At 43.6% G+C, this 144,179-nt stretch overlaps 1 protein-coding gene across 2 annotated transcripts; it reads right to left on the bottom strand.

The window, feature by feature from the left end:
* Positions 1-42,419: 42,419 nt before the first annotated feature.
* NRIP1 (nuclear receptor interacting protein 1) lies at positions 42,420-136,608 on the bottom strand. 2 transcript variants are annotated; one of them, XM_069760899.1, is made up of 2 exons: positions 136,458-136,608; positions 42,420-51,624 (listed from the first exon to the last, which is right to left on the bottom strand). In XM_069760899.1, the coding sequence occupies exon 2, from the start codon at positions 51,331-51,333 to the stop codon at positions 47,926-47,928; it is 3,408 nt and encodes a 1,135-aa protein (XP_069617000.1). In that variant the 5' UTR covers positions 51,334-51,624; positions 136,458-136,608; the 3' UTR covers positions 42,420-47,925. The 2 variants fall into 2 exon arrangements, with proteins under 2 accessions (XP_069617000.1, XP_069617001.1); XM_069760900.1 differs by lacking the exon at positions 136,458-136,608 and adding an exon at positions 136,215-136,280.
* Between the last annotated feature and the right edge of the window lie 7,571 nt (positions 136,609-144,179).

Below are 144,179 nucleotides of genomic sequence, written 5' to 3'. Positions count from 1 at the left end.
TTTTAGTATTGTTTTCTAGATTTTCTCCCTTAAAATAATTTCAGTTTATTTTTTATGTTCATTTGTACAAATTGTGACAAATTAAAGGTGGAAATGGATCGCCCCCAGACACAGGGCCACGAGTTCTCGGTACCGGGCCTCTCTGATTCGGTTCTGAGGCTGTCACGGTGGCTAGACCCGGTCCGTGACCCTGCTAAGGGGCGTCCAATAAAAGGTGATGAGAGTCTGTCAAGGTTTCGTGACGCCACCTGTAGTATTCGGTCAGGGTGACCGACGCTGCTGTGGGGTCCACTGGGGTGATGAAATGGCAGCTAGATGGTATACCTTCCCACAGGTGAAGTGTGTCCCCAGGGCTTCCCAGTAAGGTGGATGGTAATGATGTGAGGTGCAGGCAATAACGAGGACACAAGATTGCAGTCTCTTTACCTCTTTACTGAAGACTTCAGGATCCTCAATCCAGAGCACGATTAACAGGGCTTTCTGAGAACGGACGGTCCGATGGGCACATCCAGAGTTCCCTTTGCAGGTGGAAATCAGTGCCTACCACTAGCGCCTGTGTGTTGTCGTGCTACCCTGCTGAGCATTCGGAATAGTCCTCACAACTTCTGTTCTCGTTCGTTCGTTCTTTCTAATTCTCTCTCTCTTGTTCCAGATGTTACTAGTTTCTCGTCCCCCAGGTATGTTATGGCTAGGACGCACCCGTATGACGGGAAGGCTCGGAGCTCTTCCGGGACCCTAGAGACGCTCCTCTCCACGTGTTGCCCCCTATGTCTTCGTAGGAAATTTAAGGTAGACAGCCAACCTATAATTAACTGTCCTGCGGAGTTCGAAGTAAGGCCTAGAGTAAGTTACTTCCGCGGTGTCCCGGCCACCGGCTACGCGCCTCAGTAGGATGTTGCCTCGGTCTCACGGCACAACTCCTACTGGCTCTCCTTTGTGCTTGATCTCATTTCTCACTGTTCCACAATGTCCTTCCCTTCATGTCTCTTTCTTAGGATACCGCCGCAAGGTAGTGCAGGCGCGGTTCCGTAACATTCTGCTCTGTTCGCTAGGTACCTGCCAGGTTCCCATGCCAGACAGGGACCCCCCTGTGTCTTCTCCCTGCAACACCCCCTGCCACGGGATGTTGCCTGAATCCAACCCAGTCAGCTTCTGACTAACTTCCTACCCAACCCCTAGTTTTACCAGTGTGAGGAGTGGCCCAATAAATAAAGCCTTTTTCTCCCCCTAGTGGCCGGAGTGTGAAGTGTAATGTGTGCTGGTGATACCTGGTCATTAGAATTCCTTAGTGCCATCAGACGTACCATCACTCCCCTTAGTGGCAGAGTGTCATACTGCAACGACCAGATCTCTGGGGCGCTGCACTCCCCCCCGGTTAAATCCAGTACTCCTGGACTGGGAAGAAGAATAACAATACATATCAGCAAAAGACATACAAAATTTTGAAATGCTTGGAACAAGTAAATATAACAAAGCTTCCCTTTATGGGAGGTGAGGACACTTGAACTTTACAAACAAAAACAAGGTTAAATATTTTTAAATAACATTATGACTATAAATAACTTCAAATACCCTGCCGGGTATTCTACTAAGTGCAAATTCTGAACAATAATTTAACTTTTCCTTAAAGGGCGTATAAGCTGAACCCACTAAAGGCCTACTATAAAATACTATAAAATAACTCAACTCTTCTTTCTAGCTTCACCAATGCAGGACCGCCTAGCTCCTTGGCTGGGCCTACTGTCATTGTCTCTCTTTCAGTAACCAACTATCGTTCTACAGTTCTCAGGAGGACTCTCTCTCTAACCCCTACGGGTTCACTTTCGACCTTTCCTGTCCTCAATTTCTAACAACATTATCAAACTTTTCTAAATCACAACATTATTAACATTTTAACTTTTCTTAAGGCAACATGTAAACATTCCCTTTAAGAGGGAACCAAGTCTCTATGAGGTAGTGCAGATTCTCTCCATCTGCAAGTCCAACGAAAGCAAGACCCTCTGCGTCACGTTCAAAAACAGTATCTTCGCAAAGTCTTCTTTCTTTTGTAAAACCAGTAGGGAGCACCTTTAAGAAGGTGCAAACTATGTACAAAACAGTTTTGGAATCATTCACTGTTCATGATCCGGCAGTCTTTGGAAACAATGATAACTGTGCAAAAGGAAATAAAAAGAGAAATGTAAAACAATAGGGATCTCGGGTCAACAAAGGGATCCCTTTCAGAAATAACCCTGGACGGGTTTAAAGTAGAAAAAGAGTAAGGGTACCGTCACACTATAACATTTCATCGCTACGACGGTACGATTCGTGACGTTCCAGCGATATCGTTACGATATCGCTGTGTCTGACACGCAGCAGCGATCAGGTTTCCTGCTGAGAATCGTACGTCGTAGCAGATCGTATGGAACTTTCTTTCATCGCTGGATCTCCCGCTGTCATCGCTAGATCGGTGTGTGTGACACCGATCTAGCGATCTAGCGATGCGATCCAGCGATGCGTTCGCTTGTAACCAGGGTAAACATCGGGTAACTAAGCGCAGGACCGCGCTTAGTTACCCGATGTTTACCCTGGTTACAAGCGTTAAACTAAAAAAAAACAAACAGCACATACTTACATTCTGGTGTCCGTCAGGTCCCTTGCAGTCTCTGCTTCCCGCACTGTGACTGCCGGCCGTAAAGTGAAAGCAGAGCACAGCAGCTGTGCTTTCACTTTCACTTTACGGCCGGCAGTCACTGAGTGCGGGAAGCAGACTGCAAGGGACCTGACGGACACCAGAATGTAAGTATGTGCTGTTTGTTTTTTTTAGTTTAACGCTTGTAACCAGGGTAAACATCGGGTAACTAAGCGCGGTCCTGCGCTTAGTTACCCGATGTTTACCCTGGTTACCCAGGGACCTCGGCATCGTTGGTCGCTGGAGAGCTGTCTGTGTGACAGCTCCCCAGCGACCACACTACGATTTACCTACGATCACGGCCAGGTCATATCACTGGTCGTGATCGTAGGTAAATCGTATAGTGTGACGGTACCCTAAGAGAACAACTAATCAACTATTTACAAATGCGGGCTTCGAGGTTTATTTCTTTGATGTGGGAGGTTGTAGCTCTGCAGGCAGTAGTGGGCGGGGCCACCCACCCGGGCACCCGTGAGCACTCGGTGTGGTTGCAGGAGATCCTTGGCTCCAGACAGGGGTCTGGGTAGCGATTGTTCTGAACCTCGCAACAGCCGGAGTACTAACCACTCCGGAGGCGGGGTTTTCCGCCACCACGGTAGTAGTGGTGTCCATGGTGCAGGTGGTGGTCTTGATATGGTGCACGCGGGGGTCACCACCGTAGTTTTGGTGATGGCAGTGGTCCGGTCACAAGGGGGCACCCTTGCCACAGGAGACGGCTTCTCTGCCACTTTGTCTGATGGTGTCACGGGGTCCTGCCGCTTGTGAATATTCAGGGCGAACCACCCTCTTTCCCCAAAGTTTCGGGTATAGGTTACCTCGTCCCCCAGGTAGAGATCCCGGTCCGGGTGGCCCTCTCTGAGATGGGACTCCAACTCCCTCCGGTTGACGAAGATCTCGGAATACAGGTACGGCTCCTTGATGAAGCCCCATCCCCCACGGAGCTTGAAATCCACAACGGTGCCCTGCCTGCGCGGGGCCTTGTGGGTGGTGCTCGTTTCTCACTGTTCCACAATGTCCTTCCCTTCGTGTCTCTTTCTTAGGATACCGCCGCAAGGTAGTGCAGGCGAGGTTCCGTAACATTCTGCTCTATTCGCTAGGTACCTGCCAGGTTCCCACGCCTGACAGGGACCCCCTGTGTCTTCTCCCTGCAACACCCCCTGCCACGGGATGTTGCCTGAATCCAACCCAGTCAGCTTCTGACTAACTTCCTACCCAACCCCTAGTTTTACCAGTATGAGGAGTGGCCCAATAAATAAAACCTTTTTCTCCCCCTAGTGGCCGGAGTGTGAAGTGTAATGTGTGCTGGTGATACCTGGTCAGTCGAATTCCTTCAGTGCCATCAGACGTACCATCACTCCCCTTAGTGGCAGAGTGTCATACTGCAATGACCAGATCTCTGGGGCGCTGCAGAAAGGTTTTAAAATGATTCTTATTGATGATTTTTTTTTACGACATAAAAATTTGGCATTTTAACATGGGTGTGTAGACTTTTTATATCCGCTGTACATTTGATGACCCTTAAGATTTTTCCATCCCAGTTTACAATGACATAATTATTTATACACAGTACTAAGAATCACATTGAGTTTTTGTAGTACGCCATACAATCTAATGTCCCTGTACATTTTTTATTAATTAGATTAATATTTCTACCTTCTTCGGGAAGGACATAGCCATGGCTTTCAGCGGTAACTGTCATAGAAGCTGTATACTTAACCAAACCATTGACTTAATCTTAGAAGAAGATCTTGATGAAGGGGGGCAGGGTAAAAAGTTAATGAGCTGCATCTGAATCTAATTAAGATCCTCACTCTGCAGTTGTAGGCAGTGATGGAGTGCCTCAGGAAAGGAGACAAGAGGTGTCCCCACTTCTCCAGCCACGGTTTTACAGGCTTCTGGGACGTAAAGGATCACTTAGAAAGTGAGAGAACAGCACTCCAGCATCTGAACTACATCGCTGAAGGGCAAACAGGTCCATTCAGGAGCAAAACTAAGCGTGCAATATTTCTTAATTAAAGTATGCAAGACAGAAGTTAAACTGGTGAAATATTGACTTCCCAGGATGGAAACAAGCTCGTCAGTCATCATAAGATAAGTGCTCGTTTCCAGGCAGAACCTTAATGTTCATAGTTGGCCAATTTTATAGGACACTTTGAACTCGCCATTTCTAACAATGTTTTTGGTCACTGATGGAATGAAAATGTAGTCATTATATATGGACACCGAGCAGTCATTATATATGGACACCGAGCAGTCATTATATATGGACACCGAGCAGTCATTATATATGGACACCGAGCAGTCATTATATATGGACACCGAGCAGCCATTATATATGGACACCGAGCATCCATTATATATGGACACCGAGCATCCATTATATATGGACACCGAGCAGTCATTATATATGGACACAGAGCAGTCATTATATATGGACACCGAGCATCCATTATATATGGACACCGAGCAGTTATTATATATGGACACCGAGCAGTCATTATATATGGACACCGAGCAGTCATTATATATGGACACCGAGCATCCATTATATATGGACACCGAGCAGTCATTATATATGGACACCGAGCATCCATTATATATGGACACCGAGCATCCATTATATATGGACACCGAGCAGTTATTATATATGGACACCGAGCAGTCATTATATATGGACACCGAGCAGTCATTATATATGGACACCGAGCATCCATTATATATGGACACCGAGCAGTCATTATATATGGACACCGAGCATCCATTATATATGGACACCGAGCATCCATTATATATGGACACCGAGCATCCATTATATATGGACACCGAGCAGTCATTATATATGGACACCGAGCATCCATTATATATGGACACCGAGCATCCATTATATATGGACACCGAGCATCCATTATATATGGACACCGAGCATCCATTATATATGGACACCGAGCAGCCATTATATATGGACACCGAGCATCCATTATATATGGACACCGAGCATCCATTATATATGGACACCGAGCATCCATTATATATGGACACCGAGCATCCATTATATATGGACACCGAGCATCCATTGTATATGGACACCGAGCAGTCATTGTATATGGACAACGAGCAGTCATTGTATATGGACAACGAGCAGTCATTATATATGGACACCGAGCAGTCATTATATATGGACACCGAGCATCCATTATATATGGACACCGAGCAGTCATTATATATGGACACCGAGCATCCATTATATATGGACACCGAGCAGTAATTATATATGGACACCGAGCAGTCATTATATATGGACAACGAGCATCCATTATATATGGACACCGAGCAGTCATTATATATGGACACCGAGCATCCATTATATATGGACACCGAGCATCCATTATATATGGACACCGAGCAGTCATTATATATGGACACCGAGCAGTCATTATATATATGGACACCGAGCAGTCATTATATATGGACACCGAGCAGTCATTATATATGGACACCGAGCAGTCATTATATATGGACACCGAGCAGTCATTATACAGTGGGGCAAAAAAGTATTTAGTCAGTCAGCAATAGTGCAAGTTCCACCACTTAAAAAGATGAGAGGCGTCTGTAATTTACATCATAGGTAGACCTCAACTATGGGAGACAAACTGAGAAAAAAAAATCCAGAAAATCACATTGTCTGTTTTTTTATCATTTTTTTTGCATATTATGGTGGAAAATAAGTATTTGGTCAGAAACAAACAATCAAGATTTCTGGCTCTCACAGACCTGTAACTTCTTCTTTAAGGGTCTCCTCTTTCCTCCACTCATTACCTGTAGTAATGGCACCTGTTTAAACTTGTTATCAGTATAAAAAGACACCTGTGCACACCCTCAAACAGTCTGACTCCAAACTCCACTATGGTGAAGACCAAAGAGCTGTCAAAGGACACCAGAAACAAAATTGTAGCCCTGCACCAGGCTGGGAAGACTGAATCTGCAATAGCCAACCAGCTTGGAGTGAAGAAATCAACAGTGGGAGCAATAATTAGAAAATGGAAGACATACAAGACCACTGATAATCTCCCTCGATCTGGGGCTCCACGCAAAATCCCACCCCGTGGGGTCAGAATGATCACAAGAACGGTGAGCAAAAATGCCAGAACCACGCGGGGGGACCTAGTGAATGAACTGCAGAGAGCTGGGACCAATGTAACAAGGCCTACCATAAGTAACACACTATGCCACCATGGACTCAGATCCTGCAGTGCCAGACGTGTCCCACTGCTTAAGCCAGTACATGTCCGGGCCCGTCTGAAGTTTGCTAGAGAGCATTTGGATGATCCAGAGGAGTTTTGGGAGAATGTCCTATGGTCTGATGAAACCAAACTGGAACTGTTTGGTAGAAACACAACTTGTCGTGTTTGGAGGAAAAAGAATACTGAGTTGCATCCATCAAACACCATACCTACTGTAAAGCATGGTGGTGGAAACATCATGCTTTGGGGCTGTTTCTCTGCAAAGGGGCCAGGACGACTGATCCGGGTACATGAAAGAATGAATGGGGCCATGTATCGTGAGATTTTGAGTGCAAACCTCCTTCCATCAGCAAGGGCATTGAAGAGGAAACGTGGCTGGGTCTTTCAACATGACAATGATCCAAAGCACACCGCCAGGGCAACGAAGGAGTGGCTTCGTAAGAAGCATTTCAAGGTCCTGGAGTGGCCTAGCCAGTCTCCAGATCTCAACCCTATAGAAAACCTTTGGAGGGAGTTGAAAGTCCGTGTTGCCAAGCGAAAAGCCAAAAACATCACTGCTCTAGAGGAGATCTGCATGGAGGAATGGGCCAACATACCAACAACAGTGTGTGGCAACCTTGTGAAGACTTACAGAAAACGTTTGACCTCTGTCATTGCCAACAAAGGATATATTACAAAGTATTGAGATGAAATTTTGTTTCTGACCAAATACTTATTTTCCACCATAATATGCAAATAAAATGTTAAAAAAAACAGACAATGTGATTTTCTGGATTTTTTTTTTCTCAGTTTGTCTCCCATAGTTGAGGTCTACCTATGATGTAAATTACAGGCGCCTCTCATCTTTTTAAGTGGTGGAACTTGCACTATTGCTGACTGACTAAATACTTTTTTGCCCCACTGTATATGGACACCGAGAAGTCATTATATATGGACACCGAGCAGTCATTATATATGGACACCGAGCAGTCATTATATATGGACACCGAGCATCCATTATATATGGACACCGAGCAGTCATTATATATGGACACCGAGCAGTCATTATATATGGACACCGAGCAGTCATTATATATGGACACCGAGCAGTCATTATATATGGACACCGAGAAGTCATTATATATGGACACCGAGCAGTCATTATATATGGACACCGAGCAGTCATTATATATGGACACCGAGCATCCATTATATATGGACACCGAGCAGTCATTATATATGGACACCGAGCATCCATTATATATGGACACCGAGCAGTCATTATATATGGACACCGAGCATCCATTATATATGGACACCGAGCAGTAATTATATATGGACACCGAGCAGTCATTATATATGGACAACGAGCATCCATTATATATGGACACCGAGCAGTCATTATATATGGACACCGAGCATCCATTATATATGGACACCGAGCAGTCATTATATATGGACACCGAGCAGTCATTATATATGGACACCGAGCAGTCATTATATATGGACACCGAGAAGTCATTATATATGGACACCGAGCAGTCATTATATATGGACACCGAGCAGTCATTATATATGGACACCGAGCATCCATTATATATGGACACCGAGCAGTCATTATATATGGACAACGAGCATCCATTATATATGGACACCGAGCAGTCATTATATATGGACACTGAGCATCCATTATATATGGACACCGAGCAGTCATTATATATGGACACTGAGCATCCATTATATATGGACACCGAGCAGTCATTATATATGGACACTGAGCATCCATTATATATGGACACCGAGCAGTCATTATATATGGACACCGAGCATCCATTATATATGGACACCGAGCAGTCATTATATATGGACACCGAGCAGTCATTATATATATGGACACCGAGCAGTCATTATATATGGACACCGAGCAGTCATTATATATGGACACTGAGCATCCATTATATATGGACACCGAGCAGTCATTATACAGTATATGGACACCAAGCAGCCATTATATATGGACACTGAGACGCTGGGGCAGATTGCTGGACTGTTATGATCAGGTGGCCTTGGAGCAGCATGAAAACTTTCTCTGGAGTAGGTGGTAACTATACGGACCGCAAACCCTGATCTTAACACCGCAACTAGAAGTAGCCGTGGGGTGCGCCTTACAAAACCTATGCCTGTGCAGCATCAATAGTAAAAACATATAATGTTAAAAATAATAAAAAAAACCCATTGTATTCTCATCTTCCGGCGTCCGCGCCAGCCTTTCCCGCTCCTGGCGATGCTCCGGTCCCAAGTATGCATTGCGGTAATGACCCCAGATGACGTATCGGTCTCGCGAGACCGCTACATCATCACGGGTTATTGCCGCAAGGCATTACTGGGAACAGAGCGTCTGGGCTGGATACGGGGGCTGCCGGAAGGTGAGTATATAACTAATTTTCATTTTAATTCTTTTTTCACAGGGATATGGTGCCCCCATTGCTATACTGTATACTACGTGGGCTGTGTTATATACTACATGGGCTGTGTTATATACTACGTGGGCTGTTATATACTACATGGGCTGTGTTATATACTGCATGGCCTGTGTTATATACTGCATGGGCTGTGTTATATACTACCTCGTTGTGCCATATACTACGTGGGCTGTGCTCCATACTATGTGGGCTGTGTTATATACTGCATGGGCTGGGCTATATACTACATGGGCTGTGCTATATACTACGTGGCTGTGCAACATACAACATATGGCTGTGCTATATACTACGTGGCTCTGTTATATACTACGTGGGCTGTGTTATATACTGCGTGGGCTATGTTATATACTGCGTGGGCTGTGCTATATACTACGTGGGCTGTGCTATATACTACATGGGCTGTGTTATATGCTATGTGGGCTGTCAGACTCTTTTGCCCGGGGCCCTCAAAAACCTGGAGCTGACCCTGGCTTCACTAATTGGTCATGCCCGGACGGCCGCAAACAATCAGCGACAGATGATGCGAATTCACGCGGGATTTGAACCACGCTTCGCTAATTGGTCGCGCCCGGCCGGCCGAATCTTGTGTATTCATTGCATTATTCTGAAATCTTCATAAAAAAATACATACATATTCTAGAATACCCCGATGCATTAGAATCGGGCCACTATCTAGTACAATATAATATACAGCTCTGGCAACAATTAAGAGACCACTGCAAAATGTTCAGTTTGTCTGATTTTTCTCTTTATAGGTATATTTTTGAGTAAAATGTAAATTGTTCTTTTATTCTATAAACTTCTGACATGTCTTCCAATTTCCAAGCAATACATTTTGTATTTTTTTCTGAAAAGGAGAAATGGTCAATTGTTTTTTTTTTTTTTTTTAAAACCTGTGTTTTCAGACCTCAAATAATGCAAAGAAAATACGTTAATAATCATTTAGAAACAACAATACTAAGGTTAAACTCAGGAAGAGTTCAGAAATCAATATTTTGTGGAATAACCATGATCTTTAATCACAGCTTTCCTGTGTCTTGGCATGCTTTCCACCAGTCTTTCACACTGTTTCTGGCACAAAAATATAAGCAGTTCTTCTTTGGTTGATGGCTTGTGACTATCCATCATCCTCTTGGTTACATTCCAGAGGTTTTCAATGGAGAGTTCAGGTCTGGAGATTGGGCTGCCCATGACAGGGTTTCGATGTGGTGGTCTCTTAATTTTTGCCAGAGCTATATATATATATATATATAGTTTTTACAAAATAATAAAATTCCTGGACAAATTGGGTGACAACTAACATGGCCACAATAGGTCTTAAGTTCTTAACGGATACCTGTCGTTTTTGGTGACTTTTCAGAAAAGGCTGTCAAGTTTGTAACATAGTAACATAGTTAGTAAGGCCGAAAAAAGACATTTGTCCATCCAGTTCAGCCTATATTCCATCATAATAAATCCCCAGATCTACGTCCTTCTACAGAACCTAATAATTGTATGATATAATATTGTTCTGCTCCAGGAAGACATCCAGGCCTCTCTTGAACCCCTCGACTGAGTTCGCCATCACCACCTCCTCAGGCAAGCAATTCCAGATTCTCACTGCCCTAACAGTAAAGAATCCTCTTCTATGTTGGTGGAAAAACCTTCTCTCCTCCAGACGCAAAGAATGCCCCCTTGTGCCCGCCACCTTCCTTGGTATAAACAGATCCTCAGCGAGATATTTGTATTGTCCCCTTATATACTTATACATGGTTATTAGATCGCCCCTCAGTCGTCTTTTTTCTAGACTAAATAATCCTAATTTCGCTAATCTATCTGGGTATTGTAGTTCTCCCATCCCCTTTATTAATTTTGTTGCCCTCCTTTGTACTCTCTCTAGTTCCATTATATCCTTCCTGAGCACCGGTGCCCAAAACTGGACACAGTACTCCATGTGCGGTCTAACTAGGGATTTGTACAGAGGCAGTATAATGCTCTCATCATGTGTATCCAGACCTCTTTTAATGCACCCCATGATCCTGTTTGCCTTGGCAGCTGCTGCCTGGCACTGGCTGCTCCAGGTAAGTTTATCATTAACTAGGATCCCCAAGTCCTTCTCCCTGTCAGATTTACCCAGTGGTTTCCCGTTCAGTGTGTAATGGTGATATTGATTCCCTCTTCCCATGTGTATAACCTTACATTTATCATTGTTAAACCTCATCTGCCACCTTTCAGCCCAAGTTTCCAACTTATCCAAATCCATCTGTAGCAGAATACTGTCTTTTAGCTGTGACTGCAAGAGATAATTTATCTCTACTCACTAAATCTTGCGCACAACCTCTGTTGTAGGCTGCAAAATGAGCATAAATCACACCCCATCACCCCATTCTGTACACCCCAGATACACAATATGCTGCCTCCACTCACCAAACTGATGTGGTGAGGAGCCCCCGAAATATATATTACTGTCCAACAGTTAAAAAGCTCTGAAAGGCTCTGGATTCTTTAAAGCATACAAGGACCAAACTTATTAAAGATTTAAGCTTTAAAATTGAAAACACAGTGTTTACAAGAAGAGGAATAAAAAAAGAAAAATAGAGTGACACACAAATAAGCAAAACAGGTAAAAAATAAAAATCGAGAAATGACCGCAAAATCTAAATATTTCTGTCTAAAGTTATTCTTCTGTTTCCTTGAGGTTATGAGAAAGTGTATTTAGCTCATACCGACCCCACATTTTTGAGGTAGCAAAAATATGCACTGTTAAAAACTCATCAAAAACTTATTGTGGGAACATTGACGTGTTATTATTATTATTATTATTATACATTTTTATAGCGCCATTTATTCCATAGCGCTTTACATGTGAATACGGGGCAAATATAGACAAATACATTAAACATGAGCAGATAACAAGGCACACGAGTACATAAGGAGGGAGGACCCTGCCCGCGAGGGCTCACAGTCTGCAGGGGGTGGGTGAGGATACACTAGGAGAGGGAAGAGCTGGCTGTGCGGCTGTTCAGTAGGTTGAACGTGTTTCTATTATACTTTTCCTCTGATTGTTTTATTTCTTCGCTTATTAGCTAAATTAGGTTTCTTGCATTTTTAATTGCATTTTTAAGTGTTTTTTACGTACTTTTTTTGCATTTTACGGGTTGTAATTTTATCTGATTTTCATCTAAGGTTCCGATCAAAATCATCAATTGAAAGGTCTGTGAAAAAAATCGAACCACACTCAGATGACATCAGAGTGCAGATTGTCAGAATGGAGAAGGTCAAGAAACGTTTTTTTTTTTATTTCTCCACATATGACAAAAAGGGATGACACTCGGACCAAAATCTGATCAGAGTCTCATCAGAATAATTTGTCAGTTTTTCTCGTATGTGGAAAAATTAGACATGTAAATGAGACCTTAAACTGAAGACCTGAGTAACCTAAGACAGACTGGTTGCTAGGGATATGTTGCCTGACAACATCATTGAAAAGGCTGTGACTGCCAGACTGTGTATCCATAGCAACAAGATATGACGCAGCTGTGCACCATAGCAACAAGTGGCTGTGGTTTCATGTGACATCAGGAGATAATCTCACACATATTACATAGCTGAGAAGTTTGCCAAGAAATTTCATTTACGTACCACAAAGACGTAATCCTTAAGAATTTTCACAGCAGATATTATATAAAATACTCTGCTGAAATAACTGAGATGTTGGATCTGCCGAGGACTGTTTTACTCATGGCTGATTTTATAACTACTGGCAGAAGCATCTGGAACACGGATTAATACACCCTGTCACAGACATGTCACAACCAGCTGACCCGTGCAAACTATGGCACTCTGCCCTCACCATGGTGTAATTTACATTTTACATCAAGTCAAACCCACAGGCTTTAAGGGGTTGTCCGAGATGTAAAAGTTGTTGCAGCTTTCATACAGAAACGACCCCATCTTTATCCATGGGTTGTTTACGGTATTGTAACTCGATCCCGCTCAATACCAGACGCAACCTATGAAGAAGTATGGCACGGTTATAGGGAGACATACCCGACGCAACCTATGGACAAGTATGGCACGGTTATAGGGAGACATACCCGACGCAACCTATGGACAAGTATGGCACGGTTATAGGGAGACATACCCAACGTAACCTATGACCAAGTATGGCACGGTTATAGGGAGACATACCCAACGTAACCTATGACCAAGTATGGCACGGTTATAGGGAGACATACCCGACGTAACCTATGACCAAGTATGGCACGGTTATAGGGAGACATACCCGACGCAACCTATGGACAAGTATGGCACGGTTATAGGGAGACATACCTGACGCAACCTACGGACAAGTATGGCACGGTTATAGGGAGACATACCCGACGTAACCTATGACCAAGTATGGCACGGTTATAGGGAGACATACCCGACGTAACCTATGACCAAGTATGGCACGGTTATAGGGAGACATACCCGACGCAACCTATGGACAAGTATGGCACGGTTATAGGGAGAAATACCCAACGTAACCTATGACCAAGTATGGCACGGTTATAGGGAGACATACCCGACGTAACCTATGACCAAGTATGGCACGGTTATAGGGAGACATACCCGACGCAACCTATGGACAAGTATGGCACGGTTATAGGGAGACATACCTGACGCAACCTATGGACAAGTATGGCACGGTTATAGGGAGACATACCCGACGTAACCTATGACCAAGTATGGCACGGTTATAGGGAGACATACCCGACGTAACCTATGACCAAGTATGGCACGGTTATAGGGAGACATACCCGACGCAACCTATGGACAAGTATGGCACGGTTATAGGGAGACATACCTGACGCAACCTATGGACAAGTATGGCACGGTTATAGGGAGACATACCCGACGTAACCTATGACCAAGTATGGCACGGTTATAGGGAGACATACCCGACGCAACCTATGGACAAGTATGGCACGGTTATAGGGAGACATACCTGACGCAACCTATGGACAAGTATGGCACGGTTATAGGGAGACATACCCGACGCAACCTATGGACAAGTATGGCACGGTTATAGGGAGACATACCCAATGTAACCTATGGACAAGTATGGCACGGTTATAGGGAGAAATACCTGACGCAACCTATGGACAAGTATGGCACGGTTATAAGGAGACGTACTAGACGCAATCTATGGACAAGTATGGCACGGTTATAGGGAGACATACCCAACGTAACCTATGGACAAGTATGGCACGGTTATAGGGAGAAATACCTGACGCAACCTATGGACAAGTATGGCACGGTTATAGGGAGACATACCCGATGCAACCTATGGACAAGTATGGCACAGTTATAGGGAGACATACCCAACGTAACCTATGGACAAGTATGGCACGGTTATAGGGAGACATACCCGACGCAACCTATGGACAAGTATGGCACGGTTATAAGGAGACGTACTAGACGCAATCTATGGACAAGTATGGCACGGTTATAGGGAGACATACCCAACGTAACCTATGGACAAGTATGGCACAGTTATAGGGAGACGTACCAGACGCAATCTTTGGACAAGTATGGCACGGTTATAGGGAGAAATACCCAACGCAACCTATGGACAAGTATGGCACAGTTATAGGGAGACATACCCGTTGCAACCTATGGACAAGTATGGCACAGTTATAGGGAGACGTACCAGACGCAATCATTGGACAAGTATGGCACGGTTATAGGGAGACATACCCAACGTAACCTATGGACAAGTATGGCACGGTTTTAGGAAGAAATACTAGACACAACCTATGGACAAGAACAGCACGGTTATAGGAAAAAATAGTAGACACAACCTATGGACAAGAACCGCATGGTTATAGGAAAAAATAGTAGACACAACCTATGGATAAGTATGGCATGCTTATAGGGAGACATACCCAACACAACCTATGGACAAATATGGCACGGTGATAGGAAGAAATACTATACACAGGTGTGGCATTGACCTGGTCTCTAATCTGAGCTGCTGTTATCCTGCGATTTCTGAGGCTGGTGACTCAGATAAACTTGGTGACTCTTGGTCTTCCTTTCCTGGGGCGGTCCTCATGTGAGCCAGTTTCTTTGTAGCGCTTGATGGCTTTTGCCATTGCACTTGGGGACACTTTCAAAGTTTTCCCAATTTTTCAGACTGACTGACCTTCATTTCTTAAAGTAATGATGGCCACTCGTTTTTCTTTACTTAGCTGCTTTTTTCTTGCCATAATACAAATTCTAACAGTCTATTCAGTAGGACTATCAGCTGTGTATCTACCAGACTTCTGCACAACACAACTGATGGTCCCAACACCATTTATAAGGCAAGAAATCCCATTTATTAAACCTGACAGGGCACACCTGTGAAGTGAAAACCATTCCTGGTGACTACCTCTTGAAGCTCATCAAGAGAATTCCAAGAGTGTGCAAAGCAGTCATCAAAGCAAAAGGTGGCTACTTTGAAGAACCTAGAATATAAGACATAATTTCAGTTGTTTCACACTTTTTTGTTAAGTATATAATTCCACATGTGTTAGTTCATAGTTTTGATGCCTTCAGTGTAAATGTACAATTTTCATAGTCATGAAAATACAGAAAAATCTTTAAATGAGAAGGTGTGTCCAAACTTTTGGTCTGTACAGGTAGTTCCAGTGATGCCTTCCTCTGCGAGTGGATTGGCTCTGCCTGAGAGGAGTCTGGAAGAAGATGGGGAGATTCCAGGAGACACTTGAGTAGAGACAAAGATGCCCTTTTGGGCTGTTGCAGTTACTCAATTGGTCCGGAGGACTATTTGGAGGGGCCAAGATCTGAGGAACCCCTATCTAAAGGCTGGAGACCAGTCTGGTCACGGGAAACGAAGTTTAAGGTGAAGTGCCTTTGTTGTGAAGGACTGTTGGTACCTTAGTGGCCGGAAGGCATGTGTGTTTTTCTAAAGGAATCAGAGGTAATGTTGAAGATACTGTCAAGGCCATGTGGGCCTGTAATAGCTGAGTAGGCTTAATTTTTACTTTTGTTTTGTTGAGCCTTTTTTAACTGGACTTCAGCCAATGGAAAGGAGAGTGGGTCTCATACCCTCAATAGCAGAGACTTATTTTTAAGGACACGCTGATGGTTTCTGGGGTCCTTACCAAGAAGGATCAGTTCCAGTGAGTCTTAAAGACTTTAGACTGTGCTCAGGACTGTGTTGTCTATCTTTCCCTGGCCTTTAACCTATAAGGGCCGGAAGTTCATTGGAGGAGAAGGCGTCTAAATCAAGACTTCAGTCCTGAACGTTTTATTTTATTTAATGATGCATGCACTAACCCTGTCTCATAGGTCCTGGATGGTCAAAGAGTACCATCATTAAACAAGGAGGGGGTGTGAAGGTGGAGAGGATGGGGTTCCACCTCTCTGACAATTCCTGATGTTTTGTGTTTAAGGCTGTGTGCACACGTTGCTGATTTTTTGCGTTTTTTTCGCAATAAAAATGCTATAAAAGCGCAAAAAAACAGCATACATTATGCATCCCATCATTTAGAATGAATTCTGCAATTTTTGTGCACATGATGCATTTTTTTCCGCGAAAAAAACGCATCGCGGTAAAAAACACAGCATGTTCATTAATTTTGCAGATTTTTTGCGGTTTTCCCACTATATAATCCATTGGGAAATGTCCGGAAAAATCCGCAAAAAAAACGTACCAAAAACGTGGTAAAAACATGCAAAAAAAGCACAAAAAACGCATGCAGATTTCTTTCAGAAAATTTCAGGTTTTTCTCAGGAATTTTCTGCAAGAAATCCTGAACGTGTGCACATAGCCTAAATGTACTGTGTTTTATTGTCATCCTCCTGTTAGGCTGCAGTCCCTCCTAGTCAGGTGTCACAAGGGTTACCAGAAGAGCTAGCCCAGAGTTTGGGAGGAACAATGGAGATCTGTGGGTTAGTTTCAGGTTCTGTAGTGAGTTAGTTAAGAAACAAATGAAGAAGTAAGGCCTCCCTCTGGTTAAGGTGATCTTCACCTGGAGTGTGTGTGGATGAAGAGAGCAGAGAGAAAGAGAGCAAAAGCATCGAAGAAGAACTCCACTGGTGGCAGCAGAATACTCTTAGCTGGCGAGTTGTGGACGAGGAGGTATGGCCAGGAAAGGTTATGAGTCCATAAAAATCTGATAAATGGATGTGTCAGTCAGGTCTTTGAATCTGCGGGTCCGAGAAGAGACGAGTCAGCAAGGCTATGGTCATACTCAGTAAGGTGGCAGCCATAGGCGCACCATTACCTGGTTTCTGAAAAGTGGGCCGAAGGGTTGTTTTTATGGACTGGTGTGGTTTCCCATTCGGGGGGTCACGGGGAATCAGAACCATGCAATGTGTGGCAGACGAGAAGAGCTGGAAGGTGTCCACACACACACAAACTGAGAACGGACCCTGTTTTTCTGTAGCGGGCTGTGATGCAGAAGAACCTCGCCCGCGGCTACTGCTCTCAGCCCTGTTTCATTTGACAGGTGAACTCATATTAGGGTATGTTTCCATGTTCAGGAAACGCTGCGTTTTTGACGCTGCGTTGAGCCTCAGCGTCAAAAACGCAGCGTGCAGATGTTACAGCATAGTGGAGGGGATTTCATGAAAGAGATTTAACCTGTTAATTTCCACTGTGAGGAACATAGTAAGGAAATGGAAGAACACAGGTACAGTTCTTGTTAAGGCCAGAAGTGGCAGGCCAAGAAAAACATCAGAAAGGCAGAGAAGAAGAATGGTGAGATCAGTCAAGGACAATCTTCAGACCACCTCCAGAGAGCTGCAGCATCAACTTGCTGCAGATGGTGTCACTGTGCATCGGTCAACTATACAACGCACTTTGCACAAGGAGAAGCTGTATGGGAGAGTGATGCGAAAGAAGCCGTTTCTGCAAGCAGGCCACAAACAGAATCGGCTGAGGTATGCAAAAGCACATTTGGAGAAGCCAATTTCTTTTTGGAAGAAGGTCCTGTGGACTGATGAAACCAAGATTGAGTTGTTTGGTCACACAAAAAGGCGTTATGCATGGCGGCCAAAAAACACAGCATTCCAAGAAAAACACTTGCTACCCACAGTAAAATTTGGTGGAGGTTCCATCATGCTTTGGGGCTGTGTGGCCAATCCCGGCACCGGGAATCTTGTTAAAGTTGAGGGACGCATGGATTCCTCTCAATATCAGCAGATTCTTGACAATAATGTTCATGAATCAGTGACAAAGTTGAAGTTACACAGGGGATGGATCTTTCAGCAAGACAATGATCCAAAACACCGCTCCAAATCTACTCAGGCATTCATGCAGAGGAACAATTACACTGTTCTGGAATGGCCATCACAGTCCCCAGACCTGAATATCATTGAACATCTGTGGGATCATTTGAAGAGGGCTGTCCATGCTCAGCGACCATCAAACTTAACTGAACTGGAATGGTTTTGTAAAGAGGAATGGTCAAAAATACCTTCATTCGGGCTCCAGGAACTCATTAAAAGCTATAGGAAGCGACTAGAGGCTGTTATTTTTTGCACCTGTCAAATTTTGTTTGAATGCAGATTACACATTTTCTGTTAGTACAATAAACCTCATTTCAAGGCAGAAACATTACTGTGTCCAACAGTTATTAGATATATGAAACTGAAATAGCTGTTGCAAAAAAAAAAACAATTTTTATAAAACATTAAGCTTAAGATTAATAGGGGTGCCCAAACTTTTTCATATAACTGTAACCTCTGAATAGAACCACAGAGGAGATAATCTAATCCATGTAGATCCTCGTCTCTCAACCACAAGCAAATTGTGGATTTTTTTTCGGTGAAGGCTGTGTTCATCAGAAAAAGTAATATGAGATGGCTGTCATGTAACATGTAGACAGAAGAAATAGTAACTTGAAGCTTATAGTCTCTTGTCAGAAAATTTTCTTTCACAGGCTGTGGTGGTATAAAAAACAAACCAAGCATTACTGAGGCTATGTGCACACGATGCAGATTTGCTGCGGATCCGCAGCAGTTTCCCATGAGTTTACATTACAATGTAAACCTATGGGAAACAAAAAACAGTGTGCCCATGCTGCGGAAAAAAACGCGTGGAAACGCAGCGTTTTATTTTCCGCAGCATGTCAAGTCTTTGTGTGGAATCCGCAGCGTTTTTACATCTGCTCCAATAGAAAACTGCAGATGTAAATCCGCAGCGGAATCCGCATTAGAAAACGCGATAAATCCGCAGTAAAAACCGCAGCGGTTTTTTCAATGTGGATTTATCAAATCCGCTGCGGAAAAATCCGCAGTTGATCATTCTGCGTGTGTACGTACCCTTACTCTCCCCATGTCTATCCCCAGCTTTCCGCTGCTGCCCCAGTCTCTATTATTTGTCTTTAGAGCTGACATCATGTCGACAGAGCTGCAGCCAATCAGTAAGCTACTTGCATATAGGGCACTAGTTGGCGTTGGCTGCAAACGACAGACCGCGGCAGCCAGCGCTGGACCTGGAAAGAGTAATACTTGGTTTATTTCCTTTTAATAACTAAAGTAGCCTAAAGGTACCGTCACACTGAACGATATCGCTAGCGATCCGTGACGTTGCAGCGTCCTGGCTAGCGATATCGTTCAGTTTGACACGCAGCTGCGATCAGGATCCTGCTGTGATGTCGTTGGTCGCTGCAGAAAGTCCAGCACTTTCTTTGGTCGCTGGACCTCCTGCAGACATCGCTGAATCGGTGTGTGTGACGCCGATTCAGCGATGTCTTCACTGGTAACCAGGGTAAACATCGGGTTACTAAGCGCAGGGCCGCGCTTAGTAACCCGATGTTTACCCTGGTTACCAGCGTAAAAGTAAAAAAAACAAACACTACATACTTACCTACCGCTGTCTGTCCCCGGCGCTGTGCTCTCCTCCTGTACTGGCTGTGAGCGTCGGTCAGCCGGAAAGCAGAGCGGTGACGTCACCGCTCTGCTTTCCGGCCGCTGTGCTCACACAGACAGTACAGGAGGAGTGCAGAGCAGAGCGCCGGGGACAGACAGCGGTAGGTAAGTATGTACTGTTTGTTTTTTTTACTTTTAGGATGGTAACCAGGGTAAACATCGGGTTACTAAGCGCGGCCCTGCGCTTAGTTACCCGATGTTTACCCTGGTTACCGGCATCGTTGGTCGCTGGAGAGCGGTCTGTGTGACAGCTCTCCAGCGACCAAACAGCGACGCTGCAGCGATCGACATCGTTGTCGGTATCGCTGCAGCGTCGCTGAGTGTGAAGGTACCTTAAGATTGAAAGTTTTCTGAAAGGAGACAATGACTAAGTGCAAATCCCGTTTAGAGAAAAGGTCCAATGGTTATCCTCAGATATTACTGTGAAGGAGAGAATGGCTAATGAAATCAATGATTAAACCTTACATAAGCCAGCTCAGATATGATGTGACAAAGATGGGGACTATATCCTGGAACAACGCCCTGGAAGGAATCCTTGGAGTGTGAAGTGAATACACCAAGACAGCGTATATGGAGCGGAATTGGGAAGGACCTGTCATAGACTGACACCATTACTATTCAGAAGTTGTACAACACCCACTTCCTGCCTGTTACAAGATTCTTTGTTGTAAGAATAAAGTTCAGTTGTGTGCCAGCCTTTGCATACATCCAACTCTGTGTCTGGTGTCTCTTTTAAGCATGCCTTGGCTCATATTTTGGTCAGGAACAGGCAATCACAAAAGATCTCACCTTAAGAGATAGCCCCAACATTAGGACATTTGTGCGACTGTTATCACATCACCCTATTACCAGCACCTACTTATTTGGTGCACAATCTTCCAGATGATGATCGTTAATGGCTCTCCATTCTGGCTCCTCGAGAGGGGACTCCTCTTTTAGGAATATAGAATTATAACCGTAGGCACAGCTATAAAAGTGGTGCTCAAGTAGGCGCCCAAACCATATAGTGTAGAAGATAGACTTGGCACACACTTGGTGGAATGCAGTGAAATTTTTTTTAATATGGAGAGTACATACAGTAGTTGACATTTCGGTCAAGTAGTCTTTGGACTAGCGGCGGATACCGCGTCCGTTACCGTCTCATCCACCTGTGCCGTTCAGGCCTCCCTTCTTTACCTACTGCAGCAAGCGGGGTTTTTCTCTATCTATTATCCTAGTGACCCATGTTCAACTTGTGATTGAGGAGAGGTACATTGATGAAGGTCTATACTTGACCGAAACGTCAACTACTGTATGTACTCTCCACATTAACCCCTTAAGCCCCGAGGGTGGTTTGCACGTTAATGACCGGGCCAATTTTTACAATTCTGACCACTGTCCCTTTATGAGGTTATAACTCTGGAACGCTTCAACGGATCTTGGCGATTCTGACATTGTTTTCTCGTGACATATTGTACTTCATTTTAGTAGTAACATTTATTCGATATAACTTGCGTTTATTTGTGAAAAAAACGGAAATTTGGCGAAAATTTTGAAAATTTCGCAATTTTCCAACTTTAAATTTTTATGCCCTTAAATCACAGAGATATGTCACGCAAAATACTTAATAAGTAACATTTCCCACATGTCTCCTTTACATCAGCACAATTTTGGAACCAAAATTTTTTTTTGTTAGGGAGTTATAAGGGTTCAAAGTTGACCAGCAATTTCTCATTTTTACAACACCATTTTTTTTTAGGGACCACATCTCATTTGATGTCATTTTGAGGGGTCTATATGATAGAAAATACCCAAGTGTGACACCATTCTAAAAACTGCACCCCTCAAGGTGCTCAAAACCACATTCAAGAAGTTTATTAACCCTTCAGGGGTTTCACAGGAATTTTTGGAATGTTTAAATAAAAATGAATATTTAACTTTTTTTCACACAAAATTTATTTCAGCTCCAATTTGTTTTATTTTACCAAGGGTAACAGGATAAAATGGATGCCAAACATTGTTGTACAATCTGTACTGAGTACGCTGATACCCCATATGTGGGGGTAAACCACTGTTTGGGCGCATGGCAGAGCTCGGAAGGGAAGGAGCGCCATTTGACTTTTAAATGCAAAATTGACAGGAATTGAGATGGGACACCATGTTGCGTTTGGAGAGCCACTGATGTGCCTAAACATTGAAACCCCCCACAAGTGACACCATTTTGGAAAGTAGACACCCTAAGGAACTTATCTAGATGTGTGGTGACCACTTTGACCCACCAATTGCTTCACAGAAGTTTATAATGCAGAGCCGTAAAAATAAAAAATCATATTTTTTCACAAAAATGATCTTTTCGCCCCCAATTTTTTATTTTCCCAAGAGTAAGAGAAGAAATTGAACCTCAAAAATTGTTGGCCAATTTGTCCTGAGTACGCTGATACCCCGTATATGGGTGTAAACCATTGTTTGGGCGTATGGCAGAGCTCGGAAGGGAAGGAGCGCCATTTTACTTTTCAATGCAAAATTGACTGGAATTGAGATGGGATGCCATGTTGCGTTTGGAGAGCCCCTGATGTGCCTAAACATTGAAATCCCCACAAGTGACACCATTTTGGAAAGTAGACCCCTTAAGGAACTTATCTAGAGGTGTGGTGAGCACTTTGACCCAACAAGTGCTTCACAGAAGTTTATAATGCAGAGCCGTAAAAATAAAAAATCATATTTTTTCACAAAAATAATCTTTTCGCCACCAATTTTTTATTTTCCCAAGGGTAAGAGAAGAAATTAGACCACAAAAGTTGTTGTGCAATTTGTCCTGAGTGCGACGATACCCCATATGTGGGGGTAAACCACTGTTTGGGCGCATGGCAGAGCTCGGAAGGAAAGGAGCGCCATTTGACTTTTCAATGCAAAATTGACTGGAATTGAGATGGGACGCCATGTTGCGTTTGGAGAGCCCCTGATGTGCCTAAACATTGGAACCCCTCACAAGTGACACCATTTTGAAAAGTAGACCCCTTAAGGAACTTATCTAGATGTGTGGTGAGCACTTTGACCCAACAAGTGCTTCACAGAAGTTTATAATGCAGAGCCGTAAAAATAAAAAATCTTATTTTTTCACAAAAATGATCTTTTCGCCCCCAATTTTTTATTTTCCCAAGGGTAAGAGAAGAAATTAGACCACAAAAGTTGTTGTGCAATTTGTCCTGAGTGCGACGATACCCCATATGTGGGGGTAAACCACTTTTTGGGTGCATAGCAGAGCTCGGAAGGGAAGGAGCGCCATTTGACTTTTCAATGCAAAATTGACTGGAATTAAGATGGGACGCCATGTTGGTTTGGAGAGCCCCTGATGTGCCTAAACATTAAAAACCCCCACAAGTGACACCATTTTGGAAACTAGACCCTCTAAGGAACTTATCTAGATGTGTTTTGAGAGCTTTGAACCCCCAAGTGTTTCACTACAGTTTATAACGCAGAGCCGTTAAAATAAATTTATTTTTTTTTCGCAAAAATTTTTTAGCCCCCAGTTTTGTATTTTCACAAGGGTAACATAATAAATTGGACCCCAAAAGTTGTTGTCCAATTTGTCCTGAGTACGCTGATACCCCATATGTGGGGGGGAACCACTGTTTGGGCGCATGGCAGAGCTCGGAAGGGAAGGAGCGCCATTTGGAATGCAGACTTAGATGGATTGGTCTGCAGGAGTCACGTTGCATTTGCAGAGCCCCTGATGTACCCAAACAGTACAAACCCCCCACAAGTGACCCCATATTAGAAACTAGACCTCCCATGGAACTTATCTAGATGTGTTGTGAGAACTTTGAACCCCTAAGTGTTTCACTACAGTTTATAACGCAGACCTGTGAAAATAAAAATTCTTTTTTTTTTTCACAAAAATGATTTTTTAGCCCCCAGCTTTGTATTTTTACAAGGGTAACAGAATAAATTGGACCCCAAAAGTTGTTGTTCAATTTGTCCTGAGTACGCTGATACCCCATATGTGGGGGGGAACCACTGTTTGGGCTCATGGCAGAGCTCGGAAGGGAAGGAGCGCCATTTGGAATGCAGACTTAGATGGATTGGTCTGCAGGCGTCACGTTGCATTTGCAGAGCCCCTGATGTACCCAAACAGTAGAAACCACCCACAAGTGACCCCATATTGGAAACTAGACCTCCCATGGAACTTATCTAGATGTGTTGTGAAAACTTTGAACCCCCAAGTGTTTCACTACAGTTTACAACGCAGAGCCGTGAAAATAAAAATCCTTTTTTTTCCCACAAAAATGATTTTTAGCCCCCCAAATTTTTATTTTCCCAAGGATAACAAGAGAACTTGGACCCAAAAAGTTGTTGTCCAATTTGTCTCGAGTACGCTGATACCCCATATGTTGGGGTAAACCCCTGTTTGGGCGCACGGGAGAGCTCGGAAGTGAAGGAGCACTGTTTTACTTTTTCAATGCAGAATTGGCTGGAATTGAGATCGGACGCCATGTCGCGTTTGGAGAGCCCCTGATGTGTCTAAACAGTGGAAACCCCCCAATTATAAATGAAACCCTAATCCAAACGCACCACTAACCCTAATCCCAACTGTAACCCTAACCACACACCTAACCCAGACACACCCCTAATTCTAATCCCAACCCTAATCCCAACCGTAAATGTAATCCAAACCCTAACCCTAGCCCCAACCCTAGCCCTAACCCTAACCCTAACCCTAACCGGAAAATGGAAATAAATACATTTTTTTTAATTTTATTATTTTTCCCTAAGGCTAGGTTCACATTGCGTTAGGGAAATCCGTTTAGCACTAGCGGATTGCGCTAACGCAATGTCTTTTTAGGTGTCGTGTTTAGTGGTCGCGTTAACGTCCCCGCTCTGGAAGATCGGGGATCGGACCTCGGGCGCGCCGCGGACGCTGCAAGCAGCGTCTGAGGCGCGCCACAAAAGAATGGCACCTTGCTAGCGCGAGCCGAAAATGGCACGCTCTAGCGATGCGCTACACCTGAAAATCACATTGCTGTCAATGGTTGTGCTAACGGACCCGTTGCACGGCGTTAATTGTGACATTTTCGCCGTGCAACGCTGTCCGTTAGCGTTAACCCATTAACGCAATGTGAACCTAGCCTAACTAAGGGGGTGATGAAGGGGGGTTTGATTTACTTTTATAGCGAGTTTTTTAGCGGATTTTTATGATTGGCAGCCGTCACACACTAAAAGACGCTTTTTATAGCAAAAAAGTTTTTGCGTCTCCACATTTTGAGACCTATAATTTTTCCATATTTTGGTCCACAGAGTCATGTGAGGTCTTGTTTTTTGCGGGACGAGTTGACGTTTTTATCGGTTACATTTTCGGACACGTGACAGTTTTTGATCGCTTTTTATTCCGATTTTTTTGTGAGGCAGAATGACCAAAAACCAGCTATTCATGAATTTCTTTTGGGGGAGGCGTTTATACCGTTCCGCATTTGGTAAAATTGATGAAGCAGTTTTATTCTTCGGGTCAGTACGATTACAGCGACACCTCATTTATATCATTTTTTTTATGTTTTGGCGCTTTTATACGATAAAAACTATTTTATAGAAAAAATAATTATTTTGGCATCGCTTTATTCAGAGGACTATAACTTTTTTATTTTTTTGGTTATGATGCTATATGGCGGCTCGTTTTTTGCGGGACAAGATGACGTTTTCAGTGGTAACATGGTTATTTATATCCGTCTTTTTGATCGCGTGTTATTCCACTCTTTGTTCAGCGTTATGATAATAAAGCGTTGTTTTTTGGCTCGTTTTTTTTTTTTTTTTCTTACGGTGTTCACTGAAGGGGTTAACTAGTGGGCCAGTTTTATAGGTCGGGTCGTTACGGACGCGGCGATACTAAATATGTGTACTTTTATTGTTTTTTTGTTTTTTTTTTTATGTAAAGAAATGTATTTATGGGAATAATATTTTTTTTTTCTGCTTTATTTAGGAATTTTTTTTTTATTTTTTTTTTTACAAGTGTGGAAATTTTTTTTTTTACTTTTTCACTTTGTCCCAGGGGGGGACATCACAGATCACCGATCTGACAGTGTGCACAGCACTCTATCAGATCGGTGATCTGACATACAGCCGGGCAGGATTAGAGCTGCAGCTGCAGCCTGATCCTGACCCGGAAGTGCTCCCTGCAGGACCCGGATGCAGCCCGGCGGCCATTTTGGATCCGGGGACTGCAGGGAGAAGACGCTCGGTACACGGTGAGCACATCACCGTGTACCGATCGTCTCAGGGAAGCCCGCAGGGAGCCCCCTCCCTGCGCGATGCTTCCCTGCACCGCCGGCACACCGCGATCATCTTTGATCGCGGTGTGCCGGGGGTTAATGTGCCGGGAGCGGTCCGTGACCGCTCCTGGCACATAGTGCCGGATGTCAGCTGCGATAGGCAGCTGACACCCGGCCGCGATCGGCCGCGCTCCCCCCGTGAGCGCGGCCGATCGCATATGACGTACTATCCCGTCCATGGGAATTAAGTCCCAGGTCACCTGGACGGGATAGTACGTCATATGGGATTAAGGGGTTAAAAATGTTTTCACTGCATCCCACCAAGTGTGTGCCAAGTCTATCTTCTCCTCTTTTAGGAATGTCCATATGACCTAAAATGGTCACGTGGATAATAGAGGTTGCTCTGGTGTACACTTACTGGCACCTCACAGAATCTGCCAGGCTACACGGGGTGACCTCTGTCACAACATGGACCATGGACAAGGTGCCGGCCTCGGCAGCAGCCGCTGGTTTGTCATCTGCAACATCTGCAACTAAACTTCAAGTTCACTTCTAAAAAGGGACCACTAATTATATCTACATGTACATAAATGAAACTTTTCCAGGGCTTATCACAATAGTAAATACTTGAGATAAGGTCCTGCTCCTAACCCCCAACATTTCCAGACAGTCTTCTTCTGAAGGACACTGCAGCTGCCAGTATAAAAGTAATTAAACTGACAGCCAAGATCACTAAAAGGCACGGTGAACTCTCAGGTCATCTTAAAGGGAAACAGCCGGAAATTTATTTTCTTGGGTAATATTATAATGTTATAAGTTTGCTCCAGAACTACCACAGCCACCCCAACATTCTCCTCCTTCTTTACAGTCTTGCAGTTTCTGTAATCCCCTTCTTTATAATTTTCCATATTGATGCAGTCAAATCTGTCAATAGGCTTTGGCAACCCTATTTGGGAGCACAATGATATAGGGGCAGAAATCCTGATTCCAGTGATTTGTCACTTAATTCACTGATTGCTGCCGTTTTGATTAAAAACCTTTTGCTGCTGGAGATCAAGCAGTTCTCTCTGAATGCTGAGCACTGTATAACCCCACCCACATCACTGATTGGCAGCTTTCTGTGTGCACTGTGCATAGGCATAAAGCTTCCAATCAGTGGTGCTGGTAGGGTTATACAGAGCTCATGAGAACTAGATGGCTGAATAGCATTTTTTATATTTTGCTATTTGTTCGCAAGAAATTACTTTGATATATTTACTTTTTGATCACTTATTATTCTTTGTTTTTACAGTAGCATGGTTACAACTTTGAATTTTTTGATAAGCTGTCCAGAAAAAAAATTAAGACACATTTGAAAACCATGATAAAGCAATATGATTAGAAGGGATACATGGCTACAGCCCATAATTCTGACAAGGAGACATCAGATGCATTTACTAGGAAATTAAGATAATTAATGTTAAAATAATCGTGTAATAATCTTCAGCTTCAAAAAAATCACAGATGTCTTTTTTTAAAGATAGGGCAAAAAAGTGTCCTATTTTTACGCAGTTGGCAACCCTGTGCAGTGGGCATGAACACACAACATCAAATCTGAAATGGTTTTTACATTTTATTTTTTTGTACAGTTCACGGTGCAGTATATTTGACACATTGGTAATATTCTGCAGGTCAATACAATTACATTAAGTAAATAAGGCAGCACACTGCAGCGCTAGAACATACAAACTTGAAAAATGAAATTTGAACTGCATTACTGCACTAGAAATATGAAAAATGAGAGCGTTTAGCGCATAAAAATGGCCAATTTTATGTGTACCTGGTAGCCCCTTTACGGCATCTCTCTTATACCAGGTCCTACACTTGCCTTACCTCGCTGAGAATAAACGTCTCCATCTGAATGGGTACATGTGGAACCTCTTCCTAGACTAAAATTCTCTCTCTGTGGAGGGGTATTGGACTTGCTGTAATTAAAACACCTGAAGCTAGGAGGCGGAGTGCACGATCAGAAGGCTAGAGAATACATTGCAAAAACCTGACCGGCACATCCAAACATAGACTCAGTGTAGGACGTGCCAATCAGGTTTTTGAAATGTATTCTCTAGCCTTCTGATCGTGCACTCCGCCTCCTAGCCACAGGTGTTTTAATTACAGCAGGTCCAATACCCCTCCACAGAGAGAGAGAATTTTAGTCTAGGAAGAGGTTTTCACATGTACCCATTCAGATGGAGACGTTTATTCTCAGCGAGGTAAGGCAAGTGTAGGACCTGGTATAAGAGAGATGCCGTAAAGGGGCTAGTAGGTACACATAAAATTGGCCATTTTTATGCGCTAAACGCTCTCATTTTTCATATTTCTAGTGCAGTAATGCAGTTCAAATTTCGTGTTTTCAAGTTTGCATGTTCTAGCGCTGCAGTGTGCTGCCTTATTTACTAAACTATATACGAGTTGGCGACTCTAGGTTCAGCACCTGTTCACACTGAGTCTATGTTTGGATGTGCCGGTCAGGTTTTTGAAATGTAATACAATTACATTGACACCCAGTTAAGAACCATGTTTTATGTTTTACTAACTTTTTCAAAAGAAGAAAAATCACAATTTTAATATATATATACAGTGGGGCAAAAAAGTATTTAGTCAGTCAGCAATAGTGCAAGTTCCACCACTTAAAAAGATGAGAGGCGTCTGTAATTTACATCATAGGTAGACCTCAACTATGGGAGACAAACTGAGAAAAAAAAATCCAGAAAATCACATTGTCTGTTTTTTTAACATTTTATTTGCATATTATGGTGGAAAATAAGTATTTGGTCAGAAACAAAATTTCATCTCAATACTTTGTAATATATCCTTTGTTGGCAATGACAGAGGTCAAACGTTTTCTGTAAGTCTTCACAAGGTTGCCACACACTGTTGTTGGTATGTTGGCCCATTCCTCCATGCAGATCTCCTCTAGAGCAGTGATGTTTTTGGCTTTTCGCTTGGCAACACGGACTTTCAACTCCCTCCAAAGGTTTTCTATAGGGTTGAGATCTGGAGACTGGCTAGGCCACTCCAGGACCTTGAAATGCTTTTTACGAAGCCACTCCTTCGTTGCCCTGGCGGTGTGCTTTGGATCATTGTCATGTTGAAAGACCCAGCCACGTTTCATCTTCAATGCCCTTGCTGATGGAAGGAGGTTTGCACTCAAAATCTCACGATACATGGCCCCATTCATTCTTTCATGTACCCGGATCAGTCGTCCTGGCCCCTTTGCAGAGAAACAGCCCCAAAGCATGATGTTTCCACCACCATGCTTTACAGTAGGTATGGTGTTTGATGGATGTAACTCAGTATTCTTTTTCCTCCAAACACGACAAGTTGTGTTTCTACCAAACAGTTCCAGTTTGGTTTCATCAGACCATAGGACATTCTCCCAAAACTCCTCTGGATCATCCAAATGCTCTCTAGCAAACTTCAGATGGGTCTGGACATGTACTGGCTTAAGCAGTGGGACACGTCTGGCACTGCAGGATCTGAGTCCATGGTGGCGTAGTGTGTTACTTATGGTAGGCCTTGTTATATTGGTCCCAGCTCTCTGCAGTTCATTCACTAGGTCCCCCCACGTGGTTCTGGGATTTTTGCTCACCGTTCTTGTGATCATTCTGACCCCACAGGGTGGGATTTTGCGTGGAGCCCCAGATCGAGGGAGATTATCAGTGGTCTTGTATGTCTTCCATTTTCTAATTATTGCTCCCACTGTTGATTTCTTCACTCCAAGCTGGTTGGCTATTGCAGATTCAGTCTTCCCAGCCTGGTGCAGGGCTACAATTTTGTTTCTGGTGTCCTTTGACAGCTCTTTGGTCTTCACCATAGTGGAGTTTGGAGTCAGACTGTTTGAGGGTGTGCACAGGTGTCTTTTTATACTGATAACAAGTTTAAACAGGTGCCATTACTACAGGTAATGAGTGGAGGAAAGAGGAGACTCTTAAAGAAGAAGTTACAGGTCTGTGAGAGCCAGAAATCTTGATTGTTTGTTTCTGACCAAATACTTATTTTCCACCATAATATGCAAATAAAATGTTAAAAAAACAGACAATGTGATTTTCTGGATTTTTTTTTCTCAGTTTGTCTCCCATAGTTGAGGTCTACCTATGATGTAAATTACAGACGCCTCTCATCTTTTTAAGTGGTGGAACTTGCACTATTGCTGACTGACTAAATACTTTTTTGCCCCACTGTATATATATATATATATATATATATATATATATATATATATATATATATATATATATATATATATATATCTATCAGCTTTTTGGTCATTTTTTATGGTTTCAGTGTATAGAACTGTTTGAGGGCTTTTTTTGCATAACGAGCTGTGGTTTTTATTGGTACCATTTTGTAATAGAAATTACTTTTTGATTACTTTTTATATTTTCAATGTAGTAAAAATGGGAAATATGGCATTTTTCATATTTTATTATTAAGGTATTTACCATATGGGTTGAAAATTGATAATTTTTAATAGTAGGGGTCTTTACAAAATGTGGCAATCCCAAATATGTGACTTTTTGCTGAGGTGAGGGGAAGAGAGTTACAGATTAATCATTTTTTTATTATTAAAACTGTAGTATGATTTTTTTGTAACACTTTTTACAGTGTTTCTTTTACGGTTATTTTTACTACACAAGAAAGCTTTGATCACACGACTGACTGAATGATAGTTAGCCAATCATGCCCTTCCCTGGTGGGATTTGATTAGTTGAGGAATATAATAGACAGGGAGGCCATCATCAGGCCTCCTTATTGCCATAGAAACCATTAGAACGCTGTGAGCACTTTGTTGGAGAACCAACGGGCTTTGGCAAATTTCTCACGTGCTGTCACTGCTGACTACGGCATGTGAGGGGTTAACGTGCCAGCACAGGCACTATGTCCGGTCTCAGCATTTTTAACAGAAGCCTGTAATAGATGGCTCCTGCTGAGGATGGCAAGGGCACAACTCCTGTGCCATTCATCAGATGTAATTTTACACCAAATTGCAAGAAATTACTGTAAGGATATGGACACGCTGCCCACATTTCCCTCTTAAAAATCAAGTTTTATTGTTGTTTGATGTGATATCTTGTGATGTACAGTTAGGTCCATATATATTTGGACAGAGACAACATTTTTCTAATTTTGGTTATAGAGATTACCACAATGAATTTTAAACAAAACAATTCAGATGCAGTTGAAGTTCAGACTTTCAGCTTTCATTTGAGGGTATCCACATTAAAATTGGATGAAGGGTTTATGAGTTTCAGCTCCTTAACATGTGCCACCCTGTTTTTAAAGAGACCAAAAGTAATTGGACAATTGACTCCAAGGCTATTTCATGGACAGGTGTGGGCAATCCCTTCGTTATGTCATTCTCAATTAAGCAGATAAAAGGCCTGGAGTTGATTTGAGGTGTGGTGCTTGCATTTGGAAGGTTTTGCTGTGAAGTGAACATGCGGTCAAAGGAGCTCTCCATGCAGGTGAAACAAGCCATCCTTAAGCTGCGAAAACAGAAAAAACCCATCCGAGAAATTGCTACAATATTAGGAGTGGCAAAATCTACAGTTTGGTACATCCTGAGAAAGAAAGCACTGGTGAACTGATCAATGCAAAAAGACCTGGGCGCCCACGGAAGACAACAGTGGTGGATGATCGCAGAATAATCTCCATGGTGAAGAGAAACCCCTTCACAACAGCCAACCAAGTGAACAACACTCTCCAGGAGGTCGGCGTATCAATATCCAAATCTACTGGGACCAGCTGCTTGGAAAGAATCACCAAACCAGGGATTCAAGCTTGAGGAGGCTAATTTGCATATTCCAGGTGCCTTCTGGGAAAAGCGAAGAGTCTCCCTAAGCTAGAAGATCATTGGGTACAGCCGGGACCAGCTGCTTGGAAAGAATCACCAAACCGCGCGCCTTACGGCGCGCAAATTTTTGCCTGTAGGACATTATTGCAAGAGAGCTTGGCTGAGTAGATTACACAAGAAGGAAAACACACAGCAAGTCAGCAGGATCTAGGAGCAACATGGCAGATGTGACAACCTACATGGTGAGCTGCAGCATGTGCTACATGTTCACAGATCGACCAGAAGAAGAATCAAATTTCACCTGTCAGAAGTGTAGACTAGTGGCCCTTTTAGAAGAAAAGGTGCGGGGTCTGGAAGAAAGAATAGCAACTTTGAAACTCATCAAAGAGAATGAAGACTTTCTAGACAGAACAGAAGCATCTCTACTGGTCACAGAAGGTGAAAAAAGTGTCAGAGAACCTCCAAAAGCAGATGAGTGGAAGCATGTGACCAAAAGAAGCAAGAAGACCATGGAGAAATCACCAACCACACAACTGAAGAACCAATATCAAATCTTTGTAGAGGATGAAGATGGCACACCTAAGGATGAAGCAATACCAGCAAGCAAAAAAGAAAAGGGCACACAGCAACAAGTGACAGCAAAAAGTACAGCCAAGAAGCAACGAAGAGTGGTGGTGGTGGGAGACTCACTACTGAGAGGCACAGAAGCAGCCATCTGCAGACCGGACATAACTGCAAGAGAAGTATGCTGCCTTCCAGGTGCGATGATCAAGGATGTGACCGATAGGATACCAAAGCTCTTCAACTCCAAGGACGTCCACCCATTTCTTCTGATACATGTTGGCACCAATGACACGGCAAGGAAGGACCTACCGACAATCTGCAAAGACTTTGAAGAGTTGGGGAAGAAAGTAAAGGAACTGGATGCACAGGTAGTTTTTTCTTCTATCCTTCCAGTAGACGGGCATGGCACCAGGAGATGGAACAGGATCCTTGATGCAAACAACTGGCTAAGACGATGGTGCAGACAACAAGGATTCGGATTCCTGGACCACGGTGTGAATTACTTGTACGATGGACTCCTCGCCAGAGACGGACTACACCTCAACAAACCTGGGAAACACACATTCGCCAGAAGACTCGCTACACTCATCAGGAGGGCGTTAAACTAGAAGAAGAGGGGACGGGAAGAAAAACATTAGACTTGAACAAAGAAGATCCAGGAAAACATACTCAGAAGGGAGGTAAGAACATTTCTAAAACAATCCACAGCGAGGAGATTGGAACAAAACAAAATCCTCTAAACTGCATGCTCGCAAACGCCAGAAGCCTGACAAACAAGATGGAAGAACTAGAAGCAGAAATATCTACAGGTAACTTTGACATAGTGGGAATAACCGAGACATGGTTAGATGAAAGCTATGACTGGGCAGTTAACTTACAGGGTTACAGTCTGTTTAGAAAGGATCGTAAAAATCGGAGAGGAGGAGGGGTTTGTCTCTATGTAAAGTCTTGTCTAAAGTTCACTTTAAGGGAGGATATTAGCGAAGGAAATGAGGATGTCGAGTCCATATGGGTCGAAATTCATGGAGGGAAAAATGGTAACAAAATTCTCATTGGGGTCTGTTACAAACCCCCAAATATAACAGAAACCATGGAAAGTCTACTTCTAAAACAGATAGATGAAGCTGCAACCCATAATGAGGTCCTGGTTATGGGGGACTTTAACTACCCGGATATTAACTGGGAAACAGAAACCTGTGAAACCCATAAAGGCAACAGGTTTCTGCTAATAACCAAGAAAAATTATCTTTCACAATTGGTGCAGAATCCAACCAGAGGAGCAGCACTTTTAGACCTAATACTATCTAATAGACCTGACAGAATAACAAATCTGCAGGTGGTCGGGCATCTAGGAAATAGCGACCACAATATTGTGCAGTTTCACCTGTCTTTCACTAGGGGGACTTGTCAGGGAGTCACAAAAACACTGAACTTTAGGAAGGCAAAGTTTGACCAGCTTAGAGATGCCCTTAATCTGGTAGACTGGGACAATATCCTCAGAAATGAGAATACAGATAATAAATGGGAAATGTTTAAGAACATCCTAAATAGGCAGTGTAAGCGGTTTATACCTTGTGGGAATAAAAGGACTAGAAATAGGAAAAACCCAATGTGGCTAAACAAAGAAGTAAGACAGGCAATTAACAGTAAAAAGAAAGCATTTGCACTACTAAAGCAGGATGGCACCATTGAAGCTCTAAAAAACTATAGGGAGAAAAATACTTTATCTAAAAAACGAATTAAAGCTGCCAAAAAGGAAACAGAGAAGCACATTGCTAAGGAGAGTAAAACTAATCCCAAACTGTTCTTCAACTATATCAATAGTAAAAGAATAAAAACTGAAAATGTAGGCCCCTTAAAAAATAGTGAGGAAAGAATGGTTGTAGATGACGAGGAAAAAGCTAACATATTAAACACCTTCTTCTCCACGGTATTCACGGTGGAAAATGAAATGCTAGGTGAAATCCCAAGAAACAATGAAAACCCTATATTAAGGGTCACCAATCTAACCCAAGAAGAGGTGCGAAACCGGCTAAATAAGATTAAAATAGATAAATCTCCGGGTCCGGATGGCATACACCCACGAGTACTAAGAGAACTAAGTAATGTAATAGATAAACCATTATTTCTTATTTTTAGGGACTCTATAGCGACAGGGTCTGTTCCGCAGGATTGGCGCATAGCAAATGTGGTGCCAATATTCAAAAAGGGCTCTAAAAGTGAACCTGGAAATTATAGGCCAGTAAGTCTAACCTCTATTGTTGGTAAAATATTTGAAGGGTTTCTGAGGGATGTTATTCTGGATTATCTCAATGAGAATAACTGTTTAACTCCATATCAGCATGGGTTTATGAGAAATCGCTCCTGTCAAACCAATCTAATCAGTTTTTATGAAGAGGTAAGCTATAGGCTGGACCACGGTGAGTCATTGGACGTGGTATATCTCGATTTTTCCAAAGCGTTTGATACCGTGCCGCACAAGAGGTTGGTACACAAAATGAGAATGCTTGGTCTGGGGGAAAATGTGTGTAAATGGGTTAGTAACTGGCTTAGTGATAGAAAGCAGAGTGTGGTTATAAATGGTATAGTCTCTAACTGGGTCGCTGTGACCAGTGGGGTACCGCAGGGGTCAGTATTGGGACCTGTTCTCTTCAACATATTCATTAATGATCTGGTAGAAGGTTTACACAGTAAAATATCGATATTTGCAGATGATACAAAACTATGTAAAGCAGTTAATACAAGAGAAGATAGTATTCTGCTACAGATGGATCTGGATAAGTTGGAAACTTGGGCTGAAAGGTGGCAGATGAGGTTTAACAATGATAAATGTAAGGTTATACACATGAGAAGAAGGAATCAATGTCACCATTACACACTGAATGGGAAACCACTGGGTAAATCTGACAGGGAGAAGGACTTGGGGATCCTAGTTAATGATAAACTTACCTGGAGCAGCCAGTGCCAGGCAGCAGCTGCCAAGGCAAACAGGATCATGGGGTGCATTAAAAGAGGTCTGGATACACATGATGAGAGCATTATACTGCCTCTGTACAAATCCCTAGTTAGACCGCACATGGAGTACTGTGTCCAGTTTTGGGCACCGGTGCTCAGGAAGGATATAATGGAACTAGAGAGAGTACAAAGGAGGGCAACAAAATTTATAAAGGGGATGGGAGAACTACAATACCCAGATAGATTAGCGAAATTAGGATTATTTAGTCTAGAAAAAAGACGACTGAGAGGCGATCTAATAACCATGTATAAGTATATAAGGGGACAATACAAATATCTCGCTGAGGATCTGTTTATACCAAGGAAGGTGACGGGCACAAGGGGGCATTCTTTGCGTCTGGAGGAGAGAAGGTTTTTCCACCAACATAGAAGAGGATTCTTTACTGTTAGGGCAGTGAGAATCTGGAATTGCTTGCCTGAGGAGGTGGTGATGGCGAACTCAGTTGAGGGGTTCAAGAGAGGCCTGGATGTCTTCCTGGAGCAGAACAATATTGTATCATACAATTATTAGGTTCTGCAGAAGGACGTAGATCTGGGGATTTATTATGATGGAATATAGGCTGAACTGGATGGACAAATGTCTTTTTTCGGCCTTACTAACTATGTTACTATGTTACTATGTTACCATAAAGACAAGACTGCATGAAAGTAAATACAGAGGGTTCACTGCACGGTGCAAGCCACTCATAAGCATCAAGAATAAAAAGGTTAGACTGGTTTTGCTAAAAAACATCTAAAAAAGCCAACAGTTTTGGAAGAACATTCTTTGGACAGATGAAACCAAGATCAACCTCTACCAGAATGATGGAAAGAGAAAAGTATGGCGAAGGCGTGATACAGCTCATGATCCAAAGCATACCACATCATCTGTAAAACACGGCGGAGGCAGTGTGATGGCGCGGGCATGCATGGCTGCCAGTGGCACTGGGTCACTAGTGTTTATTGATGATGTGACACAGGACAGAAGCAGCCGAATGAATTCTGAGGTATTCAGAGACATACTGTGTGCTCAGATCCAGCCAAATGCAGCAAAACTGATTGGTCGTCATTTCATACTACAGATGGACAATGACCAAAACATAAAGCCAAAGCAACCAGGAGTTTATTAAAGCAAAGAAGTGGAATATTCTAGAATGGCCAAGTCAGTCACCTGATCTCAACCCAATTGAGCATGCATTTCCCTTGTTAAAGACTAAACTTCAGGCATAAAGGCCCACAAACAAACAGCATCTGAAAAACACCGCAGTGAAGGCCTGGCAGAGCATCAAAAAGGAGGAAACACAGCGTCTAGTGATGTCCATGAGTTCAAGACTTCAGGCAGTCATTGTCAACAAAGGGTTTTCAACCAAGTACTAAAAATGAACATTTTATTTCAAATTATTTAATCTGTCCAATTACTTTTGGTCCCTTTAAAAACTGGGTTGCACATGTTAAGGAGCTGAAACTCCTAAACCCTTCATCCAATTTTAATGTGGATACCCTCAAATGAAAGCTGAAAGTCTGAACTTCAACTGCATCTGAATTATTTTGTTTCAAATTCATTGTGGTAATGTCTATAACCAAAATTAGAAAAATGTTGCCTCTGTCCAAATATATATGGACCTAACTGTATAATTTGAATAGCGTGTGTTAATGATGTGTGTAGTTGGACCATAGGGATAGTTAGAGTTAATATTTAGGACTAGCCCAGAGGGGCAGGGGCTAAGCTGAAGTGAAAGTTCCTGTCAGAGAGCGAGATGGGGCCTGGAAAGCATTGTAAATGGACCAAAAGGTCCAAGGATAGCATTGCCACGTACTGGGGTGACTCTAAGTGAGAGGAGACTGAAGAAAAGAGATTGTGAGATCCAGAGTATAAGCAACTAAGAGACATGGGTCCTAGGAGAGGATGCCTGCCCATGAGACCCCGAGCTGATAACGCTGGAAGGTAATGGGCCTAATGTAGGCCCGAGTAGGTGGGACAATCAAAGTATCCTGGGCGGGAGTTCCAGAGCGTCAGCTTTATTGACCATCCTGGCGAGCTGAAGGGAAAAGAGGACGCGGAACTGCAGTAGTTGATACCTGTTTATCAGGACTGTTGTGTTGAAGCTGGGTTGTGGTGAATCTACTGAGAAAAAAGTCATAAGACTGTGTACCCACTATCCCTTGTATATAATCCTTATTGAGTTGTTAAATAGTTTATTTTTGAATGGTGATATTCAACCGTGAAACTTCTGGTCCTGGCAACTTCGCAACAACGGTTACATGTGGCCTGCGTGAGCGTAATGCCTTCACAGCACAAGTTCACACACCCAGCCAGGACCGCCACCTTCATGTAATGTGCAAGGGTGCAACAGAAGATTACATCACCTACAATCTGGATTTACAATTATGCCCATTTTCGAAAGGGATTAAAGATCTGTCGACATGCTATAAATGACCAGGCATTGCTCTTATTTTATTCCCACTGCTCCTGAGTATTCCTTTTTTAAATTCACCATACAGATCCACAAATGCTCTACAGAATTACTCTGTGATCAATACAAAAATGTCCAGACTCATATTAATCAGTAAGCCAAGCGCCATCACCTCCCCTTGAGAAAACCATGCTGTAAAGCGGCGAAACGTACGTCGGGGTGCGTCCAGTTGCACATTACGGCACCGGTAAGGTTAATCCTTATTCTTTGTCTAATACCTATGTTATAACTTCTTTGTACATACTCTACATGGTGGCATGTGAGACGGAGCTATTATGAACTGTGGACATTATCATGCATTAACCATTGGGACAGAACTTGTGCTGCTCTCCCCTAGAGGTCTTGAGGGGATATGTTTGGACACACTATTGGATAGGGTCATTTACCTTATATACTTTTAGTCCTTTTTCATTGGACGTTCATAGTTATATGGTGCTGTATATTGCTCATTGGTGTCCTTTACCATTATATATATATATATTTTTTTTTTTTAAATTCTTTGGTCAATATATGTGTGATTGCATTAATAAAGATTTGTCATAAGTTTTTCAACCATAAAACTCATATGTTTCTCCTTTTGTTAGAATTACTCTGTGAGCAACATCCCCTTGTAAAAAAAAAACATAAAAATTAGGTCTAAATGAATATAATAATAGTACAATATGGTGAATTTAAAATAAAAAAAAATTGTTAGTGGGTGGAGCAGCAGGAGTAAAATATGAGTGATAACTGGCCATTTATAACCTGGAGATAGGTCCTCTTTAATGTTTGCATCTCAGATGGTAGAGAAGGGGTTAATGTGAGTATTCCTGGTGGTGTATAGAGCAATGTTTGCAGTCTAGTGGATTACTCATCTCCACAGGCCCTAGCATTATTCATGTTCAGGTTTCTGATAATTCCCTGCATCGATTAGAGAGATCAGAGCAGGTTCACATAGAGCATCGAGAAGATGGAACTGAGCAGCTGCAGGGATCTCACCGAGTCCAGGGAGGGAAAGCAAACATCGGAACCCTTCATAGTCTGACGAGACATATTAAAATTGTTGTTGCCAGAATAAAAAAATTAAAAAACAACAAAAAAACAGTGGCGCCAGCTGTCTAGTATAAATTACTAGATGAAGTTGGCTACTCACTGCTGGGTTACCACACTAGAGGGGCCATATACAGTACATGCCTTACTCCCTAGTGGCACCACCACTTTCTCCTCAGTGGCGGGTTCATCCTTTCCTTGCAGCTCATTTAGCTGTAGATCCACCAGCATTCACGGCAGTGTCTAGTGTTTGTTAGAGCCAATGGGGAGGTTTAATATAAATTTCAATGGTGTATTTGGATCTTGTTGTTTTTGGCTTAGACCCAGATTGTTCCTGACCTTTTGTCTTTCTACCATATACAACTAAAATCCATCTGCCATGACCTGTACTGACCATGGAATCTTGAAGTGAATTCTTCTTTTCATCTATTTATGAACTGTTGCTAACGGACTGCTTTATAGAAAGTGACATGTGGATTCCGTAACTGCTCCAGGTCTCATATTTCAAGGACGCTTTCTCCAAACAGCAATTTTAAGATCTCTCCACAGATGTTCAATGCGATTTAGATCCAGGCTCATTGCTGGCCACTTCAGAACTTTTCAGTGCTTTGATTGGGGCTACTTATCAACCAACCAGACTATCCTGGATTGCAGCCTTTCATCAATTTTTCTCTGTCGTCCACATCTAGGGAGATTAGCTACAGTGCCATGCAATGTCAACTTCTGGATTATGTTGCGCACTGTGGATAGAGGGACATCAAGATTGCTGGAGATGAACTTGTAACGTTAAGATTGACGATATTTTTCAACAATTTTTGTAATCACGTTCCCAGACAGTTCCCTTCTCCTCTTTCTGTTCTCCAACACTTAGCGTGGCACACACAGACACACAATGCAAAATTGAGTCAAAGTCTCACCTTTTTATCGGGTTTCAGGTGTGATTTTCATACTGCCCACACCTGTTACTTGCCACGGGTGAGTTTGAATGAGCATCACATGCTTGAAACAAAGGTTTTATTCCCCACAATTTTGTAAAGGTGCCAACAATTTTGTCTGGTCAATTTTTGTGGGTTGTGTGTGAAATTAAGTCCAATTAGACTTTTCCCCCCCCAAAATAAACGTGCATAACAAAACATGTGTAATTGCAATAATTTTCTGGGAAGATACTTCATTTTCTGGAACAATTTCAAGGGTACAAACACTTTGGGTCACGACTATGTCTTTTTCTGAGCTGTTCTAAGCCGAATTATGATCACACAAGAGATCAGAAATGAATGTGCAGGAAAACAGCGAGCATGTAAAAGCCTAATGGTGCAACTTTTTTTTTAAACCCAATTTCAAAAAATAATTTGAGCCCCATCTATATCAATTTAAGTAAAAAAAAAAATCTTAAATAGATGCCAAGAAGTGTATAGGAGGAACAGATGCACAGTAGTACTTGGGGGCAGAAGTGCCATGTAATGTCAAAGAAGAAAACCAGCACAATGACAGAGACCTTGGAATAAGCTGCACTTCTACCAAATCAGCGATCCCTAGTATTTTGCGGATTATAAGACGCACTGGACCATAAGACGCACTCCAAATTTTGGTAAGGAAAATAGGAATAGAAAAAAAAATAAAGTATTGGCGGTCTTATAGTCCGATTTTATGGTAGCTTACGGGGATGGTGACTGCAGTGGAGCGGGGTCACAGGAGGCTGGCGGCGACAGGAGCGGGGCAATGCTGCAGGCCCCATGCTGGGAAGAGGGGCGAGGCTGTGGACCCTGGGCTTTCATAAAATGTCAGCGGTGAGCAAAATCCCCTTCCCATTGATTTCTCTGCCGTGGGCTTTGGGAAAATGGCCACCGGAAGCAACAAATGCGCAGATTTGAGATTTCGGGAGCCCACAGCCTGACACCACCAGAACCCCTGTGTTTTATAACCTGAAAAAAATGGTATGTTATATTATAGATTAGCTCCAGGGTTTAAATTATCACATCTTAGATTCTTCTCAAATAAAAAAAAAAACAAAACAAAAAACATAAAACAAACTTCATTTTAATATTTATTCAAATCCTCATCAGGAAATGAACACTAAGATAAAAAAAAAAATAATAATAATAAAAGAATCACACCGCATTATATACAAGGCTTGTGACACCACAGGAAAACGATAGATTTTCCATTAAAATAACACAATTAAATAATTTTCTGTAAACCTCAGAATCCCATAACTGAATGGCAAAGAAAGAAGGATTCCTATTGCAATACCAAATTACTTCATTTAATTCATTTTTTTTTTTAATAAAATGAAAAATATATAACCTATAAGTCACAATACAATTGTGGGCTCCCCGCTGAAATCCAACATGATCTATTATTAAATGGGACCCTCCACTTACTATACTACAGCAGGGGGACTATGAAAAAAACCCCACAACACTGTTATTTCTGATTAATCTCTGACCTGACTGAAGTCGTAACACACAGGACGTCTTCCCATGCATCGCACATGCAGATTTTAATCACATTTTTTTCTTTTTTTTTAATATAATTCAATTTCTGTACATTTTTCCCCAAGGTACAATGATATGCATACATGCAAAAACAAGAAGGCTAAGAACTCATCTGCTTCTATATACACATATATTCACAGACTGTATAGAACCCGAAATTGGGTTTCATTAAAACAATACAAAAAGGCTGACTTATGAAAAACAATATTTACAGCCATTTTCTTCTTTAAAAAAAAAAAAAAAAGCTAACATACCGGGGCATAATCGATACATTATTTACAGTCAGATTTACATGGGAAGAAAAAACACATTTTATTCTTTATTAAAAAATACAATATATTTTAAAATGTTATCTCCAAATGAGCTTTTTTTTTTTTTCTTTATTTTCTTCTCTTTTTTTTTTTTACACAAATTTAAATATTGTTTTGCAACACAAAAGTTTTGCAAATTTTGGTAAATGAAACAAATTCTCAATTTAAAATATTTTTCTTTCAAATTTTCTTTTAGAGAAATAAACTTTGCAAAGCAAAAAAAAAAAAACAACAAAACCCCCCCAACCGTAATTATTGATACATTTTAGGCCAGTACATGATCACATAAGGCACCCCGATCCTATCATGGCTGACCCGGTCTAGTACATGTTCAACGATGTGAGCAGCCATCTTTTATGTTAACGTCTGCATTGTCCTTTGAGGTCCAGTATTCTGTGCTGATCAATCTCTTAACACACCTTTAATGTAGGTAAAAATCTTATGTTATCTCTGATTCTGTTTTCAATAACTCCTTCATAGGCATAAACATTTTTTTTTTGGGGGGGGGGAAGAGATATTTGTTCACTACAAATTGTTATTATATTGAGTAGTATGGAGTAAATTACATCAGCTTCCTCTGCAAAATTAATATAATGCTATGTCCATATAGGTAAATTGAGACCTCGAAAAACAAAGCTCGGACCCCTGTGATGTTTAAAAAAAATGTGTCAGCACAGAAGTATGGATGCATATTTTATAGATTAGAGGGGGTGTCCATGCTTGGCGGTGCAAGTCTGCAGTCACTCTAGTGCGCACACTGTGAGCTATCAGGATTCTTCTATGCTGGGAACGGGTGGACAATTTACATACATGAAGTCACATGCCAACTAGACGTACGTGGCCTCACTCAATACCAGTGAATTGAGCGAGACTGGGCATGTCTAGTTGGAATGTGGCTGGAAGTATGCAAATCGTATACTTGCGGTCATGAGCCTGCCTGTTTCCGACACCAAAGAAACCTGACATTGAGCAGTGGTTGAACCCTTTAAAAAAAAAACCTAATTGAAACTTATGGTTAGGGATCAGCGATTCAACTTGCACTGCCTTAATATCCAGTCCGATCCTCCTCGGCAGCCAATACTCTGCATTCGGCATCCTCAGCTCAGCATCCTACAAGGCCCTACAACATCACGACGTAGGGGCACAATGTAAGTCAAGGTGGCTAAGCATGATGCCAAGTCATCACTTTTGAGGGTCTTCGTAAACACCAGGAGGACCAGGATGCCAGGTGCAGAACTGAAGACTGGCCACCAAGAAGGACTAGACTGTATGCCGGCCCACGGCAGTGGAAATAAAATGGCTCATCTCTACTTATCGGTTTTTATAACTTTCCATTTATTTTAGATTTATGAGCAGGCTTGAGATCAATAAGAACACATCGGAAAAAAAAACTTTTAACCCCGTGATTTCCATAAAATATTATATAATAATATCATTCAGATGTAAATATTTCGGAATTCCAAATACCGATATATACCTTGCTTGACTATGCACTGACCAAAAACGTTCACGACTGTACTCATATGCATGACTGTATTAGGGCTCCGTTAATGCCAATGGTATACAAAATCCAAATAAAGCCTGGTGGATATCCTTCATACTGTGCCTGATGGAGATGCCTAATTACGGCACATTGGGTGCATATCTTTCCGCTATACGGAGCCGTAGGGACTTTGTATGCCTTTGAGCACTGGTATGTGCATTAAACATTAACATGCACCGACAATTTTTTTCAATGAGAACTCGAATAACAAAATTTTCTTTAAAACTTAATAGTTTTGATTTTTTTCCCCAAGAATTTTTCATCTTAAAACACAAAAGTTAATTTGTTTCATTCGCTAGAAAAAAAAATTAAATAAAAATAAAGATACATTAATAGTGAAATTTATCCATTTAAAAAAAAAGACACATTGTAGAACAGCAAAATAACATTTTTCTGAATGTCTCACCCCACATATCGCTTTTATATACATACACAGCATATACAGTAACTATATACATATTTTAGGCACACAACAAGTGAGGGCATGTCACATAGATAACTCATGTAGTAAAATGGTATTTTCAGTATTTAACATGTAAACTTTGTTAGCTGCCTCTTAAAGAAGTAAATAACTAAAAAAAAAAAAAGTGTGTATATAATAAAGCATCAATTAGTTGAATATTCACATGGGCTGTAATTAAAGCGCCAGATGTATCATACGTGTGTAATTGTAGAAGATGTGGAGCGCTGGTCTGGAGATGGATGCTAAATTTTGGGCAGACTAAACAAGATGTTTAAAGATATTCACTCGTAAAATACCTTAAGTTTAAGAAAACTCAGATAATGAAACTTTAGCTTCACGTAATTTCAATAAATGATGTTATTAAAATTATGTGAAGCTGGAGATGCATTATCAATAACAGCATGGTTAGCGTTCAGTTGAAAGTGTAACCGTCACTTTAATTTTTAATTCATAAATTAGTACACGTGAAAATGAGAAACTTAGTCATATATCTTATCAGAGAGATCATAGATTTTCCCATTAATGAGATAGGAGATGACAGTTCGTGATTTACAATGCTCTGGAAAGACGGTTAGTTTTCCATAGAACTTTATGGGCACCAACTGTCATCTCGTAGCTTAGTAAGAGAAAGAAGCAGATTTCTCTAGCTAGATATATCACAAAATTTCTTATATTTACCTGTACTATTGATTCAGGAAACAGACTATTAAAACGACGGTTAGTCTTTAATATAAACATTATTGATGAGCGAACGTGCCGGGATAAGGTGTTATCTGAGCATGCTTGAGTGCTAACCGAGTGTCTCGGCGTGCTCATAAAATATGTTAAGAGTCCCCGCAGCTGTTCGACAGTCACAACATATGCAGGGATTTCCTGTTTGTTAGGTAATCCGAACATATTTTTCAAGCACGCTGAAGACACTCCTGAGCATGCTCGGATAATGCTCATCAATTTCCTGTACATAGTAGGCCGTAGGTCTATAACAGAAGAAATGTATTCTTTCTCTATAAGGTTAATTGAAATAATAGTTTGTAATTGAAAAAAAAAAAATGAACTATTTGATATCAATCAAACAGTATGAGACATTGGGTGATGCTTAACAGAATGGATTTTGCACCTAATTTTAATTCTGATTTGTTAAAAAGTTGTCCGGCCAATATTTTTTTTTTTTTAAAGGGGTCAGAATGACTTAAAAAATTTCACCAGAATGTAGAAACCTCACCGATCTCGGTCACTGCTGTCTTCCACTACCTTTGCCTCTTCTGATCTCTACTTCATGGTCAGTCTCTACACACAGGAAGAGACTGCTCAGCCAATCAGTGCCTGAGGTGGGTCACTGCTGTCAAAGTGATTGGCTGAGAAGTCATTTCCTGTGTGTAGAGACTGACCATGAAGGAGAGATCAGCAGGGGCAGAGGTAGTGGAAGACAGCAGTACAGGGATCAGGAAGTAAAGACCAGAAGGGAACTGGGCTATACTCCTTTCCATCAAACGTACTGTCTTCTACTGTGACCTATAAAACTTGATACCTATAGAACCCTTTTAAAGGGGTCATCTGGTGCTACTCACTTCCGCTTTGGAGTTGAGCGATGACGATGACATTACGACCTTCTGATGAGCAGGACATGGTCATGATATCTTCCGATTATACAAGCACATCGGCAGATGTATGCAGTTGTAATGTCATTGGCACCACTCACCTCTAATGTGCAAGTGAATTACCCCGGAATATCCCCTTAAGATAAGCGTTCTCTTTAACCTCTCCTGATCTATAAATGGAAGGGTGCCATAGCTCATTCCTTGCTTATCCAGGCACAATGACACCTGACAAGCCACTATCCCTGGTAGTATAGCCCAGTTCCATTTAGGTTAATAGGGCAAAGCTGCAGTACCAGGCATGGACACGCCGGTTATGGCAGTGCCTTAATAACCATTGAGGGGGCCGTAAATGTATGTTCCACAAACCCGCTTTAAACAAAATGTGTCAAATCCCTTTAAAGGGGTTGTCCAGCCTTATGCTACAAGTCAGGAGTAGTCACTCTATGGGACTGCAGACTTGAGACGTCACTGTGCACAGTGAGGATTCTCTTGTGCAAGGAGTGGGTGGTCAAAGTGACCACAAGTATGCGATTTGCAAACTTCGGTCGACACATTCACACTAGACTGTATCCGGCCTCGCTCAATACACTTGCATTGAACAAGGCTGAGCATGTCTAGTCAGCATGTAACCGAATGGATACAAGTCGCTGCTCCCGGCACCAGAGAATCTTCACAGCGCACAGTGTCTGTGATGTGAGGATTCACAAGTCTGCAGTCACATAGAGTGATTGGAGACTTGTTGATTAAGACCAGAAAACAATAGACAATAGTGATGAACAAATATACTCGTTACACGAGATTTCTCGAGCACGCTCGGGGGTCCTCCGAGTATTTTTTAGTGCTCGGAGATTTAGTTTTCATCACCGCAGCTGAATGATTTACATCTGTTAGCCAGCATAAGTACATGTGGGGGTTGTCTGGTTGCTAGGGAATCCCCACATGTACTTATGGTGGCTAACAGATGTAAATCATTCAGCTGCGGCAAGAAAAACAATCTCCGAGCACTAAAAAATACTCGGAGGACCCCCGAGCATGCTCGAGAAATCTCGAGTAACGAGTATATTCGCTCATCACTAGAAAACAACTTTAATGTAAATGTGTTCTATGTAAATTAAAAAATGTAAAATATAAGGGATTTAAAAAAATACATTTATATAGAAACAGTAACAATTTTAATAATCAATCAATATAAAAAGATATCATTATTTATGGTCAAAACAAAATGTCAATGTATTTTCACAGAAATGAGGTGCTGTCACAGTGTTCTCTTTGTAGAAATGGAAAGTCATGTGTAAATTCAAGCATCAATGTTGTTACCTTGGGAAAAGACTTAAAAGTATTCCATTTACCACCGGGTTACACCGCTGTGACCTTGTGGTAACCAGTCAGGTTCACTGTGCTTGCTGCATTGATTTTACATTATAGACAAACTACCAGGAGCATATAGATATCCAAAAGAAAACCATAATATTCAGAATAAAAAAACATTCTGCTCTCGTCACCATCTGGTCACTTATGTGCTTAAAAAATACTGAGAAAGCTTAAAATGTTACTTTTGGATATTTTGATACTGGAAATATCCCAAGATATTTATTGTAAAAAAACAAAGGAAAAAAAAAAAAAAAAAAAAAACTGCATCAATAAAATGTCATTATTATTTGGAGGATGTTTTCTAGTAAATAAATTGTGGATTTTTGAAGGGCAATGAGTTACAAGTGTAATGTAATAGTTTACCCGTAATAAAAGTATTCCATAACCAAAAAAGTCACTAATTGCCCTTTTTTTCTTTCAAGTTCACCCATTTTACCAGAATATTTTTTTCAAATTGCTGACATTGTTGTTAACAAGTATTATAAGCCGAAACACCTAGCTGCTAAATTAGGAGCAAAATAAGATATTAAAAGGTATAAAAAGAAGAAGTTTTAATAACAATACGTGTACATTTACTAGGACCACAAGCAAGATCAACCTAAGTTCATAAAATAACATGTCCATAAGATCATGCCATTTATTACGTCATGCCTGATACAATGAAAAAAAAAAATATTATTATTTTCTTTTAATTTGAAGCAATCTGTTACAATTTTTTTTTAAATCATTTTATTCAGGCTCCTTTTTTATTGTAAGCATATCGAGAAGCCCGTATTTACTGCTATTGGAATTGTACAAAGAGTTATTTACAACGTTGGGCGGTTTGGTGAACGCAATCCTGTTTGTTCCTCTACTATGGGCCGATTCTCGTTGAAATGTCATCTCGGCCGCTTGACCCAACAGTGACTCAGTCCAGCTGGTTCGATCTCGGAAGTCCTGACTAGCGGCCGTTTGTGCCCCCTTTTGTAGCATGTAGTACAATATTGGATTGGTCTTTGTCAGTCTAGGAGAATCTTTTCCAAAGTCAGTTTTATCCATATCTGTGATAACCCATTTAATGGGACCTTTATCATTGGGGGGAGGGCACATATTCATATGTCCGGAATCAGTCCGTGGTGGGTTATTTCTTAAAATATCCGGGGAAGAATGAGGAGAGTTCTTTAAAGGAGATGGATATTGAAATGACATTTGACCTAAGTTATTGTGGTGAGAATGCTGTCCCATAAACATATTGAGAGAAGGAAGCATAAATTCAGAGTTTCCTGTCAAGTTACTTCTGTTTCCTCTTAGAAGTTCATCAACTGGCATATTGTTCCTATGCTGAGAGTCCCTGACACAATTTTCTGAAAGCAATAATTGTTTTAACACATTAAAACCTTTACTCTCTCTTGACCAACTCACGTTTTTATTTCCATTCAATGAATTTTGACTCGGAAGGTTCTTGATATCATGATCGGTCTTTGTGCCACTGACTTTGTCTTCATGAAGAAAAGGTATCTCGCCTAAGGATGGTGACGTGCAGAATTGCAAGTTTCCAGCCTCTGGCGAATTCATTTTTGTTATTTTTACTTGGCTTTCCACAGGGTCGTTATGGTGCATTTTTCTTTTTTTAGGCACAATACAAGATATTTTTGAATCTATCTGCTTGGATTCAGGATTATTCAGTTTATTATTTACCTCCAGATCACCGGTATCATATCCGTCATGGTTCTGACGTAGCAAACGACTTAAAAGGCCATTTTTTGAAAGGGAAAAGTCATGTGGAGATGAGTGTGGAGATCTGACATCCTCTGGAGCTGGTCTTGCGGCTTTGTGCAATGAGGCAGCTATGGGGCTTGGAGCACTTGCCTCCTGGTCGGCACGGATGTTATCCTCCGGTTCTTTTTTAACTCTGAAAGCCGCAACATGCTCACTTGGAGACCTTTCAGTCCTGTCTGTGTTAACTTCATCTTTTATTGGTTTCTGCACTTTTTCATTTTTGCATTTGTTGTTAGGTGTGGCTAGCAGCAGTTGAAGGACAGTGCGTCGCTCTAGAAGGTTTTCAATTTCACAGCCAGAAAACGTAGAATCCACTGGAGTAGACGGACTACTAAATCCTCTACCTTCTTCGTAAGTCCGTGGTTGATTTGTAACAAGAGGACTGTTCAGTCTTTCAATCAACCCTAAAGATTTCGGATTTGCCGGGCCTATTGGTTTTGATTGCACCTGTTCATTGGGAGCAGAAGATGGCATTCCACATTGAGCTAAATTCTGTAACAACTTGCTAGCACTGAAAGGTGCATTTTGTGCTGTATTTTCATTGGCTAGTGGAATAGTTGTTTGTAGCCCTTTGTTTCTGGTAAGCTCTATTAGATGATTTGATGCTGGATTTATGACCCTTTCTGGTTGGATGTGGTTTACGAATGAAGTGAACGGAGGCTTGACGGGAAATGGCGGGTTCACTAGGTTCATTGGAGATTCTGATTTTGAAGACGAGTGCAAAGAAAGTGCATTTAATGGAGAGGTATTGTGTAATCTTGGGCTTTCTGAGAGCGGACCAGGTGATGAGAAACTAAACTTTGACAAATCTGTAGCTTTCTGTGGGGTCTGGAGATCTTCAATTGTTGATGGGACATCTTCAGTTTTATGTCCGAGCAATAGTTGTAACAGTGTTACTTTCTGATATGGTTTTAGAGTAGAGTCCATGGATAGGTCTTTATTTCCTTTGCCGATTTCTATTTCACTGCCTTTCGGATCCCAGTTGTGAAGCAACGATTCAGTTAAATTTTCAATAGAACCTGCAGAATGTAACATCTTGGGCCTATCTGCTCTATTCTTAAAGGACAAATCTATAGGTACGCAGTTGGAGTGAGTGCTTTCATCATCACTGCTTTCTTCTTCAGTAAAGCTAGGATTGTTATCGGAACAATCATCTGTAGTTGTAGGTGTTGCACTTCCTTCAAACGCAGTATATATATCATTGTGTGGAAGTTTTTTTCCAACACTAGCCCCATTTTGATTTTTCAGAAGATGCAAAAGTAAACTGTTGTTGGGCGATGGCTTTCCATGGGTCCTTTCCGACTGATTCTTATACCCAACTGTTTTCAGAGGAGAATTTGGAACACCAAGCGTGTTTGGAAAAGGAGAAATGTTGCCTGCGTTAGTTAAACCATTGGTTACTGTCCTTGTGTGATTATTGAGACTAGCTGGCACATTCGACGACAAGTGAAGTCGGCCAAGATCTTTTTCTGAACTCTCCTTCAATCTCGCCATTGCTGCCAGCCTTTCACTTGCTAACTGACTTGCGCTCTGTGCTTTGAGGGCATGTTCCCTGGAGTACTGCTGCAAGTGTGCTTCACTGGAAAGCAGGAGAGCAAGTTGACTACAGGCAACACTTGGTTTAGGCGAAGCGGTGGGACTTGACCTTTTCTCCACCATATTAGCAACAGCTTGAAGTCTTGCAGCACATGAAATTGTCTCACCAACCACTTTAGTGCTACTTTGTGCTGAAAGAGAAGGTTCAACAAACTTTTCCTGAACTGAACTTTTAGCCAGACCGGTCAAGTTACTGTCCACTGCATTATCTTTTGATCTGCTTTTGTTTAAGAGAGTCTTTAGGTGATTTGAAGCCAAGCCATAGCATTGGTTATCCTTTTCATCCAGTTTTCCTTGCTGGTTAAGTGCAAATCCTTGGTCTTTAAGACTTTGTTTAATCTGTTGAGTCAGTGCAACACTCTGCAGCCTGGAGCTAAATGACTGCAGCAGAGAAGCTAGCAGTGTGCTATCTTGTTTCCCTTTTGGAACATTTTCAACCATTCCAGCTAAGAGAGATTCATTTTTTCCATTTCCATTGATGGAATCAGATAAACGCCTTCTCTTTGCAGCATGCCAGTCCTCTGAAGACTGCAAGAGTCTAGCCTTCTTGAGATGCAACACTCCAGATGACTGACTGCCGTTGTGCACTGGGACATTATTCTTACAGTTCGTAAAAACATTCCCAGAAATGTTAAAGTTGTCATCAGCTTTTACACGGCTTGAGAGTTTGTCAACCGCTGTTATAGAGCCGCCCGCCGCCTGATGCATTAGTAATCCTTCTAGATACGTTAAAACAATGGGATCCTGTTGCATTTCAGAGCTAAGCTCTTCTCCATGAGTCATGTTCAACAAACGTATGCGTAGAAGCTCTGTCTTTACCTACTTTAGAGAACACTGAAGACTTGGGTCTAAAATTTCAGAGATGTCTATGTTCTTTTAAATCATTTCCAGAATATTTTCCAAGCAGATGTCCTCTGAAGAATCTTTTGCCAAGAATATGAATGTTCCATTAAATTAGTGTTGAGGCAGCATGTTGAAATAGTGTGCATCAATCTGTCCGAATTCTGCTCACATAAGACAATTGTCTTAGTTTATCCATGGAAACCGGCCTTTAAACCTTCTATTTGCAATTACCTGAAAATCAGAAAGAGAAAAGAAAATACATGTAAGTACTAAAATATCAAAAATACAGCAGAAAGAACTTTTTTGCTATTGGACCTACTACTATTTAAACCAATGAAAAAAGTAAAAATACAAGCAATACTTTATTTTATTTTCTAAATTCAATCACAGAGTGAACTTCTTTAAGTTTAAAGTACATAAACACCTAGCGGGTACAAACAACCACGCATATGGCGCCATGTTTTTAATTGGCACCCTCCAGGGAAAACATTGATGGAAAATATACACTACCAGCTTACTTGTGCAGCTCTCTCTATCGCAGCAGGAAGTCACAGCACTCAATAACCAAATCAGCAGAATAATTACTTGCAGTCAATTAATTTCATGCATATCAAACTAATCCCTGTTTAAAATAGGTCGGTCACCAGATTTCTACTCCCATCAAAGTTTTTTATCCTCTTAATACATTGCCGTCATCATATTACATAGCACTGTGTACTTACAATTGCTCATTTTGCCTTTCTACCCAGCTAATTCTTCTCTTTTCCATTAGGTCTATGCCATCATGGGAAAAAAAAGAGAACCTCTCACCAGAAAAAAAATGCTATTAACTTGCAGGTACTGGGTTAATCTGCAAGTTAATAGTGATATTATTCTGGCTGGCATCTGCACTTAGCCTAGCTCTGCGAGGAGAAAATTAACTTTATTCCCCCCAGCATTCAGTTTCAGTCACTGGGGTGGCGCCGTCGCTGATTCAGTCACCACTTTGAGAATACTGAGTGGCTGCTGTAACAGTGCCCATAGAGTTCTGACTGACAGCCGACCCCAATGCCAGGGGCATGCTAACAGCCACAGCTCTGTATTCTTAGAGTGGTGACTGAACTAGCGCCGGCTCCTCCCCCGTGACCGAGACCATGTCCGGGTCGGGGGTGTGGTTTCAGTCAAGGGGGCAGCACTAGCGCTGGTTCAGTCACTGCTCTAAATATACAGAGCCACGGTTGTAACGGCACCCCCGGCCCCGACTGACACTTGCTTTGCATTAGGGCCGGCTGAGAGTCAGTGCTGGGGGCGCAGTTACAGCTGCCGCTCTCTATACACTGAGCGGTGACTGAACCAGCCCCGATGCCTCCCCCGAGACCATGTCCGGGTCGGGGGTGTGGTTTCAGTCAAGGGGGCACCACTAGCGCTGGTTCAGTCACTGCTCTAAATATACAGAGCCACGGTTGTAACGGCACCCCCGGCCCCGACTGACACTTGCTTTGCATTAGGGCCGGCTGAGAGTCAGTGCTGGGGGCGCAGTTACAGCTGCTGCTCTCTATACACAGAGCGGTGACTGAAGCAGCGCCGGCCACATGACAGACGGGAACGCTGCAGGGGAGAATAGAGTTAACTTTCTCAGAATAGAGTTAATGTTCTCCCCGCAGCGTTCAGCTAAGGGCAGGCACCGGTCAGGTTAATAACGCTATTAACCTGCAGATTAACTCTATATCTGCCGGTTAATAGTGTTTTTTCTGGTGACAAGTTCCTTTTAAAACTAACAGAATCCTTCTAAGCTTCATGTGGAAACTGGAAGTCTATTTTCCTTGTATAAGTTAAAAGTCACTGCAAAAGTCCCTGGCGAGGGGGAGAAGGAGCAACTGGGCCAGGGGTGAAGAGGGGAATGATTTATGCAGGGACAAGAGACTTCCTGTTTCTACAAAAAGAAGAGAAAAGAGAAGAATTAGCTGGGTAGAAAGGCAAAATGAGTAATTGTACATAGTGCTGTATAATATGATGGCTGCAATATATTAAGTGGATAAAAACTTTGATGGGAGGAGTGCTTCTTTAAATCCTACACAATCCCTGTTGGTGTGCTCATCATATCGGTAAGTTAAAGGGAGTCTTGATGACCGCCTAAACATTCATATAGAGGATCTGACCTATGACCCCAGCGGTGGTCACAAACCGACAGGAATGGGTCATCGGAGCGCGCCGGCAGCTGTTGTGTGTGCGCCTTTGAAAATGGCTGCGATCATCCAGTGTCAGTGCGGAGGCGCAGACAAGAGATGCAACTTAGAGACAAGTAAATTAATGAGGAGTACTGGCTTCATTATGCAAATAGGAGGGCGTAGCGGTGCACCAAGGCATAGGCCACGCCAGGACTGGATTGAAACACCCTCATTTGCATATTGAATTGAAAGTTGAATTTTAATTAATTATAAGGTTAAGCTGTACTTGCCTAGTATGATTTACACAGGGGCTAGTTCCCCTACTCAGATGTTTAGGCAGTTTAAATGCCATTTTCAGGGAGACAGACTCCCTTTAAGGATAGGGCATCACTCTTTTAGTCCTAGAAAACCTTATAATTGGAAACAAATATTAAAATGTAGATATTTGCATTAATAAGGTATCCTGAAAACAGGATAAACACTACACATCCCACTCAAATCAACCTTAAAAATAGATGTTGCACAGGGTAAGCCCTCAACTGCAATGTCAAGGTCATAGACTAGCAAGTAAGATTACCATCAGGACTGATGTAACAGCTGGCATTTGATCCAGGCTCCTGGGGTTTAGAATACACTTAACATACACACACTCAATTCACGCATACTGTACATCGTATCACAAGTGTTTAGCACGCTAAAGAGCGAGCAAATATTTAGCCTTGCATGACATCCTGCCTAAACCAATGGAAATACAGCAGCCAACGGGAAAAAAAGCTCTAGCAAAAGTTACAAGAAACCATGTCCGTCATGGCATTACTCAGATTAACACTTACTAGCATCGAAAGGCTACAAATATATAAATGTAAACTGCCTTATAAATAACAAATAAAAAAAAAAAGGTCAAACCTCCTGACAATTACAAGTAATTGATGGTCCCACAATGCCTTTTAATTGTTTAAGAAAACCAACAAAAGATGGACACAGGAGCTAAAATAAGCAATTTTATTGAAGACAAAATTCTAAAAAAGTATATAAATACATAAATACAAACGACAATAAGAACGATGCAAAGATAAAAGAAAGGCAACACTAGTGCCACGCACAAGTAGACTAAGCAGGTGAACCGTACAACAGATACCTGTATATATATATATATATATATATATATATATATATATATATATATATATATATATATATATATATATATATATATATATATATATAAATATATTGATAAGTGCTTTATAGGGAATCCAAGTAGGTGACCTGGTTACTCCATATACAATCAGATTATACTAGATGATAATATCAATAGTTACTAGAGCATAGAGACAGCCACACCACCAATGTGAGGCTCCAAAGCATCATATATCCATAGAGGAGGTTCAAATCCTGAGCGTACATACAAAAAGTATACTATACTGTAAATACCATGAGGAACCCTGTACAGCTTATACACAATCGTATATATACCGATATTTTCGGGAAGTCCCATATATAGTGTATAATAAGTAATTCTAGAATTATTTCTTACATGGTAGTAGAGAATAAGGATGAAAATAAGGAGTAACACTAAAGGCAGTGAACCAACCTGCTGCTCGTGCGTGGAGAAGGAAGGCCCCGATGCGCGTTTCGCACACGTTGCTTCCTCGGGGGGCGCCTTTCTTTTACCTTTGCATCGTTCTTATTGTCGTTTGTATTTATGTATTTATATACTTTTTTAGAATTTTGTCTTCAATAAAATTGCTTATTTTAGCTCCTGTGTCCATCTTTTGTTGGTTTTCTTATATACATATTATGGCGGAGTATTTATATTGATTGCCCCCCTTGTAGGTTTATTATTATTTTTAATTGTTTAGCTGACAGTTCTCCTGACTATTAGCACTGCTGGGTCGCTGGTGGGAATTGTGAGCTCCTAATGCTGCTTTTTTGAGACAGATTTGCCTTTACGGCATCAAAGGAGTGAAGTAGCCCTGAAGCTGGCCAGGATCAGGAGCTGAGTGTGCTCAAGGCATCCTAGCCAGCCTCTGTGCAGCGCTTACAAGCTGAATATAAGAATGGGGTTCTGTGTCTCCATATTGAATAAAGTGGGAGCAGACCAAGCATTCTATCAATCCAAGTAGTGAAGTACAGCTCTAGGGTATCTCCATCAATCATATGGATTGTGAATGGAGTGGCACTACAAACGAGGAACAAGGGAGTCCTGTTCTCATGGTCAATGGGACCACCAGAGAACTTATACTGATCATGCATCTTGTGGATAGTTGTGAATGTGGAACAACCTTTTTAACTTTGATTAATCAGCGCTATATTTTCAGCCTAGGTAGATTAAAACGTGGACATAGAGCTCTATAAAAGGGGCAACCAACTATGATGCACCATATATACTACTGGCATAACCTACTGTGGAACTTTTCCCCTTAAAGGAAATCTGTCACCAGGTTTTGGCCACCTAATATGAGAGCAGCATAATGTAGAGATGAAGACCCTGATTCCAGCGATGTGTCACTTTCTGGGCTGCTTGTTGTAGTTCTGAAAATCTCATACTGATAGAATAGTGATTTTCTCACTAGACGACTATTAAACCTGAAGCCAGGTAGTCCTCCATATTTATGAGTTCGGTATAACTCAGCCCTCATCAATGATTGGTAGTGTATACTGAAAGCTGCCAATCAGTGGTGGGGGCGGGGACATACAGAGCTCAGCATGCAGAGAACTGCTAGATCTATAGTAGATAAAACAGGGATAATATCAAGACTAAAGCAAGCAGTAAAGTAAGTGACACATCACTGGAATCAGGGTCCGTGCACCTACATCATGTTGCTCTTAGATGGGGTAGCAAAAATCTGGTGACAAATTCCCTTTAAGGCCACAGAACCCAATTGTGACTGCAACCATTGTAGCACTAGCACCCCATAGGTATTGTTTATATAAAGGTTATTTGTGCAGTTGACTAGGAACAAGGGTTCTCACAGGCATTTTTTTTGGATAAAATATGTGGCATGTCTCAATTGCCAATGAGAACCACACAGTTAATTTCCCATAGAGTAAGAAGAAGTGATGACTTCTTTGTTATGGATTATACTTTCCCCTTTACACCAAGTCTTTCTGGCTCACTGGATGTGAACCTATTGATTGATGGAAGAATAAAGCCAGGGCTCCCTCCTCGTGTACAGTAATTGATGCCACACAGAAATTCCTGAAAACAGATCGGCTTTTCTCACTGTGACTGGTTTCTGGAAGAATGGAATTATCAAGTTCTTGTAATTATTTGTGGGAAAAAAAAAAAACTTTCTCATCAACAATTGCAAACTTTTCTAATGATCCTGAAGTCTCCACTACAGCAAATACAACAGGAAATTCAATTCCTTCCCCCTTTTTCAATAAAAATCACATAAATCCCTGGAGTTACTGTAATGTGGAGCCTCTGCCCAATGTCTGACTCACTGCTACTGGGGAATCGTTACAGGCACAGTATGTAATTAACAATGATTGCAAATAATTATTTAGCCTTTCCCTTGTGTAATGCTAGGTTTCCACAACGCTACACCTGTACATTCAGCATATATGCCATATGCATCTCCTGAGTGTAATGTGCCCATACACGAGGCCATACAGTCTAATGTGCCCATACACAATGCCACACAGTCTAATGTGCCCATACACGAGGCCATACAGTCTAATGTGCCCATACACAATGCCATAAAGTCTAATGTGCCCATACACGAGGCCATACAGTCTAATGTGCCCATACACAATGCCACACAGTCTAATGTGCCCATACACGAGGCCATACAGTCTAATGTGCCCATACACAATGCCATAAAGTCTAATGTGCCCATACACGAGGCCATACAGTCTAATGTGCCCATACACAATGCCATAAAGTCTAATGTGCCCATACACGAGGCCATACAGTCTAATGTGCCCATACACGAGGCCATACAGTCTAATGTGCCCATACACAATGCCATGAAGTCTAATATGCCCATACACGAGGCCATACAGTCTAATGTGCCCATACACGAGGCCATACAGTCTAATATGCCCATACACAATGCCACACAGTCTAATGTGCCCATACACAATGCCACACAGTCTAATGTGCCCATACACAATGCCACACAGTCTAATGTGCCCATACACAATGCCATACAGTCTAATGTGCCCATACACGAGGCCATAAAGTCTAATGTGCCCATACACAATGCCATGAAGTCTAATATGCCCATACACGAGGCCATACAGTCTAATGTGCCCATACACGAGGCCATACAGTCTAATGTGCCCATACATGAGGCCATACAGTCTAATATGCCCATACACAATGCCATAAAGTCTAATGTGCCCATACACGAGGCCATACAGTCTAATATGCCCATACACAATGCCATAAAATCTAATGTGCCCATACACGAGGCCATACAGTCTAATGTGCCCATACACAATGCCATAAAGTCTAATGTGCCCATACACGAGGCCATACAGTCTAATGTGCCCATACACGAGGCCATACAGTCTAATGTGCCCATACACAATGCCATGAAGTCTAATATGCCCATACACGAGGCCATACAGTCTAATGTGCCCATACACGAGGCCATACAGTCTAATATGCCCATACACAATGCCATAAAGTCTAATGTGCCCATACACGATGCCATACAGTCTAATGTGCCTATACACGATACCATAGTCTAATGTGCCCTTACACAAGGCCATAAAGTCTAATGTGCCCATACACGAGGCCACACAGTCTAATGTGCCCATACACGAGGCCATACAGTCTAATGTGCCTATACACGAGGCCATACAGTCTAATGTGCCCATACACGAGGCCATACAGTCTAATGTGCCCATACACGAGGCCATACAGTCTAATGTGCCCATACACAATGCCATACAGTCTAATGTGCCCATACACGAGGCCATACAGTCTAATGTGCCCATACACGAGGCCATACAGTCTAATGTGCCTATACACAATGCCATAGTCTAATGTGCCCTTACACAAGGCCATAAAGTCTAATGTGCCCATACACAATGCCATACAGTCTAATGTGCCCATACACGAGGCCACACAGTCTAATGTGCCTATACACAATGCCATACAGTCTAATGTGCCCATACACAATGCCATACAGTCTAATATGCCCATATACGAGGCCACACAGTCTAATGTGCCTATACACAATGCCATACAGTCTAATGTGCCCATACACAATGCCATAAAGTCTAATGTGCCCATACACGAGGCCACACAGTCTAATGTGCCCATACACGAGGCCATACAGTCTAATGTGCCCATACACAATGTCATAAAGTCTAATGTGCCCATACAAGGAGGCCACACAGTCTAATGTGCCCATACACGAGGCCATACAGTCTAATGTGCCCATACACAATGTCATAAAGTCTAATGTGCCCATACAAGGAGGCCATACAGTCTAATGTGCCCATACACGAGGCCATACAGTCTAATGTGCCCATACACAAGGCCATACAGTCTAATGTGCCCATACACAATGCCATAAAGTCTAATGTGCCCATACACGAGGCCACACAGTCTAATGTGCCCATACACGAGGCCACACAGTCTAATGTGCCCATACACGAGGCCATAAAGTCTAATGTGCCCATACAAGGAGGCCATACAGTCTAATATGCCCATACACAATGCCATAAAGTCTAATGTGCCCATACACGAGGCCATACAGTCTAATGTGCCCATACACGAGGCCATACAGTCTAATGTGCCCATACACAATGCCATAAAGTCTAATATGCCCATACACGAGGCCACACAGTCTAATGTGCCCATACACAATGCCACACAGTCTAATGTGCCCATACACGAGGCCATACAGTAATGTGCCCATACACGAGGCCACACAGTCTAATGTGCCCATACACGAGGCCATACAGTCTAATATGCCCATACACAATGCCATAAAGTCTAATGTGCCCATACACGAGGCCACACAGTCTAATGTGCCCATACACGAGGCCACACAGTCTAATGTGCCCATACACGAGGCCATACAGTCTAATGTGCCCATACACAATGCCATAAAGTCTAATGTGCCCATACAAGGAGGCCATACAGTCTAATGTGCCCATACACGAGGCCATACAGTCTAATATGCCCATACACAATGCCATAAAGTCTAATGTGCCCATACACGAGGCCACACAGTCTAATGTGCCCATACACGAGGCCACACAGTCTAATGTGCCCATACACGAGGCCATACAGTCTAATGTGCCCATACACAATGCCATAAAGTCTAATGTGCCCATACACGAGGCCACACAGTCTAATGTGCCCATACACGAGGCCATACAGTCTAATGTGCCCATACACGAGGCCATACAGTCTAATGTGCCCATACACGAGGCCATACAGTCTAATGTGCCCATACACGAGGCCATACAGTCTAATGTGCCTATACACAATGCCATAGTCTAATGTGCCCTTACACAAGGCCATAAAGTCTAATGTGCCCATACACAATGCCATACAGTCTAATGTGCCCATACACGAGGCCACAGTCTAATGTGCCTATACACAATGCCATACAGTCTAATGTGCCCATACACAATGCCATACAGTCTAATATGCCCATATACGAGGCCACACAGTCTAATGTGCCTATACACAATGCCATACAGTCTAATGTGCCCATACACAATGCCATAAAGTCTAATGTGCCCATACACGAGGCCACACAGTCTAATGTGCCCATACATGAGGCCATACAGTCTAATGTGCCCATACACAATGTCATAAAGTCTAATGTGCCCATACAAGGAGGCCATACAGTCTAATGTGCCCATACACAATGCCATAAAGTCTAATGTGCCTATACACAATGCCATAACATAAAGTCTAATACGCCCATACAAGAGGCCATACAGTCTAATATGCACATTCAAGAGGCCATAAAGTGTAATGTGCCCATACACAATGCCATAAAGTCTAATATGCCCATACACAATGCCATACTCTAATGTGCCCATTCACAAGGCCATACAGTCCAATGTGCCCATTCCCGAGACCATACAGTCTAAGATGCTCATACACAATGCCATAAAGTCTAATATGCCCATACACAATGCCATAAAGTCTAATGTGCCCATACACAATGCCATAAAGTCTAATATGCCCATACACGTGGCCACACAGTCTTATGTGTCCATATACAAGGCCATACAGTCTAAGGTGCCCATACACTAGGTCATACAGTCTAATGTGAATATACACAAGACCATACAGTCTAATGTACCCATACACAAGACCATATAGTCTAAGGTCCTCATACATGAGGCCATTCAGTCTAAGGTGCTCATACACTAGTCCATGCAGTCTAATGTGTCTATACAGTCGTGCCCATACATGAGGCCATACAGTCTAAACTGCCAGTACACAAGGCAGGTAATACAGTCTAAAGTGCCCCTACACAAAGCCATACAGCCTAAGGTGCCCATACACTAGGAAATCCTTTTGACTGTTTTGCAGTCAGAATTGTCCATAAATAAGATCACAACTGATGCACCTTGTAATGTTTGGCCACTTAAGCAGAAGTGGCTGCAGTACCCACAGCTTCAGCAACGGATGGAGCAAATGATGACAAATCTTCTTGCTGTCACTTTTGTTTTATCAATAGTTGGGAAGACATTGAATAAGCACAGATCTATAGAGATATTAACACTACACTACCTATGAAAACAAAAGAACAAAAATAGAGCACTGAAGATGACAAATAACGCATATCATTGTACATACATTGGTACCACTGTGTCATGCAGGGTGTATGGTCATGCAAAGAGCAGAATCTCCATTCTCACTACTTCAAGTGCTATATTGGAGAAATAGGAATCAGCGCTCCTTAGATCAGCAGCAAGTGATATAACAGTCACTTACTAATTATCAGTTGTATGGCTCATGCAGATGAACGTAATTTAGGTCCGAGTGCAATCCGTTGTTTTAACGAACCAATGTTATTCCACGAGGCCATACACTTGTCAAGATTTTTTTGCAGTTCGCGGAAAAAATTGCAGCATGCATGATTTGCCTCTGAATCAGAGGCACTCGCCAATGTCTATGGGTCTTTGGAAAACATCAGGCTGTCCGATTTTCAAGGACAGACTGAAAGGAGAAGATGGAAAAAGTTTTAGATTTTCTCCATTTCCGAGAAAAATGGATACCACTCTAATCACAGTGTGATTGGCATAATCACACAGTTTTTCTGGGATGGAGAACATACGGTGATCTGCACCTGCCCTTAAAGGGAGTCTGGGAGAACTAAATGTCTGTTCAAGCCAAGCACAGGAAACTCCGTGCACCCTTGGTGTGGCCAAACAGTCCAGTCCCAACTACTTGTTTTCATCCATCTCTGCCCTCCCTCCCTTACTGACAGATGTGGTGCCGTGAACATGCTCGGCCACACAGAGGGTGCCCTGAACATGCTCGGCCACACAGAGGGTGCCCTGAACATGCTCGGCCACACAGAGGGTGCCCAGAACATGCTCGGCCACACAGAGGGTGCCCTGAACATGCTCGGCCACACAGAGGGTGCCGTGAACATGCTCGGCCACACAGAGGGTGCCCTGAACATGCTCGGCCACACAGAGGGTGCCCTGAACATGCTCGGCCACACAGAGGGTGCCCTGAACATGCTCGGCCACACAGAGGGTGCCCTGAACATGCTCGGCCACACAGAGGGTGCCCTGAACATGCTCGGCCACACAGAGGGTGCCCTGAACATGCTCGGCCACACAGAGGGTGCCCTGAACATGCTCGGCCACACAGGGTGCCCAGAACATGCTCGGCACCCTGAACATGCTCGGCCACACAGAGGGTGCCCTGAACATGCTCGGCCGCACAGAGGGTGCCCTGAACATGCTCGGCCGCACAGAGGGTGCCCTGTGGGTTTGTGTTTGGTTTAAACACTCATTTTGTGCTTACAGTTGACACTTGCAGCGACAATCAACTAAAGAAAAAACAGATTGGCGCAAACTTAAAGGACTTTTAATTTTGTCAGCGCAAACTGTATAACTCATAAAAAATGCCCTCAGCCGTCAAACACAGTTTGCTCGTTTGTCGGTCAATGGATACATGGGACAATGATCGGGAACATTTTTTTACAATTATTAATTTGCCCATTCATAGGCCAAAATGAAAAGGGTTCTTAGGGCTCATGCAAACAGCATGGCACAGGGATCTATGGGGCTATATTGTGGCTCATTATGCCCAATTTTATACACAGGCAGATGAAGTTGCGGCATGCTCCATCAGATGCCGTGTAAGTGACATATTCTTCTCTAGAACCATTGCTGAAGATCTTCGTAATACAATGGGAAACACCAGGGTGCCTATTGCTCCATAGTATGGCACTGTGCTCCACGTGCCTACATACAAGTCAGCTGAAGCCTATTTGTACTGTTTCCGAGGGTCTCATGCTTCCTAGATGACTTGGTTGCTCTTTTGTGGTTATTGTACTTTGTCCCAGTTGGCTCCAGTAATTTCCTTCCTCGTGAATCTTAACAGCACGTAAAATTTATTTATTTTCCTTGGTATTGAATAAAAAGCTGCAGACTGCAATTTAGCCGAGAGCCCGTAGGTACAGTAAGTTATAAAGGAGCTCTGACCAGATCTCACAGTGTTTGCTAGAAAAGCAATTTGCATAAACCTGCCATGCAGTCTTAGCATTGAACAAAGCATACATTTATTTAAAGTCCATGACCTCACGCTAAACTCTAGCCACTCGGCTAATTTGGCATAAAGACATTCAGTACAATGCTGTACCTACTTACATCAGTTAAATGACCCGATAAATGAACTCTCGGCTAAAGACAATACGTTCACTGTACCGGCCATGTCACTGAATCAACAACTTATTTTGCCTTTGTGCTTTGTACATTTTTATCGGATGATGTCTTAGCAGGGACATTCGATAATATTACATCATATGTTTTAGTGCATAAATATTTGTGTCATTTCCAATGCGCTGGATGAGATGATGAGAAACGCAAGTAGGGATCGAACTGATTCCTGCAAATTACAAAGAAATCACATCTTGTAGATGTTTTGGAACTGTACATTTTAGATCAAGCTTCTATGACGTTATTTCTGAATTTAGTTGGATGCCCCCCTCTCAGCTTAAAAAGATAAAAACACAAACATTTGTTGCACTTTGTTTTAGGTGAATACAGCAGCCACCATTTTGTTGGGTCATAAAGAGTTGGGAATGTGCCCCTCCTTGGCCCTCATCTGTCCCTCGCACAGCTCTCTGCCCAATCCTCTGGTCCTCTTCTACAGGCCTCCTGTCCTTCGTAGTGGTCCACTGATCTCTTGACTATGCATCTTGATGTCATGATGTGTGTCGGACCATGACAACATGGCGTAGCGAGGCCTAGTCATTGCCAGAGGTGCCAAAGAGGACCAAGGCACCTAGAAGAAAACTGGAGGACTGGGGGTGGAGTTGTGTGGAGGGACAGGTGAGGACCAGAGACAGGTGAAAATATATGCATTTTTTGAAGCCCTCTGTTTCATATGCTGTGGGATCTGGAGACGCATTTCATTTGAAAACGTTTGATACAAATTGAACTTCCAGGCTGCATTTGAGCAAAAGAAAAAAACAAAGTTCACATCAGCTCACGGATGCAGGCAATGATCCACAAGGGGTGCGGTGCACTGACAAATCCTGGCCCCAGTTTCAGGTAAGTAGACATGAAGAGAAAAGACAAAGTCCAGCTAATGTAAAAAAATGTTTTCTAGAAAAACAAGTAAAAAAATATTCTTGAAAACATTTAATTGAAAGCTCTAAACCAAGAAAAAACATAGCAATAGGCCTAGGCTTTTGGAACGCTACAAAGCTCTTAATGTGCAGTAGGTGACGGATGTGCAGTGGGTGGCGGATGTGCAGTAGGCGGCGGATGTGCAGTAGGTGGCGGATGTGCAGTAGGCGGCGGATGTGCAGTGGGTGGCGGATGTGCAGTAGGCGGCGGATGTGCAGTAGGCGGCGGATGTGCAGTAGGCGGCGGATGTGCAGTAGGCGGCGGATGTGCAGTAGGTGGGGGATGTGCAGTAGGCGGCGGATGTGCAGAAGGCGGCGGATGTGCAGTAGGCGGCGGATGTGCAGTAGGCGGCGGATGTGCAGTAGGCGGCGGAAGTGCAGTAGGTGGCGGAAGTGCAGTAGGTGGCGGATGTGTAGTAGGTGGCGGATGTGCAGTAGGTGGCGGATGAGCAGTTGGTGGCAGATGTGCAGTAGGTGGCGGATGTGCAGTAGGTGGCGGATGTGCAGTAGGTGGCGGATGTGCAGTAGGTGGCGGATGTGCAGTAGGTGGCGGATGTGCAGTAGGTGGCGGATGTGCAGCCGGGGGCGGATGTGCAGCAGGGGGCGGATGTGCAGTAGGTGGCGGATGTGCAGTAGGTGGCGGATGTGCAGTAGGTGGCGGATGTGCAGCCGGGGGCGGATGTGCAGCAGGGGGCGGATGTGCAGTAGGTGGCGGATGTGCAGTAGGTGGCGGATGTGCAGTAGGTGGCGGATGTGCAGCCGGGGGCGGATGTGCAGCAGGGGGCGGATGTGCAGTAGGTGGCGGATGTGCAGTAGGTGGCGGATGTGAAGTAGGTGGCGGATGTGAAGTAGGTGGCGGATGAGCAGTAGGCAGCGGATGTGCGGTAGGTGACAGATGAGCAGTAGGCGGCGGATGTGCGGTAGGTTGCCGATGTGCGGTAGGTGGCAGATGTGCAGTAGGTGGCGGATGTGCGGTAGGTTGCCGATGTGCGGTAGGTGGCGGATGTGCGGTAGGTGGCGGATGTGCGGTTGGTGGCGGATGTGCGGTAGGTTGCAGATGTGCGGTAGGTTGCAGATGTGCGGTAGGTGGCGGATGAGCAGTAGGTTGTGGATGTGCGGTAGGTGGCGGATGTGCGGTAGGTGACGGATGAGCGGTAGGCGGCGGATGTGCGGTAGGTTGCCGATGTGCGGTAGGTGGCGGATGTGCAGTAGGTGGCGGATGTGCGGTAGGTTGCCGATGTGCGGTAGGTGGCGGATGTGCGGTAGGTGGCGGATGTGCGGTAGGTAGCGGATGTGCGGTAGGTTGCAGATGTGCGGTAGGTTGCAGATGTACGGTAGGTGGTGGATGAGCAGTAGGTTGTGGATGTGCGGTTGGTGGCGGATGTGCAGTAGGTGGCGGATGAGCAGTAGGCGGCGGATGAGCGGTAGGTGACGGATGTCTGGGCCAGGCCACTATACAATTGACGAACCTGTACTGTGCAACTCCGGGGCACAGCTAATCGACGGGCGGTACTGTGTGTCGCACCCCCACCGAACAGACACTGATGACCTACCCTAAGGAAAAACAATCAAAGTTAAAGTCCTGGACATCCCCTTTTAAGAACCAGCAACATTATAATCCACCACCATGACCTTAGAAAAAAGTTGTATCCATTTATTTAATGGACTTCTCTGGCTTTTACAAGTTAACAATTACTAGATCTTTCCCCAGAATGAATGGCTGATATCAGAGAGCAATAGACTGCATATTGCACAGGAAGCTTAGCCTCTTTAAAATCTAAACGAGAGATGAACCTGATAGACTGAAGGGGTTGGTAATATACGGTATGTTATTAACTACCCTATTACTACAAACTGTAGGTGAAAAAGTCCCAAAAGTAGCAAAAATACTGTAAAAGTGGCGTATTATTAGACTATACTTAGAAGACCTTTGTGCTGCGATTTGGTTTTGTAAGAATATCCATGAGATCCTACTTGTATGTTAATTAGGTTGTCAGTTTGATTGATTTCTTCAAGATTTGGAGGGATACCTGTAACCAGACCTGTAGGGGATGTGCATGAAATACACGAACCACTTTATATATTTATAACTGATGCATACATTATACATATCACATGTATCTAATTATATATGACATCACATATTTATATCCTTACGCCCAACATGTCTGAATACTGCATCCCACATAGGAGAAAGGTCTTGTAAGGTCTTTCCCCTGAAGACACCTTCTCCACCCCCTCCACATATTATACCATAAGCTGCCATGCAGAGTTAAGACTCGTGTACGTCTGCCACCTGCCCAGTAATGTTAATGGCACGCTCTCTTCTGCGAAAGTGGAAAAAGACAAATACTCGAGCTGCCTCCGCTGTGAGTGTAAGCGGCGCATGGTTCACATAGTAGACCCAACATCACAAGGACGCTAGAGACCATCTCTGGTCACTTCCGCTAAGGACCTCGGCTTGGGAGTTTCCAGCCGAAAGCATCCTAACAAACGCAGTTATCTACCGAACACTTCACATCCGATAAGGTCCACTGCCGGAAAATAAATGAAAAATAATAATCCAAACTTTTATACGACCCACATCTACGGAGACGGTAGAACAAAAGATTGCACTTGGCTTAGCCTTAATTATAATTCAATCTTCCCGACAGAAAATAATCTAGGAATGCTTCAATTTGCGATACGGTAACAACAGATTACAAGCCTACCTCTATGTTTCTCTCTCTGTCGGCGAGCGCTGGTGCCCGGCGCAGGTACGGCGTGGCAATCAATTTGTTCTGCAGACACAACGGCTTCCTTAGAATACTAATGAAAATGCATCCTTCCCTCTCCTTCGACTTGACTCCCCAGTGCCCAGGTCCTGACCAGTACGAAAAGGAGGAGAGAATATCCTCTAAGACACCTACTGGTACTAATCAACGGTATGCGTGTCACGGCATTGGATTAAAACCTTTACTACGAATCACTCTGAGCAGCTAAGCGTATGCAGGACAAGGTCAGCATTAAACACGTACACACACACACGCAAGAAGACTGGAGCGTACTGATTCATCTCTCGGGTCCATTGACTGGATTTTACCTCCGGGGATTGCAATTATATCTTAGGGGAAGGATCAAATGCATCGTAAAAAAAATAAAAAAAATAAATAATTGCGTTTTAAGGATTGTCGCCTGTGTTCCATTGCAAAAAAAAGCCACAAAAATACGCTGTTTTTTTTTTAAATTGGCTTCGTGTCGCTACACTTGGGTAACAACGGAATCGTCCGTGCGCGGTTTGTTATGCCGCTATAGCATTGAACAGCAGGTATCCTCTTTGTCCAGAGACGTCTGAGGCCAAGACACAAAAATCTGCCAAGCTATTCCCCTCCGCTGAGCAACTACTTCTATAAGGAGCACTCGGCCATGAAACATCTTATTAACCTTTTACGAGAAGGAGGAAGAGGAGGAAGAAAAAGAATTAAAAAAAGAGTTAACATCTAATAACAAACACAACGTTCCGTCCCGGATACTTCTGAGATGACACAAAAGCGGCGTGCGATACAAATCGGCGACACGGACGGAATACAAAAAGGTCACAAAATCATTAGAAAAAAAAACAAAAAACAAGAAAGAACTTTTTACGAGCCGGAGATGTTGACTACGCAGCGATTTGGCTGTTTGGTGACGCTATCACACATTTCGACTAATTCCAATGACAAGGATATAGATCAATGTCCATATCATCATATCCGCTCTCCACGGCTTGCTCACTGCACCGCACTTTAATCACCGACATCCAATATATAAGCAGCCGCAATGAGACATCATGAAAGGGACGACAATCAATAACGCAGCCATCGCCCTTGACACGGTGACATTGGATGGCGGCCATGTGTTAGGGGAGCCGCTTGCCCACCTGGCTCGTGACCTTGTCCTTTACTTGACCCGAAGCCTCTTGCAGGAGGCGGCAGACTCCTCCTTGCAGTCTCAGCAAGGTCGAATGGGTCAGCATGTCCCCATCTATAATCCGCCACCATTTGTCAGCGGGGAGGCTTGAAGGAGGCATGCTTGCTACAAGGAGAGAATGCCCAATTAGGCAGCTGTCACACAAAGCATTGGATGCAAAATTATCCCCTGTCAAAAGAAAGAGCAGCTGCGGGTGCCAATTACAACAATCTTTCCACCCTTTGGGTGCCGGAAACTGAACAGAAACAACAGGGGGGGATCTGTCACAACATGGCATTGAACTAGAGCAGTCGTGTTAAAAGGTCGAGGCCGTCCCCGGAGGGGCACTAGAAAGACACAATGACCCTCATGACCCCGTGTCCTTATGGAAGCACAAACATGACAATTACAGGGTTAAAAGCAGAACATTGGTTTAGCTAATGGACTGCTTAAATACCTGTCCATGCAGATTCCCAGTATGCCATCACGGGCCATTATGGGAAAGGTTCACCGGCCACATTACTGGCAGCGAAGTGATAATCCAGCGCATATACCAGTGACCTCAGCGGCATTCCATCCAAGAACAAGGTCAGGAAAGTAGGACATGTGCGATGATGGGGGGGCGAGAGAAAGGTAGCTCTGCACGGTCAGGCCTGCTGTACGAAGAAGTAGAAAAAGCGGATACCAGTAACACTATACAAAGATGCTCCACTTTCCGTGTGGATTTCCACTATGAATTGTTGACCGAAAGTAAACTTTACTGTTCTATCATTCTCATTGGGTAAGGTGACACAGCCGCGTACTGCACATCTGAGACAGACGGTCCAATTATTCTGATAAGGACGCATTCACACGTTCAGTATTTGGTCAGTATTTTGCATCGGTATTTGTAAGACAAAACCAGGAGTGGAACAATCAGAGGAAAAGTAGAATAGAAACACATCACCACTCTGAACGATGTGTGAACGTGGCCGTACACTATAATCACAGCAGCATCAGCTGTTCTCAGATGTGGAAAGAAAAAAAAAAAAAAAAGGTTCTCCACCTTCTCCATTCAGTCATCAGAGTGCGGTACGACTTTTCACGGACGGATTTGGTTTGATACCCAAGTCAAAATCAGACATGTCCCCACCCCCCTCCCACCCCCTGTGCGCCCGCCCGCTGTTCTTAAAATACTCACCCGACTCCCTCGCTGGCGCTGCTTCCTGTCCTGGCCGCACCTTCTACTGTATGAGCGGTCACGTGGGGCCGCTGATTACAGTCATGAATATACGGCTCCACCTCCCACAGAGGTGGAGCCGCATATTCATTACTGTAAATGAGCGGCCCCACGTGACCGCTGATACAGTAGAAGGTGCGGCCAGGACAGGAAGCAGCACCAGCGAGGGAGCCGGGTGAGTATTTTAAGAACAGCGGGCGGGCGCACAGGGGGTGGGAGGGGGGTGGGGACATGGATCTTTATTGTAAACACGAGAAACAAACAAAAAAAAGGAATATTCATATCTTCTCTACAGCAAACGCTGCTGCAGAGAAGATATGAATGGCGGCTTCAGCACCAGATGCAGGGGACAGCGCTAAACTTTAGCGCGGTCTCCTGCACGGTGCGCGTGGTACCCAGTGGGCACATGGGCGGCACACGTGTGCTGCACATGTGCCACAGAAACGCACGGGCATACGGACACAGATAATTCCGGTACCGATTTCTCTGGTACCGGAATTATCTGGACATGTGGGACTGCCCTTAAGTAGATCTCTTAGACCTGATGAGGCCGGTGACCATACTTGGATAATCCATATCAACATTGGCTGCGTAATCCTGAAATGAAAACGCTGGACTCATAAAAGGCTCATTTTTAATATGATACAGGGAAACTTTCAACATTTATTGGAAAGGTATTATAACTTGGACTTTAAAAATAAGTATACTGGCCTCATCAGGCATAAGAGATCTATTTATTAATTTATGCAGGATGTTTTGTCAAATCTGGTGACAGATTCCCCTGAAATACTATCAGTTGTTACACATTTCTCATAATTTTCAAATGTCAATTTCGTTCCATTCCCTTGATGGGGAAACTTACAGCAAAGCAAGAAACCGATCGCAATCACGTGTCTTGGTCAATAAATAAGTCAATGAACTCATCAGTCTAATGAGTGACACATCTGACACTTCTTGGCAAAGTCCTCTGAAGTAGGGAGGCAAAACAAGGAACTGGCATTAGGAGGAAACTTTCCGCTTACAGCGAGGAGATCCTGGAAAACTTTGGCTACGATAAGATACACAGACTATCATTTCCTCTTCCTGACAGCCAAGCTACATTCCCAGAGAGGCGCAGCCATTGTGGACGGATGTGATGAATTTCATCATTATCTATTAGGCTATGGACACATCTGGGGGTAACACTTAATTTTCATAATATGCAAGTATTTGCGGCTAAAAATCATTTTTGCGATTGGGTTTCATTAAAAATGTTGCATCGTTTAACTTTTATATACGGTGTATTGTACTGTTTATTACTGGCTGCAGAATGAGTTAACTGAGCATTCCTCAGCGAGCTCATTGAGGAAGGAGAGTTGGTAAACTCTATTACCTGTCTGTAAGAAGCTGCTTGAAAAACTTCCTTGAGGCTATGTGCACACGTCAGGTTTTTTTCCTGACAAAATCCGGAGAATTCTGGCAGAAAATCGCGTTTTTTTCCGCGCGGATTTTTCGCATTTTTTTCGCGTTTTTTGCGCGGATTTTTTGCGGATTTTTTTTTTTTCCCCTGAAAGTCATTTTGGCTTAGAAATCCGCAAAAAAAATGAGCATGTCCATTTTTTTTGCGGAATGCGTTTTTTTGGCGGAAAAAAACGCATCCATCTGAACAAAAAATCCGGAATGCATTCTAAATGATAGGATGCATATTTTTAGCGTTTTTGATGCGGAATTATAGCGTTTTTATAGCGAAATTCCGCAAAAAAAACGCTAAAAATCCGGACGTGTGCACATACCCTTAATGTGGTTTGTACTTCTAAATCATCAGAGAGGAAAGCAAATAAAATGACAAATTCCCCATCAGGAATGATCAATTTGCTGTTGAATTCTTAGTTGATCACTTTTGCAGCCAGGAATTGTCAGATAAACAAATACTCTTGGTGCACAATTTTAATTGCAAAAATGATTTTTTAGCCCCAAATACATGGATTTAATAATTAACAAAAGCCTCCAAAGTTTCTACATTAATATATCATGAGTTTCTGGAATTCCCTAATCCAGTCGAGTCCAATCCCCGGCTGTATTTTGCAGTCATTTTGTAAGGCGTACCACCGAGCATACACGGGTGTGAATGACCGCGCCGACTGGTCGACATAGCAGACGTCTGTTAAAATGATTTTTCACAATGTCTGACAGATGGTCCCCTTGAGACAGATGTCATATCGAGAGACACGACCGTTTGTCCAATGTGATAAGTGCTATTGTCCAAACGGAAAACAACTTGATCCCCAAAAATTGTGAAAAATCACGCCATGTATGACCGGCATAAACGCTGTGATAGACGATATAAAGAGGTCAACTGAATGAAGATACAACGTGTAAACGGAAGGAGTTAACATCACATATTATTCATAAAGTGGATGTTGCAGTACATTGCACAAGGTCGTTGCATGGTGGCTCAGTGGTTAGCACTGCAACCTTGCATCTCTGGAGTCCTAGGTTGAAAACCCCACCGAGGACAACATGTGTGAGGGGCTTGTATGTTCTCCCCGTGTTTCTGTGGACTTCTTCCCACACTCTAAAGACATACTGATAGGGAATTTAGCTTGTGAGCCCCAATGGGGACAGAGATAAGGTCTGTAAAGAGCTGCGGAATAAGATAGCGCTATATAAGTGAGTAAAATAAATAAATCTCAGCCTTTCATGGATGAAACTGGACTAAATATGTCACCTACTTGTAACCATTCTGTACTCTGGCCATCAGATGGGGCTCCACAAAAATGTAGAGACTTCTTAAAATGAGTTATAGCTAACTTATGTATCGTAATTGTTGGTCGAGCACAATCCACCACATGTGAAGGTATCTAATATGCTTTGGGTTTAAGAATAACACAACCTGGATTTTTGTTCTAGAATTCCATTATCGGAATATATATATTTTTTGCCATTGTCCCGATGAAGGAGTTTTCTGTTTTTAGAAAACCTTTGTTCACGGCACAAAACCATGCTTCATTCTCCCTCCTCAGGTCCAGCGCCGAGTCTCCAATACTGCATCGTTGTATGTTGTCTGATACGACGTCAGGGCCGCAGACACGGCGTCGGGGCCGCAGACACGACGTCGGGGCCCCAGACACGACGTCGGGGCCGCAGACACGGCGTCGGGGCCGCAGACACGACGTCGGGGCAGCAGACACGACGTCAGGGCCGCAGACACGACGTCAGGGCCGCAGACACGACGTCAGGACCGCAGACACGACGTCAGGGCCCCAGACACGACGTCAGGGCCCCAGACACGACGTCAGGGCCGCAGACACGACGTCAGGGCCCCAGACACGACGTCAGGGCCGCAGACACGACGTCAGGGCCGCAGACACGACGTCAGGACCGCAGACACGACGTCAGGATCGCAGACACGACGTCAGGGCCCCAGACACGACGTCAGGGCCGCAGACACGGCGTCGGGGCCGCAGACACGGCGTCGGGGCCGCAGACACGGCGTCGGGGCCGCAGACACGGCGTCGGGGCCCCAGACACGACGTCGGGGCCGCAGACACGACGTCAGGGCCCCAGACACGACGTCAGGGCCCCAGACACGACGTCCGGGCCGCAGACACGACGTCGGGGCCGCAGACACGACGTCGGGGCCGCAGACACGACGTCGGGGCCGCAGACACGACGTCGGGGCCGCAGACACGACGTCGGGGCCGCAGACACGACGTCGGGGCCGCAGACACGACGTCCGGGCCGCAGACACGACGTCAGGGCCGCAGACACGACGTCAGGGCCGCAGATACGACGTCAGGGCCGCAGACACGACGTCAGGGCCGCAGACACGACGTCAGGGCCGCAGACACGACGTCAGGGCCGCAGACACGACGTCAGGGCCGCAGACACGACGTCAGGGCCGCAGACACGACGTCAGGGCCGCAGACACGACGTCAGGGCCGCAGACACGACGTCAGGGCCGCAGACACGACGTCAGGGCCCCAGACACGACGTCAGGGCCCCAGACACGACGTCCGGGCCGCAGACACGACGTCGGGGCCGCAGACACGACGTCGGGGCCGCAGACACGACGTCGGGGCCCCAGACACGACGTCGGGGCCGCAGACACGACGTCAGGGCCGCAGACACGACGTCAGGGCCGCAGACACGACGTCGGGGCCGCAGACACGACGTCGGGGCCGCAGACACGACGTCAGGGCCGCAGACACTGCGTTAGGGCAGCAGACACGACGTCGGGGCCACAGATATCAGATCCGGGGAGTTTGAGGTATTTTTTTAGCCTAAAGTTAACCACCAGGAGACACAAGTTTTCTGAAATCGGAAAACCCAATTCATACTTTCTTGTCATTCACTACGGTATATGAAGTCTACCAAACAATCTTTCATATTTCTGATAGAAATTCACAATTTGAAGATCCATTTTGCAGAGGGCAGGGTAGTGCACCTATAGAGATTGGAACACCAGAAATAGTGTTCTTACCTCCAATATGGCACTAGGTCATCTGCTTCCTTGAGCCGCCACCTCAGCGGGAAGTAGCAGGCAATGGAACAATCAACCTGGCTCAGCTTCCCAGTGGGATAAAATGTCAGGATTTCATCATATTAAATCTTGTACCTTTGGGAAAATTTGAAGGCTAATATGTCTCAATTATGTTCTTCAACTGTACCACTAAGCAGAATATATCAGACTGAGTAGATTATGTTTCAACAGTCATAACATCCAGTGAATGTACTGGGAAGGAGTAATTGGACTGGTCAGATTATATTCAATTGTCACTCTCCTCAGCAATACAAGTCTTCTTGTAAAGGTCTAAATATCTCCCCAATAATCCAAGAATGCCTGGTACTATAGCGCAGCACCTTGCCTTAGATATAAAATATATTCTGCATGTGTGAAGCCGGGACAAGGACAAATTTCTGTTATGAATGGACCAATGTTCACACAGTAGTAAAGTTGGTGCGAGTCAATTTGCAGGACACGGTCAATCGGCCACGTCGGTAATCTGTGGCGAGCCTGGAGAACCGCCTCTAACCTTACATCATCATTGCAGTGTAAGGCACATGTGATGTAGTACCAAGCCGGCTAATTAATATTAGAGCCTTGGGTGCTGTCAGGTAACAGGTGGTCCTCAAGGCTCCCGTCCAGTGGCCAGAAATCACTGACATGGCTGATGGACTGGGTTCCACAAATCAATTTGCACCACCTCTACATGATAGTATATCTAACATATTTGAAGGATTCTAACTTGACTATACTTGCAGTGCTAAAGACAAGTGCCGCAAAATTCATACTCGGTGGGCGAAGTACCAGGAGTTCCTCCCCTTTGTGGACATTTGCCAAGTATATAAGTCCAGGCCATCACATCACAATTTCCGACAGCCTTGTATATCATAGCACTGCCCCACAAATAGGAGCCAAAAGGGAAGAGGATTTACATATAATAGGGTATTTCTCGGAAGCTTTTGGGATGAGGTTTAAAACAGGGCTGTGGAGTCGGTAAGCCAAACCTCCGACTCCTCAATTTCCCTTACTCCCAACTCCTAGGCCCTGACTCCGACCCCACAGCACTGCCTCACTACTGAGCATGTGCATAAAGTGCAGTACAGATTCATCTCAATTATGACTCCACAGCACGGCCTCACTACTGAGCATGTACATAAAGGGCAGCACAGATTCATCTCATCTACGACTCCACAGCACGGCCTCACTACTGACCATGTACATAAAGTGCAGCACAGATTCATCTCATCTATGACTCCACAGCGCTGCCTCACTACTGACCATGTACATAAAGTGCAGCACAGATTCATCTCATCTATGACTCCACAGCGCTGCCTCATTACTGAGCATGTACATAAAGTGCAGCACAGATTCATCTCAATTATGACTCCACAGCACGGCCTCACTACTGAGCATGTACATAAAGGGCAGCACAGATTCATCTCATCTACGACTCCACAGCACGGCCTCACTACTGACCATGTACATAAAGTGCAGCACAGATTCATCTCATCTATGACTCCACAGCGCTGCCTCACTACTGAGCATGTGCATAAAGTGCAGCACAGATTCATCTCATCTATGACTCCACAGCACTGTCTCACTACTGTGCATGTACATAAAGTGCAGCACAGATTCATCTCATCTACGACTCCACAGCACGGCCTCACTACTGACCATGTACATAAAGTGCAGCACAGATTCATCTCATCTATGACTCCACAGCGCTGCCTCACTACTGAGCATGTGCATAAAGTGCAGCACAGATTCATCTCATCTATGACTCCACAGCACTGTCTCACTACTGAGCATGTACATAAAGTGCAGCACAGATTCATCTCATCTACGACTCCACAGCACGGCCTCACTACTGAGCATGTACATAAAGTGCAGCACAGATTCATCTCATCTACGACTCCACAGCACTGGTCACTACTGAGCATGTACATAAAGGGCAGCACAGATTCATCTCATCTACGACTCCACAGCACTGGTCACTACTGAGCATGTACATAAAGTGCAGTATGGATTCATCTCATCTACCACTCCACAGCACGGCCTCACTACTGAGCATGCACATAAAGTGCAGCACAGATTCATCTCATCTACGACTCCACATGACATGTTTTATCTAATGTGCAATTGGGACTTTTCAAGCAATGCTCCCTGGGAGAAATTATGTAAATGAACTGAATTATGTAAATGATCTATCTAGTGCATCTGATAAGTACCGGTAGCTATCGTGTAAAGGTACCTTCACACATAACGATATTGTTAACGATATCGTTGCTATTTGTGACGTAGCAACGATATCGTTAATTAAATCGTTATGTGTGACAGCGACCAACGATCAGGCCCCTGCTGGGAGATCGTTGGTCGCTGAATAAAGTCCAGAACTTTATTTCGTCGCTGGACTCCCTGCTGACATCGCTGGATCGGCGTGTGTGACACCGATCCAGCGATGTCTTCACTGGTAACCAGGGTAAACATCGGGTAACTAAGCGCAGGGCCGCGCTTAGTAACCCGATGTTTACCCTGGTTACCATGCTAAAAGTAAAAAAAAAACAAACACTAGATACTTACCTACAGCTGTCTGTCCTCCAGCGCTGCGCTCTGCACTCCTCCTGTACTGGCTGTGAGCCGGAAAGCAGAGCGGTGACGTCACCGCTCTGCTTTCCGGCTCCCAGACAGTACAGGAGGAGAGCAGAGAAGCAGAGCGCAGCGCTGGAGGACAGACGGCTGTAGGTAAGTATGTACTGTTTGTTTTTTTTTACTTTTAGCATGGTAACCAGGGTAAACATCGGGTTACTAAGCGCGGCCCTGCGCTTAGTTACCCGATGTTTACCCTGGTTACCGGCATCGTTGGTCGCTGGAGAGCGGTCTGTGTGACAGCTCTCCAGCGACCAAACAGCGACGCTGCAGCGATTCGGATCGTTGTCGGTATCGCTGCAGCGTCGCTAAATGTGAAGGGGCCTTAAGTCAATGTCCAACCTTTGAAACATGACCAAGGATATCGGCCAATCTGTAGACAACACTGTTTCGGAATATTTACTCCTCATTAGTGATGAGCGGCTATGTTCGTTACTCGAGTTTCTCCAAGCATGCTCGGGTGGTCTCCGAATATTTCGGCATGCTCGAAGATTTAGTTTATGTCGACGCAGCTGCATGATTTGTGGCTGCTAGGCAGCTTGAAAACATGTGGGGATTCCCTAACAAACAGGTAACCCTCACATGTATTCAGGCTGTCTAGCAGCCGCAAATCATGCAGCTGCGTCGACAAACTAAATCTCCGAGCACGCCGAAATACTAGACCACCTGAGCATGCTCGGAGAAACTTGAGTAACGCGCATCCTCGCTCATCACTACTCCTCATCACTACAGGATAGGATTGTGGTTGGCTGCGTGAGATGCAGCTGTAGAAAGGTACCGATTCTTCTTTTGGAAATTCAGCTGGTGTCAGGAGTCATACTTGCTATGTTTCTTGGGACTCGTAAGCAAATTAGCATGCCTTCAAAGGGAAGAAAACGGTCTTGCTAACAGTCCAATACATTTTCTGCCAAATGGAAGAGATACCCCTGTCTTCATGGCAGAAGCATCAATTATTGTTTCAACAATTAATTATTGGTAAAATTGGCAGAATTATCTTTGGGTATACGACCACCATATAACAGAAGGAAGATCAAAAAGTCTAAAATGAAGACTCGGCTCTACAATGGGAGAAGATCCCTTTAAATAATTGAAATCCTTTCTATCTACTACAAAGCTGTTTTGAAGCAGTTTAGCTTTGTTCTTTACATGTGTTCTAATTAAGTACGAAATGACCTTGTCATCACACACAGCAGAAATCCTGGATTATGTCTTACAGCAGGGGGAAAAAAAATGGAAAAAAAAAAATAAGCACCTCGTTTACTGATGAGCGGAGAAGTTTTGGTTGGCTGGATGCTGTAGCAGTTTCACTGCATAATTTTTTGTGTGTTGAATGTCACAGGGCGGGTTAGCTTGACCTTGAGATGCATCAGCAACACAGCAAGGGTCGAGATGCCTGCAGGCGTCCTTGTACTGGATTTACAAGACAAAAACCTTCAAACTGGCTGAAGGACATCTTAAATCTCTTCAAAGGTTTTCTGAACTAATCTGGGCTGCTCTTAGCCGGATCTGTGCCAGTATGAAAGGCAAAATGAAAAACAAGGTCTTTGACGGGCATGTGGTCTCCTCTTAACCCTTTCGGGCTGTCATCATTTTCATTGTTGTGATACTCATTTTTACAAAATACCGATATAGAAAACCCCACACGTAACAACGCAACAAACCTAATCTATTCTCAGGAGGTATAGATTACAAGACAGCACCAAAGTTTATTCCGGTGATCAACACCTATGTGTCTCCCTGCTGATATATTGGGGTCGGACCTATAGTGTACGTAATACAATTAGTGAAGGGGTTTGGGGAAATAATTAGGAAAGCAATTAGTGACATTACTAAGGCATTAGCCACTATGCTTTTTTTTCATGAAAAGATATATTTTTCAGAATTAGTTAGAAAAGTGATGTAAGTGAAAGTCGCATGTAGTAGGAAGTTTCGATTACCATTGTGGCTGCTGGACCAGGGTGTTGCGAATTGTTTTGTACAACTCTAGTAAAGTCAAGAAAAGGTAATCCTATTTTAATATTAATAATATGGAATAAAATGGGCAGTTTCGGTCTACCAAGGAGAATGTTGGACAAACAAGCTGACTATCTAATGTGTATTGGGTTTGATGGAAGGAACATTGTGGAAAGGCATGTTGGACTATAACATGTCCAATCCTTTTATTCTTTTGAGAGATAAGCTGCTACCACAGGAGTCTTTCGGTGGCCTAAGGGGTTGTCTGGCACTGTGTGACGGTACCCTTAGAGTGACTGCAGACTTGTAGCCTTTGTGCCTGCAAACTTGTGAACCCTCTCATCGTGCACTCTGCAAGGATTCTCCAGGGTCAGTTGCGGGAGCGAGACCATGATTTGTATACTTCCAGACACATTTTGACTAGACGTGTCCGGACGTCAATAAACTTGCCTTGCACGTCTAGTTGGCACTTGACTGCATGTATTCAGTGCACACCTTGTGAGCAGTGACAAGTCTGCAGTCACATAGTGACTGTAGACTTGTAGCCTAAGGCCAGACAACCCCTTAAAGGGCCCCATACACAACAGATAAATGTTTACGTGAGAAGGATCCAGGAGGAGGGAAGGATCCAGCACACTGGTTTCCAAAGGTTGATCGTTTTGTTCTGCCTACAGATAAACTGCAGTTTGGCTTTTGCTCTCATAGAGACCACAGGAGCGATCGGAGCATACTTTTATATGGCGGAGTCAGGAGAGATGGCTGTTGATTGACAGCTATGTAATGTGTATGGGGGCCTAATTCAACTATCCTCACAGAGTAGACATTCACGCTCGAGCAAGTAGAGCATCCAAGTCTATGGGAGGAATAGCGGTCAGTCGAGAGAGCTTTCGGCTATTTATTGTGTATGGTCACCTTCACAGAGCAGGTCTCCGCTTTCACTTAAACAGGCACTCCCATCATGTAAGGCATAGCAGTGACCGTATGAGTGAAATTTACAGATCGATCCTGGTTTACACATGTTCTATTATTTCTGATACATTACTGGAAGCAACAAAAGGCAAAATAAAGGCAATATTAGAAATCAAGGCAACATCAGAAATATCGGTGGTGTCCTACAAACCCCATACCCTATAATAGTCGGTAGGGTTTCCGCTATGGTGGCAGTCATTACAAAATACCAGAGCTTGCTGCGCTATTTCATCAGGCATTTTTGTCAAAAACGATCGACTTACTAAAGAGAGACGTGAACATAACATAAAAAAGAAAACGTTAGATGAGTTGGGGTCTGACTGCCGGACCCCAGTCTAGGTTGTTTCTGTACCACCCATAGAGTTGTATGGAGGATATTGCTCATTATTGACTGCTGCTCCACACAACCGGTTTTGAGGGATGGAGGACTGATGCCCCCATTTGAGGGATTAGACACCCTACAAATCCAACATGGGTGATAAAGCTTATTGGTGGGAATATCTACTCAGGATGATGATCAGAGAAATTGGAGAATACTTTGATGTCAAATAAATACTATTATTTATTTATATAGCACCATTAATTCCATGGTGCTGTACATGAGAAAAGGGGTTACCTACAGGGTTATAGATAACGTTTACAGTAAACAAATTTACAATGACAGACTGGTGCAAAGGGGAGAGGACCCTGTCCTTGCGGACTTGCATTCCAAATAAAACAAAAGATAAATTGTTATTTAAGCAATTTCTTAATACACACAGGTACAATTTACAGACACCGGGGAAGACCGATCCGTTTATCTGAGTTAGAAAAAAAAAGGAATATTTCATTAATGGAAATGTAAACTAGGAATCTAAAAGAAATGATTATTCTGACCTTAGGGAATTCACCTTTAAATCTTCAGCTGGGGCTAATATTGACTTAGATTGCATCAAACAGATGGAAATAATGGGGCTGAGCGAATATAGAAAGTAAATAAGAAGGAATCCATTTCTGTAGCGGGGCGCTGATGGTATCGCTCACGTCTAGCATCAGCGACTCTGGTTATATTTGGTCAGAGCGGGCGAATTCCAGCTAGTGAGGCTCACGATGACAATGCCTCCAAGCATCTTTAGCGTATAGGTCACAGATGTCCTTGGGGGAAGACAGAAGAGGTGACAGGGAGACCAATACCTTCCAGAGCGATCAGATTCACTTGCCATGTACCACACAATCTATTTTGAACACCTCTGTATAGTTGGAAGTGGCGAAACAAAACGGCACAAGTCAGCATAATGGCACGCAAAAGGCACAGAAGTGACAGGGAACAAATCCGAATGTAGGTTTACCACTCTTGTATTAAATCGGAGCGGTAAGCACTGATGTAGACCTGAAGGAGCTTCTCCAAACCTGCCCAAATCCCCTTGTAGTAGCCAGACTTTGCGACCAGGTGATCGCTGCCTTTTAAAAAGGGTTGGTCGTGTTTAAAGGGAATCCGTCAGCAGGTTTTTGCTCTGTAATCTGAGAGCAGCACACTCTAGGGGCTGAGACCCTGATTCCAACGATTTGTCATTTACTAGGCTGCTTGAATAAAAATCAGTGTTTTATAATCAGGAAATTATCACTACAGGTCTCAGTGCCTCTTGGTCCAACCACACTTCCTCCCCTGATTGGCAGTCATAGAATAATTGTACGTAGTGTCCAAACTGTCCTGAAACGCAGCTGACGGGAATAGACAAAGAAGTATAATTTCAGACCCGATGACATTTTTCTTTCACCTTTTCCCCAGGTAACTACTCAGATGACGGGTCGCTTCCTTTTCAGAAAATAGATGTGATCAGTCTTTGTTAAAAGACGCGACTATCTAACACGACAACCAATCTTGTAGATTGTGAGCCCTCGCGGGCAGGGTCCTCTCTCCTCCTGTACCAGTTGTGACTTGTATTGTTCAAGATTATTGTACTTGTTTTATTAGGTATGCCCCTCCTCACATGTAAAGCGCCATGGAATAAATGGCGCTATCATAATAAATAATAATAATAATAACCTGATAAAAAGATAGGAAACTCTGCCATAGGTCACCAATCAAGGCAATGATATCTATGGCCTAAAGGTAGGTGCAATACAATACCTGCACATATGAGAAATGATCCAACGGATCTATGGATGAATCTAATGTAAGGCCCGTACACATGCATTAAGCGTCGCGGCCTTGTCCAAAAACAAACTGCTGTTGAGGTACATACTTAGAAAGCGGCTAATAGCAACGTGCAAAGCCTCGGAGGATGCGCAGCCCCCAACCGATACTGTTAAAAATAACTTTGCTGATGTACACACCGGGTGGAGAAATAACCTTACAAAGTACCTGAGAATAACTGGTCAGGAAAGCTAATACTGAGCTGACCCTCTCCAGGGGCATATTATCTCCCCGGAACACTAATGTATGACTGAAATATCAGCCTCCCAACTAGTATGAGGGTTTGTGGTAATATTATAATTAAACGGCTATTTCAGTTACCATATGTAAAGCGACCCTCTGGTTTGAATGACGTCTAACAGATCGTGAAGAAATATTAGGACTTCAGCACTGATGGGACATGCAAAAGTCAGGTTACAAGGTCCTTCAAGGTAATGAATTTATTCCAGGTTGATCACGTTAATTCTATAGAAATCTACTCACTGTTTCCAGAGCCTCCAAAAATATCACCACAAAAGAAGAAGAAAATTAGGAGCAGTGGGGAATTCTCACCTTTGATGTTTATGGCCCCATATCTACAGGGGCATAACTACAGTACAGGGGTTGCAATTAACAAGTGCTTTTCACAAAATTAGAATATCATCAAAAAGTTAATTTATTTCAGTTCTTCAATGCAAAAAGTGAAACTCACACATTATATACAGTCATTACAAACAGAGTGATCTATTTCAAGTGTTTATTTCTGTTAATGTTGATGATTATGGCTTACAGCCAATGAAAACTTAAAAGTCATTATCTCAGTAAATTAGAATAATTAACTAAAACAACCTGCAAAGGCTTCCTAAGCGTTTAAAAAGTTCCCTTCGTCTGTTTCAGTAGACTCCACAATCATGGGGAAGACTGCTGACCTGACAGATATCCAGAAGGCAGTCATTGACACACTCCACAAGGAGGGTAAGCCACAAAAGGTCATTGCTAAAGAAGCCGGCTGCTCACAGAGTGTTGTATCCAAGCATATTAATGGAAAGTTGAGTGGAAGGAAAAAGTGTGGTAGAAAAAGGTGCACAAGCAACTGGGATAACTACAGCCTTGAAAGGATTGTTAAGAAAAGGTCATTCAAAATTTGGGGGAGATTCACAAGGAGTGGACTGCTGCTGGAGTCATTGCTTCAAGAGCCACCACACACAGACGTATCCAGGACATGGGCTACAAGTGTCGCATTCCTTGTGTCAAGCCACTCATGACCAGTAGACAACGCCAGAAGCGTCTTACCTGGAACAAGGAGAAAAGAACTGGACTGTTGCTCAGTGGTCCAAGGTGTTGTTTCCAGATGAAAGTAAATTTTGCATTTCATTTGTAAATCAAGGTCCCAGAGTCTGGAGGAAGAGTAGAAACAATCCAAGCAGCTTGAGGTCTCGTGTGAAGTTTCCACAATCAGTGATGGTTTGGGGAGCCATGTCATCTGCTGGTGTAGGTCCACAGTGCTTTATCAAGACCAAAGTCAGTGCAGCCATCAACCAGGAAATTTTAGAGCACTTCATGCTTCCCTCTGCCGACAAGCTTTTTGGGAAATAGAAATTTCATTCTCCAGCAGGACTTGGCACCTGTCCACACTGCCAAAAGTACCAATACCTGGTTTACAAACAACAATATCACTGTGCTTGATTGGCCAGCAATCTCCCATGACCTTAACCCCATAGAGTATATATGGGGTATTGTCAAGAGAAAGATGAGACCCCGGACCTAACAATGCAGATGAGCTGAAGGCTGCTATCAAAGCAACCTGGGCTTCCATAGCACCTCAGCAGTGTCACAGGCTGATCGCCTCCATGCCACGCCGCATTGATGCAGTAATTGATGCAAAAGGAGCCACGACCAAGTATTGAGTGCATTTACTGAACATATATTTCAGTAGGCCCACATTTTGGATTTTAAAATCATTTTTCAAGCTGGGGTTATAAAGTATTCTAATTTACTGAGATAATGACTTTCGAGTTTTCAATGGCTGTAAGCCATAATCATCAACATTAACAGAAATAAACACTTGAAATAGATCACTCTATTTGTAATGACTCTATATAATATGAGTTTCTCTTTTTGTATTGAAGAACTGAAATAAATTAACTTTTTGATGATATTCTAATTTTGTGAGAAGCACCTGTACATCAGAAGCTGAGGGGGGTGTAAGAGATATCTTTGTCCCATATGAGAAGAACAGTGTTATTAGAGAGCTATAATAGTTGGGGGCCCTGTTGGAAATTTTGCATTGAAGTCCACAAGCATCAAGTTACGCCGCTGCATATTGATGCCATACTACAGTTCCGCACAACCTGGAGTTTGTGTAAAAGAGTAACGTCGGCCATCTACATGAGATAGCTCTCTGCTGGACAAACAGGGGGCCAATATAGTTGGTGCGAATCAATTCTCAAGACCCAGTGCACCAGTCAGGATAGTAACTTGTGGCCTCTAGACTGGAAGTACAAACCACCTCTTAGCTGACATCGACCACCGCTCTTCTATTGATTAGCAAACTTATCGCGCCAGGCAGGCCAATCAAGAAACATGAACGCTGTCAGACAAGAGGCGGTTCTGTCATGGCCGAAGGTCTTGGTCCTGCAAATTGATTCTTACTTCTTACCAACTGTAGCCAATGGTTATGTCTTCTGACTCCCCTACACGAGTGCTCAGCTTGGTCAAGGGTTCATGTGTATTTATCGGGTAGGGAGTGGAATGCCAAACTCCTTTGCCAGTGACTTATCTCTCCTCAAAGCAAAAGGATCGGGCTCTGATATACAGATGACATTGGGAGAAAGTCATGAGGCCCTCATAAACATCAGACGGCCAAAATCAGAGAGTTCGTGTGACTTTCATACAACGGCTATTGACAGCCGTAATACAATAAATATTAATATAAATATAATCATAATAATAAAAAAATCTTTATTTTTTAAATTAAAGGTATATATCAGCTGGTACCGTTGGATAGGAAATAAACATACAATTGGTGGAAGTTCTAGTGGAAATTGTATCTGTTGGATAAATCTGCTAATGTTAATATTAATATCGCATTTATAAATACTTTCGAAGAATCACATTAACAGAAGCAAGAAATCAAGAATCCATTGAAGGACATTTGAAATCTAAGAGCTTAGAGCTTCTGCCGAGGTCACTTCAGGAGACTTGTTTGGTCTATGTACCATAGACTAGGGGCTTACACACAATTCCTTGTAATAGGAGATTAAAAGCAAAATATCTGTTGGAAAACAAAGCTTCTTTATGGTCCATTAAGGCTGGTAGGCAGTTAAATGACTGTCGATTTGCTACATGCCAGCTGATCTGCAGTCATGTAACGTCCCTCAGTCATGTAACGTCCCGCAGTCATGTAACGTCCCGCAGTCATGTAACGTCCCGCAGTCATGTAACGTCCCGCAGTCATGTAACGTCCCGCAGTCATGTAACGTCCCGCAGTCATGTAACGTCCCGCAGTCATGTAACGTCCCGCAGTCATGTAACGTCCCGCAGTCATGTAACGTCCCGCTTGGCTATCCTGACCGCACTTCCATGCACACAGAACGATTGTTAATGCGATCATTCTGTGAACATAAACCATCATCTTCTCAGCAGCACATCCCCCGATTACACAGGACGATGCTGTCGACAAGGACAACAATGATTTTTAATCTTGCTTAAAAATAATTTCACCCAGTAAACAAGCATTTTTTGCTCATTCAATGAGTGTTTAGACAGGCCAATAATAGGGAAATGAGCATAGCTTGGATGATCGGCCAGGGTAAATGGGCACATACTGGTGAAGTCTTTATCTATATTTTCCCTGTGTATGTACAGGCTGCATGTAGAACTTGGTCTGGACATTACATTTTGTTTTATAGGAACATCACTAAATTCCAGGCCCCATAACATGTTGGGGGATGTTTGGAAAATCTACAATATGCAAATTGCTTCTTCAGAGAGAAAGAGGACTTGAACTCTATAGCGCCACCTGTCGGAAGCAGCGATCCTACAAGTCATTATTGACTCTTTAAAGAGTCTTGCAATATAACCTTGGGATAAAAGCCAAATCAGTATCTCAATTTACAGACATGGTGTTTCGAGCTATTGGACCTCATCAGTGCAAAGTATGAGATCTGATTTGGCTAGGTGACAGGAGAGTCTCCTTAAATCTACACTGTTTATGGAGACTTTACAAACATTCCGCAACATGTTATGGGGACAGGGACCTCACAACTCCCTCCAGAGATTACGTGGAGGGAATGGGGGGAGAAGGATCAGCATGTTAGAATTCAATCAGCTGATGATTTTTCTCTATGGGAGAGACGCTGCTGCAGAGGAGTCTGGAGGGAATAGAGGAGTCTGGAGGTGACAAAAGAGTTTACAGGGGACAGGGGAGTACGGAGGGGACAGGGGAGTCTACAGGAGACTGGAGAGTCTGGAGGGGACAGAGGAGTCTGCAGGGTACAGAGGAGTCTGGAGCGGACAAAGGAGTCTGGAGTGGACAGAGGAGTATGGAGGAGACAGAGGACTATGGAGGGAACAGAGGAGTCTGCAGGAGAAAGAGGAGTCTGGAGGGGACAGCAGAGTCTGGAGGAGACAGGAGCCTGGAGGGGACAGGGGAGTATGGAGGAGACAGCAGAGTCTGGCAGAGGCTCATAGAGAACACATGCGCTTTTGGTCGAGCATAAAGTTCCTGTGCATTTAATATATTGGTCTAATCAGAGAGGAAGAGAACTAGAACTCTAGTGCCACCTATTGGAAGTTAGCGATCCTACAAGTCAATGTTGACCCTTTAACGAGCCTTGTCACATGACTTAGGATAAAAGCCAAAACCAGAATCTCAATTTGCAGACACTGTGTTTCGGGTACTGCCCCTCGTCAGTGCAAAGCGGAGATCTGATTTGGCTGTGAGAGGCGTCCGACCGATATCCAAGAAGTATCGTTTCACCTTGCGGAGATTGACATGCTAAGCATGCCGAGATGAGGAGATTTAAAGCCGCAATGCTCCTCTGGGAAATATGCTAATTATGTACATTGTCTCTTCAGAGAGGAAGGGAGCTAGAACTCTAGTGCCACCTATTGGAAGGTAGCAATCCTGCAAGTCAATGTTGACCCTTTAACGAGCCTTGCCACATGACTTAGGATAATAGCCAAACCAGAATCTCAAATTATATTCATATTTCCCAGAGGAGCATTGCGGCTTTAAGTCTCCTCATCTCGGCATGCTTAGCATGTCAATCTCCGCAAGGAGAAACGATACTTCTTGGATTATTTTGGTCTGACACACAAAAATACGCATGCATGTTTTTGTTTTTTTGTAAACTCTGTGCGCTCTTGGCACTCCACAGCCAGGCTAAAGGTCAGGAGAAGATTTTTTTATGTAACTAAAGTGATACTAGTGACCGCCAAAAAAAGCCAAACCGTTAAAAGGCAAACAAGTGCAGGAAGCTGTGCTGTGAGAATGACCTACACACAGCTACATCTATTTCATCACTAGGAAAAGGGAAAAGTCAAAATGAAGAAAGAGGTCAAGAGCCGTCTTATTACATGTTGTCACCTCTATACATATGTTGTAAACTTCTGGGAGTTGAAGGAAAACAGCAAAACAAGGATGTGCTAAAAAAACAAAAAACAAAGAGCAATATTGAAACACAATCTTATACTAATAGTATTCAAATATAGTTATAAAAGTGTCAAAGCAACAACAATCCAGATAGCCAATATCCACTACAGAGATTGTACTACACACACCACCATCACTGCCAGCGGGGCACCACAACACAACATGGACACTAGTCTCTCCTTAGATAAGGATCTCAGAGTAAAAATCATAAGTGGAGTCCTCCTATTTCATGCTGAAATCCTGGGAGCAACTTCATTTAAAAAGAAAGATTCCACAAGTTCTTTAATCACGTATGATAAGGGTTGTTATTCCCATTCTGCTTTGTCTGAAACCTACAAGTAGAGAGCATTACAGAATATGCAAAAGAGGCAGAGAGCAGTTCAGTGCTTGAAATACACAGAGAGCAATACAGTGCACATAGCACTGGGAGAGAGAAATTTAGTATATGCAGTACAGGTAGAGAGCAGTACTGTACATGTGTACATGTAGTACAGGTATAGGGCAGTACAGTACATGTAGAGCAGGTAGAGAGCGGTACGGTACATGTAGTACAGGTAGAGAGCAGTACTGTACATGTAGTACAGGTAGAGAGCAGTACTGTACATGTAGCACAGGCATAGGGCAGTACAGTACATGTAGAGCAGGTAGAGAGCGGTACAGTACATATAGTACAGGTAGAGAGCGGTACAGTACATGTAGTACAGAGAGCGGTAAAGTACATGTAGTACAGGTGGAGAGCTGTACAGTACATGTAGAGCAGGTATAGGGCTGTACAGTACATGTAGTACAGGTAGAGAGCGGTACAGTACATGTAGAGCAGGTAGAGAGCGGTACAGTACATGTAGTACAGGTAGAGAGTGGTACAGTACATGTAGAGCAGGTAGAGAGCAGTACAGTACATGTAGTACAGGTAAAGAGCAGTACAGTACATGTAGTACAGGTAGAGAGCGGTACAGTACATGCAGAGCAGGTAGAGAGCAGTACAGTACATGTAGTACAGGTAAAGAGCGGTACAGTACATGTAGTACAGGTAGAGAGCGGTACAGTACATGTAGAGCAGGTAGAGAGCGGTACGGTACATGTAGTACAGGTAGAGGGCAGTACTGTACAAGTAGCACAGGTATAGGGCAGTACAGTACATGTAGAGGAGGTAGAGAGCGGTAAAGTACATGTAGTACAGGTAGAGAGCGGTACAGTACATGTAGTACAGGTAGAGAGCGGTACAGTACATGTAGAGCAGGTAGAGAGCGGTACAGTACATGTAGTACAGGTAGAGAGTGGTACAGTACATGTAGAGCAGGTAGAGAGCGGTACAGTACATGTAGTACAGGTAAAGAGCGGTACAGTACATGTAGTACAGGTAGAGAGCGGTACAGTACATGTAGTACAGGTAGAGAGCGGTACAGTACATGTAGTACAGGTAGAGAGCGGTACAGTACATGTAGTACAGGTAGAGAGCGGTACAGTACATGTAGTACAGGTAGAGAGCGTACATGTAGTACAGGTAGAGAGCGGTACAGTACATGTAGTACAGGTAGAGAGCGGTACAGTACATGTAGTACAGGTAGAGAGCGGTACAGTACATGTAGAGCAGGTAGAGAGCGGTACAGTACATGTAGTACAGGTAGAGAGCGGTACAGTACATGTAGTACAGGTAGAGAGCGGTACAGTACATGTAGAGCAGGTAGAGCGGTACAGTACATGTACAGTGGCTCAGATGGAGAGAAGAGCACATATAGCAGCACAGTACATGTAGTACAAGTAGAGAGCGGTACAGTACATGTAGAGCAGGTAGAGAGGTACAGTACATGTACAGTGGCTCAGATGGAGAGAAGAGCACATATAGCAGCACAGTACATGTAGTACAAGTAGAGAGCGGTACAGTACATGTAGAGCAGGTAGAGAGCGGTACAGTACATGTAGTACAGGTAGAGAGTGGTACAGTACATGTAGAGCAGGTAGAGAGCAGTACAGTACATGTAGTACAGGTAAAGAGCAGTACAGTACATGTAGTACAGGTAGAGAGCGGTACAGTACATGCAGAGCAGGTAGAGAGCAGTACAGTACATGTAGTACAGGTAAAGAGCGGTACAGTACATGTAGTACAGGTAGAGAGCGGTACAGTACATGTAGAGCAGGTAGAGAGCGGTACGGTACATGTAGTACAGGTAGAGGGCAGTACTGTACAAGTAGCACAGGTATAGGGCAGTACAGTACATGTAGAGGAGGTAGAGAGCGGTAAAGTACATGTAGTACAGGTAGAGAGCGGTACAGTACATGTAGTACAGGTAGAGAGCGGTACAGTACATGTAGAGCAGGTAGAGAGCGGTACAGTACATGTAGTACAGGTAGAGAGTGGTACAGTACATGTAGAGCAGGTAGAGAGCGGTACAGTACATGTAGTACAGGTAAAGAGCGGTACAGTACATGTAGTACAGGTAGAGAGCGGTACAGTACATGTAGTACAGGTAGAGAGCGGTACAGTACATGTAGTACAGGTAGAGAGCGGTACAGTACATGTAGTACAGGTAGAGAGCGGTACAGTACATGTAGTACAGGTAGAGAGCGTACATGTAGTACAGGTAGAGAGCGGTACAGTACATGTAGTACAGGTAGAGAGCGGTACAGTACATGTAGTACAGGTAGAGAGCGGTACAGTACATGTAGAGCAGGTAGAGAGCGGTACAGTACATGTAGTACAGGTAGAGAGCGGTACAGTACATGTAGTACAGGTAGAGAGCGGTACAGTACATGTAGAGCAGGTAGAGCGGTACAGTACATGTACAGTGGCTCAGATGGAGAGAAGAGCACATATAGCAGCACAGTACATGTAGTACAAGTAGAGAGCGGTACAGTACATGTAGAGCAGGTAGAGAGGTACAGTACATGTACAGTGGCTCAGATGGAGAGAAGAGCACATATAGCAGCACAGTACATGTAGTACAAGTAGAGAGCGGTACAGTACATGTAGAGCAGGTAGAGAGGTACAGTACATGTACAGTGGCTCAGATGGAGAGAAGAGCACATATAGCAGCACAGTACATGTAGTACAAGTAGAGAGCGGTACAGTACATGTAGAGCAGGTAGAGAGGTACAGTACATGTACAGTGGCTCAGATGGAGAGGAGCAGAGCACATATAGCAGCACTGTACATGCAGCACCGTCCTCAGCAGCACGGTACATGTAGTACTGCAGTGTGATATACGCACTAGTACTAAGCAGTTGAGCACAAGCTGTACAGTGAGAGAATAGAACGGACACAGGTTGCAGTGCGGTTCTGGCTGAACCCTGCCAAGGAATTGTGCTTTCCTGCACTTACTGCTTGGTGTAATTATTGCAGGTCATTCATGTAGACATTTGACATTTTGTGCAGCAGGCGGCCACATGTGCAACCTGCAAGAACCTTTATCTGAAGACAGATTAGTAACCCACAGTCTAGACACCTACAGGAGTAGATGTCTAAAAGGAAGCAAATAATCTCGTTAGCTGTAGGAAATGGTAAATCAGGCAAACGCCACTGTCTGTGGCCACAGGACAAAGACATGAACAATATCTCTGCACAGTCATCAGCACTGTGATACCGAATGGTCGAAAATACATCAAATAGTGTTACATGTTGTTGGCTGAATTGTCATAATCAGGTAAGTTGTGAGGTAAATGATTAGTATCTGAACATTACTGGACACTATACATATATGTGCACATCTACTTAAGAGACACCATGTAATGCTTCAATTCCACTGCAGAGGCGCTGCGGGGAAAATGAGAATTTGCTGCCAGGTTTCCCTGCAGATTACAGCTCAAGTTGCTTGCCATAAGCTTATCTGATGAAACTTTCCAGCACAAAAAAAAATGCAATTTTTTCCATGTGTAGATAACACTTTGGTAGAAAAGTCTGTTCTAAGTGCCAATCAACGAATGTCCTTCGATTTCAATAACTGCGTTTACATTGCAAACTGGATAATAACTTTGAAGGGTATAGGCAACTTTGGGGCAATTTTTTCCTATATTTTGGGCTAGAATAATTTTTTCATTAGGCTTCATTCAGACGGCTCATTTATTTGGTTTTGCTGTTTTTTTGTACTTACAGGGGCGTGGCACCACTTTCTGAGCCAGGCATTTCATCTATCGGAGCTTCCCAAGGACAGGTGTCTGCACAGTTGGGCCACTCATTCAAGTCTATGGGCCCGTGAAAAAAAAAAAAAAAAATCACTGACCGCACACATTGTCATCCGGTACAATCTGTGTACTGAGTTTTATTTTTCCCTTTGAGAAAATCAATGATGGTATACACTGACACAGTGACCACATACTGACGAAAATCGGAAAAAAATGTTGTGTGATGTTCTGCAGCCTGCATGTATTTAAATGCATGTAAGGCTGCAGATTGCAATTCAGTGTGAAATTCGTCCATCAAGTTCAATGACAGCTTGATTGATAATATTTTTGTACAATAAAATAAAGAAATTAAATTTAGCCCAAACACGTTCTTCGTCTTTAAAACACAAGTACATCCAAAGCCAAAAGTGACCTGTGTGAAAAAAAAAGAAAAAAAAAAAAGAAAAGAATCAAGCTAGAATTATCCGATATTTCAATTACCAATATAGGAGATAAACCAGGAAATACTGAGTGAACAGCCGAATCTAGAACAAAAGAGATCCTTCTATATTCGGCAGAGGAAGAAAACCAAAAACAACTTTTTTTCTTTAATCTGTACATTATCAGGTTGTTTTATATAAACACAAGCATGTGAAGCAGAAGAATGGAAAGCACAGTGATAAGCAGGTCATTGTGACCAGTCAGGCTGTTCTTCTAAATAAATAACAAAAGACAAAAGTATGGAACCAGAAGCCGTTTGAATACCTCCATAATATGTTTTTGTAAAGTCGGTTAAGTAGCTGCAAAAAGTTAACATGAACCCGGCAAAGTCACGACAGGAAAAAGTTAACCAGAACCCTCAACCTGAGTCCCATGTAAGATGCCCCTTGACACCCATCAGGTGTATGGCACTTATATTTTTTAAAGGGAGATTGCTATAGATGAATGGATCTTTTGAAATTCATGCAGATGTAAATATTGGAAAGCTTGTAATTGCTCACAAAATACATGTGCTGAAGAGGAGAAAGTCAATCTCACTAACCATAAGAGCTTACACTCTACAGGAGAGAGAGGACCCTGCTGACCATAAGAGCTTACACTCTACAGTAGAGAGAGGACCCCACTGACCATAAGAGCTTACACTCTACAGGAGAGAGAGGACCCTGCTGACCATAAGAGCTTACACTCTACAGGGGAGAGAGGACCCCGCTGACCATAAGAGCTTACACTCTACAGGAGAGAGAGGACCCCACTGACCATAAGAGCTTACACTCTACAGTAGAGAGAGGACCCCACTGACCATAAGAGCTTACACTCTACAGGAGAGAGAGGACCCCACTGACCATAAGAGCTTACACTCTACAGTAGAGAGAGGACCCCACTGACCATAAGAGCTTACACTCTACAGAAGAGAGAGGACCCCACTGACCATAAGAGCTTACACTCTACAGGAGAGAGAGGACCCCACTGACCATAAGAGCTTACACTCTACAGGAGAGAGAGGACCCCACTGACCATAAGAGCTTACACTCTACAGTAGAGAGAGGACCCCACTGACCATAAGAGCTTACACTCTACAGAAGAGAGAGGACCCTACTGACCAGAAGAGCTTACACTCTACAGGAGGGAGAGGACCCCACTGACCATAAGAGCTTACACTCTACAGTAGAGAGAGGACCCCACTGATCATAAGAGCTTACACTCTACAGGAGAGAGAGGACCCCGCTGACCATAAGAGCTTACACTCTACAGTAGAGAAAGGACCCCGCTGAACATAAGAACTTACACTCTACAGGAGAGAGAGAGGACCCCGCTGACCATAAGAGCTTACACTCTACAGTAGAGAGAGGACCCCACTGATCATAAGAGCTTATACTCTACAGTAGAGAGAGGACCCCACTGATCATAAGAGCTTACACTCTACAGGAGAGAGAGGACCCCGCTGACCATAAGAGCTTACACTCTACAGGAGAGAGAGGACCCCACTGACCATAAGAGCTTACACTCTACAGGAGAGAGAGGACCCCGCTGACCATAAGAGCTTACACTCTACAGGAGAGAGAGGACCCCACTGACCATAAGAGATTACACTCTACAGTAGAGAGAGGACCCCACTGATCATAAGAGCTTACACTCTACAGTAGAGAGAGGACCCCACTGATCATAAGAGCTTACACTCTACAGTAGAGAGAGGACCCCACTGATCATAAGAGCTTACACTCTACAGTAGAGAGAGGACCCCACTGATCATAAGACCTTACACTCTACAGGAGAGAGAGGACCCCACTGACCATAAGAGATTACACTCTACAGGAGAGAGAGGACCCTGCTGATCATAAGAGCTTACACTCTACAGAAGAGAGAGAGGACCCTACTGACCAGAAGAGCTTACACTCTACAGAAGAGAGAGGACCCTACTGACCAGAAGAGCTTACACTCTACAGGAGAGAGAGGACCCCGCTGACCATAAGAGCTTACACTCTACAGGAGAGAGAGAGGACCCCGCTGACCATAAGAGCTTACACTCTACAGTAGAGAGAGGACCCCACTGATCATAAGAGCTTACACTCTACAGGAGAGAGAGGACCCCGCTGACCATAAGAGCTTACACTCTACAGAAGAGAGAGGACCCTACTGACCAGAAGAGCTTACACTCTACAGGAGAGAGAGGACCCCGCTGACCATAAGAGCTTACACTTTACAGGAGAGAGAGAGGACCCCGCTGACCATAAGAGCTTACACTCTACAGATGAGAGAGAGAGGACCCCGCTGACCATAAGAGCTTACACTCTACAGAAGAGAGAAGACCCCACTGCCCATAAGAGCTTACACTCTACAGGAGAGAGGACCCCGCTGACCATAAGAGCTTACACTCTACAGGGGAGAGAGGACCCCACTGACCATAAGAGCTTACACTCTACAGAAGAGAGAAGACCCCACTGACCATAAGAGCTTACACTCTACAGGAGAGAGAGGACCCCGCTGACCATAAGAGCTTACACTCTACAGGAGAGAACCCCGCTATTCATAAGAGCTTACACTCTACAGGAGAGAGAGGACCCCGCTGACCATAAGAGCTTACACTCTACAGGAGAAGACCCCACTGACCATAAGAGCTTACACTCTACAGGAGAGAAAGAGGACCCCGCTGACCATAAGAGCTTACACTCTACAGAAGAGAGAAGACCCCACTGCCCATAAGAGCTTACACTCTACAGAAGAGAGAGAGGACCCCACTGACCATAAGAGCTTACACTCTACAGGAGAGAGAGGACCCTGCTGACCATAAGAGCTTACACTATAGAAGAGAGAGAGGACCCCGCTGACCATAAGAGCTTACACTATAGAAGAGAGAGAGGACCCCGCTGACCATAAGAGCTTACACTCTACAGATGAGAGAGAGAGGACCCCGCTGACCATAAGAGCTTACACTCTACAGAAGAGAGAAGACCCCACTGCCCATAAGAGCTTACACTCTACAGGAGAGAGAGAGGACCCCACTGACCATAAGAGCTTACACTCTACAGGAGAGAGAGGACCCCGCTGACCATAAGAGCTTACACTATAGAAGAGAGAGAGGACCCCGCTGACCATAAGAGCTTACACTCTACAGATGAGAGAGGACCCCGCTGACCATAAGAGCTTACACTCTACAGAAGAGAGAAGACCCCACTGTCCATAAGAGCTTACACTCTACAGTAGAGAGAGGACCCCACTGATCATAAGAGCTTACACTCTACAGTAGAGAGAGGACCCCACTGATCATAAGACCTTACACTCTACAGGAGAGAGAGGACCCCACTGACCATAAGAGATTACACTCTACAGGAGAGAGAGGACCCTGCTGATCATAAGAGCTTACACTCTACAGAAGAGAGAGAGGACCCTACTGACCAGAAGAGCTTACACTCTACAGAAGAGAGAGGACCCTACTGACCAGAAGAGCTTACACTCTACAGGAGAGAGAGGACCCCGCTGACCATAAGAGCTTACACTCTACAGGAGAGAGAAGACCCCACTGCCCATAAGAGCTTACACTCTACAGGAGAGAGAGAGAGGACCCCACTGACCATAAGAGCTTACACTCTACAGGAGAGAGAGGACCCCGCTGACCATAAGAGCTTACACTATAGAAGAGAGAGAGGACCCCACTGATCATAAGAGCTTACATTCCACAGGAGAGAGACTGACCCAATGACTCTGCACATGAAAGCAACTCGACTGTACAAACCGTGCTTCACTTGGAACCACTGATCTGTGATGGTTCAGGTACTGACCACCAGTGTACAACAGTGTACATTGATCCACTAGATGTCATAGCAGCAGGGCATTATGGGGACGCAAAATGACGTTAGCCGACTCTCTGATGCTTCAAGCCGTGAATCGAATATCAAAGTGTTCGAATTTGCGTCAAACTGTGAATTTCCGGAAATTCTACTCAAACTTGATCCCCAGGAAATAACTTGCCTGTCCCTTTCGACCAATGGCTTGCATCTACTTTGTAATCTTTGTACCATGGTCAGTCAAGTAGCTTACTGAGACCATCTTATATCTGTAAGAGGTCAGCATCTTCCTCAATTCTAGCCATTGCCATGAAAATTTCGGACCATAATTGGAAGGCATTTAGTGGAAGGGGCACAACATTTTTTTTGCTCTGGTAAAAAAATAATGTAATAATCGTAGTGCTATTCTTACACTAGGAAGATTTGGAGTAACTGATAAAACTGTTGGAATAACTAGCCCATACATGAATATTTGTCTTGGGCGAGGTCTTCTTGATGTGGCCCCCAGTCAGTTTTGTCTGGTTCCATCTATTAGGAATTGTAATAGGGAACAAGAAGAGTCCAGCAACAAAGCAAGAAAAAAAAAATCAAAGAGCTAATATAAAACAAGATTAAAGAATGAGCTGCTAATAAAATTTACCTAAATGCAAGGAAATTTTTCCGGAGTTTCTCAGAAATGGTGATACACGAGATGTTCTTGATCATGGGCCAAGGATTATTGCAGACCTCCTTTCACGGATCCCATTAAGTTAGCATTTACTCTGTCTGAAATGGTTACAATGCATTCGACCGTACAACACATGCGGTCCATAAAATCCTGCAGACACCGCATTAAAAATGAGCTAAAAGGTGACTTAAAAAAATAATAAAATCAGAATATATTTGTAGTTCAAAATGAGATTCTACATTAAAAAATATTAATCTCGCACAATCAGTTATTGGCAAAACACTATGAGGTTCTGATTTCAGAGACAGCATGGGCTATTTAATCTGGCATTAGTTACATTTATCTAATTGCAATCACACAAGTTTTCTTGTTATCACACAAGGGAGCAAGAAATCTTCTTAACTGGAAGTGCAGGTGACATTGATCCGGTCACAGAAGACATACCACCCTTGGATAGAACAGCAGACACCTTGGATAAGAATTGCCATAATTACTTTTAGTTACAGGACTCAACATTGTTCAAACCTGACTCCAAGGTCACCGTGAGGGGAAACGGCAGCAACAAATAGTTGAAGGACAATACTAAAGGGCACAGGTATTGACACAAACACATATGTATGCAAAATATGAAGTCAAAACTGGGCAAGTCCCAGAAAGCCTAGACATTTACCAATGAAACCCATTTTTTTAGTTGCGGTCCTTAGATTTCTAGATTAACCGACCATTAAAAATGGCAAGTAGGCCCATTGCAAGGTCTAAAGTGCTCCTTTATTGTTACCACCAGTGATAATATATGAAATCATGTCCTGATAATAAGTGCCAGACTGAAGAACATTGAGCACACCAGAGGATTTTATTGTGAGGGCCCACCTTTCTCTCCCATATAAAAGCCTAAAAGCCCCATAGCAGCTGCTAGGTTTACACTATGAACTCTCCTTTAGGACAAGCTAGGGCCCCACGGAGGATTCTCTGGTGGGCCTGTCCAACCCTGCTGATATACACACATGGAGGACTATCAGCCGCTAACTTGCGGCAGGAAAACTCAATCACTCACTGTCCATCCGAATAGATCCAACTGGTGACAAACCTTCACTCCAAACTGGCTACTGCCTTCTGAAATGGGCATTTCGAGCTTGGTTAAAAGAACACATGATGCAGGCAGTAAAGACAAACACTTTGGGGGAAAATTAATCAATCAAGAGTGGCTTTCCCCATGACAGTCTTGATCAAAAGACCTTCGGAGTAAGATGTGCCAAAGTGAACGCCTCTTGATAAGTTTGGTGCATCTTTGGGCTGTAGAGGGACCCCAACTGAAATCTCTTCGACAATTTTTGGCATAAATTATACTAAATATGTTGACTCATAGCCCACATTCCTCTACTTTTTAGGAAAGGGGGGCAGCCCTAAAAATACAAAATCATTGTTGCACAATTGTGAGCTGAGCAAAAAAATAAAGATTTTTACAAATAATTTTTTATAAAAGTGACAAAATGCCTTCCATTAATTCCATCAGATTTTCTTTCATTTGAAAAGGATCAGTTTTTGTTTTCTTACTGGATCAGTTTCAAGTGAAACAAAACTGATGGAAATTTATCAGATCCATTTTCTATAGACTTCATGGTTAAAAAAATGGATCCAACTGAAATAAATAATTTTTTTAGCTGGACATCAAAATTGTGTTGACAGATTGCTGCTGGATCCGTTCTAACTGATGATTGCTGGACATGTGAACAAAGCCAATGAAAGGCAAAACCAAATTACGGTAAATTGTATGTTGTTTCCCTTAAGACGGCTGCAGTCAATGAATATTATAAAGGTGAGTTTACACTGCACGGTGCGCAGTGTAGACAGTTTGGTAAAATTGGTGACTTATCCAGTTAGATAGGTGGGAGAGCCGACTCTCAGTACTCTTGCCAATCAGCTTATTAAAGTGGTTGGGGTGCCCGACTTCATTGTCTACACAGGTCTGTACTGCACACCGCAAAATATTTAGTACCATAAGTGCCTGGTATCACAATTTGCTACAGCGTTGTCCTTTCATAAAAGAGCCACAGGGCACTTTAAACAGCTGACAGAGGGGACGCCAAGAGCTACAGGGGTTGTCTGACCTTAGGATACAAGCCTCCAGGCACACTATATGACTGTAGACTTGTGAATCCTCGCAGTGTGTGAACTGCGCGCTGTGAGGATTCTCCAGTGGTGGTGCCAGGAGCAGAAGAATGAAAAAAGTATGCGATTTCAATTCTTCTGGCAACATTCCAACTAGACTGTATCTGGCCTTGAAAAAATACACTGCACGTTTAGTTGACACATGACCGCGTGCGTGCAAATCACATACTTGTGGTCACGCACCGAGAGCCGCAGAATCCTCACAGTGCACGTGATGTGAGGCTTCAGAAGTCTGCATAAGGAGACTGCAGACTTGTAGAGTAAGGCCAGACAATCTTTTTAAAGCCCCCAATAAACATTAAACAGAAATTGTTCGAACCTGACAATTTCAGCGATCATCTAACGTGGGCTCCCAACTCTTCGTGGACAGAAAATGTTGGGGAAGAGCGGGGTCCGGCCTGTAAAATTTCAACAGCTGATCCTTTTGTTTGATATTAGCCATCGTCAGAGATGTTGAGCCGAACGTCCCTCTATATAGCTATCTAATGTGTAAGATCAGCTTTAGAACACCTTACTAACCCAATATTAATGGCTTACCAGTGGCGGAAATATCGTTGGTGTCACCAGTGAAGCCCAAGAGCTAAGGGGGGCCAGTTCCATGCCAAAAACAGGTGGAATTGTGCATTATGGTGAGCTTTTGGATTGCAAAGGGCCCATATAATGTTTTTGCACAGGGGCCCTTTTCTGTTGATGTCCGCCAGTGTTGCTTACCCTAACGAGCGATTCGAATGCGCCATGTTCTACCATTAACAAAATCTCTTCATTTTTCAGCAGGTAACTTGATATAGTCTTAAAAACACACATAAAAGTGAATCACAATAAACAGGAAACCAGAAGCACGCAGTTCTTTGTTGGCCGACTCCTTATTGCCTGTCACAAACGGCTTCAGACATGCAATAAGTAATTTATTAACAGGTTTCATAAGGGAGGGGGAAAAAAAGCTTGAAACATTTCCATCGCCAACAGATCAACAGCTTTTACTGAATACTTAATGACCGGGCTTCCTCCTCGAGTAATTGAGTTTCATTATTCATTTATCAGCAGGATGGCTCCAGAAACATCTTTGTACTATGAAGTCTGAAAACGCTCTGCAGTTATCTCAAGTCAAAGCTCCATCCGATCATCGGCCTGTATTTATATCCAGTCTTGTGGGGAGCAGAGGCGAATTGTACATCGTGATGTCTAGAGCCACAATTCGCACTTTTGTAACGAAAACTGGGAACATTACACGGATGGGGCAAAGAGTAGCAGTATTAAAAAAAAAAAGGAATGAGAACATACTGAAAGTTCTGTGTGGTGGAAGGTCGTAACCGGCGGACCTTCAATACACTGTCGTAGAAGGTCGAATGTGTAGACAGTGCCTTGAAGGCTTGGAATAAAATTCAGCCCTGGTTTAGAAAAGGATATGAGGACACATCGGCATGCAGATACTAACACTGCTGCCAACCCAATAACGAAGCAAAATAGCACAGCTCAACCAGTGACTGTAACCCACAACTATTTTATTAAAAGCCGAGTTGAAAGGTTGTCTGAGGCCAAGCATCCAATCTTGGCTCTAAGTGCCTTCTGGCAAAAGCCAGAGTTTACAGCTCTCCGACACGGACCTTCCTCCATTATAATGGGTGGTTGGGGTTAATCCAAGATAAAGTACTCCCAGTGTCCAAAGGCAGAGGGGCCTGAAAATAATCATACCATGACATCACCGAGAGTAACACAGAATGTTCTGCATTTACGTGGATATCTGATAAGCCCACAATATTATCGGGAAATTCATATAAGCGCAAACTTTCACAGCTGGTAATTGTCAGAACTATCCTGACACAAAGGCACCACAATCCGGCTTGTATAAGAAGGCCAAAATCTCTATCCCTATAAAAAAATAAAATAATTAGTGCTGACTGCTGACCAGTCACAGTGGTCACATAACAGTGTCAGGACATCAATGCTGCAGCAGCAAATGGAGACCGGATGGAAAAGGGAACCATTATAACAGGAGTAATGGGGAATTGGAAACCTTAATATGAATATGGTTTTAATTTTTTGTAATTATTTTTTCCATTATCCGCTGTTTTTCACAAACATTTGCTGACTTTATCCCTTTTAAAAGTGTTTATAAATAGGCTTCTTCTGTATCTTTTGTTTGGTGTTAACCAAAGTAGTCAATTTGGAGTAATAAAGCTGATTCCTTTGGTCACCCAGTCACTCACCTTTATATTATGCAACCTGCTCAATCATCTTTCTCTTTAGAAATCAGTTTTATCATAATGTCATAGTCACGGCTCCTGCCTATACAGAGATATGAATGTTCACATCACAGCCGGCTAGCAATGCGCACTGCTCCACCTAAGAGTTAATATTAGGAATCTGCAATTGAATTCCAAAGTGGATCTGCCACCAGATTTCAGTATTCAAATTGTATATATTACTAAATACTGTAGATCTCTTACACCTGACGAGACTGGTGTACTTATATTTAAAGTCCATGGCAAAATAGCTTACGGTAATAACCCAGATATTAAATATGAGCATGTCTTGAGTTCAGCTATAGAATGAATTCGCTTATGAGTCCAAGAATATTTAGTCTTTGCCCACCCAGTCTGACATCTGCAGCTTGTACTGAGCAGGGCGAGATCACAGCAGGGATGGAGGGACACTGAGGAAGAATCAATCAGGCTAGGTGGGTGGATATTGAGTTACATTTTCATAAAGGATTATACAAGGTTTCTGATATGGATTTTCAAAGTAAATTAGGCATTATTAATCGGGTCTCAGAAATCTATGTAATTTTTATTGCTCAATCTGGAGACTGCTCCACTTTTAAAAGTGTGTTGTATTTAGGGCCAAAAGCCCCCAATCATCGACATGGTCCCCCAAAAACTGCTCAAATCAACCCGTCATACTCAAGTGCAGATACAATCTTTATTCTGCTTTACAGTATCTGAAAACCTGTGATCTAGTTAATCTATTAAAGAGAGGAATTATTGCCATTGCTATATATGATTTATAATGAATGGTATTATTTCGTTTTGGCGCACTGTGTACTAAATTCCCATGCGACCTCCCCTCCCTGTCCACACAAGAAGCAGTGTTACTTAAGAGACCGCTATCATTGAAGAAATATTGTTTCATATTCTGTAAAGAACCCTTCCCACGCAGAAGATAATGTCGTTCTATTATTGTGAAAAGAGTGAACGCCTCCGTTCACAAACTGTTCTATAGTGAAAAACTGCATAGGCTTTACTAACAACAAAAAGTGCAAAGTGCCAACTACCCTATGCCAACAAAGACAATGTCATCAGGAGAAAAAAGCATGACAGCTCGAGGCCACTACATACAATTGCAAAATATACGGGAATATTTTAATTGCTGAAAAACAAAATTATCCTACATAATAATGTATACGCCCTACATGTGCAAAACACCGTTGAATTTTCTTATGATTTGTATCGGGACTTTTTGGTTTAATATCCAGGTTTTATTAAATAAATAGTAGTATTATATTACCACAGACAAAATGTATGCCATCTTGGACAACTTTCTTCAGTTTGTCCCTGGACGGAAATAGAGTAGCTGAAAACGTTTCTACGTAGTCACGCTCCTTTTCTTAACCGTGCCCCATGCCTTGCCCAGTCTCCCTGGAAGCACCCAGGAGATTTGCCAGCACATCTTGAAGTCCTTAATGTTAGATCAATGAGACCCCGGGACTTTCATGCAAACAGCAAAATGAATCGGCATCCTCGTCAACACACAGACCTGGCAAGGTTAAGGATTCGTCTGCAGAACCAATCTACTTTGGCTTTCTAGGCGATGTACCGGTGAAAATAAAATGAAGCGGTAGCATAGCTCGTTAGAAACAATGTGACCATTGATCATTCCAGTTCCTGAGGTCAAAGACCCCTTTACGGATTGAATTCAAGGGACTGTGTCAGCACAGAATGGACATTCAACCCAAGTACAGGCGCTTGGTGCATTATGGCGTGGTCAAACATTTAGGTTCACCTTCCCACCTACTTGTTTTCCCTCTGTCTCCACCATTACACCACCCTTCTTCTTTGGTGCACAGCTCTAACTTTAAAGAGCCACAAAAAGACAGTGATAGATGGAGTAGATGGGGGGTCTGTCAACAAAGAATGACTGTTGAAGCCAAGTACAGGCGGTCGGTGCAGCCTTGGCATGGCCAAGCACGTAAGTACACCTTTCCACCTAATTGTTTTCCCTCTATCTCCACCCAACTGCTTATTTTCTGATTGACAGCTCTGGATTTATAGTGCCTGTAGTTATTTTGATCAGTCATTCGGACTACCTTTATAGTAAGCCAAACTTTCCTATGTCAGCTGACAAACGAGTGTGTATGGAGTCCTCACATCTTGAGACCCTGAGGACACATGATGTTTGGGGAGATAAGGATCAGGCAACTCTTCTGTTCAGGAGATGAAGGTCATGCAACTCTTCTGTTCAGGAGATGAGGGTCAGCCAGCAATTCAGGTCAGGACATAGGTCACCATCAGAGCTGTGTACTATAGACATTCTCCGCTCTACCCATTGAAAACACAGGATCGTTTGGCCAACAGTTATCGAAGGTGTGTGTAGCCTTACATCCTCGTCATCAATAGGTGTATACTCAGAATGTGGGACGTCTTATTCGTCCTTCCCGCCAACAGGATCTTCTTTTATACAAATATATGATCTATAATTACATCCTTTAAAGCAGGGGTCCCCAACTCCAGTCCTCAAGGCCCACCAACATGTCATGTTTTCAGGATTTCCTTAGTCTTGCCCAGGTAATAATTGCATCACCTGTGCAATGCAAAGGAAATCCTGAAAACATGACCTGTTGGTGGGCCTTGAGGACTGGAGTTGGGGACCCCTGCTTTAAAGGAAGCCAATTATCCTATTAGTCTGACCACAAATTTGTTTTAGAAGAACATGCTCGGTGTTGTAGTCCTACCACTGCCCACGGTGAACAGAGCAGAAGATATTGCTGCGGCATGCCATAATATGAGCATGAAATGGCCATAGAGCAACAAGCCCATGAACTCCTCAGTACACCACTTTTCTGGACAAATACAATGAGGGAGTCATAATCTGTAACACTCGGCAAATAAGCAATTAATATTTCAAGTTAAAACAATAGAAAGCAAAAAAAAATCTTAAGATCAACGACTTTTGTTTGTAAGTTATGGAAACGCTGAAACAATTTGCTCCTGGCAAGGTTGATAAAATATATCCAAAGCTTTAGCAGAAAATGTTACTTGGCAAGGAGAAGAGCGCAGAGATTTCAAGGTCTCGCTGAAACTCTTTCAAAATGTAAAATTGCCTCTATAGACTGAGACCGATCTTAGCACTGACCTTCACATACCGGCACCTACGTCCTTCACATAAATAACATTACAGGAGATAACCAAAAGGGAGAACTTCACCCCAGAAATGACTTTATGCAAAGTAAATTATAATGAGCTCTAGGTGGGAGGAAAATGCCGGATCTGTGCAGCTCATGGATTTAAAAACAAAGAAAAGAAAAAAAACTGTTGGTTTTTCAATGTATGTCATGGTAACATAGTAACATAGTTAGTAAGGCCAAAAAAAGACATTTGTCCATCCAGTTCAGCCTATATTCCATCATAATAAATCCCCAGATCTACGTCCTTCTACAGAACCTAATAATTGTATGATACAATATTGTTCTGCTCCAGGAAGACATCCAGGCCTCTCTTGAACCCCTCGACTGAGTTCGCCATCACCACCTCCTCAGGCAAGCAATTCCAGATTCTCACTGCCCTAACAGTAAAGAATCCTCTTCTATGTTGGTGGAAAAACCTTCTCTCCTCCAGACGCAAAGAATGCCCCCTTGTGCCCGTCACCTTCCTTGGTATAAACAGATCCTCAGCGAGATATTTGTGTTGTCCCTTTATATACTTATACATGGTTATTAGATCGCCCCTCAGTCGTCTTTTTTCTAGACTAAATAATCCTAATTTCGCTAATCTATCTGGGTATTGTAGTTCTCCCATCCCCTTTATTAATTTTGTTGCCCTCCTTTGTACTCTCTCTAGTTCCATTATATCCTTCCTGAGCACCGATGCCCAAAACTGGACACAGTACTCCATGTGTGGTCTAACTAGGGATAATAATAATAATAATAATAATAATAATTTTATTTATATAGCGCCAACATATTCCGCAGCGCTTTACAAATTATAGAGGGGACTTGTACAGACAATAGACATTACAGCATAACAGAAATACAGTTCAAAACAGATACCAGGAGGAGTGAGGGCCCTGCTCGCAAGCTTACAAACTATGGGATTTGTACAGAGGCAGTATAATGCTCTCATCATGTGTATCCAGACCTCTTTTAATGCACCCCATGATCCTGTTTACTGTTTATGGTAATAGCCATAAAGCTCTGTAGGTCTATTATATATCTCCGATATAATACTGCCACATGATAGCATGCGGAAACACCATATGGCAGCATAAGGAGTGCTTTAGACTAATGTCAGCAGTACACCACCGCATCAGCATAGTCGGCCAACTGTCTACTGTCATGGGGGTCTCCACTCATCTGTCAGATTGTGTTATGGTGGAGATAAAGATTCAGCAGGTCCGATTTTAGACTGCCCATAATTTTGTTTTCTAATTGATAAGCCGCCGCCAAAAGTGTCTCGCAGCTGCTCTCTCATATGAAAAATAGAGGGAACAGAAGATAAAGCTGCTGGCCGAACCATCGTTTGGCCGACGACACCTAAGAGTCCTTTAAAGGGTTGTCCAGGCTTGGGACTCAAGTCACGTAGAGTGACTGCAGACTTGTGAATCCTCACATCGTGCACAGTTTGCGCTTTTAGGATTCTTCAGTGCCGAGGGTAAGACCGAGCAGTTCTGTGACTGCAAGTACGCCACTTTCACACTAGACTTGTCCAGCCTTGCTTGGTTCACTTGCTTGAGTGGGGTCGCATGTATGCAAATCAATGCAAACCAGTCAGAGAATCCTCAAAGTGCGCACTGTGAGAATTTACAAGTCTGCAGTCACATAGGATGACTGTAGACTTGATCCACAAGCCTGGACAACCACTTTAAGACGACTTATGAAGGTTGATTAAATACTTGCTTTAGGCCGGAAAGTCAGTCGTCATCATACATGTTCTCCTGTTGCCCCAGGTACAATATTGCAGGGCCCTTTTGATTTCTGGTCTCTAGTAGGGATGAACTACACAAAGGCCCGTTTTACATATTCGACATTCATGGTTTGAAGACGGTTTATGATGTTCAGGCCGGCCATGCGTCTCCAGACCCAAACTTACGGTACCTGCCTCATATATTTATATGTATATGAGGTTGTTCAGTTCGGAACAGGAGACCCATAATTGTGCCTGAGCATTGCAATGTGCACTCGGGCCGTGAATGTTCGATGTGTGAAACCGGACTTAGTCTAATTCTTTCCTACAAGTGAGCAGAAATACACATGAGGCTGATGAGTTTGGGTCAGCAGAACTATTTCCAGTCCACAAATTGTGGTCCATTCTCAGACTATGAATGTCGAACAATTAAATTGCCCTAAGTCCGTGTGGGTGGTGGAAGATAACAGACTACAGTTTTGCACAAACCACTACATTTGGCTACGTTCACATTAGCGTTGTGCGGCGCAGCGTCAGGCGCAGCCGCAGCGATGCATGCGTCATGTGCCCCTATATTTAACATGGGGGGGTGCATGGACATGAGTTGTCTTGCGTTTTGTGATGCATGCGTCATTTTGGCGCAACTGTCAGGGCGCAGAGGACGCTGCATGATGCAGTTTTTTCTGCGCCAAAAATCATGCAAAAAATGAACGCATGCGTCACAAAACACTGCGTTGTGCATGCGTTTTTCATGTCTTGTGCGTTGCGTCGCCGACGCTGTGCTGCACAACGCAAATGTGAACGTAGCCTTACCTAGAGCGGAATTGAAACCATAATATGGAAAACTTCTAAAGGATTTCCCATCACAATAATAAGACAGGCCATAAACATCTGAGTACAGTGATTACCTGTTAAGACTACTGTGCCCATGCCATAAGAGTAAAGTCTGGTCTACCCAACGATATCGGTGGGACAGGATGACTATCTTATCTGTGTAGGGGCCTCCCGACTGTCGCCTCCACCGATGAAGTCAGGAATTGTTCTCATGGGAGATAAACCACTAGGAATTGTCTGGACACACCCAAATACGAAAAAATGCACGCCCGGCCCAACAGAGAGGATCAGTCCCTGTCCATTACAGCAAATAGCAGATAAGAAAACAAGTCCTCGCTGTCTGAGAGGGTCACAGAACTTGGACTCCTACCGATAAGACATTACTTGCATATTCTATTGCTATGCCATCAATGTCTACGATGAGAAAAGCCTGTTAGCATGCTTCCGGCAAAAATGGTTGCAAAATTCCTCAAAGTACTTTAGGTATTTTTACACACACATTAGGTCATTTTATTAGTAAGACTTGAATATACTGTTACTTTGTGTACAGCGATATCTTAATCGTTTGTGTTTCTATATAATCCTTCATACACAGATTTTTCCAGACATGAAGACCTTACTATGTTTGGCATGGGTCATATGTCTGCAGAAAAAGCAATAATTACCGGGTCGTGGAACAGAGGTCAGGTTACTCCCTTATCGCACATTCTCCCATGACCTCCAGAACTGGAAAAATATTAGAGGTGGAAAGCTAACCTCTATTATCCTCCAATAACCTTTCCAATCTGGAAGGTCACACGGGCAGAGGTAAACAGTCTGTGTGCGAAACAAATGTTACTGGACCTTTATAAAAGCAACAAAAGGAAAAGAAAACAACTGGCTGCATCCCATATCAAATAATCCTACAACGCACAGAGTACTCTGCCTATAAAACCCAACATGTCATATCGGGCCATGTAGGTTATTCACAAAAATGATCCAAACTGAGCAATATTTAGTGAGAAGGAATCCTCTGGTTGTCCGAAATTGCCACATGCATTTTTTTCTAGGAAAGTTGAGGAACAGACAATATGGCGGACATTACAGCTTCCACCGGAGTGGTCACTTAGCATTTTTAGCTTATTATGAACCCAAAACTTTTGCATAACTAGACAGATTTACCGTCCATAAGCCAGGGAAACCCGAGTCATAGCTAAGCTTTCCTTCAACAAAAAATAAATTACCGTAATTTCACTACTGTAGCGCAACTGCTATCACGCCAGTGCAGGAGGTGGACCCGCTGACGCCAGCCCCTATTTCACATGGATGTGCGTCGTAGAACACAAATTCAGGTGAAATGTATTGTGGCGCAGGGTCTTGCCAGCTCCCTGCACTGCAATACATGCTGCCGGGCCAACCACTGGCCGTTTTGGCATTGACGGGTGGCGCATGGCAGCGACGTCATGCACCACACTACAAAACATGCTGCCAGCCAATCAGTGGCCAGCTTGACAGTGACGGGCGGCGCATGGCAGTGACGTCATGCCTTGCAGTGCATAACATGCTGCCGGCCAATTACATGCCGGCTTGACGGTCATCGACTTCACAGTGACAGGCGGCACATGGCAGTAATATTATGTGGTGGCCTTGTCAGCTGCCGACTTCTGTGCCGACTGTAGAAGAGGACGCTGCACATCGTAGAAACAGGAAGGTAAGAAATTATTTCTTTCATTTTTTTTTAATGTGTTGGATAAGAACAAAAGACATTATACTAGGAAGAGGCCTAGGATGGGGGGACATTGTTAAAGAATGGGGAAAAGAATGGGGGACATTGTTATAGGATGGGGCCGGCCCTGGATGGGGAACATTATTACTGGGAGGGGACCAGAATGGGACATTATTAAAGGAATGCTCCAGGATGGGGGGACATTATTACATCGGAGGGCATACACACATGTCTTGAGAGGAATAGCAGGGAAACTATACATTTTCCCATAACAAAATATTACACACACGGCTAAAAAAAAGTGCAAATCTAATTTTGAGTTTATAAATTGCCCATTAAATAGCCATTGTACTTTCCGACAGCCGGATCTTAAGAAATAAACAGATAATCTGTAAATTACTTTAATTAAAAAAATATTTAATTGTATAGTCCAAGGAAAAAAAAAACACTCCAAGGTGTCAATCACCAGGTGTAATCCATCGATAGCAGCAGAGACCTTGAGACGGATTACAGGGAGCTAGGACAGGTCTTTGCAGTTTGACAGGCAGGAGAGAAGGATCGGAGGGAGAAACAGGCATAATAGGTGGGTTTTCTACTCAGGGTAGGCAAGCTATTGGTCAATGGCAGGAGCAATGCATGCTGTGAAGTGAGGGGAGGATGATGCAGCACCTATAGTGCTGGTAGAATGTTTTACCCGTATGGGGAACAAGGGCAGGAAGACAAATGTTTTTTTGTGTAAAAGGGCAGATTCACTTTAAGTACCGTAATTATCCAATAAATCTGTTATAGAAAGTAAACCTTCCCTGTAATTCAAGATATCTCCAGACATCTGCGCCTACTTCCTACGATCAGATTTACGGGAACATATTGCTCAGCACGAGTTCCGTACAAACGTCAGCACAATAACCAAGAACCTCATAAAAGCCTCTGGCCGAGGTTACTCTGAGGTAACAGATGTCAGCGTTGTTTTAGAGCGCGCCATATACCGAACAACGCCTCGCTGTGAACAATAAGTATGGGGCAAGGGGTACAAGCAAAGTCAATGGTGTGTTTTCCAAAGAGGTGTGCCTGCTTATATCCAGCACGGCAGAGAAGGAAAGGAAAAAAATCCCTCGTCTGATGTTCACCGTCAACATATTTTTTTTTCCCTTCGTTGCCAAGTCAATCACACGTCCTTGAGACTGTGTTAATATTAGACAACACGGCCTGACCTCCGCCTGACATTAAACCGGAGAACAACCTTGAACTGTAAATGAACTACAAACCTCATCCTCCGCAGCTTTTTCTCTCATCAAAGTAGTATTAAATTGCGAGAGAGAACTCAACTCTAACTTTACAAAGTCCCACTTAATGGGATGCGTAAGCAGAAGTGAAGGCACGTCCTGTGAGGTGACGGCGGTATAGACTAAAGGACAAGCAAAGAGAGATGATCCGTAATAACAGCGCTGGGAAATCATAATACTATAACGTTATCTGGAACGTAAACACCCCTATACATATACGCACATCCAAAACACATCTAGGAAAGTCCAAAGTTACATCTAACCAATACACATAGATATCTGCTGACTAACTTTTTTGGTACTCTTCTTATTGGAATATACAACAGCTGCAGACTTATGCTGTAGAGGGACTATCTTGATCAGACCGCAGATGGCGATGTGTCAAATGTCCTACCTTATTTATGTGGTTCCTCTCTAGAGTGTCCTGTCGGTCAGGTTGTGATAATGCAGATAATGGTTACCCCAACAGTTAAAGGGAATCTGTCAGCAGGTTTTTGCCACCTAATCTGAGAGTGGAATAATGTAGAGACAGAGACCCCGATTCCAGCAATATGTCACTTGCTGGCTGCTTACTGTAGTTTTAATAAAATTAGTGTTTTATCAGAGGGATATTATCACTTAAGGACTAGTAAACCTGCTGCCAGGTAGTCCTCTATATTCATGATGTCTGTGTAACCCCGCCTCCACCACTGATTGGCAACTTTCTTACTATGTACACAGAAAGCGGCCAATCAGTGGTGGGGGCGGGGTTATATAGAGCTCAGTGTTCAGAGAACTGCTAGATCTGAGGCAGATAAAACAGTGATTTTATCAAAATAACAGCAAGCAGCCCAGTAAGTGACACCGGACAGGAATACGGGTTCCTGCCCCTACAAGATGGGGTAGCTAAACCTGGTGACAGATTCCCTATTCCCCTAAAATGTCTAAGTGAAAATTCAGCTGAAAGCCTAAATCTACAATAGTTTTCTCTTGATTGATTGGGAATTCTTATTGTCTTGCTCCCAAAAAAAAAAATAAAAAATCAAGATAGAAAACTGCTGCAGTAAATCTGATTTTTGTAATACAATAGTGCGAGCAAATTAATAAAAATGTCAGATAGTTAATACTCCACATGCATATGGCTAGAAACTGGCGTACAATGTAAGCTGTGAGCCTAACAGCAACAAACATAGAACATACGAGATAACAGCAGTATTAAAGGGCGCTCTCAAGCTCAGAAATGGGTATAATCGCCAAGTGCTTGTAACAACAAGCAACTGTGCAAATAACCCCTTATTAAAAATCCTCTCCATTGTCAAGAACGGAGGGAGTCTTAATTTTGTAGCGTACAGCTCATTAGCTAGGCTGCAGTCTCAGGGTGACTGGTTATAGATACTCATACTATGTGAAAATTGGGGGCTCGAAAAAGAAATGGTGGCCATTGAAGTTGAGCGGATCACTTTGCACAATTTCAGTCCACGATCCATATTAGTGCTTTCTGGCCACAAACAGGACGTCTGACATAACCGAACCTGATGTCCCACAGGGTAAGGAAATTCATGTCCACGGCCAGAGAGCACTAACCTGGTCCGCTGACCGGGGTTGTGCAATGTGAACCGCTCATCTTTAGTTCCCATAAAAATTTCCAAAAAATAAAAATGAAAGAAGTTTCATAGTCATCAATAGAAAATAATCCATAGGTTAGGAGTTTAGACACCTTCAAAACCTTCTAAACCCATTGTGGCCCAGGCTTTGGTACAATACACCCAAACTCTTCTTTCCGAAAATGTATTTTGCGTACAATGACTTTTTAATAAATAAATAAAACCAGTATTTTGCTGAGATTATATAATTCTGCACAGACCAACAACATGGACTCAACTACCCTCATAAAAATGACAAAGGACGCTTCACGTGTCAACATGGTAGATTCCTTTGCCCTTTACTCCAAGCAAGTCATTCAGCTTGAAAAATGGCAGAAGAGCAAGAGGACTGTGGGAAATCTACTTAATTGTCACACGGCGAAGACACTCCTGCACTCTTCTAATTAACGCCATGTCTTCACGTCGTGACCTTTTGCTCTCTTCCATTATCCCTACCAAGCAGAAGTTCAAATGCTTAAGAAAAATAAACTTAATTGGGGAATGTGCAGCAAACGGTGGCTGGAGGAGAATAGAAAAATCTTTGTTTGCCGTGTCATGTAGGTTACAGTTCAGGCATAAAGTGGATTATAAAGAAGAATGTCGCACGCTTTCTCCATACACCTATTACGCTCTATGACAGCGCAGTTTCTTTGTGTGCCCTTTACTAGAATGTCTGCCTGCCTAGAATCCTTAATCGAACAAGTATAGAACATTCATGGGGAAAAAAAAAAAATCACTGAAGCCCCTAAAGTCCAGAGAATTATTGTAGACGTCCTGGTTTTTACCATAAAATATGGGCCAAAATCTTAGAAATTACAAATATGCCAGAGTTCAGCATGTCTTCTTGTGAGGTCTGAGAGCTTTGGGGGCTTATATATTTGCTGATCATTGGCAATACATGTTCCGAAAAACACTTGTTTCTCGACAATCAGCACGTCTAACCAGGCTGTCAATCATCATGCATGAAGAAACCAGTCGTCACTGAAAAATCATTGTTCTCGGCAGCAAAACATCCTGTGTAAACGACTGTTCCAACGATTGTTCCGTGTGTTTGATTCTATCAAAAACAAACAAAGCTCCACCGGGGGACAGATAGTCGAAATGCACCCTTAACCCCTTCCCGACCCATGACGCCACGTAGGCGTCATGAAAGTCGGTGCCAATCCGACCCATGACGCCTATGTGGCGTCATGGAAAGATCGCGTCCCTGCAGATCGGGTGAAAGGGTTAACTCCCATTTCACCCGATCTGCAGGGACAGGGGGAGTGGTAGTTTAGCCCAGGGGGGGTGGCTTCACCCCCTCGTGGCTACGATCGCTCTGATTGGCTGTTGAAAGTGAAACTGCCAATCAGAGCGATTTGTAATATTTCACCTATTATAACGGGTGAAATATTACAATCCAGCCATGGCCGATGCTGAAATATCATCGGCCATGGCTGGAAATACTAATGTGCCCCCACCCCACCCCACCGATCGCCCCCTCAGCCCCCCGATCTGGCCGGTACACTGTTCCGGCTCCCCTCCGTCCAGTGCTCCGCTCCCCCCCGTGCTCTTGTCCGCTCCCCCCGTGCTCCAATCACCCCCCCCGTGCTCCAATCACCCCCCCTGCACTCCGATCCACCCCCCCGGTGCTCCGTTCCACCCCCCCGTGCTCCGTTCCAGCCCCCCCGTGCTCCGTTCCACGCCCCCCGTGCTCCGTTCCACGCCCCCCGTGCTCCGTTCCACCCCTCCCGCGCTCCGATTTCCCCCCCCCCCCCCCGTGGTCCCCCCTACCCCATCATACTTACCGATCCAGCCGGGGTCCCGTCCGTCTTCTCCCTGGGCGCCGCCATCTTCCAAAATGGCGGGCGCATGCGCAGTGCGCCCGCCGAATCTGCCGGCCGGCAGATTCGTTCCAAAGTGCATTTTGATCACTGAGAGATTATATCTCAGTGATCAAAATAAAAAAAATAATAAATGACCCCCCCCCTTTGTCACCCCCATAGGTAGGGACAATAAAAAAATAAAGAAATTTTTTTTTCCACTAATGTTAGAATAGGGTTAGGGTTAGGGGTAGGATTAGGGGTAGGGTTAGGGTTAGGGCTAGGGGTAGGGTTAGGGGTAGGGTTAGGGTTTTGGTGTGTGCACACGTATTCTGGTCCTCTGCGGATTTTTCCGCTGCGGATCTGATAAATCCGCAGTGCTAAACCGCTGCGGATTTATGGCGGATTTACCGCGTTTTTTTCTGCGCATTTCACTGCGGTTTTACAACTGCGATTTTCTATTGGAGCAGTTGTAAAACCGCTGCGGAATCCGCACAAAGAAGTGACATGCTGCGGAATGTAAACCGCTGCGTTTCCGTGCAGTTTTTCCGCAGCATGTGTACAGCGATTTTTGTTTCCCGTAGGATTACATTGAACTGTAAACTCATGGGAAACTGCTGCGGATCCGCAGCGTTTTCCGCAGCGTGTGCACATACCTTTAGAATTAGGCTATGTGCACACTGTGCGGATTTGGCTGTGGATTGGCCGCTGCGGATTCGCAGCAGTGTTCCATCAGGTTTACAGTACCATGTAAACATATGAAAAACCAAATCCGCTGTGCCCATGGTGCGGAAAATACCGCGCGGGAACGCTGCGTTGTATTTTCCGCAGCATGTCAATTCTTTGTGCGGATTCCGCAGCGTTTTACACCTGTTCCTCAATAGGAATCCGCAGGTGAAATACGCACAAAAAACACTGGAAATCCGCAGAAAATCCGCAGGTAAAATGCAGTGCCTTTTACCCGCGGATTTTTCAAAAATGGTGTGGAAATATCTCACACGAATCCGCAACGTGGGCACATAGCCTTAGGGTTAGGGTTGGAATTAGGGTTGTGGTTAGGGTTGTGATTAGGGTTATGGCTACAGTTGGGATTAGGGTTAGGGGTGTGTTGGGGTTAGTGTTGGAGGTAGAATTGAGGGGTTACCACTGTTTAGGCACATCAGGGGTCTCCAAACGCAACATGGCGCCACCATGGATTCCAGCCAATCTCGTATTCAAAAAGTCAAATGGTGCTCCCTCACTTCCGAGCCCTGACGTGTGCCCAAACAGTGGTTTACCCCCACATATGGGGTACCAGCATACTCAGGACAAACTGCGCAACAATTACGGGGGTCCAATTTCTCCTGTTACCCTTGTGAATCTAAAAAAAATGCTTGCTAAAACATCATTTTTGAGGAAAGAAAAATGATTTTTTATTTTCACGGCTCTGCGTTGTAAACGTCTGTGAAGCACTTGGGGGTTCAAAGTGCTCACCACATATCTAGATAAGTTCCTTGGGGGGGTCTAGTTTCCAAAATGGGGTCACTTGTGGGGGGTTTCTACTGTTTAGGCACACCAGGGGCTCTGCAAACGCAACGTGACGCCCGCAGACCATTCCATCAAAGTCTGCATTTCAAAAGTCACTACTTCCCTTCTGAGCCCCGACGTGTGCCCAAACAGTGGTTTACCCCCAATCATGGGGTATCAGCGTACTCAGGAGAAACTGGACAACAACTTTTGGGGTCCAATTTCTCCTGTAACCCTTGGAAAAATAAAAAATTCTGGGCTAAATAATTATTTTTGAGGAAAGAAAACGTATTTATTATTTTCACGGCTCTGCATTATAAACTTCTATGAAGCGCTTGGGGGTTCAAAGTGCTCACCACACATCTAGATAAGTTCCTTTGGGGGTCTAGTTTCCAAAATGGGGTCACTTGTGGGGGGTTTCTACTGTTAAGCCACATCAGGGGCTCTGCAAACGCAACGTGACGCCCACAGAGCATTCCATCAAAGTCTGCATTTCAAAACGTCACTACTTCACTTCCGAGCCTCGGCATGTGCCCAAACAGTGGTTTACCCCCACATATGGGGTATCAGCGTACTCAGGAGAAACTGGACAACAATATTTGGGGTCCAATTTCTCCTATTATCCTTGGCAAAATAGGAAATTCCAGGCTAAAAAATCATTTTTGAGGAAAGAAAAATTATTTTTTATTTTCATGGCTCTGCGTTATAAACTTCTGTGAAGCACCTGGGGGTTTAAAGTGCTCACTAGGCATCTAAATAAGTTCCTTGGGGGGTCTAGTTTCCAAAATGGGGTCACTTGTGGGGGAGCGCCAATGTTTAGGCACACAGGAGCTATCCAAACGCGACATGGTGTCCGCTAACGATGGAAATAATTTTTCATTCAAAAAGTCAAATGGCGCTCCTTCCCTTCCGAGCCTTACCATGTGCCCAAACAGTGGTTTACCCCCACATGTGAGGTATTGGTGTACTCAGGAGAAATTGCCCAACACATTTTAGGATCCATTTTATCCTGTTGCCCATGTGAAAATGAAAAAATTGAGGCTAAAAGATTTTTTTTGTGAAAAAAAAGTACTTTTTCATTTTTACGGATCAATTTGTGAAGCACCTGGGGGTTCAAAGTGCTCACTATGCATCTAGATAAGTTCCTTGGGGCGTCTAGTTTCCAAAATGGGGTCACCTGTGGGTGAGCTCCAATTTTTAGGCACACGGGGGCTCTCCAAACGTGACATGGTGTCCGATAAAGAGTGGAGCCAATTTTTGATTCAAAAAGTCAAATGGCGCTCCTTCCCTTCCAAGCCCTGCCGTGCGCCCAAACAGTGGTTTACCCCCACATATGAGGTATCAGCGTACTCAGGACAAATTGGACAACAACTTTCGTGGTTCAGTTTCTCCTTTTACCATTGGGAAAATAAAAAAATTGTTGCTAAAAGATAATTTTTGTGACTAAAAAGTTAAATGTTCATTTTTTCCTTCCATGTTGCTTCTGCTGCTGTGAAGCACCTGAAGGGTTAATAAACTTCTTGAATGTGGTTTTGAGTACCTTGAGTGGTGCAGTTTTTAGAATGGTGTCACTTTTGGGTATTTTCAGCCATATAGACCCCTCAAACTGACTTCAAATGTGAGGTTGTCCCTAAAAAAAAATGGTTTTGTAAATTTCGTTATAAAAATGACAAATCGCTGGTCAAATTTTAACCCTTATAACTTCCTAACAAAAAAAGATTTTGTTTCCAAAATTGTGCTGATGTAAAGTAAACATGTGGGAAATGTTATTTATTAACTATTTTGTGTCACATATCTCTCTGGTTTAACAGAATAAAAATTCAAAATGTGAAAATTGCGAAATTTTCAAAATTTTCGCCAAATTTCCGTTTTTATCACAAATAAACGCAGAATTTATTGACCTAAATTTACCACTAACATGAAGCCCAATATGTCACGAAAAAACAATCTCAGAACCGCTAGGATCCGTTGAAGCGTTCCTGAGTTATTACCTCATAAAGGGACACTGGTCAGAATTGCAAAAAACGGCAAGGTCTTTAAGGTCAAAATAGGCTGGGTCATGAAGGGGTTAAGGTCCACTTATACTATTACATTACTCGATTATCATTGCCAGGAATACTCAATCAATCCAAACAGGCTGCCGATCACTAGATGAATGAGCAAAACACTTGTTTGTTGGTTGAAATAGTCTATTGGGCTACACAAAAGATCACCGTTCTCGGCAGCGTATCAGCTTATGTAAACAAGGATATGTGCTGCCGAAAACAATGACAGCTTATATGCACAGAACGATCTATTACAGATCATTGGGTGAGCATCTGAAGAACTATTGAATGACCACCAATCATCAAGTATTCTATTTTCAGCCACTGGTCTCCATTAACTATAGACGATGGTCACATTCAGGCTTCTGTGTATCATGGTTCAAGATGTACGGACTGGCCCAGTGTCTCCTGACTTGGACTCAACAGTCTACGCATATTTCGAGGCTACCAAGATCAGGTCAAGAGACCTGTGGCATGATGTACGTATGTCTAAAATTGGTCTAAGGCACAGATTTTTTTAATCAAAATTATCAGGTCTGTAACATTGTAAGGGAAGGTCGGGATGGAACACCATTCTCAAAAAACTCCGACTAGAGACCTCAACAGAAAGCTGACATCATAAGCCTTGTTCACTAAGCTGCTTACTTGTCTGTATGTGCAGCTGAAGAGACAATTCCCCAAATCCTTCACCAGGCAACAAAAGGGCAGGCACCCAGCAGCCAATAAGATGACAGTAGTTACCGTAACATGTTAGACGGTATGGATTATGCAGTGTCTAGGTCAACTCGTAAGGGATTATAGGGACGTATAAATTCTACCATTTTAAGATGAAGGGCATGATTCACTAATCTGCATGATGTCATCCTGAGCTCATTAGAGGCCAAAAGGGTAATCATTAGTCATTTATCCAGAGTCATTAAGGACAGTGCAATGAGAGTCCGAAGACTTTCCATGGTGCGAGACAGCATGTGACAACGCTACAGGAATACATGCGGAGAAACAAAAAATAAAATATCAACCTGGAAGACAAAAACGAGACAACTGTAGGTGGGACAGATCTTAGCAATCAATAAGATGCTCAGATGTTGCCGAGCTATAAATTGGACGTGGAATCAGTGATGGCGTCAGCTGGCACCGATATCAGGAGAACAAATTCTGCAAGTTATGGCATGCGAATCACACGATGATCACGTAGATGTGGTGGGATGTGTTACTGCTTCTATTATCTCAAGACAATAGAATCCAGGGTTTAGGATTTGGCAAATAACCTTCACTTATTAACTTGCTCTGGACTCGTCAGGGTTACTTACTAATTAATCATGTGTGGGAGTGATATATTCTGCAGCCGTCAACAAGAGCACACCAAGAACTCAATGTTTGTTCTGGAAAAGCACACCACCGCTTCTTTGTTTTCATGTAGGTATGAGTGACGATGCCAGTAATAGTGAAGTTCAATGATGTACACATTTAAGTATTGCAATAAAATTAAGACTTTTATGGCAAATTTTGACCATGGGCGAATTATTGTTCGGGCTTAATAACAACGGCCTACTGTGATGTGTCAGTTAAAAATACATTATTGGCCAAATTCGGACAACCATTTGCTACTTTGTGCAAATTGAGTGATTTACATACATGCAAACGGTCTGGCACATCATTGATTGACCACATTTAATCAATCAGTATCTCCTATAGATTCGACTTATTTGGCATCAGAACAAAAGAATCAGGCAAAAAAATACCAACTGGCAAGTCCTTACCTCCCCCGGCATCAACTTTCGGGGGAGAGTTGAAATGCCACGATACACATTAGATGGCCGAACGATCCCACTAAATTTGGGCAACTTTTATCTGATTTGTAGGAAGGGTTTTTACAGCTCAGCTATAAAGGGTGAAGGCTGGAGATGAACAGACCGCATTGCGTGACCCCTGGTCCATAGTCTAGGTCAGTGTTCTCTGGCCATGGACGGGAGACGTCTAGATGTCCTGAGCTTTCACGTTCCCCGATGCAGTGTATGAATCGCCGGTCTGGCGTGACATCATCCGTGCAGCTTGTGGCACACAGCTGATGTCTCGCCAGCCCAGGTAATCATAAGCCAAGGGTGGCATCTCGAAGGGTAACGAAATTCATGCAGCACTGACCATTAACCATTGACCAGGGTTGGGCGAAGCAATCTGCTCCTCTCTAGTGAAGGCCTATGCAACACATTCCTGGTAGACACATATTTGATTATATATTCACCAACACAGTGAGAACCTTTCCTCCTTCATCGCTCTCATTGTGGACAGACGTTATATAAAGTATTTTTCCTGTATAACGTGCGGTATAGGAGAGGATTCTTTCATTGCGATTGGCTGCCAGGAACAGCTGAAAGAGGAATGAAGTGATAGGAAAACATCCCCAGAGGAGCTAGTTCAAGTACATTTAGACACTGCATGGTCAGCAAAATATTTTCACACTTCTTCTCACATTGCATTTTTGAAACCTACTGAAAAATAATCATAAACTTCAAAAGGTATTTGGTAGCTGGCCACTATACTTAGTAGTCACCCAACCGATAAGGGACCATATGTACGGATAGTTTTATAGCTTCCAAAAAATATGTACTTAAAGCAGTCATCAGAATTAGACATTACAAACTGCATACATAATTATGTAAATCTTTTACATCTGATGAGACTGATGTACTAACCTTAAAAAAAAAACAATTCAAGAATGGCTGTATAATCCTTTGTGAAAAGTAATAAAAGTATTAAAGTTGCCAAGTATTAAAATGAGCTCTAGCTAATAAAAGGTTAAGTTTCAGTTCAGGCTGCTAACATGGATTTTCAAAGTAAGCATATCAGCTTCATCAGGTTATATATATATATATATATATATATATATATATATATATATCTATCAAGCAAGAAGAATATCAAAATTTAAAGGAGACCAAAGACACTAGAAGAAAATCCGAACACACTGGTTCCAATTGTGGAAACTTTAGATAAGAGGGTGAACACCTCTCATGATAATGAGCATGTGGACGGTTTTATGGGAATTCACTTTTTAGGTGTACTCCTACAGGTCAGCACCCTATAGGCTAACTGCAGCAGGTAATTCAGCATCACATGTTCTTGGTGGTGAGGCTGGCTGGACAACGTGGTTGATAGATGTTCGCCTGGGTAGGTTAGCAGTATTGAAACCATCAGTCACCGCCATAAACTCTTTCCTAATGACTACCCTGCCGACTGTCTACTGCCTTCACTTTCCATCATGTGTTGATGCTCACGTCTTTCATAAAGTACCATAAAGTTTGCATGAAAACTTTGCGCAGCGCACAAGTTCAAAGTCGAATTTCTTGAACTTTTTACTTTTTTATTCCTGCGCATAAATCAGTTTAAACTTAAATGGTCTCAAAAGGGGAAATGTGATCGGTGTAAAAACCGGGAAAGGGGGTAGAAGTTCAAGTTCAATATAACAAAGTTTACTATGTGTCAAGCCCATAAAAGTGAGGGAAGGGTGCGAGCTACCGGAACAACAGAAAAAAAGCCGCTCCGCAGCAGATGGTGTGTAAGTAAGTGGGCGCACCGTGTGACATGACAGACTGTACTACCTCATCGTGAGCCGTTTTTTTTCAGTCTTTCCTCATGTATGCCAGTACTTAATTTTTTTTAAAGTTTCATAGAACCTAAATGATTGTGATTGTGATAACAGGATACCAGCCAAATGTAGCTTCATAGGCTGTAACCATAATGGCTGCAGGGATTACAGTCATCTGAGGACCCTAATGGTGGTGGGAGCGCAAAAAGGTCATAAGATGAGATCAATATTAATGAAGATTTTGATTGGGGTCCAAGAGCGGCAAGTTTAAGAGACTAAATCCGTTTTTATAGATTCTTTATTGGCTAGTGAAGCAGCAAAATTTGGATGGCATCCTACTATATTCAATACCGGTCACCAGATCAAAAGTGGACAATATTTGCCCTAATTTTATTCCCTTGAACAATTCATTTTTTGGTTTTATTCTTTTCTTTTAAATTCTGATCCTAAAATCTGAGAAGATGATAATCTCTCTGTCATTACTAGGGAAGTTTAGCGCAAACAGAGTCATTATTCAGCATAATAGAGCTCCCTCTAGTGGTGGCGGCAGACAGAGAAATTGGCCTTTTTAGTGATGGCTTTTATGGCCTTTGCAAGGAGAAATGGCTCACAGGATCCTCTAGGGCGCGTCTTTAGGCTCCTCTGCATAATTGCCCTGTGAGCCACGCCCCACCTTGCTAAAGACTATAAGTAAAATAAAAAAGCCCATATCACTGGGACTGTTAAAAATAATATAAAATTGATAATAATGAAAATCAGGTCTTTTTTAATTAACAAAAGACTGTCTTTTGTTGGACTTTTACAACATCCCATTTAAACACTTTTCTCAGCTTATCGAAATATAGGATTCATGACGATTTTAGATGGGGCTCCAAATTCAACGTCTTTAAAAAACAAAAGATATCTGCAATATAAACATGTATGTTCAATTTAGCTAAGCAATCATGTTTATTTTATGTGGCGGGGTGAGTTAAGCGAGTACATGCTGCTACTGGTCAGGCACATTATTTTGCATAGGTTCAAAAGAAAGCAACAGACCCATCTTCCCCCCCACGCCCCAACATCTGGTAGTGTTGTAAGGTCCACCTGTACACATCATATCTACAACTGATCCCACCAAAATCAGTGGGGTCAGACAACTTTTATTTACTGTGTATAGCTGTACCCTCAGCACTTATAGGGAGGCTATCAATAAAAATGGCAGCTGTTTAAAATCAATTTTTTGTGTTATATGTATTTTATTTAAAAAAAAAAAAAAACACATATTTGCCATTTTTTTATATTACCATCTATTAAGACCATCTACATATATTATTTCCAGAAACATCAGTAAGATGGTGAATTAAAAAAAAGCTCCAGTGTAATAATTCAAGATTTTATTTTTATTTGTGATATGCAAAAAAAAAAAAAAATGCAAAAATTTAAAAAATCAATTTAACATCCGATTTAAACAATAGGTCATTTTCTGACAATAGCTTCCCATAGCTGGTCATACACGAGTAAACTGATGGAAAAGAACTAGCCGTCATCCTTCTTTCTTGACTCCCTCACATTCATGAATGTTCTGCGTGAGCATCCATGTGTTTTCACAGTAGAGAGTAGGAGGCCTTGGCCAAACCGCTCTGCCGGCGTCTTACATTCTGGAGAGTCGGGAGGGCCCGTCATTAGTCTGCCGGTGGGTTCTGCTGACAGTCTATTGTGTATGGTGGCTTTTAGTCCCATACTTCTTTAGCAAACTAGACTTAACACAGCATGGCCCGACCAGCCTCCTGTCTGTCTTTGACCAACACTCCTCTGACTTCTTTGACCAACAGTTCATAAGAAAAAAAATCTATGGCTTTTTGCAGTTTTTCGATTTTTAGACACAATGTGCACAAAAATGTACAAGATGTTGAGGAGGAAACATTAATTAATATTGGTACCAAGCATATCTCCGATATCCAGGATTCATACAGATGTAGGACTGGGAGAAAATTCTAAATCTCAATACAACAGGCCCAAGTATAAGTTAATGGTGGCATCCATAAAATGATGGACATGGTGGACTAAAGTACCGTAGTAAAGGAAGAAACTGATATTGGATCATTTGGTCTAGTGGCCTCCAGTCCATGACTGTCCTGCTGTTACACAACTGTATAGTGATTTTGATCATGCCCTGAATCCCGTAGACTGGTATGGCCTAATGGAATTTGTAATTTTGCAATATTGGGAGGAGAATAGGGTGGAGGACACAGATTTAGGCCAACTAGTCATTATAAAGTTTGCATGACCTCCTTATCCGGAATACAAACCAGATGAGTAGTCCCAGATCCCTAGCCAAGTATAACCTCTGGTACCGGTGGGAATTCTGTGACACGACACGACTCGTCTATTCAAAGCTTGAGTTGTATTCAGTATTATGCAGCGCTACCGATATATTGATTGCAAGAGAGGTCCTTCTCCACAGTTCTGCCAACCCGTTACATGCTTTTATGTATGGATATATACACACACAGATTTTAGGATAAAGGTAATGGTAAGAGCTAAAACATTACACTAAGGCAACCAGCAAATAGAGAATACCATTGCACGTAAACTGCATTAACCCAACAGGTGTAGAGACAACGCCACTTATCACTGATCAGGGTATGAAATGAGAGAGTAACGTGGCATTTCCGAGCCTGTATCACTAGATCAGAAAATGGCTCAAACACATATCTACTTCAATGTGCCTTAAAGGTGTTGTCCGGCCTCCTTGGGTAGAAGTCTGAAGTTATTCTATGTGTGCGCTGTCAGGATTCTCTGGTGCTGGCTGGGAAGCAAGCGGGCGAGTCACCGCAAGTATGTGATTTGCATACAGGCGGCCTCACTCAATACACTTGCATACAGGTGAGACATGTCTAGGCAGAATAATTCATGTGATGTGAGGACTCACAAGTCTGCAGTAACAGAGTAACTACAGACTAGTATCCAAAATCGGACAACCCCTTTAAGAACCAGTTCTCATCTTTTGACCTTCCCTTTGTTGAATAAGTAGAACACTCAGAATGCTCTAAAGTCTCTGTTTCTGCTTAACAGGGGCTGGACTCTCTAGGGTTCATGTTTTCAGGATTTCCTTCGTATTTCACAAGTAAGGCTACGTTCACATTAGCGTTGTGCGCCGCTGCGTCAGCGACGCAAGGCACGCTAAAACGCACCAAAACGCACGCAAAAACGCTGCGTTTTGCGACGCATGCGTTGTTTTTTGCCGAAATTTGGACGCAAGAAAAATGCAACTTGTTGCGTTTTCTTGGTCCGACGCTTGCGGCAAAAAAGACGCATGCGTCGCACAACGCAGCACAAAAAGACGCATGCGTCCCCCATGTTAAATATAGGGGCGCATGACGCATGCGTCGCCCGACGCAAACACGACGCAAAACGGGAAACGCTAGTGTGAACGTAGCCTAATGGCATTATCATTTGGGCAATGCTAAGGAAATCCAGAATGCACGATCTGTTTGTGGCTCTTGAGGCCTGGAGTTGGGGAACATAGCTCTAGGGAATGATTATAACTAAAAAGTGCAATTTGCTTTCCTGCTGCTGCTATAAGGGTCCATAACCATTTCTATATGACAGGAATAGGCAAATTAAGGGAAGGGGGTGTCCTTGTACCCGAAACCCTCCAATAAGAAGCTAAGAACATATTCTTCCACCTCTAGAGGAAGTTTAGTGCAAACACAATGCTTACGGTAATCAGCATAAAACTTGTTATTAATCCATAAGCAGGAGCTCCCTCTAGTGGTGGTGGCAGGCAGGCAGAATTTCATTATTGCATGGGCAATATTGCATTTGGAAGAACCTTTAAAAAAAAAAAAAAACCTCTACATTTGCCCCTAACTAGATCTTACACATGATTGTACTCACATTATATTTCATAGCCGGGCTTATGATCTTAGAATTAATGCAGGATTTAACTGCAAGTACTTTCCGTTTCAGGAAAGCATCCACTATGTATTTCCTTTGAGTAGAGGGCTTTTCGGTCTCTTTCATCCCGCTACATTTAGCCCAACTTGGGTCTCCCCCTAAGGTGGCTAGCATGTATGCAGGATTTAAGTCATTTAAACCTTTTGTGTAGAGCACTTACATTTTAGGAGAAAGGAAATCTGTCACCATGTTTTTAGATACTAACCTGACGTCAAGCATGTGACGACGTCCATATCTTTGTATCTAAAGTCCATTCCTCCATTTTCTTGAAATCCAGTGGCAAAGCAAATATTCATGAAAATCAGCTCACAAGTGCAGGGGGGCATGGCTTGCACTTGCATCTCTCCGGCCTCTCTCCCTCTTTCCCAACACACCGCCGTCCCTCCTGTCCATGACTGGCAGGTCACTGTTGTCTATGACTTGCTCCTTCGTCTGAGATCCTGAGCAAGCCCCATCATTCATGTGGGCAGCGCATATGAAGATCGATAGTCCAACTCTACTGTGCATGCGCCGCCCCTGGGAATCACAGTGCCTGCACTAGATCTCAAGCAGGGGAGCAGGCTAAAGAAAAGAGAGACCTGTCAATCACAGACTGGAGGCCGGCAGTAGGAAGAGAAAGAGGCTGGGAAAACCAGAGAGCTGTAAGAGCAGCTGTAAGTACACCTGAACTGGTCAGATCATTCCACATACATTCGTCGGTGGGTTTCTAGAAAACGGAGGCACGGACTTTTGATACAAGGGTGAGATTAGAGTCTAAAAACCTGCAGAACATTTCCCTTTAATGCGAGTCTAGGATGAGTGATATCACTGTATCTAGAGCTCTAATGTAAGACGGGGTCCGCATTCAGCACTGCAGCTCAATCCTCGCCAAGGCCAAAATGCTGAGCGCTGCAAATGTCTACTGATAATTTTATGACTCACAAGCCATGAAGATAATAAGTGGAGCAGGTACAGGTTAACTGAATTACAGCCTTTCTACAGCGAAATAATACAAATGAAAATCTTTACTAAGCAGAAGACTGGTCAATAATGGGCAATTTACAGGACAAGCTAAGCATCATGGGGGACGCCGCACAGCGACAGTTTGATCAATTCAGACTGTTGATCTGTCATCATAAGTCTTTAAGGAGTTGTCCATTTAGGATGCTTCCCCTCCTCATGGACCATCACATTTCATTTGAAGGGGTCATATAAATGCACTTTTTTTTTAAGCTAATTCAATTTAAAAAAAAAAAATAAGAGTTGTTCTTCTAACAAGGTCTACACCAGATACTGAACCTGTCAGATTCAGTGAGACTGGCCGATCAACTCCGATAGGGGTGCACAGGTTCTTCATCGAAAGCACTTCATCGAATTCGGATGTTCGGGTCAGACATGATGGATGGGATATGATAAGCTTTCGACAACTGAAAGTCCTTGTGGATGGAGGGGGGGTCATCATGGCCATCATCATGATGTGTAGATGTGGAGTGTAACCTCTACAAGACCACCTAATCTTTCTAAAATGATTATAACCACCAAAAACTGCCATCACTAAAGATACCTTCACACTAAACGACGCTGCAGCGATACCGACAACGATCCGGATCGCTGCAGCGTCGCTGTTTGGTTGCTGGAGAGCTGTCACACAGACAGCTCTCCAGCGACCAACGATGCCGGTAACCAGGGTAAACATCGGGTTACTAAGTGCAGGGCCGCGCTTAGTAACCCGATGTTTACCCTGGTTACCATCCTAAAAGTAAAAAAAACAAACGCTTCATACTTACCTTCCGCTGTCTGTCCCCGGCGCTCTGCTTCTTGTGCTTCTCTGTACTGGCTGTAAGCACAGCGGCGGGAAAGCAGAGCGGTGACGTCACCGCTCTGCTTTCCGGTCGCTGTGCTCACAGTGAGTGCAGGAAAGCAGAGCGCCGGGGACAGACAGCGGAAGGTAAGTATGAAGCGTTTGTTTTTTTTACTTTTAGGATGGTAACCAGGTTACCAGCGAAGACATCGCTGATTCGGTGTCACACACGCCGATTCAGCGATGTCAGCGGGAGAGCCAGCGAACAAATAAAGTTCTGGCCTTCTAGCCCCGACCAACGACATCACAGCAGGATTCTGATCGCTGCTGCGTGTCAAACTGAACGATATCGCTAGCAAGGATGCTGCAACGTCACGGATCGCTAGCGATATCGTTTAGTGTGAAGGTACCTTAAGGTTTCGTTCACAAGATAACACTATTTGGGAAGCTTTCAGTTAAGGTACCTTCACACTGACCAACTTCACATTGATATCGCTAGCGATCCGTGACAGGCAGCAGCGATCTGGATCCTGCTGTGACATCGTTGGTCAGAGCAGAAAGGCCAGAACTTTATTTCGTCGCTGGATCTCCCGCAGACATCGGTGAATCGGCGTGTGTGACGCCGATTCAACGATGTCTTCACTGGTAAACAGGGTAAACATCGGGTTACTAAGCGCAGGGCCGGTTACCAGTGTAAATGTAAAAAAAAACAAAACACTTCATACTTACATTCCGGTGTCTGTCCCCCGTCGCTGTGCTTTCCTGCACTGACTGTCAGCGCCAGCCAGCCGTAAAGCAGATTACAGCGGTGATGTCACCGCTGTGCTTTACGGCCAGCCGGCGCTCACAGTCAGTGCAGAGAAGCACAGCGCCGGGGGACAGACACCGGAATGTAAGTATGAAGTGTTTTTTTTTTTTACATTAGCACTGGTAACCAGGGTAAACATCGGGTTACTAAGCGCGGCCCTGCGCTTAGTAACCCGATATTTACCTTGGTTACCCGGGGACTTCGGCATCGTTGGTCGCTGGAGAGCTGTCTCTGTGACAGCTCTCCAGCGACCACACAGCGACGCTGCAGCGATCGGGATCGTTGTCTAGATCGCTGCAGCGTCGCTAAATGTGACGGTACCTTTACTCACCCACTTCTTGCCAATTCTGAATGGTTGACCAACTCTCCTACAAGGGTGCACAGGTTCATCCTCTACAGAAGATGTCAAGGTCAGGTATGTTTATAGAGATGAGATAAGCTGTGGAGAGCACAGTTAAAAGTCCATGTGGATGAGGGGGGGAAGTCATGAAGAATAGCTGCCAAGCGAGGTATAAGGCGTTTGGCCACTTTTACAGTCATGGAGGTCATTTTTTACGATAGCAGTGCCTACTCAACAAACATCTGACAGAAGACCAATTATGTCAAAGTTAGTTATAGCACTGCAATTTAGCGAGGAAGCCTCCCACACCACTTTTTATGGCGGCATTTGCACACGTGGGAGTTGCATTCTTCACCTTGGTGGAATCTTTTTTTTTTTTTCCCTTTAGCAAAACAAAAACACGGAGCAATGAACCATAAAAAGTTTAATAGCCTCTATTATTCTGTCCACCAAAGGGTACGGTGTACACACGTAGCAGAGGTGAATATGTCATCGTTTCACTGGTTCTTTTGCACACTGTGATAGCCCACTGGGTGAAAATGAAACCCAGCCATGAGAAAGGGGCATCTGTATGAAAAGCGTAAGAGAGAGTCTACGTAATTAAAGAAGACCTGGTTAATATATTCATTGTTGGCTCTAATTTTATTCCCACTACTCCACCATGTTTTACATTTAAAAAAAAAAATCCACCATATACTCCTAGAGATATCGGTCTTTGTATTCATTGCTAATTTTTATAATCTTTCCAGGGGGGTGATGCTCACAGGGTAATTAAGCAGAGACACGCCCCCAAGGATTCCCGTGAGTCACACCCCCTTATTAAAGACTGGTAAATTACCATTGAATAAAAAGGACCATTCCTCTGGAACCGTATGACAGATTTGAAAAAAACAAACAAACAGAATACTCAAGCAAGTATCGGGAATAAATTTGGAGCAAAAACTGGCCACTGATTAGGCAACAGGTCCTCTTTAAATAAATCTCAATTTTATTACTATTTATATTAAAGGGGTTGTCCACTACTCAGACAAACTTTTCTGAATAACTATGTTTTTTCCTAGTAAAATAATAACACGTACTCACCTCTGGTGCGGGTGCCATTCCCGCAGTGTCTGCACTAGCTCACCCAGGGATTGCATAACGCTGTTATGTCACGCAATCTATGCAGCCAATCAGCACTTGCTTCACTCTCCTCTCCTATAGAAGTAATTGCGATCTGCATCTTGTCTTGATATGTCCGAAGGCGGACATCACTAAACAATGCCGACACCGGATGGGAGTATAAGAGTTATTATTTAACTGGGAGGAAATATAGGAATTCAGAAGAGGTTGTCCAAGTCGGAGTCAACCTGTGAGTAAAGTCCATGTTACAATGAAAACAACAAATAAATATTATTGCGTGCAACGCCATTGTGCAATTTTAATGGATGATATCAGGCAATATTGTGCATAAGCCAAACCCTACTGTAGTGCCCATAAAGTAACATCAGCCATCGCTCAGCGCGGCAGAAGACATCTAGGAGTGATTGTACCAGTCAATGACGGTACTGGGAGACTGCGGAGGGTTATAAAGGCTGTATGGTATGCACGTATACATGGCTTCATACACATGCATTACTTCTTTGCGGGGGTCTGGGAAAGATATACCTTTAGCATGTTGTCTAGTATGCAGCACATGTCCGGTTGACAATGAATTGGATCATGTAAGACCACAGTAATAATAATTACCGTATATTTCTATAGCACCACAGACTCGGCAGCGCTAACGCACATCCGAGCTCCTTCCAGCTCTGAGTCGGAGTGGTTATAAGCCATGGTGTACATTAGTCATATGCTTTAGTCATAGACTAAAAACCACAGAACTCGTAATAGTTAAACTCCAGTCCCCGGATGTCCATCACTTTGGGTTGAAAGACGCTTTCTTACATTCTTTTTGTTTTAATCTATTGGATATTTGCCTGATCTTACAGACATGCCGGGGTGCCGCCACACAACCCGAAATGTGTTGGGTGATGGTCTGAAGATGAAGGCAACCAAAATATATGGTTCACCAATTCAAGAGCCAGTCCTTGCTATGCTCTTGCACTTGTCTAGGGGTCTTAGGATCTAAGATGTTCATCATCCCTAATTATGCACATGAATGGGGGTTATCCAGATGGAACAACATTTTGGGTCTCATTTCTGAAAACAATCTAAAAGAAAATCTGGGGTATTTTTGCAGCAACCAGTTTTCATTTGAATTGATTATTTGCATTACAGTGCCGTAATATATATATATATATATAAAAAAGAGATAAATATAAAGGGACATTTGGAAGTAATTGAGATTTTGGGTTGCAGTGGCGGAGGTGGGGGGGGTCCTTGAAGTTGGTGTAAAAATGGTTCCCTTCAGGATGGAATTAGTAATGGCTGATCTGGCACTTACTGGGGCTCTGGACGGGTGTGTACCCTGGAAGCCGATGGTTGGCATTATTTTACCGTGCCCTCGAGCTTGGGCTTCATGCCTGAGGGTAAAGATATTTCTACTTTGAATAATTGGTTAAAGTGTGCCAGATCTGGTAGCTACAAGGACCTCCCTCTTTTTTCTGGTATTTCGGTAATTCACAAAGGTTATTGTATTATTTGTTAAATAAATGGCTGCCATGGCCAATTTTATCCAAAATATGATCTCTCGTGTATTTATTGAGGCCAGTTGGGTTAATAGTACTGGGAATTTAATTAATAGGGGAAGAAGACTTTAATGGTGCGAATTGGCCATACCCTGTCATGAGAACCTGTCATTTGCCATAAATACCGTATGTATTTCTTTTAACCATGTGTAAACGTCACTGTTCTCCTGAATCCAGCGTTGTTTTTCTTTGGTTCCTACGCCTTTCCATTGCTGAGATATAACCCCTTTTTTAATGTATGTAACCTTAGTCTTTTTAGCCAGGAGGGCGTGGTCCTCAACTGCTCTTCCACACCCCCTTGACTAAAATGTCTACATTTATATACATTGAAAAGGGGGCCATATCTCAGGAATGGAGAGGCGTAGAAACAAAAGAAAAACAACGTTGAATTCAGGAGAACAGCAGCGTTTACGCCAGGTAAAAAAAAATGTACGTATTTATTCTTTAGCTCTTTTTATCTAGAGGGATCTTCACATAAACAGTTGTCTACACAAGATTGTGCACATGATTCAGAGAGCGAAGCTGCAACCCAGCTACTGGATCCATCAGAGGATATAATCCACACTGCCACTTCTTCCTAATCACAAACACATGGGAATCTCCTAGATAAGATAATAGAAGCATTTCATGACTTCACCTTCTGGGGAACAAAGTCAAAGAATACTCTAAGGGTACCGTCACACAGTGGCATTTTGATCACTACGACGGCACGATCCGTGACGCTCCAGCATCGTAACAATATCGCTCCAGCGTCGTAGACTGCTGTCACACTTTGCAATGTACGACGCTGGAGCGATAATTTCATGACGTATGTGCGATGTAGAAGCCGTTGGTTACTATGCGCACATCGTATACAATATCGTGCACACCTTTGTTACACCATGCGATCATGCCGCCACAGCGGGACACTAGACGACGAAAGAAAGTTTCAAACGATCTGCTACGACGTACGATTCTCAGCGGGGTCCCTGATCGCAGGAGCGTGTCAGACACTGCGAGATCGCTGGAACGTCACAAATCGTGCCGTCGTAGCGATCAAAATGCCACTGTGTGACGGTACCCTAAGGCAGGGACGCTTGGCTGCCACAATCATAAAGGTGTAGACGACAATCCAGGGCACACAACACAGCATTAGGGAGTTAACGCGCCGTGTCTTTAAAATAAACATTAGTCCATCAGCTGTAATCTCCTTTCACAAAGTCCAGCGGTATGACATGGATCACTGACGACAAAACACATATCTAATTCAATTATTTGCATGGGGATATGCAGGGTGATGTATGTAGAGCGTGGTTGTGTGGCAGACAGATACATAGGTTTCCAATATTCGTCTTTCTTGGGGGGGCTCCATTTCTTAACCCATCTCTGACGAATGTGATACCTGATATAGTAACTGCATGACCACAAAGACCCCAAATCAAATAGCCCATCACTTTGCTGGCTGCTATTCTGAGGGTGATAAACAGTGACTAATATGAGATGACGAGCGATGGGATCATGTTCTCCTGAAGTCAAATGGTCTCACAGTTAGCGAAAATCACATAATCAGAATTTCAGATTATAACAAGATCTATATATAAACAAACAAACAACTATAAAAAGCCCCTGATGTAAAATACCCAAACAGCCTACAGCTCTTGAGAAAGTCCTAGGTAGCTCATACTTACAGAAACTTCTGGGACTAGAAGACCCCAAGTTCTCCTATAAGGCTATCATTTTTGGGGCCAGGGAATAGAAGCACACCAACGTCTAGAACAAAGGGAACATCGCATTCTTCAAAGCATAAAACAGTAAATTCACATTGTGTACAGTCACGTAGCTTCCATAAATGAGCTGTAAGCTGATGGCACACAGAATTGATATAGTGAGAGGTGGGGACCCCAGCGCCCGACCCCCATCAGTGCCATCTTCTCATATGTCGAAAAATATGGTAAGTGCACATATCATTCATAGGTTGGCCAGCCATTGTTGGACCATTGTTGGAGTGTGCATGTATTCTCAATGGGGAGAGAGGAGAAAGCAGCTAGCAGACTTCCCTGGAGGTGGCTCGTCTCCCTTGAGAACACAGGATTGGGCACATATGGTTGAATTTCAATCTATTTTCCCTCCACATTGGCTGAACAAACATGAGCCTAACATCTAAAGGCCCCATTCACATTAGACTAGAGTCAGCGGGATCTAGCCCAATGTGTATGGGGAGGCTCTCTCCCAACAGATGAAGTCACAGAGAAGGATTGGGCATGTCCCATATCGGACTCCCACTGGAGGGATCTGGCAGCGGCTCTCATAGAGGGCACAGGAGCGCCCGTCTGAGCCGAGCTCTCTTTGTTGGGGAGCCATGAGAGATGTTGGCTCAATGACCGATGAACGATGCACCAAGAATCAACGATCTTGGACCCCTGGCCGCCAGGCTGTCAAACAGTTGTTACTGAATTTTGTGGTTCCACAACAGCTGGAGCGCTGCAGGTTGCCGAAATCTTGATGGAAGGCCGGTAAAAGTGAAGTTGGTAGGTTTGGCTGATGGATGGCTTTACCAAACTCACAGCCGTTAATAGTCACCAAAGCAAAATATGGACTTGACTTTTTACCGGCAGTTGTGGACTCATTGAAGCGCAGGAGCGCGATACAGCCGTTGTCCGCATTACTCCCCGAGCCTATGCTTTTTATCCATTGGACTCTATTTTCATACAGGATTGAGCACCCGTTCCTTGGGGTGTGTGGCGTTAATATAGTGTGTGAATGGTCTCTGCAGACTTGTTCAAGAGACCACAGTGATGCAGCAGTGCCGAATTTGCTTTTCTCTGTTTTTGGAGCTCATAAATGACAAAACTACCCATATACAAATTCTTGAGTTTATATTTTTGTTGTTATATAATATTCCCAAATCATGATAAAATAATTAGTTACTAGTGATGAGCGAACATGATGGGGTAAGGTGTTATCTGAGCATGCTCGGGTGCTGAGTGTCTTCGGCGTGCTCGAATAATATCTTCGAGTCCCCGCGGCTGCATGTCTCACGGCTGTTAGACAGATGCAGGGAATTCCTGTTTGTTGGACAATCACTACATGTGTCGCGGCTGTGGAACAGTCAGCAGACATGCAGCTATGGGGACTCGAACATATTATTCAAGCACTCTGAAGTGACTCGGTTAGCACCCGAGCATGCTCAGATAACACCTTATCCTATCAGTTACTTACGGTATCTGATATACATTGCGATATTACTATAATGCGGCACTACAGAACCAGCTCTGCTATGTACGATATTATACAAAAAAACATATGAAAAATACAACAGATCCAAAAAGTGATCTGAAAATGAATGGCGATTTCTCTCCACTATTTTTGGTGAGGAAAAATCACTTACGTGTTCTAAGGCAAAAAGAACCAATTGTTCTGTCTCCAACATTTGTGTTACATGAAATGTGACATCCTAAATTGCAATATAAGGTCAAAACAATGCAGGGGAAGCCAGCTGTGGTCAGAGCACACCGCACTGTGTGATGATTACAACCAGAACTTGGGAGAGCTGCCAGTTACTGGGCCGTCAGCGTGACTCACTGGAACAGTCATTTTCCCTCCTGTGTAGGACTCGGAGGTTGTTCTGTACTATGTAACCCCCTCACCCCACTGACGAGATCAGCTGGCACTGCCACATGCAATATATCCAAGGCTGGTCCGCGGAGCTGGCGATCTATCGCCCGGATCTTACCCAGCACATCGATAATTGCTTTATTATTATGTTATTGTACGTGTACGGCGTCCACTGATGACCGGACACGGTATATGTCGGTGCCATGGCTATACGCTGTTATTACGCCCCAAGATAGTAATGTAGTACAGTATACACCGGTGCCAGATTAATACACACTACTAGATCACTGCGCTAGGCGGACAGGAAAGCGCTATGTAACAATATACTGTTATTACACTCCAAGATTGTACAACGCTACTGCAGACGTTGGAGCCATATCAACATTGAGTTATTACATCCTTTTGATTGTAAGGCACTACAGTATTACTATCATTTCTAGCTTGTGACATTACAGGCCTCTGGTTTCTGTTGGTGCCATGTTAATAAAGTGTTATTACTTTTCTCTATTGTGAAGCATTACAGTATATGTTGGTGCTATATTAATATACTCTATATCATACTTTCACTGCTCTCTTGATAGCAAACTCCTCCGGCAAATGTCGGCGTTACATCAAATAATAATACACTGCTGGATAGGTTGGTGCTATAATAATACACCATTACCATCATTGTTCCTTCTTGATAGTACAACCCTCTGGTATGTGATGGCTAAAGCACTACAGTATTTGTAGGTGCCATATCACCATCGGTAGTTCCGCTTCATAGTAAAGAACTCCGGTATATGTCGGTGCCATATCAATATACAATATCACTATCCACTTCTGCTTCATCGTAAAGCCCTTCGGTATATGTCGGTGCCATATCACTATCCGTACTGCCGCTTCATCTTAAAGCCCTCCGGTATATGTCGGTGCCATATCACTATCCACTTCTGCTTCATCATAAAGCCCTTCGGTATATGTCGGTGCCATATCACTATCCGTACTGCCGCTTCATCTTAAAGCCCTCCGGTATATGTCGGTGCCATATCACTATCCACTTCTGCTTCATCATAAAGCCCTTCGGTATATGTCGGTGCCATATCACTATCCGTACTGCCGCTTCATCTTAAAGCCCTCCGGTATATGTCGGTGCCATATCACTATACTGGTATTACCATGTTGGTGCCATATTAATACACACTATTGGTTGCCATATTAATACACACTATTACTAACTTACTAACTACTCTGGTATATGGCAGCGTCATGTCATTTTTCTCGTATTACCTTCTTTGATTATCAGGGACTACAGTATAAGTAGATGCTATAGTAAGCCACACATCACTATCCCTGCTGCCCCCTGATTGTACCGTCCTGCAGTATATAGCAGTGCTATATTATATGCTATATACTGCTATGCTGGTGCTATATGAATACACATTATCACTATCCATTCGGCCTTTTGAATGTTAAGACCATTGGTATATGTTGGTGCTCTATCAATATACTAATAATATATTATTACTATGTTAGTGCTATATTAATACACACGATTACTATCAATGCTCCCACTACATAGGAAGCCCTATGGTATATGTTGGTGTCATATCAGTATACTGCAATTACTGCCATATAAAGTACAGCACTGCAGTATATGCCGATGATATAAACCTCTGCAGTATATGTTGGTGCCACATCAGTATACACTGTACAGCTCTGCAGTATATGTTGGTGCCACATCAGTATACACTGTATAGCTCTGCAGTATATGTTGGTGCCACATCAGTATACACTGTACAGCTCTGCAGTATATGTTGGCGCCACATCAGTATACACTGTACAGCTCTGCAGTATATGTTGGCGCCACATCAGTGTACACTGTACAGCTCTGCAGTATATGTTGGTGCCACATCAGTATACACTGTACAGCTCTGCAGTATATGTTGGCGCCACATCAGTGTACACTGTACAGCTCTGCAGTATATGTTGGCGCCACATCAGTGTACACTGTACAGCTCTGCAGTATATGTTGGCGCCACATCAGTGTACACTGTACAGCTCTGCAGTATATGTTGGCGCCACATCAGTGTACACTGTACAGCTCTGCAGTATATGTTGGCGTCACATCAGTGTACACTGTACAGCTCTGCAGTATATGTTGGCGTCACATCAGTATAAACTGTACAGCTCTGCAGTATATGTTGGCGCCACATCAGTATACACTGTACAGCTCTGCAGTATATGTTGGTGCCACATCAGTATACACTGTACAGCTCTGCAGTATATGTTGGCACCACATCAGTGTACACTGTACAGCTCTGCAGTATATGTTGGCGCCACATCAGTATACATTGTACAGCTCTGCAGTATATGTTGGTGCCATGTCAGTAGGTTCTGGTTTTCCTGACAGCAGACACATAGGCAGGATAATAACAATGTATCACACAAGTTTCTCCCCCACTGCCAGTAACAAAGTGTAACCAGTTTTACTCCCCACCCTGCTCGGCCAACTGCTCCATTGACAGCTCAGGTCGGAGCCCCCCAGGGTGCCGCTGAGCCCCCTGCTCCGGTGAGTAGCCCCCCGCTCCGGTGAGTAGCCCCCCGCTCCGGGGAGTAGCCCCCCGCTCCGGGGAGTAGCCCCCTGCTCCGGTGAGTAGCCCCCCGCTCCGGGGAGTAGCCCCCCGCTCCGGTGAGTAGCCCCCCGCTCCGGGGAGTAGCCCCCCGCTCCGGGGAGTAGCCCCCTGCTCCGGTGAGTACCCCCCTGCTCCGGGGAGTAGCCCCCCGCTCCGGGGAGTAGCCCCCCGCTCCGGTGAGTAGCCCCCTGCTCCGGTAAGTAGCCCCCTGCTCCGGTGAGTAGCCCCCTGCTCCGGTGAGTAGCCCCCTGCTCCGGTGAGTAGCCCCCCGCTCTGGTGAGTAGCCCCCTGCTCCGGGGAGTAGCCCCTTGCTCCGGTAAGTAGCCCCCTGCTCCGGTGTGAGCACACAGCCCAGCTGTGCAGTGTCAGTGTGCCAGCTTCCCCAGGTACAGCATTACCTCATATCACAAAGCAGACAGCTCCCAGTCTGCCCCCGGCCCGCGCACAGCACTGGTGAGCACGGCACAATGGGGTGGTCCCGGCCCCGGGGACCACCAAGCCGTGCGCCCCAGCCGCCCCCTTCCTGGCTGAGTCACACATTGGGCTGGATGAGGAGCTGTACAGTCAGGGCCATTTCCTTGCAACAATACAGCAGTAACATGAGGAGGAAGAACAGGAGGAGGCAGAGGACGACCACTCACCCGGGCCTCAGGTGTGCACATGTCCGGGGTGCCGCGCGCCGAGCATCCACACTGTCCCCCAAATCCAGAGTGTGAGTGCGGGGAGCAGGGTCCGTGTGCGGCTCCGGGCTGCTGCAATGTGTGAGCGTCCTCCTCCGGCTCAGCCGGCTCTGCACACAGCCCTCCCACCAGTGCCAGCCATCCACTCCGTCAGCTCTTAACCCTTCCACCCACAGCACTGCTGTCACCGGAGCGGGAGGAGCAGCCCAGCGCCACTGAGTGTGCCCGCCCGGGGGTCTGCACCCGCCGGTACCGGGGGCTCACAGCCACATCATCTGCCTGATAGAGCTGCCCGGTGTAATGGCCGTTATAGCCACAGTACTGCTCTCTCCCATATGTCTAATGGATCTCTATCTATGTATCATGTCTATCTATAGCTGTCATCTCCATCTATTATCTATCTATTATCTATCATCTATCTATTTCAGGGCTGCCACTGGAAATTTCCAGGCCATATTACCCCCACAGTGATCGAATAATATCAAATACAGGGAACAAATACCGCAACACCATGTCCAGACCACATATTACCACCACAGTGATCGAATAATATCAACTACAGGGAACAAATACCGCAACACCATGTCCAGACCACATATTACCACCACATAGTGACTGAATACTACAATACTGATCAGTAATAAAAAAAAACAATACTAATATCATCAGTGCCATTATACACAAGATCTCTTCTTAGTATGCAGTGTCTGTGTACAGGTAATACAGTGATCACCAGTGACATTATACACAGGAGCTCTGTATATAGTGTATAGGTAATACAGTGATCACTGGGGACATTATACACAGGACCTCTGTACTTAGTATGCAGTGTCTGTATATAGGTAATACAGTTTTCACCAGTGACATTATACACAGGACCTCTGTACATTAGTATGCAGTGTCTGTGTACAGGTAATACAGTGATCACCAGTGATATGCACAGGAGCTCTGTATCTAGTGTATAAGCAATACAGTGATCACTGGTGACATTATACACAGGACCTCTGTACTTAGTATGCAGTGTCTGTATATAGGTAATACAGTTTTCACTAGTGACATTATACACAGGACCTCTGTACATTAGTATGCAGTGTCTGTGTACAGGTAATACAGTGATCACCAGTGATATACACAGGAGCTCTGTATATAGTGTATAAGCAATACAGTGATCACTGGTGACATTATACACAGGACCTCTGTACTTAGTATGCAGTGTCTGTATATAGGTAATACAGTTTTCACCAGTGACATTATACACAGGACCTCTGTACATTAGTATGCAGTGTCTGTGTACAGGTAATACAGTGATCACCAGTGACATTATACACAGGAGCTCTGTATATAGTGTATAGGTAATACAGTGATCACTGGTGACATTATATACAGGAGCTCTGTACTTAGTATGCAGTGTGTGTATAGGTAATACAGTGATCACCAGTGACATTATACACAGGACCTCTGTACTTAGTATGCAGTGTCTGTGTATAGGTAATACAGTGATCACCAGTGACATTATACACAGGAGCTCTGTATATAATGTATAGGTAATACAGTGATCACCAGTGACATTATACACAGGAGCTCTGTATATAATGTACAGGTAATACAGTGATCACTGGTGACATTATACACAGGAGCTCTGTACTTAGTATGCAGTGTCTGTGTAAAGGTAATACAGTGATCACCAGTGACATTATACACAGGAGCTCTGCATATAATGTATAGATAATATAGTGATCACTGGTGACATTATACACACAAAATCTGTACTTAGTATGCAGTGTCTGTACAGGTAATAGTGATCACTGGTGGTATTATACACAGGAGCTGTGTATATAATGTAAAGGTAATACAGTGATCACTGGTGACATTATACACGGAAGCTCTGTATATAGTATACAGTGTATAGTGTCAGTGTATAGGTAACACACTGACTCACCAGTGACGTCTCTAGGTGAAGTCCTTCATCTTTGTTTTTTATCTCTCATCCAGCAGAGACCGCCATCACTTCTTCCAGCCAGGGCTCGTCTCTACAGGAAATAACACAGTTATCTCGAGATCCGCTTGCAGAACACATTACTTAATTTTTCCCAACTTCTACATTACACCACATGAAGAAAAAAAGGCGATATAGTGTCACTCTACACAGTAACAGGATCGCCCCCCCCCCCCCCCATCTAAAACAGTATCCTCAAAAAATAAAATGAATACATGACTGCAATAATATCCCTTAATTAGCCCCTATCTTAAAAATATTCCCCATTCTGGGCCCTGTGTGTCTCATTCCTGGCTCCAGCCATATATTCTCCCATCCTGCCCTCATGAGTATCCATTCTGCCCCATATGATCTTCCCATCCTGCTCCATCTGTCTCCATCTGTCTCCATGCCCCGTATCTCCATTCTTGCCCCACCTGTCTTCAGTCCTGCCCCCAGTGTGTCCGCATTCTGCCCCCAGTGTGTCCAGCATTCTCCCCAGTGTCTCCAGTCCTGCCCCCAGTGCTCCAGCATCCTGCCCCAGTGTGTCCAGCATTTTACCCCCAGTGTCTCCAGCATTCTGCCCCCAGTGTCTCCAGCATTCTGCCCCAGTGTGTCCAGCATTCTGCCCCCAGTGCTCCAGCATTCTGCCCCCAGTGTCTCCAGCATTCTGCCCCCAGTGTCTCCAGTCCTGCCCCCAGTGTGTCTAGCATTCTGCCTGTGTGTCCAGCATTCTACCCCCAGTGTGTCCAGCATTCTGCCCCCAGTGTCTCCAGCATTCTGCCACCAGTGTCTCCAGTCCTGCCCCCAGTGTTTCCTGCATTCTGCCTCAGTGTGTCCAGCATTCTGCCCCCAGTGTGTCCAGCATTCTACCCCCAGTGTCTCCAGCATTCTGCCCCAGTGTCTTCAGCATTCTTCCCCAGTGTGTCCAGCATTCTGCCCCCAGTTTGTCCAGCATTCTACCCCCAGTGTCTCCAGCATTCTGCCCCAGTGTCTTCAGCATTCTTCCCCAGTGTGTCCAGCATTCTACCCCCAGTGTCTCCAGCATTCTGACTCAGTGTCTCCAGCATTCTGCCCCAGTGTCTCCAGCATTCTGCCCCCAGTGTGTCCAGCATTCTGCCCCAGTGTGTCCAGCATTCTGCCCCCAATGTGTCCAGCATTCTGCCCCGGGCCCCCCGATCGCTACTCTCAATAATAGAAAAAAAAAAGTTCTTACCTGGCCGCGCTCCTGTGGCGAAGCTCCCTCCACTCAGCTGAAGCACGCACTTGCCGGGCAACTGACACTGATGTCAGATGCCGGCAACGCAACGTGCGGGCCCCGCACGTCAATAGTGTTGCCGCAGCGCCACTAAGGGCCCGGTTTAGCCTGCCGGTAGGGGCCCGGTGAGCAGATGAGACGGGGCCCAATGCGGGCCCCCTCTGCCCACCTGGCTCCATACTATGCCAGTCAGGGCAGAAATGCCCTGATGGCGGCCCTGATCTATTTATCTGTCTATCATCTATCTGTCTATCTATTATCTATCATTTATTAGCTATCTATTATTATTATACATTTTTATAGCGCCATTTATTCCATGGAGCTTTACATGTGAATACGGGGCAAATATAGACAAATACATTAAACATAAGCAATAGGCAGAGGGGAGAGGCTGGGGAATAGCTGGGAGACAGGTAGATTAGTTGGGCAACAGAGTGTAGGCTGGATTGGAGTGGTGCCAGAGTGCTAGAAGGGAGGCCAGAGAGTAGGAGGTTGCAGTAGTCAAGGCGGGAGATGATAAGGGCATGCACTAGTGTTTTTGTGGTGTCGCAGTCAAGGAATGCGCGGATCCGGGAAATATTTTTGAGTTTGAGACGGCAGGAGGAGGCAAGGGCTTGGATATGTGGCTTGAAAGAGAGGACAGAGTCGAGGATCACTCTGAGGCACCGAGCATGCGGGACTGGGGAAAGTGAGCAGCCATTGACCTTGATGGATATGTCGGGAGGAGGGGTAGAGTGAGATGGGGAAGATGGTGAATTCTGTTTTGTCCATGTTCAGTTTTAGAAAGCGAGCAGAAAAGAAGGCCGAGATAACAGACAGGTGTTGTGAGATTTTGGTCAGTAAGGAGGTGAAGTCGGACCTGGATATGTAGATCTGCGTGTCATCGGCGTAGAGATGGTACTGCATACCGTGGGATTCTATGAGCTGTCCCAGGCCAAAGGTGTAGATGGAAAAGTGCAGGGGCCCTAGGATTGAGTCTTGGGGAACTCTGACAGACAAGGGGCGAGGTGAGGAGATGGTGTGTGAGAGGGAGACACTGAATGTCCGGTCTGTCAGATATGACGAGATCCAGGATAGGGCCAAGTCTGTGATGCCGAGAGATGAGAGATCTGTAGCAGAAGGGAGTGGTCCACTGTGTCATAGGCAGTCATCTATCTGTTATCTTTCTATCTATCTATCTATCTATCTATCTATCTATCTATCTATCTATCTATCTATCTATCTATCTATCTATCTATCTATCTATCTATCTACCTACCTAATATTTAGACATCTAATATCTATTCAATTTAAAGGGAACCTGTCACCCCCGAAATGGAAGTTGAGCTAAAGGTGCCGTCACACATAACGATTTCTTTAACGATATCGTTGCTTTTTGTGACGTAGCAACGATATCGTTAACAAAATCGTTATGTGTGACAGCGACCAACGATCAGGCCCCTGCTGGGAGATCGTTGGTCGCTGGGAATGATAAGAACTTTTTTTTTGGTCGCTGATCACCCGCTGTCATCGCTGAATCGGCGTGTGTGACGCCGATCCAGCGATGAGTCCCCTGGTAACCAGGGTAAACATCGGGTTACTAAGTGCAAGGCCGCGCTTAGTAACCCGATATTTACCCTGGTTACCATTGTAAAGGTAAAAAAAAAAAAACAGTACATACTCACATTCCGGTGTCTGTCACGTCCCTCGCTGTCAGCTTCCCGCACTGACTGACGTCACCGCTGTGCTCTGCTTTACGACTGGCGCTCACATAGTCAGTGCGGGAAGCTGACGGCGAAGGACGTGACAGACACCGGAATGTGAGTATGTACTGTTTTTTTTTTTTTACTTTTACAATGGTAACCAGGGTAAATATCGGGTTACTAAGCGCGGCCCTGCGCTTAATAACCCGATGTTTACCCTGGTTACCCAGGGATTTTGGCATCGTTGGTCGCTGGAGAGCTGTCTGTGTGACAGCTCCCCATCGACCACACAAGGACTTTCCAACGATCACAGCCAGGTCGTATCGCTGGTCATGATCGTTGGAAAGTTGATCAGTGTGAAGGTACCTTAAGCCCACCGGCATCAGGGGCTTATCTACAGCATTCTGTAATGCATTCTGTAATGCTGTAGATAAGCCCCCAATGTATCCTGATAGATGAGAAAAAGAGGTTAGATTATACTCACCTGGTGGGGCGGTCCCGATATGATGGGCGTCTCGCAGGTACGGACTGAGGCTGAAATTCAGCCCTGGCATTTGAAATCACACAGGCCCATGGTGTCCAGCCCTGAGCACCAGATAGGATATGTTACTAATATTACCCTGGATGGAGGAAAGCAAAATTTACTGTAATGCAAAGATTTCTAATGATTCCCGTGGTCTGCTGGGGTAAGTGACGGAGTCAGCAACTTTGTGCTCTGTAACAAGTCTTAACAGTATGGGGGTCTTGAGAACACAGATTCTGTTAACAATGCAGCAGCAGGGCAGCCCACGACTAGACAGGCCCTTCTGGCATTTGCCAGAATTGCCAGATGGCGAGTCCGGCCCTGGCGTCGCTTCTGGGGCCTCCCATCTTCTTACGATGATGTCCTCTTCTTGTCTTCACACTGCGGCTCCGGTGCAGGCGTACTGATTTGCCCTGTTGAGGGCAGAGGAAAGTACTGCAGTGCGCAGGAGCTGGGCCTCTCTGACCTTTCCCGGCACCTGCGCACTGCAGTACTTTGCTCTGCCCTCAACAGGGCAAATCAGTACGCCTGCACCGGAGCCGCAGTGTGACTACAAGAAGAGGACGTCATCGTAAGAATATTGGAGGCCCCGGACCGAACCGCAGCGGGACCGCCCTTGGGTGAGTATAATCTAACCTCTTTTTCTCATCTATCAGGATACATCGGGGGCTTATCTACAGCATTCCAGAATGTTGTATATAAGCCCCTGATGCCGGTGGGCTTAGCTCATCTTCCAGTTTGGGGGTGACAGGTTCCCTTTAATGTCTATTATATCTAAATATAATAAATAATAAGTGCATATGAGTCTAATATATATATAATGTATCTATGTGATCACTTTCTGACACTTATGTCTTTATCTAATATCTGTCTATCAAATATCTCATATATCAATCTATATCTATTAAGCAATCTAATATTTATCTATTTAGTATTTAATGCCTGTCTAATATGTGCTTAATGGGGGTTGTCCAGAACTTTAAGGCTATGTGCACACGTTGCGGATTTTGCTGCGGATCTTCAGAGGATTGGCCGCTGCAGATTCGCAGCAGTTTTCCCTGAGTTTACAGTACCATGTAAACCTATGGAAAACAAAATCCGCAGTGCACATGCTGCGGAAAAAACCATGCGGAAACATAGCGTTGTTTATTCCACAGCATGTCAATTCTTTGTGTGGATTCTGCAACGGTTTACACCTGTTCCACAATAGGAATCCGCAGGTGTAAAACCGCAGGTGGAATCTGCACAAAATCTGCAAAAAAATCGCGGTAAATCCTCGGTAATTCTGCAGGAAATCCGCAGTGCGGTTTACCTGCGGATTTACCAAAATCAGTCCGGAAAAATCCGCACCACTTTCCGCAATGTGTGCACGTGGCCTAATGGTTTATCCTTAGTACAGGTCATCAATGTCTGATCGGTGGGGGTGCGACACCCGGCATTCCCCGCTGATCAGCTTCGGGGGCTGGAACTGCTCAGTTGTGGAGTTGCACAGCGCCATTCGTCTAGCTTGCGAGAAATACGCACACGTTTTCCTCATTTCAGCCCAATTGAGCAATTTAATTCAATGGGGAAAATCAGTGAGAAATGTAAAGTTATACACATGTCATACGGATGTCATATGCACCAACGCATCACACACAGACGACCATATGGAGAACACTCGTGCGACGCTCGGCAGGGAGACTCGGACCGATACGTTTAGTCCGCCTTACAATGCACAGACCCTCACCAATGCTGTCTTATGACATAACCATTATTTTTTGCAAATGCTTCCTCACAGCTGCTGCAAACATACAAATGTATTTTATCCTACATGCTGCATTACATACTGTATATTATACAGGGTGGGCCATGTACATGGATACACCTAAATAAAACGGGAATGGTTGGTGATATCAACTTCCTGTTTGTGGCACATTAGTATATGGGAGGGGGAAAACTTTTCAAGATGGGTGGTGACCATGGCGGCCATTTTGAAATCGGCCATTTTGGATGCCCGCCAAGGTGTATCCATATAACTGCCCACCCTTTACATATATATATATGTATATTTATATGTATGTGTGTATATATATATATATATATATATATATATATATATATATATACACAGTATATGTGTTTATTTATTCTTGTATTTTGAAATAATACAGTAAATTCCTTTCATTCGACACACAGGATCCAGAATTATTGACAATCCGGACTGTTTCCTGCACAGAACTGCAATATACTGAGGAATTTCACA

The sequence above is a fragment of the Ranitomeya imitator genome, chromosome 3 (assembly GCF_032444005.1).
Source record: "Ranitomeya imitator isolate aRanImi1 chromosome 3, aRanImi1.pri, whole genome shotgun sequence".
Classification (NCBI taxonomy): domain Eukaryota; kingdom Metazoa; phylum Chordata; class Amphibia; order Anura; family Dendrobatidae; genus Ranitomeya; species Ranitomeya imitator.
This window is presented reverse-complemented; position numbering and strand designations above follow the sequence as displayed.

Bases quoted from the DNA above. Each gene is read 5' to 3' on its own strand.
- NRIP1 (XM_069760899.1), bottom strand. From the start codon at position 51,333: ATGACTCATGGAGAAGAGCTTAGCTCTGAAATGCAACAGGATCCCATT.